Here is a 108,090-nt window from a genome sequence, read left to right as displayed (position 1 = left end):
TCAGGGCGTTCGTGGAGAAGCAGGCCTGGGGGCTGGCTCAGCCTCCAGGACTGACTCTGCAAATGTCACAGGAGGTTCCAGGCGGGATAATAGGGGGTTGTTAGCCACGGGAAGGACGGGGTGGGTAATCAAGGCAGAGCATGGGCTGCCAGCTCCCAGAGAACAATGCCCAGGCCCGTGCCCATGGGGGCGGCTGTCAGGAGCTCGGATCCTGCAAGACTGTGACTGGTGATTAATGCTGAAGGTCACACAGCCCAGAACACTTCTGGAAATAAACACGCTTTCATAAACACACGAACATCCTGAGAAGGTAGTCAAGCTAGGCTGGGAGACAAATTGCACAGCCTGGGGGTGGGGGACACGCACACAGCAGCCCCAGCCCCCGTACCGCTCACCACTGCAGCTGCCCGGCTCATCTGCGGCACGGTGAGCAGCCTGGTTGGCTGACTTTGGCTGATGGCCAAGGGTCAAGGCCGACGTTGGCACCAGCTCACAGATGCGTCCAGGCGGCACAGGATGTGTGGGGCCTTCTTGTGCGTGGCCAGAGGGGTAGGACCCACCGTGGGGCTTTCGCCCCTCAGCAAGAACAGTGGCTGACTGGCCATCAAAGTCGGGGCCTGACATTTGGGGCAAGGCTGAGCCACCCTGTGCCTGAGTCCCGTCTTTCTGTCTGTAACTCCTGACAAGGTGGCACTGTGAGCATCTTCACCAGAAGACAGGAAGACAGAGGCTCAGAGAGACAAAGCGACCTGCCCAAGGCCACACAGCCACAGCCCTGTGGCGGGGAGGGGAAGGGCTCAAACTGCAACATCCAGCCCCTCCCCACTCAGATGCAGCCTCCAGCCGCAGAAGGCCCCAGTGCATAGCCTGGAGGGCGTGCTTGTGACTCACTCTGACTGCAGAGGCAGGGATGACAGGAGAACCCCAGGTCCCAGCGTCTGCAGTGAAGTCTGTTTATTGATAGAAAACAGGCGCGTCCAGAGCGGCCCAGGGCTGGAGCACCCTTCTCCAAGGCAGAAGACAGGTCAGCTAGCCTCCGTCTTGCAGGGCTGGGTGGGATCCTGGTCCTCAGCCCCTTCCGCAGCAGTGGTGGATCTGGGGGGCCGCGCAGCCTCTAAAAGGAGCTCCAGGGCCCCCTCGCCAGCCACTCGGCGTACCTTCTCCCCTCTGGCTGCCAGGATTTCTTCAATATTCCTGAGAAAGAGAGAGGTGCTGTGACGTTTCCTGGCCATTTTGCATCTTGGACCCTCGAGGGCACCCCAGGCCAAGCTCAAGTGTGTGGGTCCTAGACTGGTGTGGCACCAGGTCCACCCAGTCAGGAGACGCCTGAACACCATCCCTCACTGTGCGCCACCCCTCACTGAATACCGCCCCTCACTGAACACTGCCTCCACGAGGGGGCGTGGCTGACGCTGCAGGACCAGAGCCCCCAACCACACTAGCTCACACCTGCCCCAGCCTCAGAGAGGACAGAAAGGTGCATGCTAGGACCCGGGCCCCATAGCAGATACTTGGGAAGGAGCGCCTTGTAGGCTGAAGGAAGGAACCACAAAGCAAAAGGTAAGCTGTCAACACAGTCTGATCCCTCCTGTTGGGGACGGGGTGGGGGGTGGCTGACATGTCACCAGGTCCTGCTGCCCCTGAGGCTAGTACTGAGAGCAGAGGCCAGGCAGTGAAGCAGGACCAAGGGCGGATGGCCTAGGGCAGAAAATCGCATACTTGGGGCATACTTCCACCAAAAAGTTATCATGGTTCATCTGAATTCCAAGTTCAACGATGCATTTCTTGACAAGAAAGCTGGGCTATAGAGATAGGCTCTGCAATCTTCATTAGAAGGGCGGTGCCCCAGGGACGGTGGGTGGGGCCGCAGACTCAGGAGGGACCAGGCTAGCCCTGGGATACAGGCCTCTGTCCTCAGCCCTGCCCAGGCAGGCCTCACCTCTTCCCATCCAGGTCCGAGAACCAGCCCAGGTTGTCGGCGATGATGTGATGGTTCTGGCAGCCGGGGCAGGTCACAATGACCACACCCTGGTGATAAGCGAGCTTGGAGATGCGCTTCGAGGACCTGGTCCCACAGACCTTGGGGAGACCCCAAAGTGAGGCCCTCCACACGGCCCCGCCCCCCCAGGACGGATAGCCCCGCCCCTCCAGGACGGATAGCCCCGCCCTCCCAGGACGGATAGCCCCGCCCCTCCCAGGACGGATAGCCCCGCCCCTCCCAGGACGGATAGCCCCGCCCCTCCCAGGACGGAGAGCCCCGCCCCTCCCGGAAGGCTTAGCTCCACCTCCGGAAGGATCTGTCACCCGTGATAGCCCCACCTCTCCCGGAAGGCCCCGCCCCAGCCTGGCCCCACCTCCGGAGGGATCCGCCCCCACTGGTAGTCGCACCCTCCTGGAAGGCCCCGCCCCAGCTTAGCCCTACCTCCGGAAGGATCCGCCCCCACTGGTAGCCCCACCTCTTCGCGCGTCCCCGCCCTCTCCCAGATGGATCCACCCTCGAATGATAGCCCCACCCCTTCACGGAGGTCCCGCCCCTGTGGATGGCCCCGCCCTCCCCCGCCGTTCCGCAGCACCGTCGCGCGCCAGATGCGGACCCGGGCCCCTCCCCGCCGGCACCGCCCCCGCCACGGGCCCACCTTGCAGGTGTAGACAAGCTGGTAGTGCGCCGGCCCGGGTCCCGGCTCGGAGCTCAAGCGCCGCCAGCCCCACCCCCACGCCCGCCTTGTCCTCGCGGCCTGCAGGCGGACCCGGAGACCCCATAGCCACCTCGGGCCGGGCCCGCGGGGCCGCGCGCGGCTCAACAGTATCGGCACGTGGCTCAGCGCCGCCCGCAGCATGCCGCCCTCCGGTCGCCCCGCCCCGCTGCCATCTTGGAAGCGGGCAGCGGCGGAAGCGACCCTCCCCGGCTTCCGGCGCCAGTGGGCGGGCAGTGCTCTGCTGCCCCCTGGCGGGCGGCGGGGAGCTCTGCTGCCCCCTGGCGACCGGCGGCGCGTGCTGGACCGAGACCACTGGGGGCGGCCATGTCCGGACCGCGGTAGTTTATTGACAAAGTTGCACTTTAAGGTGCCCACACAGAACCCTCCCGTGCTCGCCGACGAAGAGGCGGCCTGGGGGCGGGGGGGGCGGCGCGCCCCGCTCCCGCGACGGGGAGGGCTGGACGGTGGGCCGGCTAGGCGCCCTCGGTGTCGGTGTTGTCGCTGCCCGTGGTGTTCTCTCCGTCCGCCTCCCCCTGCCGCGCGCCGAGCTGCATCTTCCGGAGGGCCCGCTTCCTGCGGGAGACCCAGACAGCGCAGGCGGGCGGGGGCTCGCACGAGGCCCCCGCCCGCAGCCCCACCCACCGCCCGCGCGGGCCCACCTGCGGTAGTTCTCGAAGCTCTCCTTGAGGCGCCGCCGGCCCTTCTCCTTCTCTGGGGGCTCCCGGCCGTTCAGTCCTGCGTCCTGGAGGAGGGGCGAGGCTCGGACTCCGGCCGGCGCCCCTGTGGGCCCCACTCCCGGCCCCGGGGCTGCGCACTGGGGACCAGGTCGGCGGGGTGCGCTGTCCCTCTTTTCAGATGACATGACAGGCCCAGGGACAGGCCCGGGGACCCTCGGCGCCAGGCCAGGGTTCCTTCCACTACAGTGTCTGGGGTGACCCCTTTTGTTGTCAGGCTCAGTGCAGTGGACAGGGAGGCCGAGTTCCACTCACTTAACGCTGAGCCCTGTCCAGAAGACTGGACTGCTCCCTGCCCGGCTTTGTCTACAAATGGAGGAGTCTCAGCTTCACTTCACTTTCCAAACACCCACCACACCCCAGGAGCCCATGGGCAGAGTCTGGGCTCAGGCCCCGGACATCCAGGTGGAGGAATCACTCTCAGGGGTCCAGGCTGAGAACCTCCCCAGGGGCCTCCCAGGGACCCCAGGCAGCCTTACTTCTGGGGTCAGCGATAGCTGTTCCTCCTGTGGAGCCACAGACGGCTGCTCCGGGCTCTCCCCGATGGCCAGGCTGCCTGGAAGGGAGAGTGCCTGTCCGTCCTGCCCAGCTGCCAGGTACCTCTTACCTCCTCAGCCTGGGCCAGCCCTGTGCCACCTCCTGGGTCCTTACTTGGACCTGCCAGGATTCCCGTTGTGTAGGTACGGGGACTCAAGTTCACTTCTCACCCCCCGAGTAGACGGCTCAGGTGCCCTGGGAGCAGGGGCTGAGGTCCTAGGGCTCCCGCCATATCTGGAAGGGCCCAAGGCTCAGGACCCTCAGAAAAAATGCTCTGATGGGCTGGCCACAGTGGGGGCCGGGTATGGATCCCAGGTCTCAGGGACATGGTGGGAGCAGCCCAGGCCCAGGTCTTCCCCTGAAGCTCACACCTTTCCCTCCTCCTTGGCCTCCGACCCAGCCTGCCCCACCTCCTGCAAGGGGCCATGCCAGCCCAGGGTTGGGGCTCCCAGGCTGGCTGGCCAGCGGCCTTCACTGCCCACTCGTGGCCTGTGGGTTCTTCCTGCCCATCCCCACGTGGGGGCTCGGTGGCTTCAAGCTTGCGTCTTTGGGCGGCAGCGGAGAGACCAAGTCTTCACTTCTCCATTTGCTGCCTCCTCTTCCTCTTTCGTTGCCCCCCAGCAGCTGGCGTCTGACGCTGAGGAAGTCTGTCTGGCTTCACAGGCTACCTCTGCGGTAGCGCCCCTCCCCCCACCCCGCCCCCACCCTCCCAAATTCCCATCTGACACCCAGCTTCGGATCCAGCCCCTCATCATCTCCTCGGGGCCACCCCACACCCCGTGTCCAGGCAGGCAGAGTGATCCCGCCTCCGCCGCCTGAAGCCCCCAGTGCGGTCACCCGGAGCTGTACCCCCTTCCCTGTCTATTCCCACTTCCTGGCAGGCTGCACCTGGGCAGCGGCCACCGCCCCGCTCCCTGCTCTGGAGGACGGGTGCCCCTCCTTCTCAGCATTCCCGGGCCCGAGTGGAAGCTGACAGCCTGGGCCCCAGGCTCAAATGGGGCTCCTGTCCGCTTTCTGGGGGTTGCTCATCCTGTGTGCCCCAGTGTGCTCATCTGTGTAGTGAGGCATGAAGGTCCTGGGGCCAGGGCTGGGGTGCACGCCCCCTGGCACCAGCATCACGCAGCGTGTGTGCCGAAGGTCGAGACAGGAGCCAACTTGCCACCACGAGGAGGCCTTGGTCAGATTCCTCAGGGACAGGCCGCGGGCCTCCTCACCTTTGTCTGAGAGTTGGGTATCCTCCTCCAGGTCCTGAGGGGGCGACAACTTCCCAAGAGACATGGGGCGATCAGACCGCCGCCCTGCCGGGAGTGGACCTGACCGTCCACGCTGCCCACCCTGGGCTGCTGTCCCCACCACCGTCCCCCGGTGCCAGCCTCTCAGGGAGGGACCTATGCTGCCCAGGTGGGCACGGGGCAGAGGGCAGGCAGTGCACGGCCAAGTCCCCAGAGCTTCGCATACAGGACTGTGGTCTGGCGGAGGCTGTGGCCCGCAGCGTCCAGTGAAGCCCGCCTGGGCCTGACCTGCAGAGTCACGCTCACCTCCTCGGAATTCCTGGGTGAGCTGTCCTCCACGTCGGAGCTCTGCGGTCACAGAATAGGGGTCCATCAGCAGGCTGTGAGGGAACCAAGCCACTCCTGGGCGTGGGGTGGGGTCCCGAGCCGGGCCCCCCACCAAGGAAGCCCCTCCCAGCTGGGCCTGGCCAGAACGCGTCTCCTGCCCCACTTACCGTGCCTGGCCCTGAGCTTCGCCAGCCCTGCAGCAACCCTCCAGGGGGGCTCAGCGAGGAGCCAACCTTCCGGAGGGAGGCGGGGCTCAGGAAGGGCCAGGGGCCTCTGGCGGCTCCTCCCCGGGGCTCTGTGGCCTCCAGGACACACCTGCTCCTGCGTGGCCGCCCCCCCCCCCCCCCCCCCCCCCCCCCGGTGGCAGGGTCAACCCCGCGGAGGCCCCCGGGGAGGCCCACCAGGACGAGTGCATCCAGCCGCCGCCGCCGGAGCTCGCCCTCCAGGGCCAGCAGCTGGCCCTCACGCTGGAACAGCTGCAGCTGGAGCTCATCCACCTTCTCGCTCAGCTCGCGCACCTGCTTCCGCAGCGCGTCCTTGTCCTGCAGGCTGCGTGCGTGCTGCGCGTGCAGCTCCCCCCGCATCAGGGTGGCCTGCAGGGCAGAGGGGGCAGGGCAGGTGTCAGGAGGGGGATCCTTGCTGAGCCTGCTTGTGAGCGTGGCCTGGCCCCATGCCCCAGGACACACACACAGCGCACACCCCGCCTGGCTTTCATTTCCCCTCCTCATCTCTCACTTCTCAGCAGTTGATTTCTAGCAACGCTCCCGGGAGGACTTCCAGCAACAAGGCTGCGGAGGGGCCAGCGGCGGCCCCTTCCCGTTTCTCCCCTGAGGATAGCTCTCATGTTTGGGGCGTGTTAAACATGACCCCAGGCTCACGACGGGAAGTGTGGGCCGTTCAGAAAACATGCAGGAGATGACTGCCTCCCCACGAAGGGCCCCCGGCCACCCTGCCCCCGTGTTTCCTGTTTCACGGGCGCGCTTGACACTGAGAACACGATCGTGGACAGCCGTGTGATGTTCTTCAGAGCGAACACCCCACGCTTTCTCACGCCCGCCCTCCTCAGTGGGGACGCTGAGGTCCCAGGCAGCCGGCCCGAAGCGACCAGCCAGGGAGGCCGTGGCTGCGGGAAGGCCTGGAGGAAGCCAGCCTCTGTCTCCGGCGACGGTCCTGGAAGCTAAGCCACACACCCCTGTGTCAGCGCTCACGACTTTGAACGAGCAGGAACTGCTTCTATCAGAGCTCATCGAAGGCTACATAGACGACCGCCTCCCCCGAAAGGCTGGCGTGGCCCTACCTGGTCCCTTTCAATGGCGACCTCCTCCATCTGCCGCAGGATGGCCTCGATGCGGTCCTTGTACATCTTGGAGTCCCTCCGCAGGGCCAGGCACTGCAGCTCGAACGTCTCCTTCTCCTCCGCGCTCTACAGAAGATGCCAGCTAGCCCCACCGCCCGCGGCCCCAATGGCCGGGCTGGAGGGCAGCTCCCGGCTGCGGCTGGGCCCCCGACAGCACCCCCACGTGAGGCCCTGCCGCCTACCCGAGTGCGTAGGGCCTCGGCCTGGCGCAGGTCCCTGCGCAGGGAGAAGATGGTGGCGGCCTGCTGCTGGAGGTCCCGCTGCGCCCGCTGCCAGTCCTCCTCCGGCACCTGGACGTGGGGGCGGCCCTGGTCCGGCTTCCCCTCCTGTGGGTGCAGGGGAAGAGGGTGGGAGGGCACGGGCCAGGCTCCCTCCGAGCCCGCCGCCGCCAGCCCCGCGGGCCCACCTGCACCGAAGCGCCGCCGCCGCCAGCCCCGCGGGCCCACCTGCACCGAAGCGCCGCCGCCGCCAGCCCCGCGGGCCCACCTGCACCGAAGCGCCGCCGCCGCCAGCCCCGCTGGCCCACCTGCACCGACGCCTCCAAGCCCTGCACGCGCGCCTGCAGCAGCGCCTTCTCCTGCTGCAGCTCCCAGAGCAGCTCCTGGCTGGGCCGCAGCTCCATGGCGCGCCTGAGCTTCAGCGTGTGCTTGCGCTCCACCCTGCAGTCGTCTTCCGCCTTCATGAGGCTGTGCTTCAGCCGGTCGATCTGAGGAGAGTGGGGGGTTGCCGTCAGGGTCGGCCGGGGGGGCCCTGCCCCACACCGCCCCCCGCCCCCCCCCGCCCCGGGCACCTCCAGCAGCAGCCCGCGGTGCCCCGTGAGGGCTGCGTCGCGCTCCTCGCTCTGGCGGGCCAGGCGCAGGGCCAGATCGTAGTTCTCGGCCTTGCAGCGCTGGAGCTCGCGGCTGCCCGCCTCGCAGGCCTCCTTGAGATGCTGCACGCGCTCCTGGAGCTTGCGCAGCAGGCTGTCCTTCACGCGCAGCTCCTCGGCGAGGTCGTCTCTGGAGCTCAGCAGGGCCGTCAGCTCCTGCACCCTCTTCTGCAGCTTCATCACCTCGCTCATCAGCAGCTGCGTCAGGCCTGACTCACCGGAAGCGTCTGCGGAGCGGGCAGGATCAGACGGCGCGCCCCTCCCAGGGGCCCCACTCAAGGACCGAGCGGCTCTGGGGTGGCTTGGCCAAGGGGTCAGCTCCCCGCCCAGGGGATGAACTGAGGTACGGACTCACCTCCGCGCCCTGTTCCCATCCACCCCGCCAACCCCACCAGGGCAGGATGGCCTGGGGTCTGGGCGTCCACCCCTCTCTAATTCTGTTGTCGTCTTGGTTGAGAGGTGGGAGGACGTGACTCGGGGCCACCCCGCTGGCTTCTTGGGCAGGGCTTCGGCGAGGTCAGAGGGCCTTCTGGGCAGAAGGGGCTCTGGGCCGAGCATCAGCCTGTGCCTTCCCCCTCCCACAGGCCCCAACCTGGGGCTTGGGCTCCCTTTCCTGCAGCCTCTGCCCCTCCACGAGCTCAGGATGGTGGGATGGGAAGGACACCCACACGGGGACGAAAGCTGGCAGCTTCCCACGTGAGGCTCACTCCTTTCCTTTCACCTGCAGTTCACCCATCGGGACCAGGCTCCCCCGCCCCTCGCGCCCTAGGCCTGCGCCGCCGCTCACCGATGATCATGGAGAAGACACGGGTGGGCTCCTTGCCCGTGACCTTCCTGTAGAGCTGCGGGTAGTACAGCTCCAGGCTCTCGAGGAAGGCCACGTAGCCCTTGTGGCCGGTCCGCTGCAGGATGTCCAGGAGCACTCCTGTGACCCAGAGAGGACGAACGTGATGGCCCACGAGGCTGCAGCGGGGGCCAGCCTGGCCCCACCTCGGGGCGCTCCCGAGGGCGTCTGCCGCACGGGGAGTGGGCGTAGTGGCAAGCACACGGGGCCAGAGGCGGGGTGGGGGTTGGGGGGCCTGCTAGGCCCCCGGGGGACCAGGGTGGGGGGCAGAGTGCGGCCGCCCGCGGCACTGACCCACTTTCCGTTTGCGGGTGACCAGGCTGGGGTCGCTGAGCACCTGCTCCTCGTCGTCGGGGTTCAGCACCTTGCACTGGCGCAGGTAGGGGGTCATGCGGGCGGGGTCGATGACGGAGATGAGCTTCACTCGGAAGCCCTCCAGGGTGCTCCAGCATGCGTCCTCGTTCTCGTAGTCGGACATGGCTGGGAGGAGGCAGCCGCTGCTGAGCTGCGGGCCCCGGTGGGGCCCAGGCCGGCCGTCTCGGCCGCAGGAGCCCAGCCCAGGGGTGCGAAGAAGGGAGAAGGCCCCCTGCTGCCACTCACTCACCCAGCGTCTCCCCCTGCCTCCCCAGGCCCTGCTGCCGACCCTCCAGGTGCCCTGGGCTTTCTCTCCCAAAGGACCCTGATAAGAGTTGGGGACGCGTGGAGACGCTCCAGGATCAGGGTGGTGTCTAGGAGGACACAGTCGGCAGTCCCGCAGCCCTCCTCTGGCCCCGCCTGACCCCCCAGGACACCCCAAGTGCTGTGGGGGCTGGCGGGAGGCACATGAGGGAGGGGGCCGGTGCCAGGGCACCCGGGCCCCAGGCTGTGCTGCAGGACTTCCTCCTTGCCCTCGGGACAGGGGCCCTCACATCCCATCCTCCCGGCCTCCCTTCTTCCGGCGGCTGGTGACGCAACAGTTGCCCAGCAGCTACTGGGCCGTTCCCACCCCAGGTCAGGCTTGGCGACGCGGTGCCCTCCGGGAAGGGTGACTGTGGACGGCCTGCTAGAGGGCGCAGGCCCGGGCGTCCTGGGAGGGGCAGGCCCCAGGCCCCAGCCATCTGGGCTCCTTTCCGCCTCCCGGAGAGGCCTCACTCTTGGGGGCTGCCCAGCCAGCTCTCCACCAGGAGACGCCCCCTACGCCGGAACGGCCCACTGTTCCTCCCTCCTGCTCCGCGTCCAGGAGCCCCTCTCTCCAGGCTGGGCTGAGCCAGGGGCAGCTGTGGATTGCCTCCTCCCGGCGGTGGGGATGGAGACCTGACCCTGCCACCTCCCGCTAAGCTTCCGATCCGTGGTGGCGAGGGAAAGACAAGCCTCCAGCTCGCAGGGGCTGGGCCACACTCCTAGGGACGAGGGTGGCGGCAGGTTCGGGCTGCACTGCCTGCCCGGGGCAGAGGAGGCGCTGAATGAAAGCACCTGCAGGTCGGGGTCTCTGGAGCCCTGGGCCAGCCCCTGCCTGCCCACCCTGAAGTCTGCGCATCCTGCCCCTGCCGACCCCCCACGGCTCCCTCTGTTGAAGCGACAGGTGGGCACAGGGTGGCCGTGGTGCAGGGAGGGCCACAGAGCCAAGACCCCTTGGTGCCCTGCTGGGTCTCTGCCCCACACCCCGTCCCCTGCCCCAGGCCCGAGCTGGGGCGCCACCTGAAGGAAGGGCATTGGGTCAGCCTACCACACATCCGCCTGGGGGGCACCTGCACGCCTGTCTGCCTGATTCAGTGCCGGGTAGGATGTACTGGCTGCCAGGATGGAGGCGGGCAGAGCTGCGGGGAGAGCCCAGGCTGTACTTCCTGACGGGCCTGGCTCACCCCAGATGCAAGGGTGACCATCCCCTCCGCAGCCTCCTGATTCGCCCTAAGCAGGGCGGCCCCGGGAGGCGGGGACAGGGAAGTGGAAGCTGCTGGGAGCCTCGGGTGGGGGAGCGAGTGAGCCAAGGTTCTCCCCGGGGCTGGATGAGGCCAAGCCACCGTCCAGCCCACGGTGTTCCCGTGAGGACTGCAGCCTGGCGTCTGTGGTGGGCACGGGGCTGGGGCTGCTGTGCTTGCCTCGCATCCCCACCAGCCCCTGGGCAGCCTCGTCCACTCCCGGGAGCAGCCCTTCTCCACAACACGGGGGGCGGTGACAGCCAGGCCCTGGGACGCGGAGCCCGGACCCCCGCCCCACCAGGCCGGCTCTACTGGTTGAACCGAGAGCTGCCCGCTGCCGGGCTGAACGCCGACTTCGGGAAGGGGCCACAGCTGGTGGGCAGCAGCCTGACCATGGCTACTGGCTTCCTGTGCTCGATTCCTGGGGGTCCTGAGCCTCAGCCTCCGGGGTTTCCTCTGCCTCCTGGCTGAGCAGGCTAATCCCTGGAAGTCCTGGTGGGCTCCCCTTGGGAGGGGGTGGAGGGTCCTCCTGGTGTAGGAGAGGCGCCAGCTGCGGCCCTGGCCCTGCACACCCGGCAGGCAGGCAGAGTGCCGGGCCTAGGCCCTCCGTGAGCTAGTGTTCCCACTCTATGCAATGAGGCTGTGGAGGGATCTTCACGGTGTGCTTGAAAATTACTATCTGGGAATCAAATAACAAATGTCTTAACCCCCAGGTCAGAGAAAGTCTCAAGGAAAAGTGGAATCGGTGACTTGAGGACCGGGCACCCACACACAGCTGGGTGGGCGAGTCAGCCCATGGCCACGCCACCCATGGGGTCTGGGCGCGGAGAAAGGGGAGTCAGGTGACCCCGGGGACTGCTGTCTGGGGGGCGGGGGCAGGACACACGCTGGGCGCGTGCCCTGTTCCTCTACGTGGGAACCTCCCGTGATAAGTGAAAGCAAAAGGAAGTGGCGTGTGAGAACAGAGTCCCCGGGAGAAACCAGAGCCTCGGAGGGTGTAACCAGACCCCCAAACCCGAGCTCCTTCAGACAGAGTAGCAGAGAGGGCGCGAGGCTCCTACCAAAGAAACGCCTGCACGAAATCACAGGAGCGCTGGCCCGTGGCCACCGTGTAGGCTGCCAGGGGGGGGTCTGTGGGCAGCCGGGCAGCCACAGGTTCTGGGACCCGCCTGTGCGGTCTGAACAGCGGAGGAAGTGGGCTTGCCCCGCCCACGGTGGCACCAGGAGAGCCCTGAGCCCCTGGGTGGGTGTGGGCTGCCCTCTGCCTGGAGCCAGGAGCAGGAAGACCTGTTCTTCCCCATCCCAGGCCCCAGAGGCCCTGGGGGCAGGGGCTCTGCTCTGTGGACCCCAGGGCCCAGCTGGCATGTGCAGAACCGGATGAGATCATAAAGAGTCCATGGATTGCTTTTAGTTACGAACAGGACTATTTCTTTATTCCTTCCAGCATTCTGGATACCTTCAGGGACCAGCCGAGCTAGGACAACGCACTGACTGCTGGCGGAACCACCCCCCAGGTGGGCTCACCCAGGTCCAGCATGGGCCCCCCTGCCTGTCAGCTGCACCGGCTGGCAAGCCCTGGGCAGTCCTAGAACGTAAGAACACCCTCGTGACAGGGTGCTCTGACCCCAACCGGACCCCACAGACAGTAAGGCAAAGGCGCAGCGCTGCCTTGGGGGGCCAGGCGGGGAGGAACGAGGCGTGCTGCCCGCCTGCAGTCTGTGGAGGGCCACGCGGAGGACACACCCTGGAGCCTGAGTGGGCCTGGTGCAGGCGGCCCCTCTCAGTCCCCATCCACCCAGGGCCCCGTGCACTGCCCTCATCCATCCACTCCAGGACCAAAGACCTCCCGCAGCACGTCCACGCTGCTCAGAGGCTGTAGTTCTTGCTTCTGCAAACGTCCTCCTGGGCTCGAGTCTCAGTTCATGAAGACCCATCAGGCTGTGCCTGCTTGGTCACGGGGGACCCTGCACCTGCCCGAAGGGCTCACGTTCTGGGGGAGATAACGGACCCACACAGACGAATGTCAGGTGTCAGGGTAGGGCAGGCACCACGAGGACGGCCAGGCCCCGGGACAGGGATGCCGTCTTAGAACAGCTGGGGAGGGTGTCTGAGGAGCGGATCGCCAAGCAGAGCTGGATGGAGAGAGGGACAGGCCTTGCAGACGAGAAGAGGACAGGGCCAGGCAGACAGCTGGCAGTGCCAAGACCCCGGGGCACAGGGGGGCCGGCCCCAGGGCAGCAGTGAAAGCAGGGGCGTGGAGCCGGGGAGGGGAGTGGGTGAGGGGAGGCCATACGCCACGCCCGACCCCTCATGACAGCACCGCAGCCAAGGGGAGCTGGGGATGCCTGGGCACTCACCCCGCGGCTCACTGTAGCCGCCGTCGCTTGCGTACATGCCTCAAGCGCCGTGTCTGCAGCATGTCCGGGTTGTCGGGGCTGTCCAGGCAGGAGCGGGCAGGGCCCTGGCTGGGGTCCGGGGCTCCCTGAAACCCAGGCAGAGGATGAGAGTGACCCTCCAGCCCAGACGGACGGGCAGTGAGGAGCAGGCAGCTCCTCAGGCGTGTCCCCACTGGGGCTGGATGGGAGGTATTGTCTTCCTGGGGCCACGTGGGGCTCTGACTTCCTGCTGACCCCTCCTTTACTTGGGGACTCCGATCCCTGCTAAGCAGCCCCCCAAGAGCCAGCCTGCTATACCATGGTTCCCCCAGCTGAGCCAGGGGGCAGGGCCTGAGGGAAGCTGCCCATGATGCTGGGGACAGGAGCTTTCCTACCCTCAGTATCCAGGGGCAACAGGGGCCAGCAGAACTTGCCCTTTGCTTCAGCCTGGAAGACCCTCTGAACTCCTAAGGCCATGCCCCTGGGAAGGGAAGTGGGCTGGGCCAGGCCGCAGGGGGCGTGGGGGGCCACAGGTCCAGCAGCAAGCCTCACTGCTGTGGCCGCCGCCACATGATGGGGACGGGCCGCTCCTAGGGGTTCTCTGGGAGGATCAATGCCCGCAAGGGACCTGAGGGCCCTCTGTGTCCTGAGGGGACCAGGGACTCCCTGGCGCACAGTGGCAGGGGACCCCTCCCTAAGTCTGTATCCAGGTTCCTGTCTGGAAACAAAAGCGGCCCGGCTCCCACAGCTGAGCAGGCTACAGACGTGGACATGCCGTGACCTCCCCAAGACACAGGTGGGGCGTGCGTGTGCAGCAGGGGGCACAGACACAGGCCGCTTGCTGCCTGCTGGCGCAGGCTGGGGCGGTAGGCCCCCCCACCCCCCGTGCTGGCGGTGAGGTTCCTGCTGCCCAGAGGCCACAAGCGATAGGCGGTGTGGCGTGGCCTCTTCCTCCTGAGGTCAGCCACCACCTCCCGCCACGACCTCCCCCTGCTCTGGGCAGGCGAGGGCTCCGTACTCACAACAGCCTACCTGGGTGGGGTCCCCGGGCTGCCCATCGCTGTCAGTGAGCTCCGGCTCCTCCGGGTCAAAGTCATCACTGTCTGTCTCAGGGTCAGGCCCGGCACTTGCCGATAGGGTGGTGGGGACGCCGCGGGGGGATAGGGTGGCTAGGAGCGCAGGCAGGGTGAAGGCAGCCAGGAAGCGCGCCCGCAGAAGCAGGTAGGCTGGGCTGTTGCGAAGCCGCTCGCGCACCCGCCCCAGCGAGGCCTGCAGGGCGCCGGCCGGCCCATCTGGTGCCAGGACCGCGGCCCCATGCTCCAAGTCCTTCTTGCGCAGCAGGAGGCTGGACAGCGCCCGCAGGCTGCACAGCGTGGGCGGCTGGTAGGCCAGCTGGCTCCCCAGGGCGGGCACAGGCACCCCTTGCTGCCCCCTCAGCCACTCCTGTGTGGCTGCCTCGCTCTCCTGGGAAAGGAGGCTCAAGTCCAGGGGTCCATTCTCCAGCCCCAGCCAGGGCAGCAGGGGCTCCTCCAGGTCCAGAGGCTGGGGCTCCCCGGGCCCTGAGGCAGCCCCTGGGGCCCCATGCAGGGGCGGTGGGCTGGAGCTGGGGGGCTCGGTTGCCAGGTGGTGGGGCAGGGGCATGTCCTGGGAGGGAGTCCTGGGTGAAGACATCTCCCCAGCCACCAGGGCCTCCTCAGAGGAGGTGAGTCCCGCGAGGCCACAGGCCTCAGCCACCTCTGTGGGGCTCTCGCTCAAGGGCTCCATCCTGCAGGGAGGCTCCGGCTCCAAGTCTACGCTGGCTGCTGGTGGCCCAGGGCAGCTCCGGCTGGCCGGAGTCTCGGCGGGCGAGGGCGGCAGAGTCACCGACAGCTGTGTGGGGTCAGGAGCCCCTGTCGGCGTTGGCAGGCTCACCACGGCCTGCAGGGGTACCGGGAGCAGCCCCTGTGCCGTGAGGACCCAGGTGACGGGCAGAGGGGTGCTGGCCACCGTGGGTGTGCCCAGGGCTGGCGTCAGGCTGACGGGCTGGACGGGGCTGGGGGCCGCGGGCAGAAGGGGGGGCGCTTCAGGCAGGCCCTGCTTCCGGGATGTGGCAGGGGCCGGAGACTGTCCAAGAGCACTCAGCGGGCAACTTGCAGGAACCTGGCCAGGGGCCCTGGAGGTGGCGGGGCCGAGGGCAAAGGTGTGCAGAGTCAGGCCTCTCTCAGCCTTGGCTGGTGCCCAGGAGCCCGAAACACTGGAACTGGTCACTGGAGGGCCTCCAGGCCCGGACAGCACAACTCTGGAGACGGAGGTGCCTGGGGGGGCCAGCGGCTGGAGGACCACGGGCGCGGAGACCAGCACCCGGGCCGAGAGGAAGGCGGGGCCCTGCACGGCCCTCCGGGCTCGGGCCTCCCGCAGCCGCTTCTCCCGAAGCAGCTCAGACACGGTCTTGGGCTTGGGCCGGGGTCTGCACGGAGCCGGGGCGGGTGCCTGTGGTGTGGACGCTGCGCGGCAGGCCTGCGGCCCTCTGACCCCCTCAGGGCAGGTGCTCTGCTTCGCGGCCCCTTGGGCTGGCACGCTCTGGGTGAGGCAGCCTGGGGAAGACGGAAGGCACGCTGAGGTGCGTTGGGCGATGGGCCCTGTGTCCCAGGGAAGGGCCTGTGGGGCGGGGGCGGCTGCTGGGGCTGCGTCCGGGCTGAGGGCTGTCGACCTGCCTGCACACCCCAGACCTCCCCTCGCCCCCATGCTCTGCCCCATCCAGGGTGGGCCCAGCGGGAAGGCCAGCCCCTGATGACCTGTGCCTCCAACACCCTCACACGAGGACTGCGACACCCTCACCCTGCTCTCCGCGGTCACCTCCCAGGACCCGGGACCGCTGCCTGATCCTGCTGGTGTGGGGACAGGCAGCCGCCGGCGGGAGAGGCCGTGCCCGATGCCTGGGCCCAGAGAGCGCCCCTGCTCCCGGCAGGCTGGGGAAGGCTGACTGTTCACGCAAGCAAGCCAGGCCGCCCCCTGGGGTGGGATTCAGAGACCCCCACAAGGCGCTGAAATGTAAAGCCTAGGACTGGTCTAGACATAAACCACCCAGACAAAGGGAGGGGCAGGCGGGCGGTACCTGGGGTGCTGCGGGCACTCGAGGGTTCCTAGAAGAGAAAACAGAGCAGTGTTCGCACCTCAGGGCAACCCCCACACCTTCCCATGCCGCCCGAGGCTGCCTCTCGCCCCACATGTGGGGATGCCCGGCCCCTCGTCCCGCGAGGCCACGCCAAGGCGTCCTTGGGAGCGTGTAAGTCGGTGGGGTCAGAGAGAGGCCGGGGGCCCAGCTGCTCAGGCAGGAGGGCGCGCGGCTCCAGGCCTGGACAGGCTGCCACAGCGCCGTGCCTGCTTCTCCGACCAGCAACGCTCTGCCGTCCTTTCCTCCAGTAGTGACCGAACTCGGAGGCGTGGCCCAAGGACCTGGCCCACTGGCACCCGGCTGCCACCCAGGGGCTAGTGCCCAGGGCAGCAGGCGTCTAACGGTCCCCCTACCCCCCTACAAGGGGCGGTACGGCACCAGGAAGAGACATGCCGTGGAGCCAGGCGAGCCTGTGTGCCTGCAGAGCCCTGCACCCCTGGACTTGCCTCAGAGGCCCCCAGGGTCCCAGGCCTGCCCTGGAGACCTGCAGACTCTCCTGGCAACGGGCATGGGCTGCTCTCGGGTGCTGGCCCAACCTCCGGGGACTCGGGAATGCCTTACTCCCCAACTGCACGGGAGGAAAGTGTGGTGGGCACCTGGGGAGCTGGGCACTCACTCTCAGTCCTCACCTGCAGGGGCGGCGGGTCCCAGGCACCAGCCTGGAGCAGGGCGGGCGGCCAGGTCTTCCTCTCTCGAACCACCTCCACGCAGCCAGGCGTGTCAATCTGGAACAGCTGAGGGGTGCAGGATGCGGGCCGACACCGTGTGATGGGAGGCCCCTCCCGCCGTCCCGAGGCTCCCCGCCCCCACGAGGCTCCCCGCCCCCACGAGGCTGTCCGCGGAGGGGCTCAGGCCATCGCTGACCACAGCGGCTCTCGCAGAGCAGACTGACACCCAGGGGCCTTGCCCGGGCTGCACAGCCCCAGAGGCCGTGGCCGCGTGGCTCCCGCCCCAGCCTGGACTTGGGTCCTCCAGGCTGTGTGTCCCCCACCCCCCGCCCTGGCCCAGCCCCGCGGGGATGTCCAGGTCCTTCATCCCCTCAGTGCCGGGCCCTCCCATAGAGGGACAGCGGCATGGACACCCCGAGGCTGCGCCCCCCCCTTGTTGAGTCAACTGCTGAGAGTCACAGGCCTCGGAAGGACCACTTTCAAGGATCCATAGCCTTAGAAAGCCTGGACTTGGAGACGTGAACCCACCACAGTCTTCAAAATTCCACCAAAAGGTCAAGGACAAGAGAAGAAAGCTTTGTTTGGGGGCTTCTCACCTGAATGAGGAGGGCGAACACTGGGGTGCTGGCCAGCTGGGCGCCCTGCAGCTGTCTCCTGATACCGTCAGCTGAGGGGACACGGGCACGTGAACAGAGCCACCCGGAACCAGCATGCCAGCGGCCGCTGCCCTCGCCCAGAAAGGGGCTGAGGGTCCTGCGGGCAGGCTGATGGGCGCACCTGAGCCCGAGACTCCCGCCCCCTGGAGCGTATGCCCTCCCGCTGTGGGCGCCTGCGCACTGGGAATGCCAGGGTGAGCCTCGGGCCCATTCCTGAGCCGGCTGCCACGTGCTGAGTAGGACAGGGCGGGGCACAGAAACAACCCCTGCAGGTCGACACCGGGTGCACGGGCCCCGTCCCTCCACCCTCCTAGGCGGGCAGGTGCAACCTCCGTCCGTGTGTCTGCAGGTACCCCAGCCCCTTTCCTCTCCTCCCCCTCACAGCCCCCTGCCTCTGCCCCTGGGGCCCCGGGCAGTACCTCGACGGGGCCACATGGCGGGCCTTGGGCGAGCGCATAGCAGGTCGACTTCTCCCACCCAGGGGCTCACGGCCGTCAGAAGCTTGTGCTCCAAGAGCCTCCTCTGCAGGGCGTGTCCCTGGCGCCGCTGCATGGTCCTGGCCCACTGTGGCTGCACGCAGGCCCTGGCCTCATCCCTGGTGCCGCCGCCAGGGCTGAGCCCTGGGGCTGAGCCAGGCGGGTGCAGCTGCCTTAGCCTCTCCTGCTTGGGGAGAGAAAGGCCTCTGGGATGCGGGCTGGGCTCTGCTGTGGGGCTGCTATGTGCCTGCCCGTGCCGTCTCTACTCCCACCCAGGTGCCAGAGGGCAGGGGGATGCCCAGGCCAGGAGGGGTAGGGTAGGGAGACAGGCGGGTGGCGGGGGTGAGGGTGGTCCCGGCAGCTTGGGGCGCTGCAGCTGGCACCAGTGGCTAGGCCTGTCCCCAGCACCCATGGCCCCGTCCCCAGGGGTGCCCTGAACAGCCACCCCGCGAAGCTGGCTGCCATCGGGTGCAAACACAGCTCCCTGCACCCGGGCTGCTGGGAAAATGCCCTCTGCAGTGAGGTGGCCTCAGAGGAGAGCGGTGTGTCCCTAAGGCCATCCAACAGCTTTGCCCTGGGGCGCTGAGGGCCAAGGATTCCCTGGCAGGACCCGGGGTGAGGACTCTGCGCTCTCACAGCATGAGCCTGGACTCAACTCCTGGCCAGGGAACCAGGATCCCACAGGCTGTGCAGTGGGGCAAAAAAAAAAAAAAGAAAGAAAGCGAGCAAGCTGGGGAGACGGAGGGGGCCGGCTTCTAGGGAGCCAGTGCTGTCCAGGGCAGCTCTCGGGGAAGGGGCCAGGCATGGGTGCCACGCCGCGTAATGGGGAGGCCTCTGCCCCACACCCAGGCCGCTGCCGCCACTGGGCATAGCCCTGGCGACCCCCGGGCAGGGGCGTGCTGCCCCCTGGACCCACCTTGCCCAGTGGCCCCTTGGAGCTCCAGCGGTGAGCAGCAACTGGGCATGGGCACCCGACGCTCCTCGGGTCTGCGCTCTGGCTCCTGGAGGCCAGCTGCCCTGCGGGGGCTGGGGCTGGGGCCTGGGCTGTGTCAGGGCCCTCGGGAGGGCGTGGGCAGCCCCCGGCGACCGCTCCCCCTAGCTCCTCTGTGCTCTGCCGGGCGGGCACCCACAGGTCCATGTCCGGCACGGCGTACTGAGCTGGTGGCGGCTCCGGGCCGCCCGCTGGGGCCTCCTCCGGGACGTCCTTCGAGGCCTCCTCGGGCTCTGAACCCTCCCAGCTGCTGTCGCTGCTGCTTCCACTGCTGGGGCTCCAGCGTGCCCTGCGGCGGGCCCGCTGCCGCTGCTGTGGAGAGAGGGCTTCAGTGAGGGGGAGCTGGGAGCAGGCCTTCAGCAGGGGCGCCTGCAGGGAGCCAGGGGCGGGGGCTGGACTCCCCCCACCCCGCCCAAGAGGCCAGGTCTCTCTGTGCTCAGGTGCCTAGAAGCAGAGACACCGAGGCCGGACCAGATGTCCCTCCTTCCTGCCCCACCAGCTGCTGTCCCCTTGTCCTGCCTGGGGTGATGCTACCCGTCCCAGGGGGAGCGGGGGAGCAACTTTTAGTAAAGCCTCACCCTGACCATGATCTTCCATTTGCTCAGGCACTGGGAGCCTGACCGATGGGGTAGTTCAGAGGCTATTTTTGCCCAGTGACCTACGAGAGCAAAACAACACGGATGTTACTTCATACAGATGGGCTTCAACAACACAGGTTCAAAGCCTCCGCTCTGCAGCGTGCTGGCGGCTCCTCCTCGGGCTGCACCGGGCTCCCCAGCCCGCGCAGGTGATGGCAGGCTGGCTGACTCCCCGAGAGGAGGTTCTAGCAAACACACAGCCAAGACTAACGAGCCACCTCCATTTCCATGGACCGGCCCCGGAACAGCCGTATGCCCAGGCTTCTAAGGCAGACTTCTCAGGTTATCTGGCCTTTTCTTCCAAACCCTGTGGGTGGGACGGCAAGTCGGGCACTGCTTCTATGGGGCAGTTGGCCTGCGTGTGACAGGCCCCTCAAAGCTGGCCATGTGGCAGCTCGGGGTCTACTCTAAGGAGATGTTACAAACGTAAGCAAAGACGGAGCTACTGAACCCTCAGCCCGTTCCACCCCTCTAACAGAAAATGAGAAACAGAAGTCAGTTGTCAGAAGAGCGGGTGAGTAACCTGCGTGCTAGCGCTCAAGAAAGTGTGTGTGATCGTGGAAGAGAAGACGAGGACGCGGGACAGGCCGAGATGAGAGAAACACCAGCAACAGACAACGCGTCGGCACACCGCAAAGTGAGGCAGCTGCTCGATGAAGCGGCAAGAGCTTACACAAGCCGGCCTCCAGGACAGCCACCTGCGCGGGAGGCCCGGACAGGCGCAGCCAGCCGCCGCCTCCGGGGATGGGCGGCACGTGCTCTCTTTCTCCTGCGTCTCCACTCCTAAACTTCCTGTAATACACCTGACTGGCCCGGCGGTCGGGACTCTGTGCTCAGTGCTCAGGTTCAGCCCCTGGTTGGGGAGCTGAGATTCCACAAGCCACGTGGCACAGCTAAAACAGACGCAGACGAACATGGAGCAGAAGAGCCCGTGGCCAGGGCGGCAGCCTGGGAGGAGAGCAAACCACAGCCTCCACCCGCAAACCAGGACCTCAGAGCCAGGAGAAACCCGGACAGCATGTCCAGGACTCCCCGAGGGTGCCAAGAGCCCAGAGTGGGAAGACCACGAGCTCCCCTCCGCCCGCTGACACTTCACAGTTAGCGCCACTCACGGAAGACCAGCAGGGCGGGCGTTCGCGGGAGCAGAGGCTCCACTCTGCACACGGTCTGATGTGATACCTGAGACAGCGGCTGGGCATGGAGAGCCTCTTGGAGGGGGGAGGCAGCAGGACGCCCCTGGTGTGGAGATGCTGGCAGCAGCCGTTGCCGGGGACCAAGTCTGCCGTGGTAACACCAGGGCGGGTGGGTGCCCTTCTGGAACCCTCTGTCTAGCCTTCCAGCTCCAGAAACACGGCCCTGCCCACCAGTGGCTGGCAGGAGCCCCGCACCAACCCACCCGCACCCCGGGTGTGCCAGCAACCCCGCGGGAAGTCTGCCCTGCCCTGCGGCAAGCCCAGAGCCACTGTGCCAGGCGTAGCCTAGCAGCCCAGTGAACCAGGGCCCAGCCCTGCCCGCCAGCACCACCTCAGCAGTCAACCCTGCCAGACACCCCGCACGGGGGCACCTCCAGGCACAGCGCTCTGGTGGCTAGAGAAGGCTGCACTGCTGGGCCCAGAGGACAGCTCCTACACAAGGCCACTTCGCCAAGACTGGAGACCTAACTGATCTAATGCTTAGAAATAAACACGGAGGATCAGGTGAAGTGAAGCTGCCAGTAACATGGCGCAGTAGGGGGCGTCACCACCTGCTGGCATGGACGGACAGAGCATCTGGGCGAAAAGTCAGTAAGGGACCCTGCCCTACACAACACGCTAGACCAGATGGAAGGAAGAGATACACACAGGCGCTCCCCAGGGGGTCCAGAGGTTAAGAGTCCGCCTTCCAATGCAGGGAACATGGATTCAGTCCTTGGTCTGGGAAGATCCCACATGCCACATCCACTGAGCCTGTGCTCCAGAGCCTGGGAGCTGTAACTTGAGGCCACGCACCACAACTAGAGGCCTGGGCGCACAGCCAAAGAAGCCACCTCAGTGAGAAGCCTGCACACGGCGACCTGAGGTGCCCCCGCCCGCCGCAGCTCGAGGAAAGCCATGCGGCAACGACGACCCAGAATGGCCGAAGTAAAGACATTAAACGATTTTAAAAATTAAAAAAAAAATAATCAATGAAACTAAGCGCTGGGTCTTTGATAAGATAAACGAGATTGATAAATCTTTAACCAGACTCACAAGAAAAAGAGAAGGCCCAGATCAGTAAAGTCAGAAATGGAGAGAAGTTACCACCACAGAAACGTGAAGGCTTGTGTAAGACCACCACGGGCTTCCTGGGTGGCTCAGTGGTCAGGAACCCACCTGCAACACCGGAGAGGTGGGTTCAACCCCTTGGTCAAGAAGATCCCCTGAAGGAAGTGGCAGCCCACTCCAGGACTCTCGCCTGGAGAATCCCATGGACAGAGGAGCCTGGTGGGCTACAGTCCATGGGGTCGCAAAGAGCTGGACACGACTGACCGACTAAGCAGCAACGTAAGATCAGTACTCACACTGTACTCCAAAAACACTAGGCAATCCAGATGAAATGGGTAAACGCCCAGAAAAGTACTCACCTAAGACTGAGTCAGGGAGAAACAAAACCTACGAACAGACTGATTACCAGGGAGAGAACTGAATCAGTAATAATAACAATAAAACTCTATAAACAAACAAAAGTCCAGGACCAGATGGCTGCACAAGTGACTTTTCCAAAACGTTTCAAGAGGACTTAATATACCAACGTCCACAACAGTGTTACTTACAGCAATACATGGAAGCAACCTAAGTGTCCACTGATAGATGAATGGACAAAGAAAAATAAGTAAGATACGTTCCACATACACACAATGGAATATTCGTCAGTCATGACAGAAAAAAAAAAATCTTCCCATTTGCAGCAACGTGGATGGATCTGGAGGGTGTGATGCCAAGTGAAGTAAGTCAGACAGAGAAAATATGACCTCACTTACACATGGAGTATGAAAAACAAATCAGAAAGCCGACGCACAGACACAGAGAAGAAATGGGCAGTCGCCACAGGAGAGGGGCTGGCATGGGACAGCTCAGGAGGCGGGGATTAAGAGGCACAAACCTCCAGTTATAGAATTAAATAAGCCCCGGCATGTGATGCATCATGTAGGGAACACGGCCAATAACGTCATGGTAACTCTGCACGGGACAGGCAGGCACCAGGCGTGGGGCCACTTTATGACACAGGCAGATGTTAAAACCACTGCGTGAGACGGTGGACAGGACAAAGCAGAGAAGGAAGACCTTACCGACACCGTATTTTTCTATCAATTCAATTAACTTCTTCACTTCTTTGGAATTCCATCGTCCCTTTTTCAAGCTGAAATGTAGCCTTCTGAGATATCTGAAGGCGACATAAAAACAAAGGGACGTTTTAGAAGCTAAGACGCACTCCCGCCGCTGTCCTGGCGTCCGCAGTCGTTTCTAGGCCGTGACACCCGGCACAAGCACCGGGAGAAACGCAGGCAGGCTGGGCTTGCACGGAGCTAGCGCCTTCTGTGTCTCGAAGGCCACTTTCAAGAAAGTGAAGAGACAACCCAGAGACTAGAAGAGAGGGTCCGCAGATCACGTGTCTGCTGAGACTTGTTCCTGGAATATACCAAGTACCCTCATAACTCAAGTTCAAAAATGGGCCAAGGACAGAAATAGCGATTTCTTCAGAGAAGACACAGAAATGGCCAAATAACACCTGAGAAAGGCGCTCAGCATCAACACCCTTCAGGAGACGCAGACCAGAACCGCAGTGAGACCCCACTGCACACTACTAGGGTGGCTTGAACCAGAAGGGAAGTGAGTGCCGGAGGATGCGGAAGACGGAGACCCGCCCACTCTGCTGGTGGGGATGCACTGAAGGTGGTGCAGCCACTCTGGAAAACGGTCACTTCTCAGAAGGCTAAACAGAATCCCCACACGACCTAACGATTTCACTCGCAGGCACAGCTGAGAAAAGCAAGCATGCACGCCCACACGGACACGCGTGCTTCCGAGGCTCAGTCACGGCGCAGCACGCGTGAGAACCCCGCTCGGTGCCCGTGCCGCGCCAGGACTGCACCTGTTTATCCGCTCATCTGCTGATGGGCACGTGGGTCGTTTCCACCTTGTAGCTGCTGTGCCCAGTGCCCACAGGGGTGGACAAATGTCTGAGTCCCTGATTTCCACTTTATGGGGTACAGGGTGCACTGCTAGACAACATGGTGTGCTAAGTCGCTTCAGTCACGCCCAACTCTGTGCGACCCCATGGACTGTAGCCCGTCAGGCTCCTCTGTCCGTGGGATTCTCCAGGCAAGAATACTGGAGTGGGTTGCCAGTTCCTTCTCCAAGATAATACGGTAATCCTGTTTATCTTTTTAGGAATCCTGGAACTCTTTTCCACAGTGGCTGCCCCATTTCAATCCCACCAAGAGTGTACAAGGGCTCTGATTTCTCCACATCCCCTCCAGCACTTTTCCTTCCCATTTTTATAAAACACAGACCATCCTGAAGTGTGTGAAGCGGCACCCAGCCGTAGCGCTGACTTGTGTTTCCGTAACGGCCATGCCAGCATTCTGTGCGTGTTCAGTGGCCATTCATGTGTGTGTTTTGGAGAAATGTGCATTCAAGTCCATTACGCACTGTTTTCCCCTAAGTATTTATTTATTTGGCTGTGCTGGGTCTCAGGTGCGGCCCGTAGGATCAAGTTCCCTGGCCAGGAAGGTACCCAGGCCCTCTGCATTGGGAGCATAGAATCTTAGCCACTGGACACCAGGGAAATCCCTTTGGCCCATTCTTGAACTTTTTTTTTTTGTAGGGAATAGTGTTTTTTTTGCAGGGTGATCAAAATGTTCTAGAATTGTGATGGTGGCTACACAGCCGAAGAAATACACCCCAACCTACCGAACTATCCACTCTAAGTGAATGGTTTATATGTGAATTACAGAATAATACTGTTTAAAGGAAAGCTCAGGGAAACTGCCGCCAGGGGATCTCACAGGATGTCCAGTGGAGCCCGTGCACACGGCTGGCTTCAAGAAGAAGCAACCCTGCTTCCTGAGCGGGTCCATCCGCATCCTGCATGCCCCCAAGGCCACCCCCTCTTCCCACACCAGCAGGCCACCCTGGGTCAGTCTCCCTGCCCGCCTGGTGGCCCACCCGGAAGCAGCCCAGCAAGCCTTCCTCTGCCCAGAGCTGTCCCACTCACCGGTCTCGGCACTGGGCATCGCTCCTACCTGGCACCTCTTCCCGGATTTTAAACCAATCCTGCTCCCCGTATTTGGCAACTGCTTGAAGCAACTTCTGCAGGGAGACAGGAGCAGAGTCAGTCACAACCTGCCCAGCCCAGTCCAGCCCAGACTCTAGGCCCCAGGCCCTAGGCCCGCAGACACACCGCGTCCTCCTCTGGGGCCCAGAGCCCCTTCCTCAGGCCGGGGTCCAGGCTCTTGGTCCAGCGATAGATGAGCTGCATGGAGTCCCGGCCCTCCATGTAGTAGACAACTGCGGACAGAGGGGGCTGGTTGGCGCTGCACTTCCTGGGTCCCCCAGAGAGGAGCCACGCTGACCACAGAGAACTGATCGCAGGTGGCCTGGACGTCGCAGCACCGCCCCCGCCCCCCCAGCTGGGAGTGGGGTCCCGCCCGGTGGGCGCGGGACTCACTCCTCCGGTAGGGGATGTGGCTGCCAACGCGCATGGCCTGCACAAGCCGCGTGAGCATGCGGTCCTCCTCCTCCGTCCACTCCCTGCGCTTCAGGGCCGGGTTGTGCTGCTGGTACTTCTGCAGGCACTGGAAGGCGGTGCGGCGCGTCTGTGGGGCCAGAGCAGGGCAGGGGGTTACCCGGCTGCCCTGGGGCATGGCGGAGAGCACCCCGACAGAAGGCCCAGGGCCACTAAAGAGGGTCCTCGACATCAGCTCATCAAAGTGTGTCCACAAACGTCACAGCACCTCCCTGTCATGACACCAAAATCACCACAAGCGCAAACTCCCAAGAGAGGCCTCTGCTTGGCCAGGCCTGTGGCGAAGGCGTCCTGTGCTACAGGCCGGGCTGTGGCCCTGGGGCCCCCCTCGCTGAAGCCCCCATCAGGGGTGGCTGAGAGGTGCACGTGTCGGGGTGGGTGTTGGAGAGTCCCTGGGATGGCGCCTGTGTCCAGGGATGCCCTCTCAGGGAGAGCTCCGAGGTAAAGGCCCCCCAGCTTCCAGCTGCACTCCAGCTGAGCACACAGCCCTCCGGGGCCCACTGTAAACACTTTTGCACATATCCACCCCCTCACTCATCTGTGGAAAAGGGGTTTTCCACGAGTCCCCTGCAGTGATGTGAAGTGTCTTCTCTCCCAGAGTGAGCTCTCTGGTTACAGAGCACAGGGGTTGGCGATGTCTTTCGAGACATCAAACGTACGGTCTGTGAAATAAAGAATTCTTAAGCTGGACTTCACTGAAGTTAAAAAGACAATGGCAAGAGAATCAGAAGACAAGTCACAGACTGGGAGAAGATAACTGCAAAAGACACGTCTGATGTGGATGGTTACCCGAATTACAGAGAACACTTACAACACAACGTCAGAATGTGAACAGCTTGACCAAACACTGGGCCGAGACCTTAAGAGACACCTCACCAAAGGCGACATACGGAAGGCAAATAGGTGCGTGGGCAGAAGTGCCCCCTTGCGAGTTGTCTGGGGAGACGCAGATTAACCCGAGATGCTACAAAAGCGGCCAAGATGCAGAGCCCTAACGCACCAGATGAGGGGGACGTGGGGTGGCGCAGCCGCTGTGGGAGACTGCCAGCTGCTTTCCCACAAAGCTGAACACGTCCATACCGTGTGGTCCAGCAGTTGTGCTCCTAGGTATTTATCCAAAGGGATGAAAACGTCCCTCCACCCAAAAACCTGCACGTGGATGCTAACGGCAGTTTTACCCATAATTGACAAGTCCTGTAAGCGCACCCAGGATGCCCTTCAGTGGGTGAAACTCTCGCCCATCTAGACAATGGAATGTTAATCAGTGTGAACGAGAAGAGAACCATCAAGCCACGAAAAGACACGCAGGAACCTTAAATGCATATCAGTGAGAACCATGATGAGTCAGTGTAGATCTATCTCTGGTAAAAAAAGAAAATAAAAAAATCTCCGTCTGGTGAGTGATGCTCGTAACCGGAGGCTTTGCACGTGTGGAGGCAAAGGGTGTGTGAGAAAGCCCTGTGCCTTCCTCTCAGGCTTTGCTGTGAACCTAAAACAGCTTTTAAAAAAAAACTAGCCTTGGGAATTCCCTGGTGGTCCGGTGGTTAAGATGTCGTGCTTCCACTGGAGGGAGCATGGGTTTGATCCCTAGTCAGGGAATTAAGATCCCACAAGCCTCGCAGCACAGCCAAAACAAAACAAAAAAAGAGTCTTAAAAATAATGGGCTTCCCTGGTGGCTTGGTGATAAACAATCCGCCTGTCAATGCAGGAGACATGGGTTCGATCCCTGGTCTGGGAGATCCCACATGCCTCGGAGCAATGAAGCCTGTGTGCCACACCAGGAAGCCCCTGTACCCTAGAACCCGTCTCTGCAGCGAGAGAAGCCACTGCAATGAGAAGCCCGCGTACTGCAACTCGAGAAAGCCCACACGCAGCGACGGAGACCCGACACAGCCAGATCAAATGAATAAATAGAAGAGAAATACTAAGGAAGTTAAGACAAAGGGAAGACCCCCCTGATGGTCCAGTCGTTAGGACTCAGTGTGTACACTGCCTTTTTAGCATCGCTTACCAAGTGAGTAAAGGCATGCACGCTAGGTTGCACAGCATCTAAATGCAGTCGCGAGGCAGAGACAAAAGACAAGAAGACCTGTCTGCACGGTTATGCCAGGTTCCAGCCTCGTCGTGTGAGCACAACTGTTTCAGAGCGGAATTCACAGATGCAACAAACTCTACTTAACAGGCTCCCACAGACCCCTAGATTCAGGTCAAAGGACACACTGCTGTCTTTAAACGGCTTTGCTAAGTTTAGCTGAGTTTGCTGCAACCATGCACTTGGTCACAAAAGTGAGAAATTAAAAAGAGGAGATTTTAGGGACTTCCTTGGGGGTCTGGTGGTTAAGATTCCACACTTCCACTGCAGAGGGTGCAGGCAGGTCTGACCCCCAGCTGGGGAGCTAAGATCCTGCATGCTACGTGAAGTGGCCAAAAAAATAAATAAAATGAGAATAAATTTTAAAACTGCCATAAAACTCAAATTGAAGAACAGTAGGGTTTCTAAGAAACCTGTTTAAAAATGATACAACATACTTCTACATGACTTAGATCCAAAGCAGCAATGAAAACTACAGTCACTCCAAAACCGATAAAAAAGAGATGTTTCGGACCACGCTGTTCTCAGAAAACTGGACCTCAAACACCATCTTCATTAAAGACAGAGATGAGAGTGAGAACTCAGTCCCTGCCTTAGGAGACGAGAAAGAACCAAACCCAAAGGAACCAGGTAAAGAGTCTTCCCAGATCAACAGAGCACGCTCTAGAGCAGGAGGTGAGGCTCGGGAAGGGGACGGAGCGGGCAGAACACCGAGGCTGCTCGGGAGTGCATCTGCGGGAGGCGGTGCAGTCTGAGCAACCTCTGACCTCCTCCAGCTGCCCTCCCGAGTGGCCCGAGCAGACCCTCCAGCTGCCCTCCCGAGTGGCCCGAGCAGACCCCCTGGCAGCTGCAAGGGCAGGCCCCGGCTGTGGCGTGACCCTCACCCCCAGCTCCTCGGCGATACTCTGCCAGTCCAGGTGGCCGTGCTTGGCCGCAACGGCCTTCAGCTGGGTCACCTCCTGTTCACTCCACTCCTGTTTGTTGATGCTCGGGTGCTCGTAGTTCTGCCAGAACTTGCGAATCTCCTCCGTGCTGCGGCCTCCCTCGAACTGCAGACAGACAGACAGACCTGTCCATGTGGGAGCGGGCCACAGGGAGTGGGGTCTCTGTCCAGGCTGCCGGGACGTGCCGGCGGGGAGGCCCCCAAAGTGATCCACACTGCTGGACCTGCGAGTGAATGGAGGGAGTCCCGGCAGGCCTAGTGGCCCACGCAGGTCATGGCCTCAATGACTGGTGCTGACCCCGCCCTGGCCGCTGGACTCACGTTGACATTGGAGATCTTGTCCCAGTCGTGGCTGTCCAGCCTGTCGCCCAGCAAGGCCTCCTCCGGGAGCTGACTGCAGAGAGGGCAGGGGCACGGGGTCACGCCGGCCCGTGGCTCCCCACGGAGCACGCCCGCCCCGGCAGGGCTGCTCACTTGATGTCCTGCACCTCCTTCTCCGCCTCCCTGGCCTGCTTCTCCAGGACCTGCTTCTCCAGCTCGCTCGTGGCCCTGCTCTGCTTCTGCTGCAAGTACTCCAGCCTGAGAGGCAGAGACAGGTGCCCGTGGGGCTGACGGCGACGCTGCGCCCCGCGGCCAGCCGGCCTGGCATTTCCACGGGCAGGCACCATGGGGCTGGCCGCCTGCCTGCACGCCACGCGGCACGGCCATGGGGAGCACAGGCTCCAAAGGCCGACCCCCACCCCAGACACACTCGGAGAGAAAGCTGCGGCCCTGCGTGCAGCTGTCGTGACGGGCAGGCGCGCAGTACACACGGGGGCCAGCACGTTGTCGTCCAAGCTCCGGACGTGCTGACCCTCAGAGACAACCGCCTCCAGGACGAGCTAAGCAGGACCCAAGCTGTGACCCCACTGCCCCAAAACAAGCCCAGACCCATGCGAGCCGGGAGGCGGCCCTGGGTACCACTGGCCTGACCCCAGGTGCTGCGGCGTGGTCGGGAGACCCCACCCTGTCAGCACACATGGAACACCCGTCTTGCCAACAGTCCTCTTTCTAAGCGCAGCCTAGCCCAAGCCGACAACTCGTGGGGGACGGGCTGGCCCTCACACGCCCCACCCGAGGGAGAGGCCAGGAGCAGTGCTGCTCCCACCGCAGCGGAGGGACGCTGGCAGGGCAATAGGCACAGCCACCAGGGCCTCTGGCCATGGAGCTGCCAGCCTGTCCCGGCCTCAGCCCAGGGCAGGGAGCCTCCACACTCACTTGAGCAACTTGGGCTGGAGCAGCCGCTGCAGGCGGTCACTCACCACCGACTTCCTGAGCAGGACCTTTTCCCAGGTCTTCCCTGCAGAGACGAGGAAGCGGACAGGGTAACTCGGGATCACACCCCATCAGCGACAAGCCCCCAGCCCACCCTGTCCAGCCCGTGACAAGGAAGTGACTGTGCAGGAGGCCGCCTGGGACTCGCCCACAGTGCACACCCCGGAGCAGGGACGAGGCGGGAGAGCACAGAGCGAGCCCGGGGAGGCCTGGTCTGTCCCTCACGACACAACTCGTGACCCTACTCGGTGGGGAAGGGAAGGCCCTCAGGTGACCAGGCCAGTGGTCGGGGTGGACTCCTGGGGTAGAGCTCGTACACTTGGTCACCAGGAGCTCCTTGAAAGCCTTGATGCCCTGGGCAGCCTTCTCCCGCGTGTCCTCATTGGCAGGAGGCCCCTGTTGGAGAATGGCAGGTCACGCTGTGGGCGGAGCCAAGTGTGCTTCCCGCTGGGACTCGGGACCCTGGCCCCCAGCGTGCGTGGACGCCCAGCCCTAGAGCACAGCCCAGGGAGCGGCTCCGGACACCACCTGCAGCAGGGCCGGCGGGGCTGCCCCTGCAGGGAGGACTCGGTGCCGCCTGTCCGTGGGCCGAGGCCACCCACTCCCTCCCAGGGACGCAGGCCTGCTGCTCCCCCCTGAGGCCAGCAGGGTTTCAGTTTAGTGAGGCCAGGGAACACGCTTCTGAGAATTCGAGGAAGTCCCGACGCCCACAGCAGGGTGTAGAGACGCGAGCAGGGGGCGGGCCACTCACCACTCCCGTGACCTTGTCCCTGAAGTAGGGCTTCATGAAGTGTCCGAGGTACAGGTTCGGGGGCGGGTTCTTGCCGTCTTTCACCCTGAGGCCCCTGACGCCTGCGAGGTCGCCCATGACCTCCTCCTGCAGCAGACACAGAAGGCCCCAGTGGGTCAGCCAGCAGCGGCTCCCCTGAAGGATGGGACCCAGGGCCTGGTCCCCCGAGGCCAGGTGGCGGCGCCTCCTGGGCCAGGCCTGCCTGACCTGCTGCTCCCGATTCTGGGCCAGCAACAGGCTGACCTCCGCCAGCTTTTCCCGGACCACCTCCTGGTAGACCATGTTCAGCTGCAGGCAAGTCTCTGGGTCTTCAGGGAGTGCCTTCTCCTTGGGGTCGCCCTCGTCATTGCTGGCTTCACCCCACCTCTCTTCCTCCTGGAGACAAGCGGGGAGCTGCAGGTGAGGGATACTCACGCACGTGCAGGGCCCCAGGTGAGCTGCGGTCTGGCCGCTGGGCTGGTGTGACGCCACCCTGACTGTGGACCACACAGCACCTGGACACGTCTCCTAGTTTACAACGATCCAATTTAGATGGGAGGTGGGAGGGAGGTTCAGGAGGGGGGAACACGTGCATGGCTGGTACATATGGCTGATTCACGCTGATGCGTGACGGGAACCAACACGATACTGTAAAACAATTACCTTTCAAAAGTCAGTAAGTTTACACAAAGGAAAAAAAACGATTTTTTTTAAAAGCCAATTTATACGCCATCTCTAAGAATATACCTTAGGTGACAAACTAAGAAAATGAGCAATTTTCACCCCTGATACTAAAAACTCCCGTGAAACTCAGACTCACTGTACAACAGGTTTGCTGGCAGACACAGTGAGTGGGAATGTGGGCCCTGCAGCGCTGGCAAGACTGAAACTAGAGCTGAGCCAAACATGCACCCCAAGGTGGTGAGTCTAAAGACTACCAAACTACAGTAAGTCCGTATCAGGAGACCACCCCGCTGTTACAAACAGGAAGCAATTCCATGTCTATTGACTTAGTGAATAAAACAAAAACCAATTATAAAAATTTCTCAAACTAACAGAAAATCACAAGATACACAGACGGCAGGCACAGAGCAGCAGGCCTGAGTGCTCCCTCTGATCCCAGCTGCTGCTCCTGGCTCTGGCGCGCGCACCGACCGGGGCTGCCACCCTGACGCTCGGAGCGGCGACTACGGGGCCGGACCAGGCAGCACACTCAGCCTCCCCCGAGTCATGTCCAGCTGAGGTCGCTGCAGCCGGCAGGGGCTAAGAGAGGCGAGAGGCCTGGATGCCCAGCTGTGATGACGGTATCTCTAGGGACGTGTGTATTTCTGATGACACCCCTTCTATCTTGACTGACAACACCCGTGGTACTTTAATAACGCAGAAGAGCTAAGATGAGTTCAAAGCAACCCCCTCCCCAGACCCACTGGAAGGGTGGTGTGTCCGCTTCAGCAAGCACGGCCACCTCAGGCCACAGGTTACCGAGAGCAGTGGGCCAGCAGCGTCCAGGTCCGAGTCCTCGTCGGGCAGCGAATCTGCAGGAGTGCAAGCACACGGTCGGTGCCCAGCGCTGGGCACAGCAGCTAGTGACGGGCCCCACAGGCGCTGAGGCCAACCGGCCAGCGCAGCCACAGGCCGGGGGGCGGCGGGGTGCTGAAGCGAGGAGGTCCACAGGGGACAAAAGGCCTGCGGGGGACGCACGCTGCGTGGACGAGGGCAGATCAGCCAGAAAGACAAGATGTCAGCCTAACAGGGGGCTTCCCCAGGAATGGAGGGAACAGGGACTGTAGGGACCACCAGGGCAGACCACGTGACACAGCTCTGTCCTGGGGGAGCTGGAGCTGGTCAGAGGGGGAAAACGGATGTGCACAGAGGCCCAATACCAGGTGAGAGAAGGCCCGTGCAGCTGGGAACCGTGAGAGGCTCAGCCCTAGGGCCACACCTGAGCCTGAGGGGTGGGAGGCTGGGCCCTGGATGGCTCGGTCTCGGCAGGCAGGCCTTGGGCCAGAGCTGCCGGGAAGGGCACTCGGGGCCCAGGGGAGCACATGGGGTGGGCAGAAGGGGAGCCCTGGCGGCGGGGCCTCCGACAGAGGGCAGCTGCCCAAGCACCAGGAAGTGATCCAAGGGGTCTCAGCGGTGGCTGACTGTTCAAGCCGGGGGGCTGAGGCCAGGAGCCTTCCGACCCCTGAGAAGGAGAGCAGGGCCCACCTCCCAGGACAGCCTGCGGCACCAAGGGGCAGGGCACTCACACACACCCACAGGGCCAGGGGCTGATGAGGGAGTGTGGTGATGCTGGCCAGCGGACTAAAGACCCAGTGGAGTGACGCACTGTGGCTGACCGTGGTCCAAGGGCAGACCCGGCCGCTCTGACCAAGGAGCGTGGGTGCTAACCTGCATCCGAATCCGAGTCGAGACTTGACTCCGAGACGTCCATGCTGATGCTCGCGCAGGAGGGGTCCAAGATCCTCTCCAGCTGCTCGATCTCCCTGGAGATCCTCTCTCTCTCAGCATCCACATCCATGACGCCCCCGCCTGCAACACATCCTGAGATGTCAGAAACCCAGAGCACGCGGAAACCCCACCTGGCCCTCAGACACTCAGCGCTGCGGGGGACGGCGGAAGCCTGATCAAAGCAGGCACTGGGCTCTGAGAGGCCCAGGTGTGACGATGATATCTCTGGGAGCCTTGGGCCTACCTGGCACCCCCACGGCCCTATGAACTCCTGCTCTTTGCCTTGTCAGCCACGCTGAGGCTGCAACCAGCACCGGAGCAGGGGTGGGGGGGAGTGTAGTGATGGATAGCAACACCAACCAGCTGCCTGGTCTGTCTTCCCACCACAGAACCACAAGTGAGTTAGTTACCCAGTGCATCAAAAGTCACTAGAGGACAAGGATGAGGCCCATAACCCCGAGGTGCACCTGCTCGCCCCCCAGCACAGGGCTGGATGCAGAAGGCATCCGGCACCAAATAAAATACACACCCACCAGGTGGCAGGGTTCAAAGCCTTGGGAAGAAGCCCCCTCCGGGAGGGCAGGGCCTGCTGAAGCCCCAGCATCCTGACTTTCGGGACTGAGCCTGAACAAGCCTCTGAGAAAGGAACAGGGACCTCTTTTTCTTTGGAAACAACAGTCTGCGACGTCTAATAAAGAAGCAGGAGACTAAACCGGCGGCAGCGGAAACGCCAGGGAAACACAAGCACAGACTCAGGGGCCAAAACACCCAGGAGAAACCCCTTCCCACCCGCGGCCTCCCCGCAACTCCCGCCTCCCCCCCACCGGTGCAGGCCATCGGGGGCCTCCAGTGCGACAAACAGGCCGCCGCCGCCACCCGGAGCGCCTCCAGCTCTCAGGCAGCGGGAACGAGGCTTCCAGGACGGGCGGCGTGCTCCGGCCGCTCCGCCCGCGCGCCCTCGACGGGGCCGAGGCGATGACAAGCCCCTGCGCGGACACTGCTCCCCAGCCGGCCGGCATCCTGCCCCTCGCCGCTCCTCCCCCGCCGCCCCCGGGCCCTCCCGGGTCCCTCCTCCTCCGGGCCCTCCCCCGCCCGCTCCTCACCTGCACTCGGACCCGGCCCCTCTGCCTCTACGCACACGCTTCCGGAAGCCACGCGATTACGTCGCCGTGGGCCAGAAGTCCCGCCTCCAAGGCCGCGGCGGAAACGCAAGGCACGTCGGGAGCGGGCTCTCGGGGCGGGCAGGTGGTGCCCCCGCGCGGCCAGCCTTGGAACTGCCCATGTCCGCCGGCACTCGGCTGGGGCCCCGGGGGCCTGGGTCACGCGCCCGGGGGTGGGACTTCTTGCAGCCGCCCCCGAGCCTGTCCGTGCTGTTTCTCCGTGAGCTGTCTCCAGGGTTTTGCTAGAGGAACCGAGGAGAAAACCCAGCGAGTGCTCACTACTGTCCTGGCCATGGCCACGTCAGTTCAGCTCAGTTCAGTTAAGTCGCTCAGTCGTGTCCGACTCTTTGCGATCCCATGAATCACAGCACGCCAGGCCTCCCTGTCCATCCCCAACTCCCGGAGTTTATCCAAACTCATGTCCATCGAGTTGGTGATGCCATCCAGCCATTTCATCTTCTGTCGTCCCCTTCTCCTCCTGCCCCCAATCCCTCCCAGCATCAGTGTTTTCCATCAGTCTTTTCAACTCTTCGCATGAGGTGGCCAAAGTATTGGAGCTTCAGCTTTAGCATTAGTCCTTCCAAAGAAATCCAGGGCTGATCTCCTTTAGGATGGACTGGTTGGATCTCCTTGCAGTCCAAGGGACTCTCAAGAGTCTTCTCCAACACCACAGTTCAAGGCATCAATTCTTTGGCGCTCAGCTTTCTTCACAGTCCAACTCACATCCATACATGACCACTGGAAAACCCATAGCCTTGACTAGACAGAACTTTTTGACACAGTATTGTCTCTGCTTTTTAATATGTTGTCTAGAGATTGGTCATAACTTTCCTTCCAAGGAGTAAGCATCTTTTCATTTCATGGCTGCAATCACCATCTGCAGTGATTTTTGGAACCCCCCAAATAAAAGTCTGACACTGTTTCCCCATCTATTTCCCATGAAGTGATGGGACCAGATGCCATGATCTTCATTTTCTGAATGCTGAGCTTTAAGCCAGCTTTTTCACTCTCCTCTTTTACTTTCATCAAGAGGCTTTTTAGTTCCTCTTCACTTTCTGCCATAAGGGTGGTGTCATCTGCATATCTGAGGTTATTGATATTTCTCCCGGCAATCTTGATTCCAGCTTGTGCTTCTTCCAGCCCAGCATTTCTCATGATGTACTCTGCATATAAGCTAAATAAGCAGGGCGACAATATACAGCCTTGACGTACTCCTTTTCCTATTTGGAACCAGTCTGTTGTTCCATGTCCAGCTCTAACTGTTGCTTCCTGACCTGCATATAGGTTTCTCAAGAGGCAGGTCAGGTGATCTGGTATTCCCATCTCTTTCAGAATGTTCCACAGTTTATTGCGATCCACACAGTCAAAGGCTTTGGCATAGATTTTTTTCTGGAACTCTCTTGCTTTTTCCATGACCCAGCAGATGTTGGCAATTTGACCTCTGGTTCCTCTGCCTTTTCTAGAACCAGCTTGAACTTCTGCAAGTTCACAGTTCATGTATTGCTGAAGCCTGGCTTGGAGAATTTTGAGCATTATTTTACTAGCGTGTGAGATGAGTGCAATTGTGCAGTAGTTTGAGCATTCTTTGGCATTGCCTTTCTTTGGGATTTGCCTCCCCGCGGCCAGGGTCCCGGGATGGGTGGGAGCCCATGCCCTTCCAGTGAGTCAGCAATGGGGCCGCAGAGCTGTTGGTCCATCCCCAGCTCACACAGCATCTGCGGGATAGCCCAGGACCGGAGCCCCACGGAGTTCAGATCCACAGGCAGAGACGCCTGGTCAACAGTCAAGCCAGGGTGCATTGTCATCTGAAGTTTTTTTTCTTTTACTGTGGAACACTTCAAGCCGCCCTGCCTCTTGCCCAGCCAGCCCGGCCTGTGAGCTGGTGGGTGAAGGGAACTCAAAGATGGTGATCTGCTGCCCTCTATGCAGGGCTGTGCATAGAGCCACCCATGCCATCACATGTACCTCCGAAGAGACCCTCACTCTTAACACTCTCCTGCTAGACTACCAGGTCTCAAGTCTGCTCTGAAAACTGATCTGGGAGCCCACTTTTCACCAATGGGCGGGAGCAGGAGGTGGTGGGTGGGGGTAAGATATAGGTCAGAGGAGGCCAGAGGGGGCCCTGTATCTTAGGAACAGAAGCCCGTAGACTTCTAAACTAAGATCAGAGGGCCTAGCAATGTGAACATCTTGAAAATCCGCCGAAGTGACAGCAAACGCTCCAACGCTGGACTCGTGTGTCCCACTCGAGACACAGAACCCTGCTCTGCCCACAGCCGTCCACAGTGCCCAGTTGTTGTGGCCAGGGCCCACAGCAGTTGTGGGCAAACCCTGACCCCACAAGCTGCATTACCAGCACAAATCACCTGTTAGAACAAGAGTAACAGTGTGATTCTCAAACAGAAAGAGCAGGCTCAATTAGGGAAAAAAGGGACACTGCATATGACTTAGAGTTTATTAAATAAGAAAACTGTTGATTTGAACACGAAAAGGCCATTTATTTAAAAACAAATAACACCCACAGGAAAACAGCCAAAAGGGCATCTAGTGTATGTTCAGCTCCCTTCCAGTAGGAAGGCGCTGGAAGGCACCGTGGGAGCCCTCATGCTGACCCGGGGACTCTCTACCCACGCCTCACGTCCCTGAATCCTGCATGCCGCTGCCCCAGATGCCACTGGAAACGCCTATCAAACCCTCTAGCCAAAGAGTTCCCAAGTCTGAAGGCCGGTGAAGAGATGTGCTTAGACGGTGTCCCGCCGTGGAATGCCTGTGCTGACCTCGGTCCCTAGGGGGACAAGAGCGACCACCGCACAGGGCGTCTGTGCTCAGACCACCAACCGCAAGAGCCCTCCCCTGCCAGAAGTGGAGGGAGCAGACGGCAAGCCAGGGCACGCGGAGCGAGGGCAGGAAGGCTCACGTGCCCTGTCCAAGGCAAGCAGGCACTTTACGGCTGGTGTAACGTGTCTCTACTGACAAAAGCAAAGCCGACCAACGGAACTCCTCTTACGCCTAGAGCCCTGGAATGACGACGGGAGACACTGACTGGAAAACCGCTGCTTTCGTTTACTAACTCAAAAAAGATCACTGCTTTTTTTATAGAATTGCCTTCGAACAGACGATCAGCGTCTATGAAGCGGTGTGGAACTCGCCCAGAAAGGCTACACAGGAGTGCAGGTGCGGCCCCCGTGTGTGGCTAATAACACTGCCGCGGTCACGAAGGTAGTGTCTCGGGATAAAGCTTTACTGTGGGTGGAGGCTGCACACGGAGACGCCGTGGCAGCTTGGGATCCGTTGGGAAGTGGCTTCAGGATGTGAACAGAGCTGGGAGCTGGGAGCTGGAAGCACCTTCGCAGATCTCACGACTCCTCCCCTTGGTCTTTAATCTCAGAAATTCTGTCTATAGATTTAAGGATTTCAGCAACCAGATTCAATGTTTCAGCTCCAGAAACCAGCTGCCTGAAACGAAAGCCCAGAGGTGACAGATGGTTTCTATTAACACAGTCGCTCCGGGGGAGGAGCAGAAGCCCTGGGACTTCCCTGGTTTCCCAGTGGTTAGGGCTTCACACTCTCACTGCAGGGAGCATGGGTTTGAGCTCTGGCTGGAGAGCTAAGAACCTGAAAGCTGCGTGGTGCATCCTGACCCCACCCCCGCCCACGAAATATACTCCCCATAAACCCCCAAACAAAAAAAACACAACAAAAAACCCCGAGCGTTAAAGCAAAGGAGGTCTCGAGCAAAAGCTGCAGTTTGTTCAACATCAGATTTACTCTCCAGACACTATGTGTTCAACTTAAAAGTGACGGGCGTCACTGTCTGCGGTTGTGGCTGGACACCACTGCCTGCCGAGCTCAACCCAGGGAGACAGAGGACGCCGGCCAAGGAGCCTTGTTCAAGTTTACGTGTTTTTACAAGAGAGACAGTACCATCTCCTGTTTCACCCCAAATCCTGGCAGACATCTTGCAGGCGATTAAGACCTGCCTGATGCTAACCTTCAAGCCTCCCAGGTGAGAGTGGTTGTCAGTTATCTCCACACGGACAGGGAGGGGCTGCTGGCCCAGGCTGCCTCCCATGACCCTGGTGTGAACAGGGTCACGAGCCCCGCCCCCCAGCCTGCAGCTTCAACAGCGGCGAAGGCCCCGCACTCACTTGATGGAGGCATGCGCATTGTTCATGACCACACGGAGGTTGTGCAGGGCCACGTCCGTGTTCTGCTTCACCACCGTCAGGCTGGCGCCCTGGCCTGACCGCAGGGCTTCGTTCTCACGCTTGAAGTTAGAGACCTGGGCCTGCGGGGAGGGGAGACGTTACGACTTTCCCGACTGAACAGGAAAGCTGCCAAGAGGCTGTCCGACTGAAACCAAGCACCATGCCCGAGGTAGTGCGACCAGAGGACACCCCATCCGTCCCCCATGACAAGGCGCCCTGCGCTGGGGGCCTCCTGAGGGACATGACCTCTCGCCATGCTGGCACCTCGCTGCCACCTGGGGTGCTGGGACCCATCCCCAGCCCCGTGTGGGGCTCAACCAGGAGGCTCTGAGAAGGCAGCTCATACTGTCCTGATTCGGGTGCTTTGTGTTGTTGGGAGGGAACTGGAGGGGAGGGTGGGGGAGGAAAGGCTCTTTCGCTCACACGCGAACCGGTGAGGCCCTCTTGCTGGTTACCTGGAGCAAGCTGACCTCCTGTCTCAGTTTCAGGACGTGGTTTTCTGCCTTCACTGCACGCTTCTGTGATTTCCCCCGACCAAGAGAGAAAGGAAAAGCCATCACTGACACGGCAGCTTGGACACAGCGCACTGTGTCCTGTCCCCTCTGTTCCTGTCCCTCCCCGTCACCTGGCGGGCCCACCCAATGGCTGGGCAGCCCATAGTGAGGGAACCTTGCTCACGGCCCCCAGCCTGGGCTCCCCACAGGGAGTGGCACACCCGATGCTTTGCGAAGCCTGGCCGGGCAGGCCCGCCCAGCTCTCCCCCTGCCGACAAGGGCCCCGTCTGCTCACAGTCATGAGCTCCAGATTCCGTTCCACCTGCTGCACCACCGACTCCAGGTCATGATAGTCACTCTCCTCCTTGATCATTTTCGCTTCTAACTTCCGCTCAAGTGTCCTCACCCTTGTTAAGGAAAAAGCCTGGGTTATCAGTAACTCCTGCGACTAATTCTAAGGACAGAAGAGTACCAGAAGTTTTAACTGGATTGATCAGATAAAAACCACCGGAGCCCGAGGTTACAGAAGGCACCTGCGGAAGCACAACCCTGGAGCTGGACACGAGTCAGCCCGTGGTCGGCGCCCAGGGTGGCGGGGGCGGCTTGCCGACAGCCCCGCCACTCCGCCATCACATGCGGCTGGTTTTGCTCTAAAGTTTTCAAATAAACTTTAACACAGAACATAAGAAACGTATCTGACACTGAGGATTTAATGCAATAAAACCCGGGCTCCGTCCAACTCTGATACTCCATTATCGCTTTCACAGAGGTTTCTGAGGGTCGGGACCTGGCTGAATTGTGAGCCTATCTAAAAGCTTACATACATTTCTGTTTGAGTTTCAGAGAAGCTCTGAACCTCAGTCAGCTTTCTTCTCAGCTTAGAATTCTCATCTTTCAGCTGCAGAAAAAGAAAATCCTTATTAGAAACTCAGAGTCTCACTCAAAAGGAGTCTTCATTTTCACAGTTTGGCTCTGGAACTTCTTAATAAGCAAAACCATTCCAGAGGATCGCTCTATAGTCCACGCAGAGAAACACAGAACAGAAGTGGCTGCTTTTTAGAACCTGTCAGACTCCACTTTTACTCAGAATAACTCTTTCTAAACGACTGTAATCTTTTCACCAGGCAAGCTGTCCCGAACCGCTGCCTGGAGTGGACCGTTTTCCGAGAGGCAGCGCTCTGAGGGTTTCCCCCTGCCTCTGTTTATGCCAGAGGCTGGCCCCCCGGCAGTCCTCTGCTGCTCCTCCTTGGGACTTTCCAGGCGCCTACATGGTCAGCACGGGGACGCTGCCGCAGCCGCAGCAGCACAGACTTTCGTCCTTGGAGCCCAAACCCCAGGCCATGGAGGACGCTGGGGGCTCCGGCATCCTCCAAGAATGTTGCTCAGGCACGAGCAGTGACCAGGGTGGGGTGCCGACGCAACCCCCCCCTCACTTACTGCTTCGTAACTTATCTGCAGCGTCCGAAGGTGCCTGTCCCCCAGACTCTCTCCGTGGGCTGTGAAGTCAGCGCTGGGGCTCCCCGTCGGGGAGATGCGAGAGTCGGAGTCGCTCAGTGTCCATGGGGGCAGAGACTCGGGCCCCACCAGCTCCGACGGGTTGGAGAAAAAGGAGACGTACGTGCTGCAGGGCGACGTGCTGCCGGCCACCCTGGAGGAGTGCGTCTGCTCCACGGCGGACGGTAAGTAGGCCCCGTTCCACCCGTCCTCCTCGTCTTCCTCCTCGTCCAGGAGGTCGCCAGCCCCCGTCGGGTCTTCGAAAAATGGCTGCTGATATTCCAGGCCATAGCCCACAGTCTGGGAAGCTGGGGAGGTGCAGTCGAGTCCCAGCGAGTGCCTCGTGGCTTCCTAGAGAAGGTGGGGAAGCAATGCTCAGACTGGGGCCGCTGCAGGCCGTCCCTCCCAGATGTCTGCTGCTGGCACAGAGAGCAAGGAGCCCGGTGGCCTTGAACCCCACGCTGCGGCTCCGCGGGGCAAACCAGCTGCTCGCTTCGCCCCTCATCCCATGCGCGTCAGGAGAGATGTCTGGAGGGTTTCTAGGGTCGCTGCAGACACGGCCTTGGGTTTACCTTCGAGTAAACCCTGCTGTCGGCGTCCTCCTTCGACAGGCTCAGGTTCTTGGTCTTCAGGAACTCTTTAAAGGAGAATGGATTTGCCGCTTCGAGGTCTCCGAGTTTATCATCTGAAAGATACCAGGTGTCACTCAGGCAAAAAGCCTCCGGAAGGCCCTCAGAGGGAGCTCCTATTCACTGCTCTCGCCTGAACGCGACCCCACCTACATCGGGAATGCTCACATCCTTCCCCAGACCCCGGTGATGCCGGGAGACGACTAGCTACCTGACAGGATGGACTGACTCGGGCGCCCAAGATCCTCCTTCCAGCCCCGCGCCCCCTGCACCTTGTTGCCATCGGGCTCCACCTGGGGAGTGCGAAGGCGCCCATGGGTCCCCTCCCGGCCAGAGGCTCCAGGAGCAGCCTGCAGCGGGGCCGGCAGACGTCAAGTCATTGCTCCGCCGCCAGCCTCTTCCCGCCTCACCTCAGCCTTCCCTTCTCTCCCCGACTCCTTGGGGACCCAGGCAGCCACCCCGCAGCCCTCTCAGCCCACCGACAACGCCCAGCCCAGTTGCTAGTCCTGTGTGAAGTTGGCTCCTGTGACTTCAGCTCCACCCCCGTCTCTTCAGACCCCTCAGGCGTGACTTCCCAACTTCCCGCCCCCCCCCCCCCCCCCCCAGGGAAGATCAGATCTGCGGGGCTCCACTCCCACTGGCTCTTCTGGGCTCCAGGTAGACTAGTTATACGCTGTCAGATCTACAGCCCCACCCCTGGGCACGCGCCTGGCACGTGGAGACGTGGGTGGAGAGAAAAATAAAGGATTACCGAACTACTCTACCTCCAAAGTGTGTGTTCTGAGCTCCTGGTGGACCTTGCTTAGCACACTTCCCCTTTCCATAGCCAAAATCTGCAGAGAGACACCATCACCCCACTGTGACCACACGAGTGCTCTGTGACCCCAGCTCTCTCTGACACGGGGTCTCTAGTGCAGTGGTCTCTCACAGCCTGGAGGACGTTTAAAGCTCACGCCCATGGGCTCCTGCCTCTGGACATGGGCTGCTGCCATGGGCCTTGGCATCTGTGATTCTGAAAAACCTCCCGATGGGTTTGACGCCCAGTAGGGCAGGCGTCTTGTGGTGCCTCCTGAACGCCCTTGTGGGTGGTCAATGGCTCTCAGACCCCTATAGAACCACCTAAACGCCCCGGAATACCCTGAAGGCCAGGCAGTGTTAGCCACCTGGGGAGAATTAGGAGGAACTAAAGCTGGCCTCCGCCCAGCTGCAGGGGACCAGAGAATGGTTTAAGCCTGATCTGCTGAAGGCTTAGGAAGAAAGACAGGGTTTTCTGTGCTCACCCTGGGCCTACCTCTAAGCCAACATTTACTGCGGTCTACTGGAACTGTCTGGCGGGGGCGGGGGCGGGGGGTTCTCCACTCTCTGACTGTGGTGAGCTCCAGGCGGCGGGACTCCCAGCGCCCGGCACCCGGTGGGGTTAGTGGTCATCGCGAGGCCGGGGGTGAGCTGCGCTACCGCGCGGTACCGCAAGCAGCGCCGGCCCCGGGGAGGGCGGGGTCCCTGAAGCTCGTCTCTCACCTGTGTCTCCCACGGAAGCTAGCACCGGACTAGGCATATAGCACATAAACGTCGGCCGAAAGCCGAAGAAGTGGGACTCCAGGTCCCTGGCCGGGGGGCGCTCACAGTCTAGCTGGGGGAGACAAGACCGGCGCTCATAGAACGCGGGAGCTGTAATAACAACAAGAGCGACTCTTCACCCGCGCGCCCGCCTCACCTGGACCTCAGCGCGGCCGCTGGGCCGCGGCCGCCCGCCCGCCCCCGGCCCGCTCACCGTCCGGAATGACGAGGCTCCGGGCCCGGGACAGCGGGGTGACGCCCGGGCGGCGCGCGTAGCCCGCCATCGCCGCGGGCTGCGCGGCGCCGGCCCTCTTCAGCCCGGCAGCGGCGGCTCCATGGCCCCGGCTCCGTCCCGGCCGCGGCCCGAGTCGCCCGCCTCCGTCGCCCGCCGCTCGGCCGCCGCTCCGAGCCTCCAGCCGCTGCTTCCGCTCCGCGCACCGGAAGCGCGAGGCCGAGCGCCGCGAGCGGACGCCGGGGGGGCGGGGCGCCGGGGGCGGAGCAAGAAGTGACGACAGAAGCGGTGGGCGGTGCCACAAGATGGCGGCCATGGTGCTGGCGGCGACGCGGCTGCTGCGGGGCGCGGGCTCGTGGGGCCGCTCGCGGCCGAGGTGAGCCGAGGGCGGGCCGGGGGCCGGCCGGGGGCCGGGGCAGCCCGAGCCCTTCTGGACGCCCCGCCTCTGGCTTCCCCATGCCGTGGCGCGGCGGCCGGTCAGCGGGCTGGGGGTGCGGGACCCCGGCCCCGTCCCCGAGGCGACGTGGGGGCTTCCTCGTCTGGCGCCCCGGGCTCCGGCCCCGAGCTTCATCCGTCTCTCCTCTCCCTCCCGCTTCTCCCGGGCGGTCGGGGGGCTTGTCCGAGGTCACGTGTCATCTCCGCCTCGGGCCCCTTCCGGCCGCGTGTCCCCTTGTGAGGCCGAGCCCGCGGAGCCAGGGTTCCGTGGTGGCCAGAGCCGTGCCCTTGGCCGCGGTGCTGTGCACTTCCTCTGGACCTCGGGCCTTTCCCACACGGGCACTTGGTTTAGGCGACAGGTGGGGTTTTGCCTTCCCGCTGTGTACAGGAGTTGCGTGGGAGCCGGGTGCTGTGATGACAGAAACCAGGCGGTGGGTTCAGACAATCGCGCACCTAGAGTTTCAGCTTTGAAGCCGAAGTTCAGCGGTAGGAAACAGGAGACAACTTCAGGAAGAATGAAGAGCAGCCTCCAAGGAGGTGACGTTTAAGCCAGGAGAGGTGGGGAATGAGAGAAGGGCCAGCGCTGTGAGCAGTGCGGGCGAAGAAGGCAGGCCCAGCTGTGGGAGTGATGAGCCCAGCCTGTTGAGGGGGGGTGCACCTGGTGTGGCGCGGCTCCCGGGTTAGGAGATGAGTTTGGAGAGTGAGTCAGGGGTCAGACCATACAAAGCCTTTGGGACCTGGTAAAGAGGCGTGGCTTCCATTTAGACTCCAGGGGCGCTGTTGAAGGGCAGAGCTTGGTCAAGTGCTCTGTGAGTAGAAATTGGCTTAACCCGCACAGCCCCCACCCCAAGGGGCTGTTACTACTGTTTCATAGACACAGCACCAGCTTGCCTCCAGTGCCTCGGCTCAGCCAGAGTTTGTTCCCTCAGGGGTGCTCTTGGTCACCCCTCTGCTCTCTCCCTAGGACGGTGTAGAAATCCTCTACATAAAGAGATGCAGACTTTTCTGATGCGTGAAAAACACAGCTGCACCTTGGTGGCCACCACGGTTTACACTGTTCTCTCTCTCTCTCTCTTGTTTTTTTCTGGTTGTTCCAGGCGTCTTGCAGGATGTCAGTTCCCCAAGCAGATATTGAGTCTGGGCCCTGGCTGTGCACGTGCCGGGTCGTAACCACTGTACTGCCAGGGAAGTCCGCATCATCTCGTTTTTCTCATACCTGGACCGCCTTCTCTGTTTCAGGTTTGGAGACCCTGCATACAGACGGTTCAGCAGTGGTGGTGCCTACCCCAGCATCCCCCTCTCTTCCCCCTTGCCCGGAGTACCCAAGCCTATTTTTGCTTCAGTTGACGGACAAGAAAAGTTCGAAACCAAAGTGACCACACTGGACAATGGACTCCGTGTGGCATCCCAGAATAAGTTTGGACAATTCTGTACAGTAGGAAGTAAGTACTGTTGGTAACGTTGTGGGTGTTCCTGTTTGTTACAAAATGCACACACCTCAATTGACTTAGTTGTAATTAGGGCATAGTTAATGAACTGTACCCTAAGTGAAAAAGCACGTTATAGCATCTGAAAATTTAGTAGCTGGAGAATGAACAGTGGCTGTCTCGGTGGTGGGCTTTTCCCCCCCCTTTCTACCTTTCTGTTACTCTAAAAATTTTCTACGGCGAGCATAACATGGACAATTCTGTAAATACTGACGTATGTATACAGCTGTGAAGTGTTCAGAGTCAAGACAGTGTACATGCTCTTCACTCTCACGTGTTTAAATTTGGCTGTTTAGTCATATTCACACTTTTAAAAGCTTTGTCTTAAGTGTTTCCTCTTGAACATTTTGTTTAATCTGTCAATTTTCTTTTTATCACCAGTTCTTATTAACTCTGGATCAAGATACGAAGCGAAATATCTTAGTGGAATTGCTCACTTTTTGGAAAAATTGGCATTTTCGGTCAGTGTCCAGTTGGTCATTTTGAGTCTATGCTTGGGAAGAACCTATCCAGTTTTCCTCTTTTAGAATGGCAATTTCCATAAGTGATTAAGTTGCTGAGTTGATATTAATTAAAGGTATTTGAGTTAAGAAAAGAAAGTTGATTTAATGTGTTTTGAAAGCAAAAGTAAAGTATTTTCTTAAAAATTGTATTTTGGAGGTTGTTTTGGACTGCTTATTTAGGTTCTCTTATTTTTCTAGTCTACTGATCGATTTGGCAGCAAAGATGAAATTCTGCTTACCTTGGAGAAGCATGGGGGTATCTGTGATTGCCAGACATCAAGGTATGCCGGCTTCACACACGGATTCCCCTCGCATCACGTGGAGCTACAGCTCTCCTCCTTGCTCACAGTCCCCTGAACCCCTCCCTCGAAGAGGCTGTGGAGCCGAATGATGAGAAGCAAGCCCTGGTCCAGGCAGAGAGCTGGTGGCGAATTGGAAGAATGGACAAACTGTGAGGGCCACAGGGTCTCCAGGAGGCCGTTTCCCGGTCATTGGAGATGGGCTGCCGGCTGAGCACAGGGGGTCTCCACGGGGCTCACAGAGCAGGCAGAGGGTGGCCCCACGGGTGATGGACCTCAGAGCCAGGGACCCAGGGTGTGGTGGGAGCGTGGAGGATGGGCCTCTAACTTGGTCTGGAGTCAGGAAAGTGACTTGACGTTGGGCCTGGTTCTTGAGGGAGTTTGCCAGGTGGAACGATGGGAGACAGCGGCTCAGACCCGGGAGTAGCAATCGCAGAGGCTCTGCCTGAAGAGGCAGGGGTCTGTTTGGGAGGGGGGTTCACAGACAGCTAGGGGTGTGGCGGCCAGACAGGTGGCGTCTGTCTAGTGTAGAGCGTGTTCAGAAAGCTCTGTTCAGGGCAATATGAGATGAGCAAAGATCACGCTTTGGGGGCGGGGCCCGTCGTGCGGCGTTTGGAATCTCGTTATCAGTTCCCTGACCCGGGGTCGAGCTTGTGCCCCCTGCAGTGGAAGTGCAGGATCCTAACGTAGGGACCCCAGGGAAGCCCCAGGCCATACTTGTTTAAGTGGTTGGTTATTTCCATCTGAATGCTACGTAGTGAAATGACAAGGATTAGAGTTAGCGTGGTCTCTGTGTTCACGAGTTCAAAAAGTCTGCTGAGAAGCTGGTGATTCCTAGCTGCCTGTGAGTGAAGTCAGACTCTGCCTGCGGTGTCATCTAGAGCCTCTTCCTCCATGTCTCCAGGTCCCCTTCTGGTCAGGCGGGCCTGAGTCCTCCTCCCACGCAGCCCACCCACTCCCTGCTCCCCGTCTGGCCCTCTCTCGAGGTCCCGCTCAGGACGGCCCCTTCCCTGCAGAGGCCCCGGGGCCACGTCTGCTCCAGGGCTCGCTCTTCTCCTGGCCGCTGTGCTCTGCGGCCTCCTCGCCCCTCTCCTGTGGCCGCTGTGCTCTGTGACCTCCTCGCCCCTCTCCTGGCCGCTGTGCTCTGTGGCCTCCTGCCTGGCCGCTGTGCTCTGTGGCCTCCTGCCTGGCCGCTCCTCCGCCCACACTCGTGGCTCTGGCTTTCAGCGCCCGTGCTTCCCCTTCCGAGGTGACTCGGTGCGCCTGTCCCATCGCAGCGCTGCTGTCTGAGGCCAGGTGTGCACCCCACGGACTGGCCACGCAGCAGACAAGCAGCACGGGGGGCAGGAACAGCTGTGGAGGGGCCTGTGCTGGCGACAACCGCTCAGAGCCCCGCTGGTTGGCTGGACAGTGTCTTCCACTCCAGCGCTTAGCCTGCGTGCAGGTGTGGATCCTGCCTGCCGAGGGTTCGTGCTGTACGACGGAAGAGAGCAGCGCCGGGTGTGGGCTGAGCCTGGATGCAGAGTGGCGTTACCCCCACCCCACCCCGCGAACGCCTGTCGTGACCTCAGTGCCCCCAGGATTGGTTTTGTTGGTTTTTTCAGAGACACCACCATGTATGCTGTGTCTGCTGATTCTAAGGGCCTGGACACCGTGGTGGGCTTGCTGGCAGATGTGGTCCTGCACCCCAGGCTGACAGGTGTGCGCTCTGGCTGCTTGAGGGGTCCCTGGGGGTGGGGTGCCAGGAGTTGTGCCGGCGTCCTGCCCTGGGGAGGGGCACGGTGTCCTCGGAGCCTTGGGCTGCCCGACCAGGGATGGCTGGCACAGGGACACGCTCATAGTTGGAAGTGTGCTTGATGCTGGGTGCGTGACATGCCTTTCTCTGCTCTGTGGCATCTGCAGTGGAAAGGCCGTTTCATTTCAGAAAGGCCTCTGGGGTGGCGATTATATACTGAATGGTGTGCTACCAAGAGTCTCCGTGCCCGTCTTCCCCGGCCTCCCACAGCCTTAAGAACGGCAGGATTTGAGCTCCCTGCCAGGAGAGGGGCCAGACAGGGCTGGCTGCGGTGTTTCACAGCAGCCTGGCCTTGGGGCGGTGCGGGGGTCCCAGGCTACAGGACCACATTCACGGTCCTCTGGCGTTTGTTCAAGTGGCCTGAGGAAACGGCCCCCTGACGTTGGTCTGTGCACGTGTCTGGGTGGACGGTTGGGGACCCACGTGCCTCTCTTGGGAGGAGGTCGCGCCTCAGAGCAGGTCCATGTGGTTGCCTCGTGCCGGAGCATGCCCAGTTCTCCAGTCTGCCTGCAGCGTGGGCCCCGTCCCCCCGACTCGCACATACATCCCTCAGGACTGTCCCAGGGGAAGGCAAAGGAGACTGCCAGCGCCCACGGGTCAGCGACATGGCCTGTTCAGGGATCCAGGCTCCAGGTGGCTCCTGAGCCTCGATTTGGTTCTTTGCAGACGAGGAAATTGAGATGACGCGCATGGCTGTGCAGTTTGAGCTGGAGGACCTCAACATGCGGCCCGACCCGGAGCCGCTCCTCACCGAGATGATCCACGAGGTGCGGGGGTGCGGGACGGCCCCGGGGCCACCTCTGGGGACGTCTGGGATTTCTCAGCGTGTCAGTTGTGCCCGTTGTAAACTTTCCAGTCCTCAGAGCAGTGAGAGCTCTGGGATGTGCCTTTTACGTTTCTTATGAGTTCTCGTTCTGGAGAGGCAGATTTTACTATTTTTGTAAACACACAAAGCTGCTCCGCCAGACAGCAGCTGAACCAAGCAGCCGGCAGGCTGTCCCGTCTGGTGGGAGTCCCACGGGCCAGCTCTCTCGTGGGGGCCTGGCCGCCTTCTCCCTGTCACGTGTGCTCCTCTCGCTTCCTGTGCCAAGGCCGCGTACAGGGAAAACACGGTGGGCCTCCGCCGTTTCTGCCCCGTGGAGAACGTCGGAAAGATCGACCGGGAGGTGCTGCACTCCTACCTGAGGAACTACTACACCCCTGACCGCATGGTGCTGGCCGGGGTAGGGGTGGAGCACACGCAGCTGGTCGAGTGCGCCCGGAAGTACCTCCTGGGGACCTGCCCCGCCTGGGGCACTGGGGCAGCCGTGCACGTGGACAGATCAGTGGCTCAGTACACCGGGGGCATCGTCAAGGTAACGCCGTGACCTCGGGCTGCGCACGCTTTCTTGGATTTCTCTTTAGGTGCTATCTTACGTTTATCCTGTGGGTGTTTGAGTTGATGGTGTTGTCATAGCTTCACCTTAACCCAAATCCTGCTTAGAGCTGAGTTGGCCCAGAGCCAGAGGCTTGAGTGGCTCTCGCCTCTCCAGGGCCTCCCAGTGTTCACGTGTGACTTCTGTAGGCCTGCTCGGAGACCCCTTGGCCTGAGGAGCGCCAAGGCCCAGTGGCCCGTCCCTCAGAGCGCACGCGCATTCTGCTTGGTTGCAGCTGGAGAGAGACATGTCCAACGTCAGCCTGGGCCCCGCCCCATTCCCTGAGCTCACGCACATCATGATTGGCCTGGAGAGCTGCTCCTTCCTGGTGCGTCCCACTGGCCAGGGGTCTGGGGTGGGCATTGCCCTGCTGAGCGCTGCTCCAGCCTCCCACAGGAGGGGAGCATCACCTCCCCCTCATGAGCCCCCCTCCATGTCCCTGCAGGAGGGGGACTTCATTCCCCCTACCCCCCATGTCCTCACTGGAGGGCCCTTCACCTCCCTCCACTGACCCCCCCATGTCCCTGCAAGAGGGGGATTTCATTCCCCCCACTGACTCCCCTCCCCGTGTCCTCACAGGAGGCCTTCACCTCCCCCCACTGACCCCCCCCCCCCCGCCCCAGTGTCCCCACAGGAAGGGGACTTCATCCCCCCTCCCCCTCTGTGTCCCCACAGGAAGGGGACTTCATCCCCCCCCCTTGTCCCCACAGGAAGGGGACTTCATCCCTTTTGCGGTTTTGAACATGATGATGGGCGGGGGTGGCTCCTTCTCGGCCGGCGGGCCCGGCAAGGGCATGTTCACCAGGCTCTACCTCAACGTGCTCAACAGGTGGGTTGGGCGTGCCGCGTCCGGTTGTGCTGGGGCCCCAGCCCGGCTGAGCGCACCTTGGGGCTGTGACGCCTCTCCTGTGTCCCTCGCAGGCACCACTGGATGTACAACGCGACCTCCTACCACCACAGCTACGAGGACACGGGCCTGCTATGCATCCACGCCAGCGCCGACCCCAGACAGGTGAGGGCGCCGCTCTCCCCCGGGGACCAGGCCTCAGGCCACGGGGCTCAGCTGGCACGCTTGTGTTTCCCGCTCTCATGCAGGTTCGAGAGATGGTGGAAATCATCACAAGAGAGTTTGTCTTAATGGCTGGGACGGTGGACGTGGTGAGTACATCCGCGGTGCTGGCTGGTGGAGAGTGCGGCATGGGGGTGGCCAGCAGTGGGCCTGTGCTCCATGCCCACCCCAGCAGCGGCGCAGCTGGGACAGTGCTGCCCACAGGCGGGGGGGCCTGTCCTCGCTGGTGTCCCTGCTGAGGAGCCCCCAGCCCGGCCTCCTGGGCCTGCCCCGTGGCGCCTCAGCCACCTGCGGAGGAACCGCAGAAGCGCCCCGCAGAACAAGCCAGCCACCCGGGGTGTTTGTCTCGCCTTTTCTGGCTGGTTTAAGTTTTGTTTCCTTGTTTGTTTTTTATGCCATACACGTTTAGAAGGCTTGTTTTTTCCTGGACCAGAGCTGGCACAAATGAGCAGGTTCTATATACACGGTCACGTGGCCCATGCTCACACACACCCACAGGCACCAGCAGCAGAGAGCCCGGCACGTGCGCCGTCTCCTCTGGGCGAGTGCTTCGCCTCTAGAGCTGCTTTCTGCACGGCCCATCTGCAGACCATGCAGTCACCACGTATTTCTTCCCTAATAAGGAAAAGAAGCATGGTCTTAACAATAAAAACACGTTTGAAAGTTTACATTTGACTTCATTAGCGTTTTCCCAGAAAAATATAGTGTTTTTCTCTCAGGCGAAGCCAATTTGAGACAAAAAGTATTTGCCTGAAGTTGCAAAAGTGAAAAGTCTTACACTTCCAACTTGGTTGCAGAGGCCCCAGGTGCAGAGCTGGTAGCGTGAGCTCTGCTGTCTGGGCCTTGCTCCTGGGCTTGGGGGAGGCCCTGGAGCCGACGTCCGATTTGCTTTCCTTGTGATTGCCGTGTGCGGCCCCCTCTGGGGGGAGGTTTCTCCTGCTTGTGTCACTCGGCAAACTTTAAACACAAGCGCTCCAGGGAGGCAGAACTTACGCCTGTTTGGAATGTGGCCAGGGTCCTGTTAGTGCGGTTCTCCCTGACCCAGAAAGCCCCAAGGATAAAGCACGGCGGTACTTGACGGTGACTTGGGCGAAAGCCTGGGCCTGGCGGGGTTTCCTCCCTTATTCAGCCCAGGGTAAGCGAAGACCCTTTCTCAGGACGCATCTGTCAGCCTCTGCTGCCTGGGCTGCGTGCCAGGGGCCGGGTGGTGGGGTGCGAGGACTGAGCCACGTGCCCCCGCAGGTGGAGCTGGAGCGGGCCAAGACACAGCTCATGTCCATGCTCATGATGAACCTGGAGGCCCGGCCCGTCATCTTTGAGGACGTGGGGAGGCAGGTGCTGGCCACCCGTTCCAGGAAGCTGCCCCACGAGCTGTGCGCACTCATCCGTGAGTAGGGTTCCCAGGTGGGGCCCCGCGGGCTCGTGCCCCGCCTTGCCCTCGCCCGGCATGCTTCCCAGCCCTGCCAGCGCCAGCTTAACGCCTTACTCGTGCCGCCCCAGCTTTTTGCCCCCTTACACACGGGCCTCGCAGCCCCTCCAGGTTTAACACGTTCAGCAGGGACCTGGGTGGAGCGTGTGGCCAGAGCCCGCTGCACGTGGAGGGGCAGCAGCCCCCACGGCGGCTCTGTACCAGGCGTTGGCGGTCTCCCTGCTTGGACGTCCAGGCGTGCCCTAAGCTTCATCTGCCTGTGACTCTCAGCTTCTGCAGATTGCTCTGGGTCTGCAACCCCGGAAGGGTTCGCCTGCCGCCTTGTGGAGGCGCCTCACTAGGGTGAAGTGTCTCCTGGGTGTGGAGGCCTGCTGGGAACCACGCTTGCCCCACGTGTGCGTGAACTTTTTCTTCCCTCGGAGAAGCCCCTTGGCGCTTGAGAACCACAGTTCTGACGTCCCCAAGGCCTCATCTTCTGTAGGAAACTAGTTCCTGGGGTGTCAGTCCCTCCTCTGAGGCTGGGCTGTGTGTACGGCCCCACAGCCCCCTGGTTCCAACCCCATCCACTGTCCATGCAGCCCTGAGGGGGTAGCTTTTCCTCTCCTGTGGAGTTGTATAGGTGAATCAGATGAGGTCTGTTTTTTCCCTTGGTTATTACTAACTTTCCTGGGAATGAGCACATCCTTGTGTGTCTGAAACTGACCCTTGCCCGCTCACTGAGACCTCGCCCTGACCCGCTGCAGCCCACTCTTGGCTGCACTTGGACACTCTGCAGTCCTAGCGCCGCTCCCGGCAGGTGGGGGGTGACGGCGGGGGACTCCCCGCACCCCCCCCCCCCCCCCGCCGTCTGTTCAGGGCTGCCACCACAGTGTGGAGAGGGCTGGGCTGCGGCAGGGTGCAGGGTGGCCCTGACACCTCTGCTCCTGTGCCAGGCGACGTGAAACCGGAGGACATCAAGAGGGTCGCCTCCAAGATGCTCCGCGGGAAGCCCGCTGTAGCCGCGCTGGGGGACCTGAGCGAGCTGCCCACCTACGAGCATGTGCAGACGGCGCTGGCCAGCAGGGACGGGCGCCTGCCCCGGGCGTACCGGCTCTTCCGGTAGAGGCGCCGCAGCGGCGCGCCCCCTGTGCGTCTTGGGGGTGACAGCAGGGCAGACGTTCATGGCCTGGGACTTCCCTGAACCTGAGTGGAAAGCTCAGCAGAGCACACTTCCTTCAGAAGACAGGCCAACCAGCAGAATAAAGGTTGCTCTCCAGCCCTGTGGCCGGAAACCAGGGACTCGCAGGGAAGGGAAGCCACCGGTGGGGGTCAGGCCAGGCTCACCTTCCTGCTTGCCCAGGAATCTGGGCAGGTGGGGGCACCACGCGGTCCCTGAAACGAATGGTGTTGGAGTGGGTGAGGCCTGATGTCTCCTCGGAAGCCAGCGGGGGCCACCAGCCTGCCCGCTTCTGGAGGCTGTGGCCATCCACACCAGCATCTGGGGTCCCAGGGTGACCCTTCATCCCGCTTGACTGATGCAGGGAAGCTTCTCCCTTTCCTGACCTCCGAGGTGTGCAGGCAGGGCGGCTGGGCCTTCTGAGACTTGACTGGGGGACGTGCTGGGCGGCAGGAGGACCAGGGCTGTGTGTGGCGCCCTGCAGGGCCAGGCGGCCTTGGTGGTGGCACTGCAGGGCCCGGGCACTGCACTGGCTGCCTCGCCCTCCAGACGCTGTGGTTCAGAGGGAGGCTTCCTTCCTGGCCGTCAGCGGGGTTCACAGCTTTGTAGCCAAGAGTCGACTCCAGGCCGTGTGTTTTGAAAGCCCAAGGGCAGTCCCTGCTGGGTGCAGGAGTGATCTCAGGCCGTCAAATAAATGTTTCAGCTTTGGCGTCATCCGCCATGTCCACTCGCCTTGCCACAGCCTGTCACCACACCTCTGTCCCTCTGCTGCCGCACAAGGGCCCTGGCCTGGGTGGGAGGCTCCAGTCCCTGCCCTTGCTCGGCCCTCTGCTGCCGTCTGCTGAGTTGGGGGCCAGGGCGCGTGGTGGGGGGCCAGCAGCAGGGAGCCCAGTGGTTGGGACCTTCTGTGGTCATTGCGATGGGACAGAGGGAGGCATGCTGGGAGCTGCTCCCAGCCGGACTGTGTCTGCTGGGGGGCTGGGCCCCGGGGGTTTCGTTTCCTGGACGGCTGCCCCCCACGTCACTGACCCCCCCCCCACTGCACCCAGCCTCATGCGGCCCCCGCCCCCCCACGCTGTCCACTCTGTTCCCAGAGCCCTGCATGCCCCTTTGTCATCCTCTTAGTTGGCACCCCTGCAAGGTTGTTCCTCAGGGACTGCCTGGCTGGCAGTCCACGCCCACGTCCTGGCGGCAGCCTGGTGCCAGCCTGTGGCAGGACTCAACACGTTTGAGACAGCAAGAGCCAGGTTTTACAAACCACCCTCACACGTGGTTGTATTTCAGTTCTTTATGAAGCTTATTTTGTAGACCCTGGTCAATTTCATTTTCATTAATTTGAATTTCAACCTAACTTTCCAAGTAAAATCCCATTCATGTAAGTCTAATTGGTTACATAAAATTTACCGCTTCACTGTGGACTCATGAGATGTGTGCAGTGACCTCCCCCGCCGCCCGGCCCCCACCAGCCCAGGACATGAAGCTCAGTCTAAAGCGAAACTAATTCACGCCAGTGTCACTAACTTTTCCCTGATTTGTCAGAGAAAATGCTGAGAAAGAATCCATAAAACTCTATTCATTGTGACCCCTGTTACCACAAAAATCTGTAATGAGACTTCCTGTTAGTTGGTTCAAAGCTCAATGGTACATTCATCAAAATTTTTTATACATCCAGTCTGAAGAATTTCCAGAAATCAGATGGGATAGGCCATGCATTTTCATTCATGGAATTTTCTGAATTTGTATCAAAAGACTGCGTGTGTATCACTTTGAAATGGAGACACATTTTGGAAGCGGAGGCTAATGAAAGTTGGATACAGTATTGGTTGGAAGTGACTTAATATCACTCAACAGGATCTGTCGAGAACACTTACCTGGGGCCGTGCGCGGGTGTAAACGGGCCGGGGCCGGGTGAGGCTGAGCTCCCCCCGTCACAGTGACCGCCTGTGCTCGCAAGGGCCTTGCAAGGACAGGTGTGCAAGACTGGTCTTTCTAGGACCCAATCTTTGGCCAGAAAGAGCTTGAGATTCAATATGTGCATTTATTTAAAAATATAAATATGGAAAAATAAATAATTTAAAAGACTAGATTGAATGCCCCTAGATTTTCCCACATTCAAAGCCTATGCTTTTTTTTTTTTTTTTTAAAGAGAGGGTAAGCCACAAGGCAGTAACGGGCTGTATACCCTTTAAGAAAAGACATCGGTGGGGCGGCCTCGGCCAGCAAAGTGGCGACACCCCGCACTTCCAGCGGCTGCTGAAGTGCGTCCCTTATGCTGCTGCTCTGGGCGGACGTGACCTCAGCAGATGGACCCGACGGCTAGGGGAGGACAGCAAGGCAGCCTGTGGACCTGAGCAGCGGCTGCCCCTCCCGGTTCCCAGCAGCGCACCCTGCCCGCCACTGGGTGCCAGAAAGGCAGCTCTTGGTCTGGATTGTGGCGGCGGGGGTGGGGGTGGGGGTGCTGCTTCAAACGGTGAACCAGGATGTGCACACGTGATCACCTAACACGTGAGGTTAGGGCGCCTGCCCACAGGGCCTGCGACCTGCGCTCGGCCAGCCTAACTTGGTCCTTCTGCCGCTGACGGCCGCCATGGTGCGGGGAGGTCAGGGTCGGGCCCACGCAGCCCAGCCTGAGAGGGCTCTGCGGGGACACGCTGGTTCCGTTCCGGGAAGAGTCCGTCCCTGGGGCTTCCTCAGGAGGCCTCAGGAGATGGTGCAGATGGCGCTGGCGTGCTGGCTCTTGAGTGCTTGCTGCCTCTGGATCTCTCTGGAGATGCGTCTCTTGATTCCCAGCAGGTACAGCTCCCGGTCGAACTTGCCGGCGGCTAGTGGGATGCTGGGGAGGAAGGGCCATCAGGAGGGCACTGTCCTCCCAGCCCCCGCACCGGGGCATCAGCTGCGGGCAGGCGGCATGTGGAAGAGCTGGGCATAGCTGAGGCCTGGGCCCCTGGGGCTGCGCCCAGCCCCACCAGCCGTGCGCCCACCCGCAGATGTGTGCCGGCAGCCAGGGGATGCTGACTCCTGCCTGTGCCAGGCCAGCCCCTTGGTAGGTGGCCCCCGCCGCCCACCAGCTGTTTTAGGGGGCATGTGTCTGGGAGGCCTGGCTGGCTCGGGGTGCGGGCAAGGTCCCCACCCTCTCGTGCACTGCTCACCTGACGTTGGCTTCTGACCCACTGCACAGCCACCTCCCCTCGGGGCACCCAGAACCCTGCTCCCCTCGGGGCACTGGGACATGCAGAGACCAGGCTGTGCTCTCAGGCCGCCCCCCGCCTGGGGCCCGGGAGCAGGGGCATCCAAGGGTACTGACTTGTCTCTCCCCGGCCTCACTTTGACCCGGAACAGGCCGTACACGGGGCGGTGGTCGGACGTCCTGACACCGGGACAGGAGGAGTACTTGATGGGGCAGATGTCGCCCTTGTGGCGGCTCTTGTACAGGATGCGGTCCTGCGGGGGGTCCCGGGGCCAGTTGGCGGTGGGCTGGGCCGGCCTGCTCTCCCCTCGGCTACCCTCCAGCCAAGTCCCCGAACACGGAAGCCCCCAGGAAGCCCGGCCCGTGCTCCGCAGCCCTGTGGGCAGCTCACCGTGTAGGACGGGGTCCTCTGCTTAGAGGTGGTGTCATATGAGTCCTTCCCGACGTCGAACTTGTACGATGGCAGGAAGTGGATGTCCGGCTCCTGGAAGCCCTTGAAGATGGACCCTGGGAAGGGGCACGGCCCCGACTTGGTGGCGGCTCGGGGCCAGCCCCACCCCGCCCCTTGGGCCCGCCCGACCACAGCGGTGCCCTGCCCACTCACCTCTCTGCATCTCGCGGGTGAGCTGGTCGTGCTGCAGCAGAGCTTGCACGCTGGAGCCGAGGTCCTGCTTCAGGATGGCCTCCACGGCCGCACGCCCCCCGCTCAGGCGGAAGTTGAAGTCCCCAAACCAGAAGACCTCATCGAAGCGGGTGGTGACGTCCGCTGGGGCAGGAGCGGCAGGAAACTGCGTGAGCCCCCCACCCCCGCCGTGTGTCTGCACCCTGACTCCAGGTCAGGACACTCCCCCACACCCCTGGAAGCGGGTGGCAGACCAGGACGCCCTTGGGGCTCAGGGCCAGGGAGCCATGGGGTTGGGGGGTGTCCATAGCTTTCTGGGTTCATGGGGTCACAATTCGGGGAGCCTGGTGCCAGACCTCGCTTCTGGTTGGTGAGCGACTGCAGACTTTCCTGGCCGCCTTGGTTCTCAAGGCTCTAAACATTCCTCTCCATTAAACCACCCAGAGAGTGAGGGTAAAGCTGCTCACCAGCGTCAGAGCGGTAGGGGCTCGTGTCCGGCACGTTCTTGGGCAGGGCGAGGCCCTGCACGGTCTTGCTGTAGTCCACCAGCCGCTCGCCCACCTTCCCGTCTCCGGCTGCAAGGACAGCAGGGTGGGGCCTCTCCACAGGCAGGTTTCTGAGCCCAAGCTTTGTGCCTGGAGGTCGGTCCGAGACAGACCCCCTACCCAACAAGGTCTAATCACCCAGCATCTGCACCGTGACCTTCCCCTCGAGGGGTCTGGGGCTCACAAGTGAAGGGGGGCCTATAGGTGAAGGGCTTACAGGTGAAGTGGGACGTGATGAAGAGCAGGGAGGTGCCGAAGAAGGTGAAGCTGACGCCCAGGGCCCCCTTGGTCTTGATCTGGGACACGATGCGAGTGGTCACCGTGGAGCTCTCCACCTCTGTGGGAGGAGCAGGGCTGACCCAGGCCGTTCTGGGGGCCGGCCAGGCTGCCCGCCCCCACCCTGCATGCCCAGCCCGGGGCACTCACCTGAGCAGAACCAGATGAGGTCCCTGCGGATGAGCACGGCCATGTAGAGCGCGCCGTGGGCCGCCGAGTACAGCATGACGTAGTGCGGGCCCAGCGTCTCCTGCAGCCGTGCCTCCCACTCCCGCCTGTGGGGTGGGAGGCGGTCAGAGCCGCACAGCTCAAGGGTGAGCCTGGGTCTCCCCCTGCTGTCTCCGCCATGGCCACGGTCCTCCGCTGACTCCCAGAGGCCAAGAGCAGGAGCCCAGACCCCGTCCCCCAGTGTCCGGAGCAGACTGGGCACCTCCACTCTGGCCAGGCCTGTGCCGCGACCCTGCCCCAGTCACCAGCTGAACTGCCCACACGGCCGGGACAGGTGAGCGATGAAGTTCAGGGGCTGAGCTGGGGGCCGTGCTGTGCTGGGTCCCCCTCACTTCTCCCGGAGCAGCTATCTATTTACAAGAAGCTTAGGTGCATTTCTTTAAAACTCTGCGAGTCCCCACTTGAGAAGAAAGCGATCCCGGCTGAGCCCAGGCTTAGACCACAGCTGCTCATGTCTCCCCTCCCACGGGGGTCTCGGGCAAAGGACCGAGACCAGTTCCCAGGACCACACTGGAGCGGCGGGTCAGGGACGCAGAGCAGGTGGGGCAGCAGCAGGGGGCGGGCCCCGGCCCTACCTGTCGGAGCAGCCCTCCTGGACGCCCACGACATACAGGTCCTGGGCCAGGTCAGCCTCGGCTGGTAGCAGGAGCTCGTCCAGGTTCGGCGGCAGCTCCTGCAGAAAGGCAGCTTCTGGCAGGGGCTGCAGGGGCCCCACGGCGGGGGCTCTGCTGCCCGGGCACCCTTGACCACACACGGGGAGCCGCTAGCCCGGGCAGGCTGCCCACCCCTCCCTTGGCCTGTCCTCACTGGGCCTGTGCCCCATCCCTTGCCGGGGCCCACGCACAGCAACTGTGCTGCCTCCGGCCCCTGGGCCTGGCTGCCCACAAGGGGACGCCCCCAACACACCTCTGCCCTCACAGCAGCCCGGGGGAGGAAAGTGGGCACCTGGCCAGCGGTCTCCACTCCCCCACCAGCTGCGGCCCGGGCGCTCTGAGCCCCAGGTGCAGGCTAGGCAGTGGACAGCGGAGCAGGCAGCCCCCAGGTGCAGGCTAGGCGGTGGATGGCCCGGGGTTCGCAGTGGACAGCGGAGCCAGCAGCCCCCAGGTGCAGGCTAGGCGGTGGATGGCCAGGGGCTCGCAGTGGACAGCGGAGCTGGCAGCCCGGGCACCCGTCGGCACTCCCACTCAGGTGGTGGTTTTGTGGGGAGGGGCCTGTCCTGAAGCAGCCCCATCCATCACCCTGAAGGATGGTAGCCAGGGACGCGGCCACTTCCGTTCTTTGGACGGGATGTGCTTCAGCGCACACCAGCGACAGAAGGCACTCCAGACAGGGCCAGAGACCCCGCTGGGCATTAGGTCGCCCGCCGTCTGGAGGAAGCCTGTGGCTGGCCCCAGAATTGGAGCCTCCCCCACACAGGGGTAGAGACCCCTAGCTGTGGGAAGGGATCCCCCAGGAGACACGGGGTGGCTAGAGAGAAAGCCCCCACTGGGCTCCCCCAGAAATCAGCGGGCGAACCCTGCCCCCTCTGGCTGCGGTCCCCCAGGGCCCCGGCTCACAGGCGGGATGGACACGAGCCCCGACCACGGGGATACACGGCGGGAGACAGACCCAGACCAGGGCGTGGACGCCCGCCCGCAGTGTGCATCGGGGCACTCGTGTCCCCACACGCTTGTGGGGATCCAGGAGGTGCTCGCACAAGTGGCCCAGGGCGACTAGAATAGTGGGGCCGCCTGATGGCTGAAGGGTGCGGACACTTGGAGGCCAGGTGGGGCGTGGGCTCTCAGCAAATCTCTGCTTCTTCCTCCCAAACCTGCTGTCAACCTAGAACTGCTCTAACACGTACAGCGCCTCTGCAAACCGAAGCATTTGTGCCACGTGAACCAGTGGAGAGGTGGGCAAGAGGCGCTGTGATGGCCCAGGGGCTCCTCTGCGTGCCCCAGGTAAGAATCCAGAAGGAACCCTGCCCCGTCCCGTGTGGGGCCGGCGCCTGCTCACCTTCTGGCCCTGCATGTTCCACGTGGCCACAAACAGGGCCACGCTCCGGTCCGGGAAATAACGGGCCAGCTCATCCGCCCCCATCAGGGCCCCACTCGCCAGCAGGCTCCCCTCCAGGTAGCTCCTGCGGAGACAGGCCAGATTGAGCTGGGGATCGCAGCAGACGGACCCAGGGAGGGGCTGGGAGCAGGACACACCTCTGGGGCTGGGAGCCCCCTCCCAGAGCTGGAGTGGCCTCAGGACCCTGGGGGGCTAATGGGGGGAGCACAGCTTGGAGAGCCCCTGGAGTCCAGGGAAACCCGCCGTGTCCACAGCTCTACAGACTCCTGGCCTCCGGAGAGGAAGGGACAGGCAGGTGAAATTTGGGGCTTTTGGGGGGACCCTCTAAGGGCAAGGCTCTGGGAGGGCTGCAGAGGTCGAGGTGGGCTTCTGGACTGTAAGAAGACTTGGAGGGACATGCCCTTCTCTGAGGCTCTGGCCTCCGCCTTGCCATCCAGCACTGGGAGCTTGTAAAGGCTGCCCGGGATGCCTCTGTCTTCGCAGGTTCAATCCACTGTGGGCTCTCACAGAATAACTCTTGCAAACGGTGCAGAGTCAAACACCGCCACCGAGGCCCTGCGAGGACTCTGCCTGCAGGGCTGTGCCCCCGTCTCCACTTAACCCGAGAGCAGCCTCGTGCATGCCCAAGTGCCAGGGAGACTTCATTTAGGGACAAACCCGAGATTCGTGTGATTTTCACACGTCCACAAAAGACTATTAGTACTGCCTCGTTTTTTTTTTTTTTTTTTCCCTTCCCAACTGTGTGAAAACTGTTTCCCTTGGACCCATGACAAGGACTGTGCCTGACTGATCAGGTTCCCAAAGACAGAGGGGAACGCACAGGCTCAAACATCCAGGCTCAACCAGTCCATCCTAAAGGAAATCAGTCCTGAATATTCATTGGAAGGACTGATGCTGAAGCTGAAACTCCAATACTTTGGCCACCTGATGCGAAGAGCTGACAAGTTCAAACGTCTCACTTGCTCTTTTCATTCCAACTTGCTTAGAAGACCGTAGACCCTGGCTTGCAGAGATGGGCACCAATCCCTTGGAAGGAGATGAAGTTAGAGTCCAGTCCTTACAAGCTCACATGAGAGGCTCTTAAACCCTGACCAAGCTCTGCAGGACAAGAACTCATGATGTCAGGAGGCAGGCGCCTCCCTGAGGCCACCCTGTATTGATGATCCCGTCGGACTGCCTGCAGGGCTGCCTTCTCCAATCCAGCCCTGTCTGCAGTGTGTGCAAAAGGCAGCCCCTCAAGGGCACAGTCCACACCCCTTTTCTCCATCCTTGGCCTTGATCCCGGCCAGGTCTGGGCTGTGTGCAGCCCACAAGCTGAGACTCGCTCCTACACGTTCAGTGTTACTATTACTCCTTTTAAATCAATGATGTTGTTTATTCGGCTGTCACGGGTCCAGTGAAGCAAGGAGATCCAACCAGTCCATCCTAAAGGAAATCAGTCCTGATATTCATTGGAAGGACTGATGCTGAAGCTGAAACTCCAATACTTTGGCCACCTGATGTGAAGAACTGACTCATGTGAAAAGACCCTGATGCTGGGAAAGATTTAGGGCAGGAGAAGGGGACAACAGAGGATGAGATGGTTGGATGTCATCACTGACTCGATGGATGCGAGTTTGAGTAAATTCCAGGAGTTGGTGATGGACAGGGAGGCCTGGTGTGCTGCAGTCCATGGGGTCACAAAGAGTCGGACACAATTGAGCGACTGAACTAAACTGGGTCTTAGTCATGGCACGTAGGAGCTTCCATCTTTGCTGTGGTACACGGGACCTTTAGTTACGGCACGCAAGTTCTTCATTGGGGCATGTGGGATTTAGTTCTCTGACCAGGGATTGAACCTGGTTCCCTGGGATTGGTCAAGTCTTAGCCAATTTTGACCACCAGGGAAATCCCCTACACTTTTCAGTGGTTGGGGAAAAGAAGTATCTTTGTGCCGAGGGAAAACAACCTGAAAGTCACATTTTGGCCTCCTTGAACAGAGTGTTCCTTTGCCTTACACACTACACTGCTGTTAGTGTGTGTGGCCTGGGGCTGCTTTTTCGTCCCCACGGCAGAGGTCAACACTTGCCAGAGACTGCGTGGCTCACAGACTCGAAACAATCAGTGGTCTGGGTTGGAGGGGTGCGCCGGGGCCAGTGGGGGCAGGCAGGGAGAGTACAGGATGGCTTCTGAGCCGCAGCCCGGGCTGTGGCCGCAGCGTGGCCCTGAGCCCAGGCTCCTGGAAACAGCAAGCCAGCAGACAGCCGGTGGCTGTGGACGGGTCAGGCTAGAAACCCCTGGGGACCGGGTCTGGGGTGCCCCAAGGCTCCGGCTCAGGGCAGGGGATTCAGAGCTGGAGATGGGGGTAGCACCTGCCTCCCCTTCAAGATATAAATTAGGCGATAATTGGGACTAACCACTCAAGCCCTGTGAAGCTGGACACCCAGCATCCTCCTTGCCCATGGGGTCGGGGGCCGAGCCCTGCCTGTTAGGAGACTCTGGGGCACTCCTGAGCGTCAAGGACGGAGGTCGGGCTTCTGCCTGCGCCCCTCCCTGCTGGAGGTGGGGCAGCCTGGCCACGCCCCCGGGGCCCCCAGCCCCATCCAGCTCTCCATCCTGGAAAAGTGCCAGCAGGGGCATGGGGCACGGCTGCCTAACGCTGGTCCTCAGCAAAGGGATCGTGTGGCCATGGGTCCCGGGACACACCTCAGAGCCCTGGGCCCACCTGCACACGCGCACAAAGGGGTGCCCCCGACAAGAGCAAGAAACAGGAAGGAAAACAGGCCCGCCCTGCGTGCAGTGGGGTCTGAGCACCTGACAGGTGCCTGTGGGGCTGAGACGCAGAAGGAAAAGCTGGCGGGTACGGCTGGGAGAGGGGGGTGGTAGGAGATGGCCTACGCATGCTCTCAGGAGAACCTGCCCGTGCGGCTCTCACAGGGCCTCTGAGGGTTCCCCGAGACCCGAGGCCGCCTCCCCCAGGGCCTTACCTGCTCCGGACATCCTTGGCACGGATGGGCGCCAGGAGGCTGAAGGTGGACCTGGACGAGTGAAGGGAGCAGTCGTCGTAGGCCAGGGGGCTTGGGGGCTGGCCGGGGCCCAGGCTGCTGTGCGCCCGGAACAGCCTTGCCTGCAGCCGGAGCTTGTAGTCGGTGTGATCCGGGTCCACCTTGTTCGCTGTCCGCAGGCCTTCGGAGGCCACACTGCGGGCCATGGCGGGCAGCGGGCGCGGGGAAAGCAGGCTGGCCAGCCGAGGGGTGCTCCCGGCTGAGGCCCCTTCCCGGTGCAGCAGGTCCAGGGACGTGCTGATCATCCCGGAAAGACAGTTTCCCCATGAGGAGGGCCCCCCGCTGCCTGGGGCCCTGCGAGCCGTGGGGATCTCCTGCAGGGAGGTGCTCAGGCAGGGTGGGGAGCCATTGCGGGAAGGGGTCCCGGGGGCCTCGTCCTGCAGGGAGCCCCCCGAGGGGCTGGCCCCATTCCGCACAGTCAGGTCCTCGCGGCTGGTTCGAAAACGCCTCTTCCTCCAGCCCTTCTCATCCAGGGACAGCGCCCGCTCCAGCCTGGGCCTCGGGGGTGGCGGCTTCGGGGTGAAGGGTCTCGCTTGGGCCTGTGGGTCCTTGTTGCTGACTTGCTCTGGGGTATCCGGGGGGAGCTCTGAGCTCCTCTCGGGTCCCTGACGGTCGCCAGCAGCGGGGGACCCCAGGCAGGGGACAGGCTCTTCAACACTGTTCGGAAGCAGTCCCTTGAGCATGCTGTCTTCAGGACGCAGACACCCCTGGACAGTGGGCTGCTGGGAGGCGGTCTCTGACTGCTCTAAGCTCGCCAACTTGGATGGCATAGTCCGGGGGGCCAGTCCTCAGGGCCGGGGGCAGCCTGGCTGACCCAGGAAATGGCTCCTCTGGGGGCTGCTGCTGACACCCAGGGTCAGGGCCGCGTGTTCAGCCATGGCTGGGGGGGCGCGGAGCGGAGGCATAGCAGCAGCTCCCCCTCGGGCCTGGGGTGGTCTAGCTCGCACAGGACCAGCTGCTGCATGGCTGGGAGCCCTGAAGGTCCGGAGTCCCCAGAAAGTACCTAAGGGAACACCCTGCGATCAGCCTTTATCACCAGGGCGGTGATGCCACTCAATGAACCTGAAGGACAGCATGGGGCAGGGTGATGGAGCGGACAGGTCATTAAAGGCCCAGCAAGAACAAGCATTTAGACGTCCTGGCCCGCTGGCTCCACCCAGGAGACAGGTGAAAAGTCCAGCATCTTAGGATGGAGGGAAGTACCCTTCTTGCGGGGCAGGGGTGGGCGGGCAGGGGCACTGCTTCTCACTTGGGGAGCCAGGGACCCAACTAGCCAAAATTTCCGCCCCAAAGGCGTAGGTGCAGCCTCGGAGGGGGACCCGGCTCGAGCCCATTCCGGCCCCACCCTCCCACCCCCGCCCCGGCCGCGCTCCCCGGGGGTCAGACAGCCCTAACTCGCTCACCTGCACGCCCACCACCATCGCTTGGCCCGCAGATCCCGCCCCGAGAGCAGGCGACCCTGAGCAGGTCTGCGCCCCGGCCGCGAAGGCCCCTGACTCAGGACTGGAGTCTGGCCCGGCCGGTTGCGCGCTCCCCAGGTTAACAACCGCCCGGAGCCGCGGGGCTGGGGACGGAGTAGGGGGGACGAGACCCGCGCCCGGGGATCCTGGCGCGCCACGGACCCCCGCGCCCCGCTCCGTGACGGGGAATCCCACAGCCCGATCCCGCCCCAGCGACCTGTGCGCCCGGACTCCAACCCCGGGGTCGCCCCGCCCCGTCCGCGAGCCCAGCTCGGGGGTCGTCCCGCCCAAGGCCTCCGCGCTCCAGCCCAGGGGTCACTCGAGGCCTAGGTCGTGCTGGCCCCGTATCCCCGCCTCGGACTTTCTCCAGGACAGACGCCCCCGCCCGGGGTCATCGCGCCCCGCGACCCCACCTCTCGACGCCGCCAACTCCCCAGCTCCGCGGGCTTCAGCGGCCTCTCCCCGGCAACCGGCGGGCAGGGTGGCCTGGATCCCGGGGCCCGCAGCGGCCACTGGCGGCCGGAGGACCCAAGCGCGTGGAGCGAGAGCCGAGGGCGGAGGGCGCCCTCGGGTGGGCGCCGGGAGTGCCGGCGGCTTCCTTCCCCGGAGCGCAGCTCGCGCCCCGCCCCTCGGGCCCGCCCCCAGCCCCGCCCCTCGTCTCCGTATTTGACCAATGAGGACCCTCGGGGCCCGGAGCCTAGAAAGCAGAGCGCTACCCTGGTTCGTCTTCACTGCCCTCAGGATGGGTTTTCCCGTTCGGCGCGCCCACCGCCCATCGGCGAGGAGCCCCCTTCTCCTGGGAGGGCCCTAGCGGGCGGGTCTGGTGCAGGGACAGAAAGCAGTGGCCCAGGGAGCCCTAGAAGCCAATCAAACCCAGGGCCCCAAAGGCGTCAACAAACAAAGGGAGACAGGATGAAAGGGCTTGAGAGCGCAAAATATTTTATTTAACAATTTGCATTTAGGAAAAATAGCAGCTCCCCCCTCAGAGGAAGCTTCTTGAATCAAAACTCGCCGGCGGTCGACATAGACAACAGGTAGGGCCACGGAGGGGGCGGGCAGGTCTCAGCCCGGGGGTCGCGCTAGCACTGACCCTGGACACGAGACCGCCCGCCAGTGAGGTGTCACATCTGTGACGCGTCCTGGAAAACCGTTCTGCGGGTCCTTCCGAGACGACCCAGTGGACCCGAGGGCCCTGTGCTGACCCCACCCCACCCCACCCCACTCAAGCCCGACACCTGGATTAAAACCCAACAAACCACGTTCCCCAGCGTTCTACAGAAATTATTTCCTAATGATTTTTATAAATATTTAAATCTTTTCTTTAGTCCCTTTAGACAGAAGAATGTGAACAGTTTTGAGAACAGTCGACGAAGCCTTAAAGCTGGGTCCGCCAGGAGGTCATCGTCCTGTGCAGGTTCACAGGCTGAGTCAGCAGGTGAACCACTGACAAGTCTGGGGCCAGAAAGGTCGGACTCTGGAGCGTCAGACAAGAGACAGCTGCAAGCCACTGTCTTCAGGATGCTACCAGCTCCCTAAGCGACGCAGCGGTGAGAGGAGGCCATCAGCTGACAGCGCTGCAAGGGCTGGCCACGGGAAGCAGGGCCTGGTGGGTCCACGGAAAAACCCAAACCAAACCCGGAGTCCCAGCTGTGACACTGGGCCCGTCGCTCAGAACAGCTCCGTCCCAGCTGACCCCTCTGACTGCTGGAAGCCTCCTGGTCCTGGTGAGGCCACAGGAGACCACGCAGAGCTGGGCACGTCTTGGCTCCAGGAGACAGAACACAGGTCAGAAGCAAGGGCTGCTCTCAAAACCTAATGGAACTGCTGCTAAAGGAAGCCCAGTTTCCTCTGAGACGAAGCACCCTTCCAGGCTCAGCAACGTGGGGCGGGGGCTGACCTGACCGCCTCTGGGAGCAGGCACGCAGGCGAGCTCCTCTCTGAGTCAAAGGTGCACCGTCTCCTCCTGGCGTCTGAAAGGACCTCTGGGCTCTATTTGGCAACGATTCCCCGCGAGGTTTTGAGGCCTTAGTTACCGAGAAGCACAATCCTCCTGTAGCCAAGATGCCTCCAGCTTCACTCAGTTTCACCCCCTCAAGTGACTGCAGATGCCGGATCCTTAAGTCACCCCTTTGGGTCTAAGAGTCACTCTTCACCCAGCATCTCGAAGGTGCGGATTAGTGTCGGACACTCCGCAAGTCATTTCGGAGTTGCTGCATTCACACCCGTTGGGACAGACTGGAGTCGCAGGCCGTTGGCCTGACCTCGGGGCGGAACAGCCATCTCCCGTCCTGGTGCTATTCCAGGACGCGGCCCTTCTAGCTTAACGCTGGGTACTTCCTCTGGCCGATCCTCCCCGTCCTTGAGCTTCCTGAGGCGGCAGGGGCCTGAAACAACAGGGACAGGACTGGGGTCCGCACGCTGGCCCAGGGGGGCCGTGGAACAAGCAGAACAGACGATGGGTCTCGATAGACAGGTGTGTGCTGTCGTCTCGTGTGCAGCCCAGGCCCGACTAAGGCAGGGGGGCGGGGTGAGGCTGCGCCCACAGCCGGGTGTCTGAGGAGCCCCGGCGGACGGGGGTGGGGGTGAGGGCAGGGAGCACCTGGGGAGGCTGCATGGTGCACGGGCGTTTACTCTGGGTCCCAGGAAAACCCTAAGCGAAGTCAGAGTCAAGCTTTGTGAAGGCACCAGCAAGGTGAAGATCCAGCAGAGAAGAAGCCCCTCAGCCGTGGAGTGGAGACGCAGCTGGCGGCTGGGAGCAGGGAGAGCGCAGTCGCGGGGGCCCACCCGAGGGAGCCGGAGGCTGGGGGGTCTGCCCGTCAAGGTCAGGGAAAGTTTTGAATTCCTAAAGCCAAGACCTCCCCGCAGACCCCCTCCTCTATTGCGTCCCAAGACTGCCCCACCTCCCGTCCACTCTCTCCAGGCCAGAGCCTGGGAGGGAGACAAATGAAAGGACGCATTTCCGGCCTGAAGGTCACCAGCCACCAAGTAAAGAGGGGCCAAGGTCAGCACGGGAAGGAGTCAGCCCCACCCCAGGGCAGCATCAGCAGGAAACTGATGGGGCACCCAGCCCCCTCCCCCGGGTCCCCCACCCCCAGGGCAGCGCAGAGCCGGGAGACACACTTACTTGTGCAAACTGAGCAGGGTTGTAGAAGGGCACCCCGGCCCCAGGAGGGGCCCCCGCGGGGGTGAGAGCACCAGGAGCCTGGGGAGCACACAGAGGCCATCTCACCCTCTGACCGAGCACAGCGGCTCGGCTTGTTTGCAAGTACAGACACTGTTTCTGAGTAGGCTTTACCACACTTTTGAGGGCGCTACAGAAGCAGGTCAAAGGCACTTATTGCAGAACTACGTTTAATTATTTAACGGGGCTCAGAAAACCAGTAAAACCAGGGCATGCACGCGCAGCGGTGGGGGAGGGGCGCAGGCACTAGGGATCGCTCCAGGTCGCAGGCGTCCAGCTACAAAATCCAGGGCTCTACTTCACAAACGAACAAGTCCCAGGAAGTCCTTCTGCTGAGCCAAGGGAAAGCTTAGTCCCACAACGCTCGGAGAGTTGACGTGCTCTTTTATTTCCCATCGAGCCTGACCACAGGACAGCGGCCACCGCCTCACCCTGCCTGGCCTAAAACACTTTCTCCTGCTTGATGAGAAAACAGAACCTGTGACTTTGAAATGCGAGTGTCCTGATTCCAGCTGGCTTATGATGTGCGTGCGTGCGTGCACGCACACACACACCCCGTGAAACTACGCCTGTGACTAGTCCTTTGAAAAACTCAGTTCAGAAAGAGCACAACCACAGCACTTGTCCCTTCGCTATGGGCATCCTGGAGTCAGTCTGCCCGTGGATGTACCTGGATATTCGACGCCACCCTCCGAGAACCCTGAAAGAAAGGAGCCCCGCGCCCTCAGGCGTGTGACGGCTGAGTGGCGACAGGTGGCGTCAGGGGCCAGGGGCAGAGTGACTGAGCGGCACAGTGATCTCAGGGGAAGGACAAGCCCCGGGCACACGGCCAGCCACAGGTACCTGGTTAAAATGCTGGCTCACTTCCCGTGATAACGAGCTCAGTGAACTACAGCGCGAAAGCTACAAAACAGCAAGAACACAGACACAGACAAACACCAAAGTCAGCGTGCGCGCCGCTGCTCCAGCTGGCAGCTCAGTCCCAACGAGCTGTGCTGCTGCTAGAGTCGATACAGCTCGGCAGGGAGAAAGCCTGAAACTCCTGCTTCACGGACGGCTTTTACAGGAAATGCCCCATGCGAGAGGGAGGGTCGCCTGGCCCCGGGCCTTGGACGGCCTGACCTCACACTGCCTGAGGGACGGAGGGGACCCCTGTGGACGAGCGCTCGCAGCCCTCACTCTGGCCCAAGCTCCCAAATGACTCTGCAGACACAAGTGTGCCTTTTTTAGGAAACACAACACTACTCTGGTTCCTTAGTTTCTCAACTGCCCTTTGGCCACCCGGTAACATCGTCTTAGAGAAGCCACTTGGACACCGTGGGCCTCCGAGGCCCAGATTCTCCGCAGACATGCCCCCAGTGCTGCTTACCTCTCCTCCCTGGGGACCATCAAGTCCAGACGCTGGGAGTTCAGGTCCAGGGAGCAATGCCACTGCAGGCCCGAACACCTGCCGGGACAGGGGGGAGGCTGCTACCAGCAAAGGGGTGAGCCGGGGCTCCCACGCGAGGCAGGACCATCCGGGATAGCGGCATGGCCTCCTGGGGGCGCCTTCTGAGGAGCCCTGCAGGTTCTGCACAGACCTGTTACTCCAACCCGCGTCGCACCCTTACTTCCCGGGCACCTTGCACCCATGGCGGCCCCGCGACAGGTGCCATGACCCCATCCACCGGGCAGCACCCTGAGGCTAAAAGGAGCTGAGTGACCCCGTCCCCTGCCCCCCACCCACTTTTAGCCTTGCCACACCGCTGTGGGATCTCAGTTCCCCAACCAGGGACTGAACCCTCACCGCTCAGGGGAAGTACAGGGTCCTAACCACTGGAGCACCAGTCCCCCCGAAACTTTAAATAGCTAAGGAATGGAGAACCAGGACTGAAAGTAAGCTCCATCCAACCTCAGATATCAAACTCTAAATGACTGTATTTCACACACATAAAGAAACCCTCTATACGATTAAAATGTCAGCAGGACAGTTCCCAGAGAACATGCACGTGGCCGCCTCTCAGGGAAGCTGGAGGCTGACTTCCACTGCCCCCCACGCCCTGCTGTGCGCATGGCTCACCTTGGGATCCGAGGCGGGCTCCGACCTGGCCGGCCCCTCCCTGCTGGCTGCCTCGGCGGACGGCACCTCCTCTGCATCTGTGTGGAGATGGGGGAGACCCTCACTGTCCACACGGCCCTGGGGCCTGGGGGACTCAGCCCCAGAGGACACGTGCCGCCTGCACCCCCCGCGCAAACATGCCTGCAGACAGCATGGCGGGCCTTGCGCTCTGCATCCACAGCACTCTCCTTGAAAGAGAACCAAGGCCAGGGGACCAGAGGGAGAGCCGAGGTCAGCAGGCCGGGGGCGAACAGCCCTGCTACCCGGGCTGCGTACCTGCGTTTGGGCCCAACAGGTGAGCCGGAATTGGAAGCGGGGCCAGGGGTGCAAAGAGGTCAGTGGGAGCCAGGGTCGGCTCGCTCCGCTGGGGGCCCCCAGGGTTCAGAACGTCCACGTAGCGTGCCCTGGTTCCAGCTGTGACACGGAGAGGAAACAAGGTCATCCCCACGCCATGGCCCCCAGCTCCATTCTCCACATGTCCAGGGAGCATGGGGACCCCACTTCCAGCCCCAGGGAGGCTGGGCCTGATCGGGAGCCTCTCCTGGGGCCTTCTGCTCAGGTGAGGGTCCCACTTCATGCCACGACGCTGCCAGGCTGCCTTTCCGACTGATCGGATCCACCCTGCCCAGGACCACTCACTGCTCCGGAGGACGGCACCCCAACCCCAGACTCATCTTCAGAGAACCAGTCCTCCTCTCGCGGGAGACAAACCCCGCCTGACACACATGTGGTCCTTGCCAGACTCTGGAGTGTCTATAGGACAAATGGACGACCCAGACGACCTCTAACTTTTGGCTGGGCTTTGTTACCTGCTTTTCTAGAATAGATGTTCACAGTGGGTCTGGGGGGCCCTCCGGGAACAGGGTGGGCAGCTTGTGGAGCCTTGGGAAGGGCAGTTGGAGGCGGGGGCGGAGCCTTCTTCTGTGGAAGGAAAGCCCACTTGGAGATCTGCCACCCCACAGCTCCTGCCCCAGGGAGGGCCTCTCCGCCCGGGGTCCCAGCTCACCTCCTCCTCCGGTTCATTGACGTCCACCCACCGGTTCTTCTTTTCATCCCAGACGATCTGCCAGGGTTGTGAAAAGTAAACAAGAAAACTCAGTAGCACGAGGTGAGCAGACTCAGGCCCCGAGCGCAAGAGGCGTCGGTCCAGGTTCGCCGAGAGCTGAGATGCTCCGTGCAGACAGCTGGACGCCCTGCTGCTGCAGAAGCCCCGGCTCCCCAGGCCCACCTGGCAGGACTCACCGATTTGTTCTTGTCGTCTGGCAAGTAAGCTTCCGTCCTTTTCTTCACAGGCAGCCAGCGAGAGAACCAGGATTCGCTGCTCTGAACAAAGAAACCGCCAGAACAAGCCTGAGGTCATGGCGCTGAGAGAAATGAGCCCAGCACAGCAGGGCGGACCCGCGTGAGCCCCGGAGTGAGGGCCTGCAGGCGCCAGGGCCACAGAGGAAGGGAGCAGACGCCCGGCTGGAGGCAGGAGCGGGCCTGACCCCAGCAGAGTCAGGGCTTCAGTGAAGATGACAGCGCCCTGGGGATGGTGGTGGCCGCACGACAGAACCGCACACTTGGAGGCAGCGGGGGCGGCTAGTGTGACGTGCATTTACCACAATTATAAAAATCGGAGCAGTAATCTGCCTCCTGGAGCTTCTTACACCCAAATGCCAACAACGGGCAGCCTCAGACCATCTCCCCCAGCAGTGGTGATGGCTGGCAAGTCCTTGCAGGCTCCTCAGAACAGGCCCTTGCGCCCCAGACTGGGAGAGGTCAGATGTCAGGGAGATGGGCCTCATCCTGCACACATTGCCCATCACGTCCGCCGCAAAGCAGAGCAGCAGCTCCACAGCCCCACCCCCTCAAACCTGCGGCTGACTCCGGGCCGGGGGGGGTGGGTCCAGTCACCTGCACGGCTCGCCCACATTTTGAATTAAACTTGTCTTTACTTGCGATACCAGCCATGGGGGCTTCCCTGGTGGCACAGTGGATAGGAATCTGCCTGCCAACGCGGGGAACATGGGTTCCATCTCTCATCCAAGAAGATCCCCTGTGCTGTGGAGCAGCTAAACCCGGGAGCCCCGACTACGGAGCCTGCGCCCTAGAGCCCAAGGGCCCAGCTACTGAAGCCGAGCACCCTGAAGCCCATGCTCCGCAACCAGAGAAGCCACCGCAGGAAGAAGCCTATCCAGCAAAGAGCAGCCTCCACCTGCTGCATCTAGAGAAAGCCTGTGTGCAGCGACCCAAACCCACAGCGACCGGAAATAAACAGTCCAGAAGATAGACACCAGCCATTCCAGCAGAGTCTGCTGAGCACTAGACTGAGAACCGTGTTCTCCACAAGCCACCACCAAAGGGTAACAGGCCGCCCAAGGCCGGAGAAAGCGCTCACAACACGCACCTGACAGAACCTGCATCCACGTGACAAGGACCACCGCCAACGTGAAGACCCCGTAACGGATGGGAGGAGACCTGAGCAGCCCCCCACAGACAAGGACGGGGTGGGGAGACGAGCACTCGGAAGGGCGCCACGGCATGACTTGTCAGAGTGTCACTGACCCCAGCACGAGGGCCACCACCACGAGGGCAGAGGATGCAGCCCCAGGGAAGTGGGGCCGGGCTCTTGCCTGCTTGGTGCCGGAAGGCCCACCTGGTAAACCAGCGAGGAGGACTGTCCAGCAGCACACTCTAAAGCTGGACACACAGCTGTCCCATGATGCTGGCATATACCCTCAGGAAAGAAGCGCATTCACCACCACAAGACACAGACAAGACTCGCGTGGCTGTATCCCTTATAAACGCAACTAACGTCCGTTCCTGGGGGAAAGGACGACGGAAGCGTGGCGTGCCCACGATGACACGCTGCACAGCGAGGGCCACTCCTGCATGTGAGCCCCAACCTGAGCGGTAGGCGCAGGCCAGTGCTGGCACCAGCCTCCGAGCGGCTGCAGGGGCCCTGGACCCGCGGGCCTCGGGGCGGGCAGCATCCCCCACTCTGAGCTGGTGGTTCACATGTGGACACAGACGTACACCACACACACTTCACTGCACAGACACTGCCCTTCCAGAACACGCTGGGCTCCATCTTCACACACACGCGGTCTCCTCGCCTCGGCACCCGTCCCCTGCCCGGCTGGGGCTGTGAGTCACCTTTTTCGGCTCCTTGCTCTCCTTCTTGGTGGCCGGGACAGGTCTCTGCACCTCGGGCGCGGGCGTCAGCGGCGCAGGTGGCTGCAGGGCCTGCGGCGGCGCCTCGGAACCCGGCGAGGTCCTGAAGGAGCCCTGGGGGACACACGGGGCACTGAGGACGGGGCGGTGTGAGAGGCAGACTGGTTTAGAAAGATGCTCACCCGCAGGCTGAGACAACTGTTTCAATACAGTTACACTGTCACTTTTATTTTCTCAGGGACAGAATATTTTAAAGGTAAAACACACAAGGAGAGTTTCCCAGGACACCAGAAAGAACTGGCTATCTCTAAGAAGCTTCCAGAACACGGCTATAGAAGCGTTGATCCACCCACTCTCCCACCCTTGCTGCTGGGATCACAGCACACAGACAGGGTGCTGTTTAGGTCAGACGCGTCTGATACAATGACTCTTAACTTCAAGGAAAGCACCACACGTTTTACAGACCCTAAAAGAGATGCAGAGATCAGAGAAGTCTCCATTTCAGAGAGCTTAAAACTGACAAGACGGTTTCATCACAGATGCCTATTTCTCCTCCTTAAAAACCTTCCTTTATACCATTACTTTTCTCCCTATTAACCTTTACAATAGTTCTTCATATTTTAAGGATTCAAGGTTTCTCTTTATGAAGTTAATTCAAAAAACGACCTCATAAATTTAAGTGCTATTGATCTACTTACAACTTAAGAAAGAAGAGCTGAAGTACTTATTCACCGGGGTTTACAGAAAACAAACAGCATAAAAACAAAAACAAAGCGGGCAAGTACCATATTAGCAAAGTTCCCACCAAACTCCTCCTCTCCCGGCTCCGAAAGCGAGCTTCTGCCGGGCGTCTCCTGCGGCACCGCCCCTGCCAAGGGAAGCGCGGCTCCAGTGAGCTTGGCGCCGGCACCCAGGGCAGGTGAGCTCCATGGCCACGCCTGCCGCTGGCGACACACAGTTCCCCCACATGCCAGGCCCCCCGACGTGGCCTTCAGAAACCCAGACTGCGCTGTTCTAAACGTGTAAAAATGAAGCTTCCCCTTTAGAGCAAGGTTGTCCAGGTGGACAGACGGCCAGAGATAGCCCTGTAGGAGGAGGGTCAGCGCGTCCCCTGGGTCACAGGGCTGCTTCCCCCACCCCGGGACACCCACTCCCACCTCCTCCCGGTCGGGATGACTTAGGTTCCTCCCACAGGCACCTCCTTGAAGAGCAAACCCACTCCACTCTGCCCTCAGGACAGCCTCTCTGCAGACCCACCTGCGTCCTGGCTCCTGGCCTCCGGGAGCAGGCAGTCTGTCTCCTGGAGAGGTGGCACCCCAGGTCCAGGATACAGGGCCACAGGGTCAGGCCCAGAGGGCTCTTGAAAGCCAGGTACAGCCCCTGGGGGGCCGTGCACAGGCTCTAGCTCAACAGGAACCGGCAGCGGCACAGGGAACATGGGCACCTGCGTGGGGATGGCCGCTGGGCCAGCGGGGAGCGCCGAAGGAGCTGCAGGAGACGGTGCAGAAGGGATGGTCTGAGGCCACATGCTCGCCCCAGGGACTCCACAGGCACGCCTCGTTTACTGGGGGACGGGAGCCCTCCATCTGAGCATGAAGGCTGAGGCTGCCGGGCGTCATGGGGCCTCACTCTGCACGGCGCAGGTTTAAGGCTACAAGAAGCCCTGAGAGCCCAGCGGGTGGCCATCCGGCCCCGCGCAGGCCCCTGCCTTCAAGGCCCTCCCACCCCGCCCAACCTTCACAGCCCTGGGACGGGAGCGGCTCATCGAGGGAGGCGGCACCAGGAGGCAGCCACGGGCGCACCTGAGGGCAGCTGCCGCATGTCCTGGCTGAAGAGCTTGGTGCTGGGCGCCGGCGGGGCCAGCAGCGGGTTGTCGGCGCCCAGGCCCGCTGGCTGGGTGGGTCCCGGGCCATCACGGGGCCCCACCTCAGGGCTTGGCGAGCTGGGGCAGCGCTGGGGGCAGGCTCCGTCCTGACTCCAGGCCACAGCGCCCTCCTGAGGGAGAAGGGCCTCAGGGTCTCCCCACCGGACGCCGCCCCCCTGCCCCCCAACAGAGGTGCCCCGAGCACTAGCGCCGCCCCCTGCCCCTCCACCCCTCCACTCCCGACAGAGGTGCCTCAAGCACTGGCGCGGACCTCCGCCCCTCCACCCCCGACATAGGTGCCCTGAGCACTGGCGCTGATCCCCGCCCCTCCACCCCCGACAGAGGTGCCCTGAGCACGGGAACCCTCGGCGTGCGCACAGGGCCCCTTCACACCCAGCGCACCTCAACCCGTCTCTCCACGAGCTGCAGCTGGACCAGCCAGGCGGGCTCTGCAGACGCCTCCTCCTCCGGCTTCTCCTTTAGCTGAGGATCAAAGAGGCGCAACTGGGAGGCGACCTGGAAACATGGAGATATAGGCTCTGTTCCCACAGAAGACGCCCGCCAAACCCACTGGGGCCTGGACACAAGCCAGACTGCACACGCAGCTTTCCTCCACCAGGGGGACCCAAGTGGCACTTGCTGGACCATCCATGACTGGGTAAGTGTGAGGAGAGGACCTGGGACCGTCCTGGACTGTGCACGCATGAGGAGAGGGCCGGGGATGTCAGCACCCCCTATACTGGCCGTAGAGGCCACAACCCTGGACAGATCCTGGGGGCCTGAGCCCACCTCCACTGGACTCTACTCGCCGAGGTGCCCCCACCCTAGGCGCACTCACGCTCTCTCTGGGGGGCAGTGGGGGGAGTGGACAGCAAGTCTGGCCTCGTGGTAACGGCTGGAGCCGTGAGGCAGAGATGAGGGCTCGGCAGCCCGTTTGTGTGGCTCCTGTGACTCTGAGAGCTTCCCTGGCAAAACTCCTGTCACAAGAGCGCGGGTTCAGTGCCACCTCCAGGCAGAGGAACACGCGGACGCTGGGTGCCGGCAGGGCGCCGTGTGCTGTCTCACGGAGCAGGAAGCTGGGGCTCTGGGGCCACAGCCAGGACTCAGCCCAGAGAGGCCCCCGGTGCCAAGTGCGAGGCTGGGGTGCCCGGGTACGTGGGCCTCCTGCAAGCGGGCCCTTCTCACGCCAAAGCTCCCAAGGGCCCTGTGCTGAGGTACTCCCCCGCAAGAGTGTGCAGGACTCGTCTGGGTCGGGAGATCTGAGCGCTGTGTGACTGTGGCCCCTGAGGGCCCCCGGGCTGGGGGGGGCGTCACCTGCACCAGCTGGCGGAGCAGCACCGGCGAGTGTCTGTGGGGCTGCGCCAGGACACTCTTGGCGATCGCCTCGCAGTAGTGGAAGGCCTGCGCGGCCAGCCCCATCTCGGCCAAGCGGCAGCAGTAGATGAACTTGAACACCTGAGACAGACAGACAGACGAGCTCAGCGGTGCTTGAGCTGCCCGGGGCCGCCCCCTGCACCCGGCCGCCCCTGCCCTGGCCCTTCCATCCTTTCTCTGCGCTCTCCACGCCCCCCACCCCGCCTGCTCACAGCAGAGCCAGGCCCCTTCCCCCAGTAAGTTTAGATCAGAGTACACAACTAAGCTTCTGAGAAACTCACACGCCCGGAACACAGCCGTCAGCGTTCCCAGCCACGGAGTGAGCACGGGGCACTGCCACGCCTGTGCCATGACAACGGCCTCTGGGGAGCCCACCACTGCACTCACCCTGCTCAGCTGGCACCCACATGCCACGCCGTTTCACACACGCACGCACAGTCCCGTCAGGTACCACCCTCCCCGAAACACTGTCCACAGCTGATAGGAAAGAACTTGCAACCAAACAGTGGAGTTCTCAGTGCTTAAGAACACTGAGAACCAGACCACAGTCAGAACTCTGAAAGTGACAGGCTTCCGTTCCCGAGAGTCACTGGTTAAGACCTCCTCGAGATCTCCAAACCCGTTTCACGTTTTTTGTTTCTCTGAATAAAACCCGTAATAGCTACAGCTTTGTGAACACTGACCAGGCCCACCCCCAGGAGCGCGCTGGAGTCCGGGCCCACCTGGAAGCTGGGAGGGGAGCAGGCCTGCGCCCCCAGGGACTGCGCGTACTCATAGGCTTCTGTCCTCTGGATCGCTTCGTTGGTCGCGAACTTTGAAAATGGCAAACTGTGGACAGGCATCGTGTCACGCCAGAGCGGGCCCCCTGGAAGCCGAAGGGCCAGCACACAAGGCACCACGCGTGCAGCTCCCTCCGCTGCGGGGGGCCTTGTCCCTCCTAAGGGACGCGGGCGCCACTACGCTGACATGTCCCTTACCTGTGGTTTGACCCAATTAAGACGAGCTTTGTGGTCTTTTTGGTGTACACCCCAAATCCGACCTGGGCCATGAGGTAGCAGAAGTGCGCGGCGTCGAGGAGCCCTTTGGAGGCTGAGGGGAGAGAAAGCAGGCGGGCTCGGGCTCCGGGACAGCACCGCGCTCCGCTCCCAGGGACACATAGACGCCCCAGACGGAGAGACAGTCTCGGGCTGGAGCACCAAGGCCAGGAGCCCTCTGCGACCTACCCAGGGTGTCGCCCATCGCGGCCACGGCTCGAGACTCCACGTCCACGTTGCTGCTCAGGTTGGACAAGATCATGGCCAGGTGTGGCCGCCAGTCTCCCCACTTCTCATCCCCACAGCACTGAAACCAGAAGCAAGCAGAGAACCCTCAGCCACAGGACACCCAGCTCTGCAGGGCTCGAGCACGTGGGTTTGAGGAGGAAGCAGGCACGGGACGGCAGCGTGGGAGCGGGCTCTGCGCAGAGGCCGAGCTGAGGCGCCATTAGGACCCACTGACCGTGGACGCGGCCGGCATCCGCCCTGACATCAGCTGGTAGACGGTCTGCAGGGGGTCGTTTATCGGAAGGCTGTTGGCGAACCTGAGCAGACATAAAAAGAGGAAGCTCAGCCAGTTCAGCAAACAAGACACAGAACAAGCCTGGTCTCACCTCCGCCCATCTGGTGACTGGCCTGATGCTTGACCTGGGCCAAACGTACACACCAGAGTTTTTGAATGGCTACAGTAGAGAGAGACTACAGAATTCATTGAGATTTTATAGAATTAAACTCTGCAGTCGACAGAAACAGTTAAAGCCCTCAGCCACACCACCCAAGGAGGAGGGCCCAGGCAACCTGCAGCCAGATGTGGCAGACGGGCCTCCCCAGCTTCCTCCGCCAGGAGCTCGAGCCTGTGGGCTCCCCAGACAGCAGGAGGCCGGGCCGTGGCCTACGGGCACGCCCATAGCTGCGCCGCAGCAGGACTCCTCACCTAGTCATGACTCTGGCGTGTGTCCGGCTGTCCATCTTACTGGCGAGTAACAAGGCGTGACCCCATAAGCCGCTCTTCATTGCAGACTCTAAGGCGTCCTGCAAAGCATAGTGTGTCTCAACCCTGAGAAGGACAGGGGCCCTGGCGCATGCGCCGTGGGGAGCGAGCAGAGGGTGCAACTGCAGGTGAAAAACCAAGCGGACGGGAGGCCGCGAGACCCGTGCCCCGCTCAGAGGCGCAGAGAAGCTGGGCTCCACGCCTCCCCCTGGTCGGAGCCCCTGCAGGAGGCTGTGGAGGCGCCCTGCTTTGGCAGCATCGGCCCAGGGCACACACGCTGTTGGGACCAGGCCAGTGGGGCAGCAGCACTGCCGTCCCCTCTGCTGTGACCGAGGCCTCGAGGCTGCTGACTCCCCAGGCCCAGAATGACCCCTGGCCCTGGGCATCTGCCTGGCACCAGCAGGCCCCCTTCTGCAAATAACCTGGGCCTCAATTCAGAAAACTTCTGACCAACAGGCAAAAAGGTTGTAGTAGAGACAAACAGTAATTACATGAACAGGTTGGGGGATTTCCATCAGCTCTAAGCTGCCCATGTCAAGATCATTTCCTTACTGTACTAAGCGTTCCACTGGGACCCTGGTCTGCACTGCCCGGTGCCTGCACGGAGCCAGCGCAGGGCGTGTCCCCATGGCGCCGCTCCACTCCAGCGCAGGGCCCGCCCGCTCACGGCAGTGATGGTGCGGTCGCCCCAACTGCACCAGGACACGCGGATGTTGTCCTGTGCACGTGTTCACCCCGAGCCACACCACACTCAGCAGGGGCACAGCCCAGGCTCAAGCCTGCTCATCTGCCGAGTGACTCAACATGGAACCAGCAGCTCTGACCACAAGCAGCGCTCAGGATAAGCCACCGTTCGCACCTTCAGAGACGACACGCCAGCGGGGGTCACTCACCTTCTTGCGGCCGTAGAGCAGCAGCTCCCGGAACCGCTCCGTGTCCTTCTCGAGGGTGCTGGCGGCCTGACTGTCCGTGAGGAACGAGAGCTGGGCCTCGCCGGACTCCTCCTCCTCCACCTGCTCCATGGCCTCGTTGGTGAAATCGATCAGGTTGGCCTCATTCGGCGACTTCCCAGGAAGCCAAACGGTTCGGTGGTCTCGTAACAAGAGCTCTGCAATGTCTGTGCCCACCACGGTCTGCGAGGGCCAGGAGGGAGAGCAGGCTCAACCACAGACAGACCCTCTGAGGGGACAAGACCATCCCAGCCTTGGTTAGGGAGGGGCCGTCAGACCAACTCGGGCGCAGAGCTGCTCCCCCCTCGCTGGGAGCAACACGGCACACGGCACATGCTGGGCAGGCCAACAATGGGGAGGCCAAACCTCCCTTTACCCCAAGCCACGTGCCCTGCTGGACTCCTGCTTCCTGGGGGACGCCCTGGACGGGAACGCCTGGCCCAGAAATCCTGCCTGACCTTCCTGGTGGCCAAGGACCCCTGGACTAGAGCCGACAAGAAGGGATGCTCTAGGAGGGAGACACGTACCCCGTTCTGCCTGCACAGCAGGACGATAAAGCTCCAGAGGAGACTCGCAGACTCTTTGTCTATTAAGTTTTCATTCTGCAAACACTTTGTAGCCTTGTTCTGTGCAAAATTAATAACATCCACTTTATGGGTGTCATCTCTGCAAAAAGAACACACACTCAGTGAACAGCAGCCGCTGCGCCTGCCAGGCTGTGCTCAGCACGGCCAGCGGACGGGCGCCGAGAACGCTTCTGTGGGCACGTACTTGCCGAGAGGTCCTGGGAAGGCCCGCATCTCCTCCTGCTCCGGTGTGTGCTGCAGCAAGGTCTAGGCAGGGACAGGAGAGGGATGGGGAGAGCGGTTCATGCGGGGGGTGCAGCACCGCCCAGCCCAGCCCATGTCTGCTGGCCACATTGGCAGAGCTACGGACACCGTCCTGGGGACGGGCTGTCCCCCCATGGGGGCGGCACCTCTGTCACTGAGCGTGGGCAAGCCAGCTCTGCGACAGTGACTTCCAAACTTTACTTAAGCAGTGAGACCCCTTCCTCCTGCCCAGACTCTGATGCAGGGCCTGGATACACACAATGGAAGAGGCCTGCCAGGCTGGAGTGCCCCACACTAGCCCCCGAGGTCGTTAAGCACCTCTGCCCACTCTCCAGATCACTGGTAAAACGAGCTTTTATAGAGCCTTCCCTTCAAAATCAGAAAATCAAACAACAACAAAAAATGAACACAGGATAATACCAAGTCTAACACAAAAGTGAAAAAATGAAGCCGCTCAGTCGTGTCCGACTCTTTGCGACCCCGTGGACTGTAGCCACCAGGTTCCTCCGTCCATGGGATTCTCCAGGCAAGAATACTGGAGTGGGGTGCCATTTCCTTCTCCAGGGGATCTTCCTGACACAGGGAACGAACCACAAAACCCCCCAAAATTCTTACTAACAAAATATTGACTTCTGGGAGGAAACATAGACGACAGAACGGAACCAGAATACCATCTCCTAACATCGCCTTTTCAGGCAGCGACACGAAAGGTGAAGATGACAGGCTGCAAAGCAGGTTTTCGGGGTGGGGGGCGCTGAATGATGACACGGAACCACTCCCCACGGAATTACCTCCATGCTGTGAATTTCAACCAGTGCAGGCTGTCCTTCTGAAGGCAGGTTTGGAATCACTTTGATGAGCTGGCCCCCAGGACCAAACCTGGCACAGACGTGAGGCACCGAGAACTTCTCGGGAGAAGAGGGTCTCGACGGAGCTACACGGGGATCAAGTGAGAGAGCCGCCAGCTTGCCACTGCTTAAAGCTTCCCAACTAGGTCAACAGCTCGGACTTCTAAGGCACTCAGACAGCCGGAATCACAGACTATCCAGATCAGCTGACTTTCAACTACTAAACATCCCATTTAAAAGGAGAACGTACGTGTGGGTCACACAAATCATTAAAAACGAGCAGTTTCTCCTCTAAAATGAAAAGGTTCCTTTAAAAGCCATCAGGACGCACTGTGTTGTTAAAACAGAAACCTGCTCAGGTGGCCCCTGCGCGCTCCTCACAGCTGCGACCTTAGAGCGGCATCGGTGCAGCGAGGCAACGACCGAGAGTGGGACACCACAGGCAAGCAGGGAGGGAGGCCTCCAAGCACAGAACATGCAAGAAAGGCCACCAGTTACCTCTTATACTGTTTGTTCCAAACTTCACGTACTTGTCCAGTTTCCCAAGAAACAGCACGTGATCGAGTATCTCAAAGGAGCACTGAGGTGCAGCGCGTGCGATAAGGAAATGGTCAGGAGCTTTTCAAGGAGAACTAGGCTTCCTCTAAGAGCCACGCACCCGTGCGGCCAGCCTTGGTGGGGGGATGGGGGTGGTGCTGTCCCTCCACGTGGGGAGCTAACTGGGCAGGAAGCCTGAAGGCAGCGCTGCGCTGAAGTGGATGTAACGGACAGGCCAGCAGCTCCCAGGCCTGTGGACCAAACTGCAGCCCCAGGGATGCAAGCGGCACAGCGTGGCAAGAGTCGCCCCTCAGGACGGGCACGCTGGGCATAGCGCCCTCGCGTGGCGAGAGCCGCCCCTCAGGGCATACTGGGCACAGCACCCTTGCATGGCAGGGAAGCCCAGGCCTGACCATCACCAGTTCCTCCCTGAGTCATAACTCAGCCCCTCTCTCACTGCGGGCACAAACGCTGATCCCAGGAGCTCCTGGGCCGCTCTGCGCCGTGTGCACCCAGGGCCTCGCCACACACACCTTGCTCCACGGAGGGCCAGCTGGCCTCGGCGGGGTAGCCGTACTCTGGAAAGCCTGGCGCGCCGTGGAAGTCGCTCCCGTAGGGGCCGTAGGCGTAATCGCCATGGAAGGAGCCCGGCGGCGGGGGCACCTCGTAGGACCCGGAGGGCACGTTGTGACTCCGGTACACCTGACTCTTTGGGAGCACAAAGCAGACAGGTGAAGTCCCTTCGCTGCCCACGTGACCCCAGGTGGCCCTGGAGCCCACCCCTGCCTACCTGTTGGGAGTGGGCGCTGAAGCTGCTGCGGCGGCTCTGCAGGCTGGGCGCACTGCGCAGGCTCCGTGCCGAATGCTCACTGTGCTCGCTGCGCCGGTCTGCCTCCTCCCCGTAAGGGTCCCGGGGTGGCTCGGGCTCATCGTCAAAGCTCCCGGTAAAGCGGGGGTCGTACCTGTAGCGGTCGTCGTATTTCTCGGGCCTGGAGGAGGTGGCAGGCAGAGGCAAGGCTCCTATGTTGCACACGGCTGAGGCGCCCAGGGTCTTGACCCCAGGAATGACACTCGCCAGAGCCCACACTGTAGCGGGGTCACTGCACCCAAGGCCAAGTTCAGGCCCTGCCTGAGACCAAGAGACACAGGCTGGGGGTCCATTCCAAGGCAGTCACACCTCTCACGGACCCGCGAAGAGGCTGAACTGACTCCCGGCGCTGTTCTAAAGTCAGTTCCCCTCCAAAAGCCCGAAGAAAGAACCTCCAGTTCACCCTCCTCTGACAGTGACAGGTGCCTGGGAGCCAGACGCGACCGCAGCTCTCGAGCGGATAGCAGGACCCGAGAGCAAAGGCCCGGCTGACTTGCGGCCCACCCTGCGCGCTGGAGTCTGTCCTGCCCACCCTGCGCGCTGGAGTCTGTCCTGCCCACCCTGTGCGCTGGAGTCTGTCCTGCCCACCCTCCGTGCTGGAGTCTGTCCTGCCCACCCTGCGCGCTGGAGTCTGTCCTGCCCACCCTGCGCGCTGGAGTCTGCCCCGCCCACCCTGCGCGCTGGAGTCTGTTCTGCCCACCTGTCGCCACAGGCATAGCCCTCCTTCCTGCACGAGTCGTACTCCGCGTCGTGCCAGTACCTCCGGTCATAGGAGCGGGGGTCCCTGAACCGGGAGCTGTAGTAGAGCCGATCCCAGCGACCTGGGTCTACAAGGAGATCCCCAGGTCAGTACAACGTGAAAGAGACATTCCTCTGGCTGCCACTGGAGAAACCAGGCCATCCCAGGACTGAAGGATGCTCCTAGCCTCCAAGAGGAACCAAACTCTCCACCCAAAAAGCAGCACGACCCTGGGGATCACGAACTTGAGGCACGAGAGGATCCGGCGTGTCTTCTTCAAAGCCCACTGGCTAAACTCAACACATGATTAAAAAAGGTCATTCATCTCTTTTCTCTAACGTGGTCCAAAGAGCTTTAAGAAATACTCTCAAGGGATGAACAAGGTCCTATTGCATAGTACGTGGAACTATACCCGACCTCCTGAAGCAAACCATAATGGAAAATACTTAAAAAGAACCAATACATGTGTATAACTGAGCCGCTTTGGGTACAGCAGGCATTAGGCACAACACTGAATCAACTATATCTCAATTAAAAATCTAAAAATACTCTCAAACTGAAAGATTATTTTCCCAAAGTCAGCATCATAAACAATCCAGACATACCGTTTGGGGCAAGCACGTGCAGAATTATGCGTAAAGCAGTGCAAATACAGAGTGGAGGTGGAGCCCCAGAAGATGGGAAGTAGGCGGCAGTGCTGGGCTGACGGCTGCAGGTCAGGACCCTGCTTCTGGCCATGGCTAGGCAGGGGGCCCAGGAGGGCTGCTCAGGGGATGCTCGCCAAGACGCACACCCCGCCTGACGGCGGCGGCGCCTGAAGGGGAGGGGCACAGGCCGCCTGCGTCTGCTCTGTCCGACCAGAGGGCTCCCGTCAAACGCAGCCCCCGGGCACATCACGTGTGACTGGTGCAGGGAGCAGCCGGCCCCTCATTTCATTTCAGTCAATTTTAACAGCCATGTAAGGACAAGCCACATACTCTAGTACCACCAAGAATTATACTTTGCTAACAAGGCAAAGAAATCTATCAACGTGATAGAAATACACCACTATGACTTGAGTGATAGTTATCAATAAACAGTAGCAATATAATTATTTCTAGATGCAAATTACTTTCGGCTACTTTGGCTATTAGATAAAATCATGCGACTGATCAAAAGGAAAAGTTTCCTGAGAAAGTCCACCATGCCGCCACCTGTGCCTGGCTGCACCAAGGTCTGAACGCGCGTCTGCTGCGGTAAGCCCGTGACAGCTTCTGAACGCACCTCTGTAATCGTACTGGCTGGAATAGCAACCTGCATAGTAATCACTCTGACTGCTCCATCCGCTTTTGGAATTATAGTAACCTTCAGGATACGCTTGCCTGAAAAACACACACACGCAGGACGGTTAAAAAACAAGAGGCGCTGCTTCTTAACGTATGACTAGATTCCAGCCCACACCGAGAGCCACAGGCACTCATCACGGCACCTTGGCTGTGGGAAAACTCCCGTCAGGAGACCCGAGCCAGTGACGACAGTGAGATTACAGGACTCCCTACCACAGAGCGAACTGACATCTATCTGTTGGAGCAGCTCGGGAAGTGCCGTTCAGCAAAAGAGAGCCAACGCTTTCCCATGCGCTCAGGAGTCCATCCCGTGGACACCAACGCTGAAGCAGGCTCTCCCGGTTCTGGGATCATGCTCAGCAGAAGCGAAAAGCACTGAGCTGCGGAAACCAAGCTAGCGCTGATTGTGACACCCTCCCCCGACTGTGACTGTGTGCCCTCCAAAGGCGAGGAGGCCCGCACCTGTTCCAGCTCACTGCCCAGCGCTGCTGCCGCTTACTGCAGGACGAGCGGGCCCGGGCCCGCCGGGTCAGGAAGATCCTTGGAAGGACTCAATAGCACTTCTTATTTTTAAACTGTGACTGCAAACCCCTGGAAATGGCTCACTCCAGGGTGCAGCTGCCCTTGAAGAACGTCCCCCTCCCCCCACCGCAGGAACAGCACCCGCTGACTGGGGGCCCTGGGGCAGCACTCGGGCGCCGCCGGCCCCAACACGGGGGTCCAGAGATGCGCCCTGAGTGGGACGGGGTGGGGCACAGCCACCGTGCTGCTCGCCCAGCCCCGTCGCCCAGCAGCAAGGACTCCACATGGACACCCAGGGCACTCTCTTCCCTCCAGCAGCTCCCTCAGGTCATGGATGCTCAACACGTGCACGCAGGCCTGCATGCGTGTCTGCATACGTGCACACACGGGGAGGAGGGCGCGGTGAGGATGCAGAGGGGACCTGGACACCACAGGCCGGGCCTGCCTCTGCTCAGTCACTGCAACAGCCCACACGGGCCCCTCGCACTAACCCGAAGGCTGGAGAGGAGACAGGAAGGGCGAGGCGTGCCCTGCCCCGTCCTCCCTCGCCTCTCAGGGCTTCCAGAAAACACCTGCCTGCTGTGCTCCCAGATCAGAGCGCCCACTGTGACGCCAGCCTCGCCTCCCAGGGGACAGATGGGCACAGTCTCCCACTGAGCGCCCAGAGCTCAGGGGTCTGAAGCTGAGTGCGTCCCTCCCCAAGGACATGGTTCCACCCGGACCAGCCCAGCTCGCTCTCCAGATGAGCGACCAAGGCCTTGACGCAGCAGGAGCAGCTGTAAGTCTGTAAGGTAGTAGGAGACACGGCCTTCCCCCACGCCACTCTCTCCCCATCACAAGCCGAAGGAGCCTCACAGTCTTGCAGAAACCCGGCCCTGCAAGACGAGGTATCAGGGTGCAGGAGGCACCACGGCAGGCAGCGAGGCTGGACCCTAACCCACGGACGCCTCTGAGGGTGCCAGGGTGCAGGAGGCACCACAGCAGGTGGCACCACGTCAGGTGGCGAGGCTGGACCCTAACCCACGGACGCCTCTGAGGGTGCCAGGGTGCAGGAGGCACCACGGCAGGTGGCGAGGCTGGACCCTAACCCACGGACGCCTCTGAGGGTGCCAGGGTGCAGGAGGCACCACGGCAGGTGGCAAGGCTGGACCCTAACCCACGGACGCCTCTGAGGGTGCCAGGGTGCAGGAGGCACCACGGCAGGTGGCAAGGCTGGACCCTAACCCATGGACACCTCTGAGGGTGCCAGAGTGCAGGAGGCACCATGGCAGGTGGCGAGGCTGGACCCTAACCCACGGACGCCCCTGAGTGGGAGGACCGTGACCTGCTTAAATTTTTATTCAGCTGAAGGTGCGACGCCAAGGATCTTTCAAAATGCCTCATCTATAATTGCAAAACCAAGACGCACTCAGTCAGGTAGAGAAGCGAGAGAGAGCTCGCTGGGGGCCTCCCGACCCAGGACGCAGTGCCAGGCAGACAGCCCAGGCTTGCGGCTGCTGTCGCCAACAGACCACTCCAAGTCGCAGCCTGAGCATGCCTGGCCTGGGCGCCTGGAACCACTGTGGGGAAGAACCTCCACAGGTTAAAAGCTGCCATGTGACCACAGGCAAGAGGACCACTGCCCAGGCCGGGAGCAGCCCTGCTCGAGGGTGGCCCCACCCAGGGTCTGGCTTGACCAAGCCCAGCTGCTGACATGCCTGTGGCCGTGCATCCTACGATCTGTCCGCACCCACGCAACTCAAACCCACATTCAACAGGCTTGTATGATTCTCCAAAAACGTGCTCTCTTCCAAATCACTAAGCTACCACCACAGCCGGCAACACAAGCGTGAATCACCTGGCGGCCGGGCGGTCGGAGCAGTGACTGGCCCGGGAGCTGGGCCGCTCGGGCTCGGGGTAGCGGCAGGGATCCATGTAGGCAGCGCTGTCACAGGGCCTGTACCTGGGGTCGTAGAGGCCATAGATGTCCTGTTGGAAGAAGGACACGGTCACTAGATGCCAAGAGCCACCTGCGCAAGCACCTCGCACGGCCCTCACGGCCCCGGTGAGGCTCTGCAGACAGCCTGGCCTGGCTCAGGAGACGGCTGTACGGCAGCGGGCCATGCCCAGGTGAGCCTCAAGGGCTCTCTTCTGCTTCCTGAGGTCTCACCTGAGTAGGTGTTGAGAGCCCACAACCTGGGGTCCCATTTCAGGCACCAATTCAAGCAAGCAAAAGAATCTGGGTCCCCTGGGATTGGGTCCCGCAGGCACAGACAACCCCAAAAAGAGGACTACGCTCTAGCCTCAGGAGGCTTTCAGCCCCTTCCAGATGCAGCAGCCCTGTGGCCCTACGGCCATGCTGGAACCTGACGCAGAGACAGGCGACCCGGGCACGAGCCAGACCTGTCCTTCCTGTCTCAGGGCCTGATTCTCTGTCAAGAGCTGCTAGAGAATGAGACAGCACGCAGCGTGGACTTACCCTTGACCCCCGCTGGGGCCTGGCCGCCCCCCCCCGACACACACACAGCAGTGCCAGGAGCTGGCTGGGACTCGGGCCCCTCCACACTCTGCAGGCCCACCCGGGGCTCCTGCAGAGGGTGGTCCTTCCATGGAAATAAGTCTCTGGGGCTCCTCCTGGCTCTCAGATTCCCAGGTCTCGGGGTTAGGCGTGTAACTCATTCCCATGCATACAGAGATTCTTGAATGCCCTCAGGCTGCCCCACCCCCAGGTGGCCCCCAGCCCACCACAGCTCTGCTCCCTCAGCTGCTTCTGACTGTGGGGCCTCCAGTGTGGGGTCCACACCCACGTCAGGCAAGGGACTCCAAACTCCAGGTCCACAATCCTGCCTCTGCAGACTGTGGCAATGCTGGGCCAGGACATGAGATGGTAACAAGCAGACCACCAAAGGTGTGTCCACGTGGATCACCCTAAAGCAGGATTAAACGGAAACTTAACAGCACTCGTGGGCCTGGCTCACCGTGAAGAGAGGTGAGAAAGGATCCCCTGCGCAGCACAGCGGCCCCCTCTGCCACGGCCAGGTCCTGAAGTGTGCACAGCGCCACTGCTCTCAACTGTTTCACCCACGCTACATCCCAAACCGAATTTCTTACCCTAAACAATTTTACCCTAAAGGAGGGCTTTAAAAGACTAAAGTTTTCCTGTTGCTTCTCATGTAAGTTTTTGATGTTAAAACCCGAAAGAAACTTCAAGAAGCTATTCCAGTTTCCCAAAATGTGCCACCCAGAACTCAGGCTCTGTGGCAAGCCAGTGGGCGGGACAGGAAGTGAGGGCCGTTTCTCACGTAAGCTGGAGCATGCTGTGCTACACCAAAATGAAGCAGCGCTTCTCCCCAACTAAAACACGCCCGTGTGCAGCACGGCCCTCCAGGAGAAGGGCTGTGGTCCGCAGAAGGAGCTGCGATGGGGAACACCCTTCTCAGGAAGCTCATGAAGAGGCGTGTGCCAGCAGGGGGACCATGGGTCCCCTCAGGACTGACCGCAGAACCCTGCCCCGGGGCAGGACACGAGAAAGAGGTCTCTGGTCAGAGCGCTCAGCCGCGCAAGAGCGTGGCCCTACCTGGTAATAGTGGGGGGCTGGGCCAGGGTCCGGCAGGTATGCGGAGTATGGGTACGGGGGCTGGTAGCCGTCATACAGGGGCCTGTAGTAGAAGTAGGACGCCAGGTCGGGAGGCGGGGGCTGCAGCCACTGCTGGTCGGGCCGTGGGGCCGCCTGGCCCGAGCTGGTGGACACAACAGAGGCGCTGGAGGACCGAGGCGGCCGGGGCAGCAGCTGCTGACCCGCGTCAGCAGGAGCTGGGCTTGCGGGCCGGGCCGGGTCTGCAGGCTGTGCCTGCACCGGGGGACTCCCCGGGTTTGATGGCTCCGGAAGCACTGCTCTGGGCCCTTGTGGAGCAGGCAGTGGCAGTGCCAGCTCCTGCTGGGCTCTCTCTGCACCAGGCTGGTCATGAGCCTCTTTCATCACCTGCTGATAGAAACGGTCCGAGGTGTTCGCCCCAGGCCCAGGCGGCCGACGACTGGCAGCGGGCTGCTGAACAGAGGCTGGGCCATCCACGTGGGCCAGGCTGTACACTCCTGCAGGATTTTCCAAAGTCCTACCAAACATGAAGTCCAGGGCTCCCGAAGCTCCGTCCCGCCTGCCACAGAGGCCTGGCTTGCTGTTGTCAGGCAGGGAGGTGCTACTTGCAGGCGGCACTAACACCAGGCCTGCACACCCCGCAGGACTGGGCACCTCCTCAGGAGGCACACTCTCTGCGTTGTGGACCTTCTGACCTTCTGGAAGCAAGGTATTTGGATGAGAGTGCGGTTGAACCAGCAAATTAGCAGCTTGATTAGAAACCATGTCATAGGTACCAGAAACTTGTGGAAAAGGACTCTGAGCCAGATGGTTAGGCAGAGGCGAGCAGATGAGAGAGCTAGCTGGCATCCCAGACAAAGGTACATTCTCTCCAGGATCACCCCCGGCAGCCCGGCCGCTGACTATGGGCTTATCTCCCGCCGAAGAGTCTCTCCAGGATGGAGCCTTCTCGTCAGGATTTGGTAAGGACTGAGAAACGTTGACAGGCTGAGCCAGCCTATAGCTTTGATCGGGCTGGGCGATCAAGATGGGCTGATTCTGCAAAGACTCAGCGGGTGGGGAGGACAACAGGCTGGCATAGCTGGGGCCAGCCTGCGGCGGGAGGGCCTCCTCTTCGCCAAGCTGCGGAGGGTTCTCCAGGTTCTCAGAAGCGCCAAGGCCATCCCCACTCTGACCGCCAGAGCCCACCTGCCGTGCCGCCCCCGCGTCTGGGGGCTGGATCACCTCAGACGGCTGAGGTTTCACTGGCACGTGAAGCGCGGGAGCCGCTGGGGCCAGAAGGACATTGCCCCCAAAATCGGGGAGCTCGTTCTGTGCCCACAGGGTCGTTGCGGGGCTCTCACACTTCACAGGCCCCTGCACCCTGGTCGAGGGCCTCTTCTCAGGTGTTGGCAGCACCGTTTCCAAGGGCGGCCCCGTGGCCTGCAGAAGCCCACGTCCGGCCTCCAGGGGGGTGGCGAGAGGTGGCACACAGCGCTGTGGCGGGAAGAGGGTCTCCATGTTGTCGGGGGGCTGCTCCAGGTTGCCAGGGGCGGCATCAGGCGTGGCAGCGGCGGCCCTGTGCTGCTGGCGGGCACTGGGCCCCCTCACCTCCCCCACCACATTGGCGCGATCTGCCTCAACGGGCTTTACTCCAACCAAGTGCGATTTCACGGGTTCAAAAGAACTGTTTGCACTCGTCTGAAACACCCCCGTAGGTTTTGGGGGGCTTGGGGTCGAGGGCTGGGACAGGCTGCCAAGGTAGTTCTGGCTGCTGGTCTCGTCTGTCTCGCCGCCGACAGGAGAAGAATCGATCTGCTTAAAAAACCTCCCTGGAGACTCATCCTCAGGTTTTCCCACTTCCTGTTGAATGAAGGTACCCGAGTCGCGGAGCCTGGCACCTGGAAGGCCCCGGTGGCTCTTGCCGCTGTAACCGGACGACACGCTGTCAGACCGTGCAGGGCGCGCTGTCATATCCAGGGCCTCGAGATTCAGGCCCCCGCCTCCCACAGGGCCCACCGCACCGAGCCTGGGGCCAGCTGGGCCAGGAAGGGGCCCGCACCTGAGCAGATCGCCTGGGGAGGAAGGATCCATGCTGAGGGGCTCGCTCGGCAGAACTTCCTGGTTCTGAACGAACTCCAGGTTCTCAACATTCTCGTACTGAGCCCCTGCACGGGCCGTGTCTGCCCACACATCCACGGTGGCCACCTTAGAGGCTGCTTTCTCGTGAGGGCTACCTGCAGACTGAGGGAAGTAAGGCTGTGGCTCCCCCCCCAGCTGCGTGGGCTCGCCGCTGGAGCCTCTGGGAAAGGCCTGGTGAGCGCCTCCTGCGCCCACACGTGTGGGAAGCTGGCCGAGGCAGAAACCGTCCACGTCGGCCTGCCCGGCAGAGCCCGCTGTTTCCAACGAGAGGTTCTCTTCATTCTCTGTCTCTCCTCCTTTGAAAAACATGGCGAGTGCGCCCGAGCCCGCCTCCAGTGGGGTCCAGGCACCCCCGGCCCCCGGCGAGCAGTGCGAGTGGCTTTCCAGGCCGTTTCCCTGAGCGAGCGGGCTAACGGCAGCCAGGCCCGACAGCTGCTCTCTGTTCACTCCAGGACTCGACCTGAGCTCCTGGTTTGCCCGAGCATTTCCAACTCTGGAATTCTGCCTGAACGCGCTCTCTGGATCAAAGCTATTTGCTGAGTGGTCTCCACTGGGCAGGCAGACGGCCTCGTTTCTTCCGTCACTGGCTGAGGGTCCTGGTAAGGATGCCGGGGGGCCGAGCTGCTCATGGCCAGGATGCTGATGCAGGCTGGACAGAGGGGGAAAGTGGGTGACGCTGGAGGCGTGGGGCCCTGGGATCTGCGGGGGTCCCTCTGGGCCAGGCCAGTACTGCTGACCCGGGGGCCGTGGGCCTCCCTGCCCTGGCCCCCACTGCCCAGGCACTTGCTGGCAGGGCTGAGGGGGGAGCGGGAGTGCTGCTGGGGGTGCGGCACTGTCGGGGGGGCTCGGCCGGCTCAGGGGTCTGTCAGGCCGAGGCACGTGCCCCTGCGGAAGGCCCCCGCGAGAGCCACTGGACCCCACTGCTGGAATGTACTGTGGAGGGTACGGCGGGTTCGGGAGCTCAGGCTCTGGGCCGGGAGCCTTGGCACTCCTGTTTGTCTCGGGCCCATGTGAGGCCGAGGGCATCGGCGCCCCGGGAAATGGGCTGGCATCTGCCCTGGGCTGCACCGGAGGCCCTGGCAGAGGTTCGCAGGGCCCTTGGGAGCTGTCCCCAGTGTTTGTGTGAGGCACGGGCAGACCAGCACGCTGCAGGGATGATGGCGAGGGTGGGCCTTGCAAAATGGGCGGGCTGCTTTTAGACGAACCGCCCAGCGATGTACTCTGGAGAGCCTGTCGACTGAAAGCAAAAGGATCTGTCACTGGCTGCAGTGGGCAGGTTATCGGGGCCATCGGAGTGTGACTGCCGGCCTGTCTCCTATAAGGGCTGTTAGACCAGAACATGGTCTGAGGACTCCCCGACGGAGGCGGCCGGACCACGCCCGAAGGGACGGCCTGGGGCGGCGGCTGCATGACTGAGCTCTTGCACAATGAGATGCTGCTTGCAGAAAGAAGCAGGAGGGAGGCTTTCCTTAATTTGAACTGAAAAAGAAAAAGAGGAAAAAAAAGTTAGCATAAAATCCATTTATTCATAGTCCTGGCTACAATCAGGAAAATTGAGAAAGATGAAAAAAATGGGAAAACAGTTTTGCATCTTGTAAGTCCTGAGGGATACACCCACCCCTCGCCCACCCCTGAGAGGACTGCTATCCTGGGAGCAACAACACCGGCCTGGATGCCAAGGCTGGCCGTGCTGGGGCCGGCCAAGTGACTTCAGACAAGTCACTGCCCTTCTGTGAAATTCAGTTATGTCACCGAGCTACATACCCATGTGGAATGCCCACTGCCTCCACAATGCCCTCAGCAAGCTGGCAGGGACCAAGCAGAACCCAACACGGGGCACCAGGTACACAGTGCCTCCACATTTTCCGACAAATTATCACTAAGTCCGGAAAGAGCCGCCTCCTCTCTTAAGATCACATATCGTACTTTTCACACAGGTCAATTTTATATTTGGAAAGGAAAACCAAAGTTAAAAGCCTGCTTCTCCATTTTAACTGAAAAGCGTTATAAAGCACAGAGTCAGGTAAGCTGCAAAATAACAACTATCTGAATTCTATGTGCCTAAAACACCTTTTATCCCAGCCTGTAAAATGTCTCCTTTTCCACACGGTGACGGGTTGCACACCATCAGCAAAACAAGCTGCGTCTGATGACTGGAGCTGTAACAACTATGCCTGGAATGAAAATCCCAAGTAACCATAAATCGGTGCTAAAACTGAGCAACTAAGTTCATTCAAAACTTGTCAGTAATAAGCAGACGGCCCTCAAGCCCTTGGCGGAAAACAAAGGAGCAGAAATCCTCTTTACAGCGTCTTTTGTGGTTGTCTGTTTTTTAATAAAACATACTAAGTATAATCTTGAACAGTTAATCTGCACTTTTAAGACAAAAATCCAAGTACCGTCTCTTTACAAATTCCTCTTCTGTGTGTCAGCCCTCCTCCCCAGCGACACCCTCACAAATGGATTAAGAGGAGCCCATCACAGAGAAGAGCCGATACCAAAGGGAGAAGTGACAGAAGGGCTCTGCAGCGTCATCTGCATGAAGCACCACGTTTCCGTCCTTGGACAGAAGAAATTCTGGCAAAAGGAAAAGTGAACGAATGCACATTAAATCCAGTCAGTTCCTAACGAAAGCTGCCCGCTGCAACTACTGCTCCGACAGGGCCTTCTCCCGGGCCAACAGGGAGTCCTTTCCAATAGACAAGCACTTTGACACTCACTCAGATTTCATGGAATTAAATATGCGAAGAACTGCATCAGCGACTTCCTTTGGTTCTAAGCTGTCATTTGAAAACTAAGAACACTTACTGCTCAGCTTTACATGGACCCAGGGGAGAAGAGCAGAGCCTCTTCCTCTTACATGTGAAAGGGAGGCACCCAAGGCCTCTTCCAAAGACATGGCCTCCTCCTTGGAAGACTTCAACAGGAAACCCTCAATCACACTAAACAGCATATATTAAAAAATAAAATACAGAGCATAGGCCCACAGGATTAATTCCTTAAGTGTCACCGTGAGAAAAGGACTGGGCGCCAGCTGAATGGCCCAGCCGCACCGCTGCTCCGTGAGTGACCCGATTCCTTCATCTATAAAGCAAGAGAACTGAAATGATGGTTTCAAAGTTCCTTCTGGGTTTAGTCTTATGAAATTCTATTCACAGTGGATTCTGGAGGCCCTAATCCCTACAGCTGTTTACGAGCGAAATCTTACCTGAATCTAAATTTCACAAAACATTTATACTCATTTATTTTCCTTGCAGAAACTTTCTTAGCATTATTTTCTCAATTCCTAAGGATCACTTCATAAGCAGACACTATCACTTCCCTCCAAAGTAGCTTCCCCTTCTCCCCCTGACCACTAAGAGCTTTTCAACAATAAACTGTTTCATTTGGAACAATGATCTGCCTTGAACATTATTCTTTTCATCTTTTTCTCTATTCATCAGCAGAAAAACAATGCAAGCACATATCGTTTATCTCAACTATAGGGACTTTCATTCTGTCCAGTAAGTCATTCTGTAGCCTCAGGTCATCTAACTTTAAAAATGGCAGACTGCTTCAAAGAAACCAGCTGATCTTCCTAAAGATATATTACTCATAACTGTAGCTCTTCAATTAAGCTGCCTTGGATCTACCTGAAATAAGCACAACCTGTTTCAATATAAATTTCTGGCTACTGAACTGAGATAATGAAAGCACACATCTCTCCTGCTAGGGCAGCTGCCTCAAGCACGAGCATGAAAACCAACCGGAGCTCCAAGAAGTACTGGGGAGTCCAGGCTCTGCCCTTGAGGCGACTGCCACACAACATATCCATCAGACTATGGCATACCGGCACAAGGACAGCACAGACCCCCAACGCTGCTGAGTACAGAATCAAACACTGAGATGCTAGGGAAAAGGAAGGGGGTTTCTCAACACTGCCCAAAGCAACAAAGAGCCAAAAGGACACTCTGACGTTAAGTCAAGATGCTTACAGAGGCTGGAGGGAACCGTGTTAAAATTTACACGCTACCCTAAAGAAAACTTTTGAGACTTAAACTGCAGTAACTTGCTGTTAAGGCATTATGAGTCACAAAAAACAAGAAAGAAAGGACTTTTTGCCTCCTGCTGGATCTCTACAAGACAAGAGCACCTGGAACCCTAAGAAAGAGCATTGCAGTGGGGCGGGGGAGGTGGGAAGAAGGGCAGTGCAGACACCTGAGCAAGTGTCACCCTAGGAACAACTGTTTGTGACTTAAGTTTGCTTCTTAACCATTTCCAGGGACGGGAAACACCTCTCTAGTTAACCTCTACATCGAACAAAATCTTAATAAGCAACCCAACCACCAAGCCACTTAAAACTTTACATAAAACAGCAAAACTGATTTTAGGTGGCTGTCTCACGTCCAAGACGAGCAACCCAACCACCAAGCCACTTAAAACTTTACATAAAACAGCAAAACTGATTTTAGGTGGCTGTCTCACGTCCAAGACGCTCTACAATAATACTTTCATCACAGAAAGGGCAGGTTGGTGGACACACTCCTCTGCCCCTTGATATAAAACACAGTGCCTGACCTCGGTTGCAACATCTTGGTGACCTCCCCACGAGATTACCAATAGACTCAACAAGGCTGTAGTTCCTCGGTTCAAATGTCAATGTACCTCAACGCCGGCACGGCTCAGCAGAAACCACACCGCGGACCCTTCGAAGCAAAGGGCACGCTAAACTGTGAAAGGAATTCCCGAGATGTTTCTGCTCTCTAAAGAGTTGCAGGTCTGGCTTTTCCTCCAGCCTTTCCAACATAACCCCACACCGAGACCACAACGGCCAGGGCTCACACAACTGACCCGACAGCCTGTGCAGGTGTGGGGCCACGTCAGCACTCATGGTGGTCGCCTGGCCTGCTCGGCCCGCAGGCTCCCGCCCGAACCCCCCGGCGCCTCCGCCCGAGGTCCCCGGCGGCTCCCCGGAGACGCTCCCGTTCGCTTCGAGCTGGGCCCGGTCCAGTCGCCTCCCTCCGCCCCAACCCAGACCCTCACCGGCGCGCTGCAGGGAGGCCGAGGCCCCCGCCGGCTCCTGCCCGTTCGCTCCGCGACCCCCGGCTCCGGCTCCTCAAGAGCCGCGCGAAGAAGACGGCTCGGCGGTTGCGACAAGCGCCGACACAGCAGCAGCGGCAGCCATCTTGGCACATCCGGCTCCGGGGGCCGCGGCCTCCGCTCCGCCGACGTGTCCGACAGAGACGTCAGCGCGCGCCACGCCCCTCGCAGGGGCCCTCGGGACGCCCCGCCCCTGCCGCATCCAGTCCCGCCCCATTCCCATGGCCCCGCCCTCAGCCCCGCCCCTGTTCTCCACGGCCCACCCCTGGGCCCCGCCCCTTCCCCTGCCGCATCCAGTCCCGCCCCATTCTCATGGTCCCGCCCCTCATCCCCGCCCCCCGCTCTCCACCGCCCATCCCCGGGGCCCCGCCCCTCGCCCACCTGCCCGGTCCGGCGCGCGAGCACCGCTCTGGGACGTCGTACGGGTTATGCTGGCTCTTTCTTCCGGCCTCTTCTGGCCTGAGGATGTGAGAAGAGTCGGGAGCCTTCCAGCATACCCAAGGAAAGGCTCAGTCTTGAACGCCAGCAGGTACCCCAGCCGAGAGCGGCTACCGGGCTGCTCCGAGAACCGGAGGGGCGCCTTGGCGCAGGCGCGTTCCTCGCGTCCTGCCGTTGGACTTCCGAAGCCTGAGACGGGCGGAAGGCCACCGAGCATGCGCCGGCCGCCCCCGTGGGCTGCGCGTGCGCGGCTCGCGGCGGCTCGCGGGTTGCCTAGTTACCGCCCCGGGCTGCTGGGTCTTCCAGATCTGCCCCGCCACCTTGTCCCGGCTCACCGGTAGCTCTCTGGAAGCCCTCCCGCTGCGTACCAATGGAGCAGGAAGAGACACGGCCTGGCCCCCAGTCCACAGCCACCCTGGCTCCCGCTTCAGGAGGGTCGTCCTGTGCACCTGCGGTCCCCAGCCGCCGCACCCCGGCTCGGCCGTGGCCTTCCGCGGACACGTGCTCTGCTTGGTCGCTTCCTTACCCGCGCTCCCCCGGCGCTGGCCGCGCAGCCTCCGGACCCCCTTTTGTCCGCCCTAAACCCCATCAAGGCCCCTAACTCTCCTCCCAGTGAGCGGCGTTAGCCTAGTGATGCCCTGGGGACGGAAGCTAGGGTCTCTGTGTGGTTTCCCCGAACCGTTGTCGAGTGGATATTTGTGTTGAAAGACGGCGACCCCGAGGTACCGAGTGGCAGGCTGGGCCGCTGGGCCTCACTCTCTTGTGCCTCCTTGTGGTCGCTCCCCCTTCCCGGTGTCCACCCGGAGACACCATCCGATTGCACTCATAGAGGCTCTTAGGGAGGAGAGGATTCTGCCATTGGGAACCTCATTCTCCCAGTGAGAAAAGGCAGGTGAAGAAGCCGCCAGCCTGACCTAGGGCACTCACCTGCCGCCGGCCTGGCACAGGGAAGAGCCGCAGCCTGTCCGGCTGGCCCCAAGGCCTTACGGAGGGCAGGAGTGCCACGTGGGGCTTGTCCACTTGTCCCCCACCCAGCCACTGAGCTCCCAGCAGCGCTGCCCACTGTGCTTTGGCCTGACTGGGGTGGGAGGGCACCCTGGGCGCTGGTGGGACCCAGGAGCTTGGGAAGAAGGAAGGAGTGTGGTTCTATTTGTTGGCAAGGGAGCAGCCGCGCTGTCAGCGCCCTGGGCGGGTGTGGGGAGACTTTCAGCCCATCTGACGTGGCCACTGTGCTAAGCTAACATTTGCCTTGCAGAAGTCAAGCTCCCAGCCTGTTCAAACACAGAGTTAGGGAACACGCAGTAGAACACAGCCCTGGGCCCCACCACTCCGTCCCCTTCTTCCTGGTGGTCACTGTGTTCCACAGTGACTGAAAGTGAAAGTTTAGTCACTCAGTCGTGTCTGACTCTGCGACCCCACGGACTGTAACCTACCAGGCTCCTTGGTTCACCGGATATTACAGGAAAGAGTACTGGAGTGGGCTGCCATTTCCTTCTCCAGGGGATCTTCCCGAACCGGGGATCAAACCTGGGTCTCCCACATTGTAGGCGGATGCTTTACCATCTGAGCCACCAGTCTGCAGTCGCTAGTCCCAGCAAGCCACCCTGCAGGGAGATGTCGCTGTTCCCACCCACCTCCACCCTCGCCCCAAAGGGAGAGCAGTGACTCTCCTAGGGTCAGCGCTCCTCAAGTTGAGCTCAAGAGCTTGAGCCCAGACTTCCTGTTTGGTGACTCGAGGAGCCCTGTGGTCAGCCCCACTGAGCTCTAACCTGAAGACACCGGAAGCAGCAGAAAGCAACCTGCCCAGGGCAAATTGGAGACCTCAGGGTCCTGGGCAGGATGTGAAAGAGACATGGTGTCGACTTCTACGGAGTGACTCTAAGGAAAGTCGTGATCAGGGCTTAGGGCTTTTTCCCCTCCCTTCCTCTCTCCCTCTTAAGCCTCTGTGTGGAATCCCTCTGTGGTTCTATCTGTAGCCTGGTGTGCAGGAGAGGGTTCCTGGGCCCACTGCTGAGCCATCAAGCCTCTGGGCCATGGAGGCAGGGCTCTGAGTCACAGACCATCTGCTTTAAGACCCAAGCTACTGCCTAGGTGCGGTGTGCCGTTTGTCACCTTCCTTGACCTCGTCACCCTGGGTTTAGGCAGGGCGAGCACCTGGGCAGTCTGGGGGCTGGAAAAGGGTACTTCTGCCACATGTGAACCGGGGGGTGCACCACCGTGACGGCCAGTGCTGCTTGTGACTTGGCAGGCACCCCTCCTTGTGCCTGCATTGTCCACTCCTCTCTCCTTTCTCCCAGCTCCTCCCCTGCCTCGTACTTGGAGGCTGGATACAAATATTACCATCTCCAGAAGTGGGCTAGAATCAGCCACTCTCTCCTGGGGGCACAGTTGGGATCTGAGCTGTAGTCACTTACCCAGAGCACAGGGGACACAGGACTGCTGTGGACAGAGGCAGAGGCCAGGAGCTGGGCTGTCCTGCCACACTATGTGCCTCTGCCCCCAGCCTGCACCTTCCAGGGTGGCTGCTACAAACCAAGGTGGGCTCCAAGTACAGAGGCCGTGCCTCGGCGCCAAGAACGTGAACTGGCTCAGTGACAGCCTTACTTGTTGCAATGAAAATATGTTGGACATATTGGGTTAAATAAAATACGCTATTCGAGTTTATTTCATGTTTCCTTTTAATGTAGCTGCCAGGAAATTTAAAATCCCACCTATGGCTGGCATTGCATTTCCATTGGACAGTGCTGGTCTAGCTGCTGAGCACGTTGTCGGGGGGTCAGAGGCCCCCCTCAGTATCCCCTGATGACCAGCCTACCGGGCAGACCTCACCGGGGCCCTTGGGCAGCCGTCTCAGGTGGTCTGTGGCCAGGAGCCCGTGCCCCTCTCTCTATTCAGGGCATCAGGTGTGACCCGTGGGTGTGTGTAGGGCAGGTCAGTTGCTCTGCTCCAGCCCTGACCACCCCCTCAGTCCTGGATGCTGAGGCTGAGGGCGTGGGAGGCAGCCTGCCCGGCTCGGCCTAGGAGAAGGGGCGACCTCTGTGAGACGGGGCTGGCTGGGTGGTCCAGGCAGAAAGCGTGTCAGGGCCTCAGAGGTGGGAAGAGCTGCCGGGATGGCTTCCAGAGCGGGATGGGGCTGAGGCGGACTGAAAGATTGGAGAGGAAGGGGTGGCGGCCAGTTCCTTTGGGAGAAGGCGGGTCCAGAGGCGCGGATGGCTGGGCCTCTCAGGTGTTGGGCTGCTGTGCGTGTAGGGGCAGCTGTCGGGGTTCGTGCAGGTTGGTTACTGGTGTGTGGCCAGGCTGAAGGTGAGACGTGGGAGACGTCTCCGTGAGGCGTAAGGCCATTCCACACCCAGGCCAAGCCCTGACCCAGCCAGGTTTAGTAAATGTCAGCACATGAGTGTCACTGTAGCCTGAACGTAGCTCTGGCCCTCACCTCCAGCATCTGGAAACGCATCTGGCACCTCGCAGGTCTCGGAGAACTTCTTTCGTAAGAGCCAGGTGCTAAGCATGTAGTGTTCAGTCACTCAGTCCTGTCTGACGTTTTGAGACCCCACGGACTGTAGCCCATCAGGCTCCTCCGTCCATGGGATTTCCTGGCAAGAATCCTGGAGGGGATTGCCATTTCCTCCTCCAGGCGATCTTCCTGACCCAGGGATTGAACCCGAGTCTCCCACATCTGCATTGGAGGCGGATTCTTTCCTGCTGAACCACCGGGGAAGCAATAAGGGTGAAGTAGAGAACACAGATTGGAGGAGGAAATGGCAACCCACTCCAGCGTTCTTGCCTGAAGAATCCCAGGGACGGGGAAGCCTGGGGCGCTGCCGTCTAGGGGGTCGCACAGAGGTGGACACGACTGAAGCGACTTAGCAGTAGCAGCAGAGAACACAGGAAAATCTGCGCTGGGACCCCTCTGTCTCAGAGCTGAACACAGATGTTTGCTGGGCTCCCACCAAGCCCTGGGCACCTGGAGGAGCTGAGGCTGTAGCCATGGGGCAGACCAGCATGGCTTCTGCCCCTGGGGAGCTGGACACAGGGCAGCTGTGAGTGTGCTCAGGGTAGGTGGGGGCACCTGGAAAGGCCTGGATCCCACCTGCTGGGGGGTGGGAGGGGGTGGGAAAGGAGAAGCATTTGTGGCAGAAGTGAAGAGAAGCTTCTGGAGGGGCAATGGGCAAACCCAGAAGGCGGGCAATGGCATGGGAGCCAGTGGGTGTGCATTGCCTGGGGCTTTGCAGGCCCCGTGAGGGGATTCACGCTTGTTTTCTGAAAGCAAGGGAAGCCTTCAGGGACTTTCCAGCCAGGAGTGACATCATCTCTTTAACCTCCCCCGGGCTGCCTAGCAGACCAGTAGCCAGAGCCAGGAGCCCAGGGTCCCCTAGGGGCATGGCAAGGCTGTGGGGGCCAGGCTGGTGGGGAGAGTCGGACCTCAGATGACCTCCCAGGGCAGGACATGGCTCTCTGGCTGCCAGCTGCATCTGCACCCCCTTGGCACAGCACATGATTCACACACATCAGCCAAGGGAACAGCTAGGACGGGAGGGCAAGACCCCAAGCACCAGCATCATGGTGACCTCAGTCCCAGGTGTCGACCGGGAGGCCGGGGGCACGGGGGATCCAGACTGGAGCGGGCATAGGGCAGAGCCTGGAGGAACTCCTACACTCGCAAGTTGCCAAGTGCCAGGCTGGCTGTGGCCTTGACTCCTGGCAACATGAGCTTGGCACACCCCTCCCTGAGCACAGGCTTCTCTGTCCGAACGGTGATGAATGAGCGAGGGAGGCTCTTCAGGCCTCCAAAGGGAGGTGGCCCCTCGAGGAGTTGAGAGGACACCGCCTGGGGAGTCACACGGCTCTGGCCTGAGTGGGCGAACTCAGGGAAGTGATCTTCTTTGAACCTCAACTTCCTCATCTGTGAAATGGGACAACAGCACTGTCGCAGGCAATGGCCCTGAGCGCCAGGTGAGGGGCAGACATATACACAGTAAACAGCCAGGACTCACCGGGTCTCACCGGGCCCTCCGGAGGTGTTCCTGCCGGTCATCTGCTCTGGAAATGGGACCCTGGCGGAGCATTGCCAGCAGGGGGAGGCAAAGCGCCGCCTCTGAGTGGGCCAGCTGGGCCCCGCGAAGCCACCACCCTGCTGGATCTGGGCTCTGGGGGGCGGAATGGCCCAGGTTCATTCAGGATCGGGCTTCGGGGCAGCCAGAGGAAAGTTTGCGTTGGGCCCAGGCTGCAGCCGTCTCTGGAGGGTATTCATCGCTGGATGCCGCGAGGGTGGTGGGGTCTGCAGAGTCCAGTACCTGCTCCATCAGTTCTCCCGGGGTTGAGCTTAATGGACAGCAGAGAACGTGGCTTTTTCGAGCTCTGTGCTCAGTGATTGAATCCTCACAGCCATGCGGGCTGGATGTAGGTTCGGCACCCGCGGGCACCCACTAGGTCACTGGTCGCTTGGCAGGTCCTGAGCCCGGTGTGGCGGGAAGGACGTCGCCTGGGGCAGTGACGTCCTTTCCTTTCTTTCCTTTTGGTGGGGAATAGCTGACCTACTTAAGGTCACACACTCTTCCAAGGCTTGTTTTGTTGTTGTTTGTCTCTGGCACGGCTTGTGGGGCCTTTCCATACTGTTCATGGGGCTCTCAAGGCAAGAATACTGAAGCGGTTTGCCGTTCTTTTCTCCAGCGGACCATGTTTTGTCAAAACTCTCCACCACGACTCATCCATGTTGGGTGGCCCTACACAGCACGGCTCCTAGTTTCATTCAACTCTCCTGCTAGCAAAGTAATGCTGAAAATTCTCCGAGCGAGCCTTCAACAGTTCATGAGTCGAGAACTTCCAGATATTCAAGCTGGATTTAGAAGAGGCAGAGGAACTAGAGATCAAATTGCCAACATCTGTTTGATCATAGAAAAAGCAAGTAACACTGAAGAAGCTGAAGTTGAATGGTTCCAAAAGACCTACAAGATCTTCTAGAACTAACACCCAAAAAGATGTCCTTTTCATTATATGGGACTGGAATGCAAAAGTAGAAAGTCAGGAAACACCCGGAGTAACAGGCAAATTTGGCCTTGGAGTACAGAATGAAGCAGGGCAAAGGCTAATAGAGTTTTGCCAAGAGAATGCGCTGGTCATAGCAAACACCCTCTTCGAACAACACGAGAGAAGACTCTACACATGGACATCGCCAGATGGTCAACACCGAAATCAGATTGATTATATTCTTTGCAGCCGAAGATGGAGAAGCTCTATACAGTCAGCAAAAACAAGACCAGGAGCTGACCGTGGCTCAGATCAGGAACTCCTTATTGCCAAATTCAAACTTAAATTGAAGAAAGTAGGGAGAACCACCAGACCATTCAGGTATGACCTAAATAAAATCCCTGATGATTATACAGTGGAAATGACAAATAGATTTGAGGGATTAGATCTGATAGACAGAGTGCCTGAAGAACTATAGATGGAAGTTCATGACATTGTACAGGAGGCAGTGATCAAGACCATCCCCGCGAAAAAGAAATGCAAAGAGGCAAAATGGTTGTCTGAGGAGGCCTTACAAATAGCTAAGAAAAGAAGGGAAGCAAAAGTCAAAGGAGAAAGGAAAGATTTACCCGTCTGAATGCAGAGTTCCAAAGAATAGCAAGGAGAGATAAGAAAGTTTTCCTCAGCGATCAATGCAAAGAAATAGAGGAAAACAATAGAGTGGGAAAGACTAGTAATCTCTTCAAGAAAATTAGATATACCAAGGGAATATGCAAAGATGGGCTCAATAAAGGACAGAAATGGTGTGGACCTAACAGAAGCAGAAGATATTAAGAAGAGGCGGCAAGAATACACAGAAGAACTGCACAAAAAAGATCTTCACGAACCGGATAATCACGATGGTGTGATCACTCACCTACAGCCAGACATCCTAGAAATGCAAAGTCAAGTGGGCCTTAGGAAGTATCACTATGAACAAAGCTAGTAGAAGTGATGAAATTCTAGTTGAGCTATTTCAAATCCTAAAAGATGATGCTGTGAAAGTGCTGCACTCAATATGCCAGGAAATTTGGGAAACTCAGCAGTGGCCACAGGACTGGAAAAGGTCAGTTTTCATTCCAATCCCAAAGAAAGGCAATGCCAAAGAATGTTCAAACTACTGAACAATTGCACTCCTCTCACCCGCTAGCAAAGTAATGCTCAAAATTCTCCAAGCCAGGCTTCAACAGTACGTGAACCATGAGCTTCCAGATGTTCAAGCTGGATTTAGAAAAAGCAGAGGAACCAGTGATCAAATTGCCAACATCCACTGGATCATGGAAAAAGCAAGAGAGTTCCAGAAAAACACCTACTTCTGCTTTATTGAGTACACCAAAGCCTTTGACTGTGTGGATCACAACAAACTGTGGAAAATTCTTAAAGAGATGGGAATGCCAGACCACCTGACCTGCCTCCTGAGAAATCTGTATAGAGGTCAAAGCAACAGTTAGAACTGGACATGGAACAACAGACTGGTTCCAAATCAGGAAAGAAGTACATCAAGGCTGTATATTGTCACCCTGCTTATTTAACTTATATATGCAGAGTACATCATGAGAAACGCTGGGCTGGATGAAGCACAAGCTGGAATCAAGATTGCCAGGAGAAATATCAATAACCTCAGATATCCAGATGACACCACCCTTACGGCCGAAAGAGAAGAGGAACTAAAGAGCTTCTTGATGAAAGTGAAGGAGCGGAGTTAAAAAGCTGGCTTAAAACTTAACATTAAAAAAATAAAGATCATGGCATCTGGTCCCATCACTTCATGGCAAATAGATGGGGAAACAATGGAAACCATGACAGACTTTATTTTCTTGGGCTCTAAAATCACTGCAGATGGTGACTGAAGCCATGAAATTAAAAGACACTTGCTCCTAGGAAGAAAAGCTATGACCAATCTAGACAGCATATTAAAAAGCAGAGACATTACTTGGCCAACAAATGTCCGTCCAGTCAAAGCTATGGTTTTTCCAGTAGTCATGTATGGATGTGAGTTGGACCATAAAGAAAGCTGAGTGCCAAAGAATTGATGCTTTTGAACTGTGATGTTGGAGAAGACTCTTGAGAGTCCCTTGGACTGCAAGGAGATCCAACCAGTCCATCCTAAAGGAAATAAGTCAGGACTGATTCATTGGAAGGACTGATTCATTGTGTTCATTGGAAGGACTGATGTTGAAGCAGAAGCTCCAATACTTTGGTCACCTAATGCGAAGAACTGACTCCTTGGAAAAGACCCTGATGCTGGGAAAGATTGAAGACAGGAGGAGAAGGGGACGACAGAGGATGAGATGGCTGGATGGCATCACCGACCCGATGGACATGAGTTGGAGTAAGCTCCGGGGCTGGTGATGGACAGGGAGGCCTGGTGTGCTGCGGTCCATGGGGTTGCAGAGAGTCTGAGTGACTGAACTGAACTGTGGGATCTTAGTTGAATCTATCCCCTCGGCAGTGAAAACTCATAACCACTGGACCACCCGGGAGTTCCCAAGGCTCCTATTTTGAAAACGCAGAGATCAGAACCAGGGTGACACAAGCTCTGGTATGAGGCCGCCTGCCTCGCTCTGCGACGCTTCACACAGGTTGCGTGTTTGCTTAATCAAATTGAAGGTTTGTGGCAAACTTGCGTCAAACGTCTGTCAGAGTCATTTTCCAGCAGCATTTGCTCACTTCCTGTCTCTGTGTCACATTTTGGTAATTCGTACACTATTTCAAGCTTTTGATTATTATTATATTTGTTACAATGCCTGTGGACAGTGGTCTCTGATGTTATTGGTGGTGGTGGTGCTGGTTTAGTCGCTAAGTCTTGTCCGACTCTTGCGACCCCATGAACTGGAGCCCTTTCCCAGGCAGGAGTACTGGGGTGGGTTGCCATTTCCTTCTCCACTGAATTTATTACTATTGTACAACTCGCTGAAGGCTCAGAGGATGGTTAGCAATTTTTAGCAATAAAGTGGTTTTCATTACGATGTACACATTGGTTTTTTTTTTTTTTTTCCAGAGATGATGCTATTGCACACCTTATAGGCTACAGTCTAACAGAAACATAACTTTTACATGCACTGGGAAACCGAAATACTCACGTGACTTCTGTTCACACTTCATTCACACTAATTTACTGTGACATTCATTTGATTGCAGCCAAGTGCATTGGAACCAAACGCATCGTATCTCTGAAGTGCGCCTGCAGAGAGATTTGCAGTAAATACCGCGAATCTACACAGAAGTACGAATTCAACTACGGCTGTGCTTGATAAAACGTCACCTGCCCTGTGGCTCAAGGGCATGAGAAGACAGTAAAGAGTGCAGTCCCGAGGGCCTCACACGTGGTGTCTCTCGTGTTACCTAGAAACAGCGCTTCTGCAGCTCAGAGCATCACTGCGTCCATCCTGGGTTTCTCGGTCCTAATTGGGATGGTGACATGTCCACAGAAAGTGGCTGCTGCCTGGCCCGTGCGAGTGCACGGGTCCCCGGAGGCAGCGCCGAGAACGCAGCTGTAGGACTCGGCGCCGTTTCTGAGTCCTGACCTCATGCCACGAGCTTTGTGCCAGGGACCCGACAATTGCAGCCCCACCACCAGCCCAAGAGGCTGGGTCGGAGTCATTTCCACTTTACCCTGAGACACTGAGTCTCCAGGATGTCACGTCACCTCCCCGCAGTCCTCCGACTGTGACTGGGAAGGTGGAAACACAAGTGGCACAAATCGGGAAGCTCAGGAGCAGCCGGCGTGGCCCCTTCGATGATCCTTAAGATGGAGTCACGTGGAGCAGCGCCTCCCGGCCCGGGTGCAGCCCACGCTCCACTGGCTTCTGCGACGACTGTGAGTCGTTTGGGAGCCGGTGCACACGCGCTCCCTCCCAGAGACGAACGGTGCACACTGTCATTTCAGGGCCCAGGAGGTCCTGCAGGAAAGGATCCCCTGACCCAGGGCTATTTCCCAAACCCATCAAACACCCTCTGGGACACAGCGCTTCTGGATCTCTCCATTCGCCCTGGGGTCAGGCTGAACCACATCGTGTAGGTTCCCGATTGAAGTACTTTGACGGAATAATCCTTCGCTGTTATGCCTGGGATCCCCTCATGACAGCGAGCGTACGAAGCTCTCCACCCCCTGTCTGCTGACAGCTCTGCCCCTCCAACAGCGCTCCTGGGCACGGTTCCCGAATCTGGGCTGGCCCGCAAACGATTCGTCATCGGCCGTGATGGGATATGAAGCCGCCACAGAGTGGTCCTCCGCTCAGAGGCTAAGCATAGCCTCTGGAAGCGAGCATTTCTCAGTGAAGAGGATGGCAGCTGTGGGCAGCCCCCCGAGTAGCGCCAAGGCCTGAGAAGCTCTGCTCGCTTCTTGGCATGTGTAGCCCCACGGGTGTGTTTATTTGTGGGCCCTGAGGCCGTCCTTCCTGGCTCACAGATCCCTTCTCTGCTGTGTCCAGAGGGGTGCAGAGCCACCTCTGGGGCTTCCTCTGGGATAAGGTGGAGCAGACCCCATGCCAGTGACGGGCCTCTGGTTTCTCCGCAGGGCTGAGGGACCGACAGCCATCCTGACCGCCTAATCCACACTGCCCAGCGTGGTGGCCGTGCACACATGTGGTGGTCAACTACCTGGACTGTGGCCCGTCCAAACTGAGGTGCGCCGTAAGCCTGGAACACCCACGATCTTTTAAAGACAGTCCCCCTCCTATCCCCAAAGAAGGTAAAAGATCCCATTAACTTTGTGTCAGTTACATGCTGAAGTGACAGTATTTTGGGTCTGTTGGATTAACTAAGATATATTACTAAATAAACTTCACCCATTTCTTTTTGCACTTAACATGGCTGCTAAAATATTTGAAATTGCACACGTGGCTTGCATTGCCTTTCCGGCGGACAGTGCTGCTCTAAATCACCCTGGAGGCCTCCGGGAAGGTGCCCCACCCCTGCCCCTGGTGAGCAGTCGGGAGAGGAGGGCACGGCAGGAGGGTGGACTGGCCACTCTGTGTTGACCTCACGTGTTTTGCGTGTTGAAAAGCACAAGTCTCCAGACCCCTGGGTTGGGACACCACGAGGAGGGGAGGGGGCCAGGGCCGACGCCTGGGCCAGCTGGCCGTGGCCGTGCAGGCCGAGGGCATGCATGTGGCACTGGAATGCCTGGGGATATCTATCTGCTAGGGCTGCCAGAACAAGTACCACGCACCATTCCCTGGTGCTTCAGTGGTCGGGACCCAGAGCTTTCACTTCTGGGGCCTGGGTTCAATCCCTGGTCAGGAAACTAAGATCCCACGGCTAAAAAAATAGAAGTGCCACAGGCCAGTGGCTTAACAGAAATTCAATTCTTACAGTTCTGGGTGCCAGAAGGCCGAGACCAAGCTGTTGGCAAGGCGGATTTCCTGAGGCCTCCCTCCTGGGCTGGGAGGCGGCTGCCTTCTCCCGGGTCTCCACAGCTCCCTCTGTGCGAGTCCGTGTCCCGATCGCCTCTTTTTTGAGGACCCCAGTCACATTGTCTTGGGGCCCCCCACACCGACCTCACTTTCCCTAAATTACCCCTTTAAAGACCCAGTCTCCAGAGACAGCTACATTCTGAGGTCCTGGGAGCTGGGGCTTCCACATACGAATTTGGGAGGCCCAGAGCCCCAAGCCAGAACAAGCCAGACCCCCAGGCCAGGGTTGTCTTGGCTGAGTCCAGCCCCAAGGGAGAGGCTGCGCCCTTTCCCTTGTGGGAGGTGCACCGTGGCCTGGGAGGGGTCCTTTCAACAATGCACGGCTGGTGGAGCAGGCCGGCTCAGACTATGTGTCCAGGATGAGAACGGTGCACGGCAGAAATGCTGGTGGGCAGTGGAGCTGAGGCTGTGGGAACAGGTTCAGGCCCCAGTGAGCAGGTCTCGGGGTGTCTTTCAGCCTGCAGTGGGCTCCCTGGGGCCTGGGGAATCCCTGCCGGTGCTTCTGAGCCCGAGCACAGCTGAGGGTTGCGTCCCTGGGCATCAGGGGAGGTTCAGGCAGGGGAGGGCAGAGCCCTCAGCCTGTGGCCGTGGTTGGTCTGCCCCCAGGATCTCGCCCGCAAGGCGACGGGCAGGGCCGGGTTCTGGGCATGCCCAGTTTAAACCTGACATGGCATCGCTCTCCTTGTTGCTGGGGGCCCAAGGGTTTGAGGGAGAAGTGAGGTGCTCCTTAAGGCCCACAGGTCCCCTGAGGCCTGTCCTGCTGCCTCTGAGGGAATCCCACAACTACCAGGAACTTCTTGGGAGGACAAACACTGCTAGGAGTTCTTTCTTTTAAAAAAATAATTGAGGTAAAATTCATAGAGCATGAAATTAACCATCTTACAGCGAATTCAATGGCATTTAACATATTAAAAATGTGCAACAACCACCTCTGTCAAGTTCCAAGACATTTCATCACCGGAAGTAATGCCCCAGACCCACTGGGCATTCACTGCCCATTGCCCACAGCTCCCAGCCCTGGGGACCACTCATCTGCTTTCTGCCTCTCTGGGTTTGTTTACTCTGAATGTTTCATACAAATGGAAGCACACAGCCTTTGGTGTCTGGCTTCTTTTACCCAGCGTGGTCTTTCTGCATTTTGACTGAGCTGTAGCTTGTGTTGGTCACTTCATTTCTTTTTATGGCTGAAAATAGTCCGTCCTGGAGGAGCAAGTGGCAAACCACTCCAGTATCCTTGCCTGGAGAATTCTATGGACAGAGGAGCCTGGTGGGCTACAGCCCATGGGACTGCAAAGAATCAGACATGACAGAGTGACTAACACACACACAACAGGCCATCACATGTGTGTTTAGTCTGGGCTCTCCAGAGAAACAGAGCCAACAGGATGGTGTTGTTCAATAGCTCAGTCACGTCCAGCTCTTTGCAACCACATGGACTGCAGCACGCCAGGCTTCCCTGTCCCTCACTATCTCCTGGAGTTTGCACAAGTTTGTGTCCATTGGGTAGGTGATACTATCCAAACATTCCATCCTCTGTCGTCCCCTTCTCCTTCTGTCTTCAATCTTTCCCAG

General features: G+C 60.5%; 6 protein-coding genes across 39 annotated transcripts; 1 reads left to right on the top strand and 5 right to left on the bottom strand.

The window, feature by feature from the left end:
- Positions 1 to 939: 939 nt before the first annotated feature.
- DNLZ (DNL-type zinc finger) lies at positions 940 to 2,878 on the bottom strand. The gene is made up of 3 exons (XM_015093830.3): positions 2,637 to 2,878; positions 1,940 to 2,079; positions 940 to 1,194 (listed from the first exon to the last, which is right to left on the bottom strand). Exons 1-3 carry the CDS (start codon positions 2,835 to 2,837, stop codon positions 1,026 to 1,028), a joined length of 510 nt encoding a protein of 169 aa, XP_014949316.3. The 5' UTR covers positions 2,838 to 2,878; the 3' UTR covers positions 940 to 1,025.
- Positions 2,879 to 3,023: 145 nt separating this feature from the next.
- On the bottom strand, positions 3,024 to 33,950 carry LOC101116303 (caspase recruitment domain-containing protein 9). Of its 19 annotated transcripts, none has more exons than XM_060411645.1 (24): positions 33,891 to 33,950; positions 32,728 to 32,868; positions 31,819 to 31,871; positions 30,565 to 30,732; positions 30,319 to 30,444; positions 29,885 to 29,963; positions 29,511 to 29,592; positions 28,728 to 28,832; positions 28,575 to 28,647; positions 28,195 to 28,359; positions 25,140 to 25,287; positions 24,873 to 24,979; positions 24,687 to 24,781; positions 22,759 to 22,853; positions 19,392 to 19,471; positions 18,739 to 19,125; positions 17,766 to 18,006; positions 17,287 to 17,357; positions 16,652 to 16,756; positions 15,963 to 15,990; positions 15,686 to 15,859; positions 13,901 to 15,441; positions 12,851 to 12,975; positions 11,895 to 12,483 (listed from the first exon to the last, which is right to left on the bottom strand). In XM_060411645.1, the coding sequence occupies exons 2-23, from the start codon at positions 32,855 to 32,857 to the stop codon at positions 12,859 to 12,861; spliced, it is 4,170 nt and encodes a 1,389-aa protein (XP_060267628.1). In that variant the 5' UTR covers positions 32,858 to 32,868; positions 33,891 to 33,950; the 3' UTR covers positions 11,895 to 12,483; positions 12,851 to 12,858. The 19 variants fall into 19 exon arrangements, 16 of the variants coding, with proteins under 16 accessions (XP_027821983.2, XP_042101394.1, XP_027821985.2 ...); XM_060411644.1 differs by lacking the exon at positions 33,891 to 33,950 and adding an exon at positions 33,612 to 33,827; XM_060411643.1 differs by lacking the exon at positions 31,819 to 31,871 and having other exon boundaries at positions 11,895 to 12,625; positions 33,612 to 33,921.
- A 2,438-nt stretch (positions 33,951 to 36,388) lies between these two features.
- Positions 36,389 to 42,768, bottom strand: ENTR1 (endosome associated trafficking regulator 1). 6 transcript variants are annotated; one of them, XM_027966178.2, is made up of 10 exons: positions 42,544 to 42,768; positions 42,291 to 42,440; positions 41,537 to 41,605; positions 40,716 to 40,828; positions 40,087 to 40,494; positions 39,474 to 39,547; positions 38,945 to 39,056; positions 38,611 to 38,673; positions 38,096 to 38,235; positions 36,389 to 37,403 (listed from the first exon to the last, which is right to left on the bottom strand). In XM_027966178.2, the coding sequence occupies exons 1-10, from the start codon at positions 42,611 to 42,613 to the stop codon at positions 37,304 to 37,306; spliced, it is 1,299 nt and encodes a 432-aa protein (XP_027821979.1). In that variant the 5' UTR covers positions 42,614 to 42,768; the 3' UTR covers positions 36,389 to 37,303. The 6 variants fall into 6 exon arrangements, with proteins under 6 accessions (XP_027821979.1, XP_042101382.1, XP_042101383.1 ...); XM_042245448.1 differs by having other exon boundaries at positions 36,389 to 37,399; XM_042245449.1 differs by lacking the exon at positions 39,474 to 39,547 and having other exon boundaries at positions 40,268 to 40,494.
- A 90-nt stretch (positions 42,769 to 42,858) lies between these two features.
- Positions 42,859 to 52,863, top strand: PMPCA (peptidase, mitochondrial processing subunit alpha). The gene is made up of 13 exons (XM_027966174.2): positions 42,859 to 42,937; positions 44,236 to 44,438; positions 44,865 to 44,944; positions 45,185 to 45,267; positions 46,890 to 46,984; positions 47,747 to 47,847; positions 48,172 to 48,435; positions 48,731 to 48,823; positions 49,206 to 49,324; positions 49,417 to 49,507; positions 49,591 to 49,653; positions 50,807 to 50,951; positions 51,926 to 52,863. Exons 1-13 carry the CDS (start codon positions 42,867 to 42,869, stop codon positions 52,093 to 52,095), a joined length of 1,578 nt encoding a protein of 525 aa, XP_027821975.1. The 5' UTR covers positions 42,859 to 42,866; the 3' UTR covers positions 52,096 to 52,863.
- A 559-nt stretch (positions 52,864 to 53,422) lies between these two features.
- On the bottom strand, positions 53,423 to 64,030 carry INPP5E (inositol polyphosphate-5-phosphatase E). Of its 7 annotated transcripts, none has more exons than XM_027966173.2 (11): positions 63,510 to 64,030; positions 62,029 to 63,109; positions 59,003 to 59,126; positions 57,583 to 57,680; positions 56,930 to 57,054; positions 56,721 to 56,840; positions 56,426 to 56,533; positions 55,941 to 56,102; positions 55,728 to 55,843; positions 55,454 to 55,590; positions 53,423 to 54,982 (listed from the first exon to the last, which is right to left on the bottom strand). In XM_027966173.2, the coding sequence occupies exons 2-11, from the start codon at positions 62,874 to 62,876 to the stop codon at positions 54,850 to 54,852; spliced, it is 1,971 nt and encodes a 656-aa protein (XP_027821974.2). In that variant the 5' UTR covers positions 62,877 to 63,109; positions 63,510 to 64,030; the 3' UTR covers positions 53,423 to 54,849. The 7 variants fall into 7 exon arrangements, with proteins under 7 accessions (XP_027821974.2, XP_027821972.2, XP_042101379.1 ...); XM_027966171.2 differs by having other exon boundaries at positions 63,980 to 64,030; XM_042245445.2 differs by lacking the exon at positions 63,510 to 64,030 and having other exon boundaries at positions 53,423 to 55,010; positions 62,029 to 63,421.
- Positions 64,031 to 64,488: 458 nt separating this feature from the next.
- Positions 64,489 to 96,767, bottom strand: SEC16A (SEC16 homolog A, endoplasmic reticulum export factor). 5 transcript variants are annotated; one of them, XM_027966167.2, is made up of 31 exons: positions 94,601 to 94,760; positions 87,440 to 91,057; positions 85,721 to 85,851; positions 83,300 to 83,397; positions 81,998 to 82,124; positions 81,220 to 81,418; positions 80,963 to 81,137; positions 79,836 to 79,978; positions 78,986 to 79,047; positions 78,742 to 78,880; positions 78,158 to 78,397; positions 77,208 to 77,305; positions 76,737 to 76,818; positions 76,463 to 76,580; positions 76,217 to 76,328; positions 75,962 to 76,067; positions 75,180 to 75,320; positions 74,268 to 74,381; positions 73,804 to 73,996; positions 73,259 to 73,489; positions 72,787 to 72,869; positions 71,984 to 72,115; positions 70,088 to 70,168; positions 69,852 to 69,908; positions 69,655 to 69,766; positions 69,122 to 69,259; positions 68,807 to 68,883; positions 68,117 to 68,194; positions 67,591 to 67,650; positions 66,691 to 66,768; positions 64,489 to 65,950 (listed from the first exon to the last, which is right to left on the bottom strand). In XM_027966167.2, the coding sequence occupies exons 2-31, from the start codon at positions 90,986 to 90,988 to the stop codon at positions 65,882 to 65,884; spliced, it is 7,023 nt and encodes a 2,340-aa protein (XP_027821968.2). In that variant the 5' UTR covers positions 90,989 to 91,057; positions 94,601 to 94,760; the 3' UTR covers positions 64,489 to 65,881. The 5 variants fall into 5 exon arrangements, 2 of the variants coding, with proteins under 2 accessions (XP_027821968.2, XP_027821969.2); XM_027966168.2 differs by lacking the exon at positions 67,591 to 67,650; XR_009599722.1 differs by lacking the exons at positions 64,489 to 65,950; positions 94,601 to 94,760 and adding an exon at positions 96,023 to 96,767 and having other exon boundaries at positions 66,705 to 66,768; positions 67,591 to 68,194.
- Between the last annotated feature and the right edge of the window lie 11,323 nt (positions 96,768 to 108,090).

Source organism: Ovis aries, chromosome 3, assembly GCF_016772045.2.
Source record: "Ovis aries strain OAR_USU_Benz2616 breed Rambouillet chromosome 3, ARS-UI_Ramb_v3.0, whole genome shotgun sequence".
In the NCBI taxonomy this organism is placed as follows: Eukaryota; Metazoa; Chordata; class Mammalia; order Artiodactyla; family Bovidae; genus Ovis; species Ovis aries.
This window is presented reverse-complemented; position numbering and strand designations above follow the sequence as displayed.

Coding starts and splice junctions, on each gene's coding strand:
- DNLZ (XM_015093830.3), bottom strand. CDS start 2,837: ATGCTGCGGGCGGCGCTGAGCCACGTGCCGATACTGTTGAGCCGCGCG. Junction 2,080..2,636: donor AGCTTGTCTACACCTGCAAG/GTGGGCCCGTGG, acceptor GGTCTCCCCAAG/GTCTGTGGGACCAGGTCCTC. Junction 1,195..1,939: donor TCGGACCTGGATGGGAAGAG/GTGAGGCCTGCC, acceptor TCTCTTTCTCAG/GAATATTGAAGAAATCCTGG.
- LOC101116303 (XM_060411643.1), bottom strand. CDS start 33,806: ATGCCGGCCGGCTGGGGAGCAGTGTCCGCGCAGGGGCTTGTCATCGCC. Junction 32,869..33,611: donor GCCCCCGATGGCCTGCACCG/GTGGGGGGGAGG, acceptor GATGTGTTGCAG/GCGGGGGCGTCATGGATGTG. Junction 24,782..24,872: donor GGGCCCCAGAGGAGGACGCG/GTGTGTCTGCGG, acceptor GTCTCCCTGCAG/AAGTTGCTTCAAGCAGTTGC.
- ENTR1 (XM_027966178.2), bottom strand. CDS start 42,613: ATGGCGGGCTACGCGCGCCGCCCGGGCGTCACCCCGCTGTCCCGGGCC. Junction 38,674..38,944: donor GGAATCTGGAGCTCATGACT/GTGAGCAGACGG, acceptor GGGAAATCACAG/AAGCGTGCAGTGAAGGCAGA. Junction 37,404..38,095: donor AATGCGCATGCCTCCATCAA/GTGAGTGCGGGG, acceptor CTTTCGTTTCAG/GCAGCTGGTTTCTGGAGCTG.
- PMPCA (XM_027966174.2), top strand. CDS start 42,867: ATGGCGGCCATGGTGCTGGCGGCGACGCGGCTGCTGCGGGGCGCGGGC. Junction 48,824..49,205: donor TGGAGAGCTGCTCCTTCCTG/GTGCGTCCCACT, acceptor TTGTCCCCACAG/GAAGGGGACTTCATCCCTTT. Junction 50,952..51,925: donor CGAGCTGTGCGCACTCATCC/GTGAGTAGGGTT, acceptor CTCCTGTGCCAG/GCGACGTGAAACCGGAGGAC.
- INPP5E (XM_042245444.1), bottom strand. CDS start 62,876: ATGCCATCCAAGTTGGCGAGCTTAGAGCAGTCAGAGACCGCCTCCCAG. Junction 57,055..57,582: donor CAGGAGGGCTGCTCCGACAG/GTAGGGCCGGGG, acceptor CCCACCCCACAG/GCGGGAGTGGGAGGCACGGC. Junction 55,591..55,727: donor AGAGGACCCCGTCCTACACG/GTGAGCTGCCCA, acceptor GACCCCCCGCAG/GACCGCATCCTGTACAAGAG.
- SEC16A (XM_027966167.2), bottom strand. CDS start 90,988: ATGCAGCCGCCGCCCCAGGCCGTCCCTTCGGGCGTGGTCCGGCCGCCT. Junction 79,048..79,835: donor TTGAAATTCACAGCATGGAG/GTAATTCCGTGG, acceptor GTCCCTGCCTAG/ACCTTGCTGCAGCACACACC. Junction 72,870..73,258: donor GGCCAGGAGCCAGGACGCAG/GTGGGTCTGCAG, acceptor TTCCCTTGGCAG/GGGCGGTGCCGCAGGAGACG.